This window comes from Antennarius striatus, chromosome 6, assembly GCF_040054535.1.
Source record: "Antennarius striatus isolate MH-2024 chromosome 6, ASM4005453v1, whole genome shotgun sequence".
NCBI lineage: Eukaryota > Metazoa > Chordata > Actinopteri > Lophiiformes > Antennariidae > Antennarius > Antennarius striatus.
Genome location: NC_090781.1, coordinates 7,613,445 through 7,735,340, shown reverse-complemented (window position 1 = coordinate 7,735,340; position 121,896 = coordinate 7,613,445). Strand labels below are relative to the sequence as shown.

At 43.1% G+C, this 121,896-nt stretch overlaps 4 protein-coding genes across 6 annotated transcripts in view; 3 read left to right on the top strand and 1 right to left on the bottom strand.

Annotated features, from left to right (window-relative positions):
* The first annotated feature begins 881 nt into the window (after positions 1-881).
* Positions 882-8,993, top strand: rab4b (RAB4B, member RAS oncogene family). 2 transcript variants are annotated; one of them, XM_068317848.1, is made up of 8 exons: positions 882-1,053; positions 3,525-3,605; positions 4,287-4,401; positions 4,596-4,658; positions 6,066-6,220; positions 6,318-6,413; positions 6,506-6,682; positions 6,790-8,993. In XM_068317848.1, exons 1-7 carry the CDS (start codon positions 1,038-1,040, stop codon positions 6,619-6,621), a joined length of 642 nt encoding a protein of 213 aa, XP_068173949.1. In that variant the 5' UTR covers positions 882-1,037; the 3' UTR covers positions 6,622-6,682; positions 6,790-8,993. The 2 variants fall into 2 exon arrangements, with proteins under 2 accessions (XP_068173949.1, XP_068173947.1); XM_068317846.1 differs by having other exon boundaries at positions 6,318-6,682.
* Positions 8,994-9,578: 585 nt separating this feature from the next.
* On the bottom strand, positions 9,579-14,462 carry ap2s1 (adaptor related protein complex 2 subunit sigma 1). Its single transcript, XM_068317239.1, has 5 exons — positions 14,312-14,462; positions 13,721-13,870; positions 13,381-13,494; positions 12,821-12,880; positions 9,579-11,066 (listed from the first exon to the last, which is right to left on the bottom strand). Exons 1-5 carry the CDS (start codon positions 14,312-14,314, stop codon positions 10,965-10,967), a joined length of 429 nt encoding a protein of 142 aa, XP_068173340.1. The 5' UTR covers positions 14,315-14,462; the 3' UTR covers positions 9,579-10,964.
* A 3,675-nt stretch (positions 14,463-18,137) lies between these two features.
* On the top strand, positions 18,138-79,219 carry arhgap35a (Rho GTPase activating protein 35a). 2 transcript variants are annotated; one of them, XM_068316941.1, is made up of 7 exons: positions 18,138-19,639; positions 55,234-59,066; positions 63,974-64,115; positions 71,328-71,405; positions 73,030-73,161; positions 74,390-74,495; positions 75,129-79,219. In XM_068316941.1, the coding sequence occupies exons 2-7, from the start codon at positions 55,347-55,349 to the stop codon at positions 75,637-75,639; spliced, it is 4,689 nt and encodes a 1,562-aa protein (XP_068173042.1). In that variant the 5' UTR covers positions 18,138-19,639; positions 55,234-55,346; the 3' UTR covers positions 75,640-79,219. The 2 variants fall into 2 exon arrangements, with proteins under 2 accessions (XP_068173042.1, XP_068173043.1); XM_068316942.1 differs by lacking the exon at positions 18,138-19,639 and adding an exon at positions 26,967-27,016.
* Positions 79,220-109,882: 30,663 nt separating this feature from the next.
* The window catches only part of npas1 (neuronal PAS domain protein 1), a 34,624-nt gene continuing 22,610 nt past the window's right edge, over positions 109,883-121,896 (top strand). Inside the window, exons 1-3 of the mRNA XM_068317606.1 lie at positions 109,883-109,977; positions 119,279-119,446; positions 120,790-121,028. Coding sequence (XP_068173707.1) covers positions 119,352-119,446; positions 120,790-121,028 — 334 coding nt within the window. The 5' untranslated portion in view covers positions 109,883-109,977; positions 119,279-119,351. The remainder of the gene's footprint in view (positions 109,978-119,278; positions 119,447-120,789; positions 121,029-121,896) is intronic.

Below are 121,896 nucleotides of genomic sequence, written 5' to 3'. Positions count from 1 at the left end.
GGAATCCATCCCAGCTGACAACGGGCGAGGGGCAGGTATACTCCGAATGACTCGCCAGATCATTGCAGGCCCAACACAATTTCCTTTTTATCATCATAAAAGCCTGTGTAGATTTCAGAAAATTAACGACAAATACAACAGAAACCGTTCGACAACAAGCTTTTCATCTCTGTTGCTTATTACATCCCGCTTGGAAGAGGTGATGTACAGTAATCGTCAGCGTTTGTGTGTTTGTCCATTCGTCCGCCCGTTCGTTTGTCCGTCAAATATCTTCGCAAAAGTTGCAGATAGAAAGATGAAACAAAAAGCACATCACTCGGGCGGCAAAGCGGATGAAAATGAGATGATGACCTTGACCTTGAGAAAACTAGGTCAAGGTCAAATTTTGGCTTTTGTACACTCAGGAACTGGTTAAGTTAGAAAGACGAGAGAGAAGGCCAATGCGAGTACAACCGTAGATGAAAGCTACTGATTTGATCTATGAAAGTAGATCAGAGCACTAGTTTTGATCTTTGATCTACGCAAGTAGGTCAGGGTAATTTTTTTTAATTCAAGTGTGTCGCGGGATGTTGCAGTCTATGACTGCATTGGTTCTTGTTGGGAATGAATGGGGACGTTTTTTTGGGGGGTTTTTTTGGCAAAAAAAAGAAATACAGTAGTAATCCATAAAACGAATTGCCTTGGTGTATATGTGTATTAAGAGAATAATAAACATACTGTTCTTATCATTTCTGTGATACCAAACAATTAAATTTATGTTCGTCCACTTCATCGGATTACGAATACAGTACTGAACAGTAGTTTTTCTTTTAAAATCCTACAGGCCCAGCGACACGTGAAGGCAACAGTACGTAACGGATGACGTCACTCGCAGCTGTCGCGTTTGGTTGTGGCTGAAGCGAAAACAAGCTAGCAGGGGAAGGAGCTCGATAGATCAACACCCGACAGAGGTGTGAAGTCAGCGGGCACACAGCTGTCTCAACACCACCAGAACAGTCAAAAGAGCCTCTTGAGTCCTGCTCACAGCGAGAGTGAACATGTCCGAGACATACGGTACGTTCGGGCGGAGCGGCACAACCATTTCCTGCTTGCTAGCTGCGCTCTTTGCTATGATGTGATGGACTGGGTTTTAGCAGCTCGTTAGCCAGCTACACGGTTAGCTTAGCTTAGCTGCCACCTCAGTGGCTTTAACTATTTCCAACTGTTGATATTCAAACTAATAATCTTTGGATTAAATGGTGCGTCTTTCCTGTGATGGCGGAGCGTATGGCTCCCTTTAAATGTCTACAAACAGGAGCAAACAGCTGATGGTTGTGTTAGCTCTCCGGGTAAAAGTTGTCCAAACTTGAACACTTGAGTTTTATCAGCAGGTCGATGCTCGACAGACAAATGATCCCAGCCCGAGGTGCGCAGTCTAGTCAATTACGTTCGCTGTCAAACAGGCTGCATTCATCCGTGTTGTTCAACTTAATGTCCTCCAGGCCTGTGATCAGGAAGCTTGATAGCGGTGGTGTATCATCAGGCTGTGTGGGTTACATGTTCCTGTCAGGTGTTTCACAACATGTGGACCCATTCTGGATTCTGGATCTAAGTCCACCTTCCACACCTCAGCAGCGCAGTGGGCCTGACACCAGACCCACACTTCTTCTGTAATGGCTCACCATCACTCTCTCCTGTTTCACTTTCTCTCCCACTCTCCCCATCTGTTTCTCCAGCTCGTCTTCATTCCTTTAATGAAACTTTATCCTAGTGGGTAGTATTTATGTAAAAGTGCCAGAGCTAATGGTGGCTATAATAGCGTTGTATTGATTTCTGTCTTGCTCTCCTGTGCTGTCTCCCATCCTGGAGGGCCAGCAATGGAATGGCAAAAACCAATATGACTACAATGACAACACAGATAGGTTAAAGTGCCTCAGATGGATGACATGAAAGTGTTTCAATAATGTTGGTCAATAATGTTCTTTAATTAGTTTGTCTCATCTGAAGAATGTGGTTAATTTAATAGGATTCAGTGGAAAACTGTATTGTCTAAATAGCAGTGTTGTTATTGGATATAATTTTCATTTACTGATTAATAAATGAAAAAAAAGGTACATTGAGTGGACATTTTCCATCAATAGTGGAAAATGTCCATTTGTATTTTAGAGAAAAGCCAGTTTTGCTTTAAACTAATTTAAACCGCAAATGTGTATGCTATGTTAATACTACTAGAAGTTGTTCACTCCAGTTTCTATGTTTTCTTTTTTTTCTTTGCTGAATTCTTGGATTGTACAGATTTTCGTCAAAAAACAACAAACCATTATGAAAACTTCCAGTACAAATGTCACATTCATTTTCTCAGTAGATCAAACTACATGTCAGACACAAAGCATCATAGATTTGAGCCTGGGAGGGTAATGAGGTATTATACTGTAAGTGAGTTTTCATTTGTTCTCTTGGCTTATTCAATATTGATGTGAAAAGAACCCAACTTGCTGAAAGGCTGCTGGTTGCATAGGCAGCATTCTTTCCTCTCTACACTTTGCCTTGACTTGTGAACAGCTTGATTGTTGTATGCAACTCTCACATGGGAATAAGTGATGTCTGAAATTTGAAAAGCTGTGGCAAGCTTTTTAAAAGAAAATTGTTAGCTTTTGGTTCTGTCAGTTCTGTCATGGCCGGTAACAACATGTGGTTGAGATGCTGACAGCTGTTGTGGAGGGAAACTGTAAGGCAGTGCTAGTCTCCTTCACTTTGTTCCAGCAGTTCACTTCCTTTATATTTGACCTCTTGCTGAAAACACACACTTGAACAAACAGGTACGCTGTAAGCCCAGCTGGTGGCCGAGTGTATTGGCTTCAAGAGCCCTGATAATAAGTTTAAATGTCAAACAGGAACCAGTGACTGGACTCAGTTGCTCTCAAAGGCGTCATAAAGCAGTGATCTCAGATTTCCTGTTTTTCTCACTATCTTTTGAGGCTCACTTATAATTCTGACACGTAAACATGCTCTCTATCTACTCAGTGATCAGATGGTTTTGTATCTAACGGATCCGCTCAGGTTTAGCATAGTTTCTGTGTTTAAATGACCTGTGAGTCATCTTTGGTGAAAGACGGAGGCTTTAGTTGTGGATGTCGATGCTTTTCCAGGGCCCAGAGTCATTTAGTGCTCCAGGAACAAAAACCAACTCGACGCAAAACACATGCGTAACCAGCTGGTTCTGGGTATTCAATCCCTGTGCAAGTCGCTTTACCTAAGTCGTCATGTGCAATAACGATAAACTCTGGCTTGCTCTAATGGCACATGTTACTAAGTGCTGATGTAATTTACCACCTCAAGCACACAAGCGTAATAAATGATAATTGTAAGCAACAAGTCTTGTTGATTAAAGGGGAAGCTTGTGATTAGAAGTCTAATTCGGGTTGTTAGATGCTATAAAAGTAGAACCTCAATAGGATTAAGAGGGAAATCAGAGGATTGTCTCCGGGGATACTTCCCTCACGTCGGCCTTGCGTTGAGTTCTACCTCGTCTCCTGTGCTTTCAGATTTCCTGTTTAAGTTTCTGGTGATTGGCAGTGCTGGGACCGGGAAATCCTGCCTCCTCCACCAGTTCATTGAAAACAAATGTAAGTTTTCCCCCAATCAAATTCCTTTTGTCACAGCAGGTGTGAAATAGAGTGAAAACGTAATTGTGTTATTGCACACAGAAACACAGAAATCAACATGATCTTAAAGTTAGTGGCGCAGATTTTTTTGAGTTGTTTCTTTAAACTCACACCGCCGGCAGGTTATCCATTAACGTCCATGTGAAATCAAACTGACTGATGAGGTGGAGTGTGTGTCGGTCTGGGCTCCCGACGTTCACAGGAGTTAATTATTGATTTATATTCTGCAATTTTTAATCACTTAACAGTTCGGTTAGAATTTTGCTTTCAGTGCAGTGTACTTTAATAAAGACCAAAACCATGAAGGTGTGTTAAAGTATCGTGTAACATCTGAGGACAACTCAGATGCTACAGACTGATTTTTACTTGCACTGGTTTACAAATACTCAGTTTTGCTCTTTTTCGTCATGTAAAACACGAGAAAAAATCAGCCACACACAAATTGATCAGGTTAAAGACGTGTTAAGTCCCAGTTAAGTTTTGTCTCTAATTTTTCTAATTTACATAATGTCATTTATCTTATATCTGCTCATTTATTTGCCGTTCATAATTCTAGTGGGAACTACTGGTGTGCTGACGTTCACTTTCTGCTGTGATATCAGCTCATGTTTTCACTCCCTTCTCTTTGCGTCCACGTTGCAGTCAAACAGGACTCCAATCACACCATTGGCGTGGAGTTCGGTTCCAGAGTGGTCAACGTTGGTGGGAAGACGGTCAAGCTGCAGATCTGGGACACTGCTGGACAAGAGCGATTCCGGTAACGTCTCACTACAGGCTAAAAACACGGTGTAGAAACACATGGTGGACTCAGTTCACTATCTGTTGGTCTCTGGGTCTGACTGATAGCAGCTGAAGCTCGGCACAGCTAGACAGGCGCCTTGTTCCTCCACATAAACCACCCGGTATTGATGTGAATGCGTTGTTTTAAACCAGAATCCATTGTCTTTGCAGTTCAGTCACACGCAGCTACTACAGAGGAGCAGCAGGAGCGCTCCTTGTCTACGATATTACCAGGTACCTCCATCACAGCACTCCATGTCTGCTCTATAAACTGTGTAACAGAATCAGAAGTGCAACAGAAATCAGCTCTGACATGTACAGTATTTTCCGCACTATAAGGCGCACCTGATTATAAGGCACGCATTCAATGAAAAGGCTATTTCAAAACGTTTTTCATATATAAGGCGCACTGGATTATAAGGCGCAATGTCGGTTTTTGAGAAAATTAAAGGCTTTTAGGTGCGCCTTGTAGACAGAAAATACTATAATGTCCTAATTTTTGGATAAACCCGGTATTATCTGTATGTTTTATATGCCATTCATTCACATTGTTGTACCAAAGACATTACAGTTAATCTGAACAACCACCTCTGCTGTTGCTCTCAGTCTGCGTTGTGTGTAAAAATAAATACTGTTAGTGTATGCACACTAGCTTGATAAATGTTAACCACTAGGTGCAGGGACCCATGTGGAGAGATATGAACGCTCACGCTGTGTTTGTCAAGGGCTGCACAGAGATGAAGGTTGCAGGATCAGGATGGGGTGAATACAGGTTGTGTTGGTGATTAGAGGCTTCTGTGGGAGGAAAGGTGGAGCCGCTGTGGCTGTGGAGTGACATCAGTGTGTGGCTGGTTGTGCTCGCTGCTGTTAAACATTATTCTGCTAAACTACACACTTGTTTTCACCGTAGTGTCATTGTGTCACCAGGGACAACGGGTCGGAGTGTGCGTGACTTTTACCCGAAGAAGAGTCTTGACTGCCTGACAGACGAGCCTGTGTAATATTTAATCTAATCCAGCGAGAGCCGACTGCTGCGCACAGACTAGAGTTTTCTCCAGCAGCAAACACTAGTTTCTCTGCGCACAGGAACAACTCCCAGCTAATAAGTTGTGGGTGTGTCACGGGGATTTCTGGTGTTTACACGACGGCCTCTGTTTGATCAAGGGATTTGAACGTCATGAATTAATATTTGAGAGTGAAATAGCTAAACAAATTAAAAAGAAGAAGAAGAACCATTTATTATCCCCTTGGGGAAATTATTTTTCCACTTCAGCTTATATTTTAAACACGCGCATACAGTAACAGGCCCTGAAACACATTAGGGGTTTGTAAGCATTCAAATGAGTAGTGAGAGGTAGAGTGGTGGGCAGCTCCCTCATGGTGCGCCCAGCTTGTAAGGGGACAGTGCCTTGCTCAATGGCACCTCGGCAGAAAGGCCACCCTCCGGTGCTCAGTCCAAGACCCAGTAGACTGAGCTACTGATGCAGGGACTGTATTTACACAGTGAATGGGAGAGTACTTCAAAACTAAGTTTACCTTTCAGAAACATGCAGCCAATGTGCTTCTGTTTATACAGCAACAGGTTTCTGTACAGGTTGACTGATTCTGCGCACCATCAAGCGTCCGTCTCTGTTTTTGCAGCCGGGAGACGTATAACGCCCTGACCAACTGGCTGACTGACGCACGGACTCTGGCGAGCCCCAACATCGTTATCATCCTGTGTGGCAACAAGAAGGACCTGGACGCCGACAGAGAGGTCACCTTCCTGGAGGCGTCACGTTTTGCTCAGGAGAACGGTAACCGACGTCCCATCATGCAGTTGAAGTCTCTGCGTCTTCACTTTTTTTCCTTTACACTTTTTCTCTCACTATGAACGTGTCCTCGCTCTCGCAGAGCTGATGTTCCTGGAGACCAGCGCTCTGACGGGGGAGAATGTGGAGGAGGGTTTCCTAAAGTGCGCTCGCACAATCCTCAGCAAGATAGATTCAGGTACGCCTTTCGTTCTCCGTCGGGGAGGCGGAACAGAGCTGAATCTTTCTGTTAGAGTACCCACACGTGTTCTTTGTCGTTTTGTGCGAAAGGTGAGTTGGACCCAGAGAGGATGGGTTCGGGTATCCAGTACGGAGACGCTTCGTTGAGGCAGCTGCGGCAGCCGAGAGGCACCACCACACAGAATAAGCAGCAGTGTAATTGCTAGACTTCCAGGGCCCTGCCCTCACCTATCCCACAGGCCCACACAGACAGGACACCCCCTACAGGTCAGTGACGTGTTCACGACCCTGGCTTTATTTTAAAAAAAACCCAAAAAAGCCTAGGACGTATCCCTAGTCATCCTCTTCATCTCCAATTTTCTCCCCCGTATTAGCTCCAGGTGTTTTTGGTGTGTGTGATCTTCAGTCTGCAGTCTCACACACTTTGCATCACCTGGATGAACGGTCATGGAAATTACTGCAACTCCTTTTGGCCCCTGCGCCTGGGCAGGGAAGCCCCTCAGTTTGAACACGCTAGGATCATGAAGAAGAGGAGTCCTTTTGTCGATCGGCCTCTCGGTTCCTTACCAGACGAGGATGAGTCAAGGGTTGTGTGTATGGGCTGTCCTCCTGTCTATATGTGCTTTTTATTCATTCTGGTTTTAGTAACACACCTTTGCTTTCTAAGTTTGCACATCATTGTTTATAAATTATTATTATTGGTGAGCAGTGTGGCGCATGTTTGTCATTCAGTCTGTCCTGATGTGATCGGTTTGGTAACGCTGTCACGGTTTAAAATTCATAGTTTCATTAACCGTTAGTGGAGTGTAAGTTCCATAGCTACAGCCTGTTTCTGGTAGCGATAAAGCATCTAAATGTGTCCTCCCTGATGTCACCGTTAAAACACACACAGATTGCAGGTCATTTAAATGTTTCTGCTGTCATCAGTCAGGATCCAAACGGAAGCAGCTAATTTATGAGTCACAGAACCCTGGCTTTAAAAGCTTTGACTCACTCTGATGTGTGAGTCCATTAAGAAGAACTTTTATAACATAGTGTTGCCTTAGTAATCTACAGAATATCGTCAATCTACACTGTATTATTCCCTGACACATAGCTTGGTAAGTCCAGTCTGTGTGTGTGTGTGTGTGTGTGTGTGTGTGTGTTTTTGTCATGTTGTCTATTAAACATTAACGTTACCATTTGATGCATCCTACCAGAATTAGTCTAAAGCCAGTCTTCATTATCAGTTCACATAGATGAGCCTGTGGGTCACGGTTAAAGCACAAAAAGAGAGTTTGTTCTTTGTTTTACTCCAAAGTTTGTCGATTTGCATCGGATGTAACCCGACTTTTTGTCCCATTAGTGTAAAGTTAAGAACGGGTCGTCAATCATCGCAAAACTAAGTCTTTAACCCCTGCTGTGGTTCTTTCTCCATTTTTTTTTTTTTTTTTTGCACAACTGGGATGTCACAGGAAACCACAATTGGTTTTGCCTCTGCCGTGTCAGAGTATCAGCACTGTGTACAGCATGCGGGTTTGATTTGAAGTCAAGATTCTGTTTTTCACAGAAGCATCTCTCCTCCGCTTCAAAATGTCATTAACTTGCAGAGCCAAAGCAGATGTTTTCTCCACGGAACGGATCCCGTGTTTCCCCCGGAGAGAGACTGAGAATCTGTGTGTGTAACGCTGGCGGCGTGGGTTGTGCTGCAGCGGGAGGAGAATCAAGTCGTGTTAATAACTTGAAAACATCCCGAAAACTCTTCCGCCCTACTGTCGAGTCAAAGGCACTGCTTCTGCCTGAAGCTGTGAGAGCAGGTCACGCTGACCCGCCGAGAGGAGATCAGAACACACTGCCTGCCCGACCCGTTTCTCATGTCCTCTCCTCGCGTCAGCGTCCCGTCTCCTCCCGTACGAAGCGTTTGAAGCGCGAGTCAGACGGCAGACTTCAGGGGAAAGTAGATGGAGTAAAAAAAAACCCCAACAGGATAGTGAAGGATATCAAGAGACAATTCATTAACATCCGTTTGTCTCCTCCTACAAGTGCACTTTTACTTTAGAATTTTCTTTTGATTTATATGCTGCAGCTGTAGAATTGTACATTTCATTTTACTTGAAAGAGTATTCTGTAATAAAGGTTTTAACTGTAGATGTTTTGATTTCTTACCGAACAACAACCGAGGTTCTTAATTCGATGTCGTTCCTGCTGTCACGAGGCTAATGTGTGCTAGCAGTGACAATCTGCTGTGACGATAGAAGGATTCCATCTGCAACAAGTCCAAACTCATTTATTCAGCCTTACCCTCAGATACTGCAGAAGAAGCAGCTTCTGTTCGCTGTAATTATCACTCATTAAAGGAGCCATATGACGAGAAGAGTCTTCTCACCTCTGCCCCCCCGGATTCAGTCACGTTAAGAACAAAATCACTTGGTTGTTGCTTGGTAACCAGTATGTGGTGATCCTAAATCCTACTGTACATCTCAAGTAAACCTATGCTGTAAATAAGATGTCTATCATCAGTTAAGGGTGAGTGTTGGTCATTGATTATAATGATTATGCAATTCCCAGTAAACTGCTTGTTTTTTCAGTGAAAACCTTCCACCTGTGTCACCGAGGTTCATTCCTACATCTTTGTGTTCATGCTCATTTTGAAGTACACCAGATCATAAATCTGATCTGAGTTTTCTTCTCTCCTGTGAGAGACAAACAACATCACCTTTATAGATGGGGCGACTCAATGGAGCCTGAAGTTGAACAATATAATCCATGTACCGTGATTCATCTGCCTCCGCGTCCATTCTTCAGGAAAATCATTTGAAGGCGGTGTCGGTGATGTTAGGATATCAGAAGACTCGTGTGATGAAGAGTGAAAGTCCCACCACAGCCAATCGTGTGGATTTATGTTCTCAGGTCGATGGCGCAACAGCTAGAGTGGTTTAATATGGCTGGGCTGAAGTGGATATATTGACTGATTTATCGATCAGGCGGGCTGTCGGATGACCTCATAATAAAGTAGAACCCGGGGTTGGCCACTAGGTGGCGGTAAAACACCGATCTGAAAAGTCCTGTTCAGTCACGTTTAACCAGTGAGAACGTATTAACTAAAAAGAGGATATGATAAATATTCCAGCCAGACAAGATTGGATTTGGATGTTTTTCATTGAAGAGCCAGAGACCGTCGACGTCCATGTATCATTTCATCTATTTATTTACACGTAATGATTGGGTTACAAGTCGGGAGACAATCACACACAGATTTCATCATCACACTCACAGGTGGACAATTAACGAAGCGGTACATATTTCACTATAACCTAATCATTTTTCATTTTCTTGTAAGGTTCAACAGTAACATCTGAAACCACTGGAGATTCTGACTGGACATGGTTAGTGTGTAAATCCAAAACATTTCATTCCTGCCAAGTGAAATGAAGGAAATTATTTTGAGAGCATTGAATGAGGATGTCAAAAAGTATTTTATATAATGCCAAAGTAATCAATGATTCCTTTACAAGTAAACACTGTTCGGATCAGACAGGAAGCAGGAACTACTGAGTGGAATGACTGCTCATCACAATATTCAGTTTACACAGGAAACACTGTATGTACACATCATAAAAAGCCAACTTCATTGTTCTGCTTTATGTAAAATTCACTTTCTATTTCAACATCTTCAGTTAGAGTACGTTTGTATGAGTGTTTAAAGACTGACTTACACACACAGCGTTTAGCGTAATGGTTGCATGTAATGATGGGAGACCATCTGAAATGCATTGAGGACATTTAAAACATCCAGAGAGCCGCCATTTGAGCTAAGCAGCCTGCACTCCTTATTATCAGCCACGAGGATGTCTGACAGCACAGGCTTCCATAGCACATTGTCAAAACGGCACTCATCTTAAGTACACTCCATTCAATTATGAACTTTCCATGGTGGGTCAATTGCCTTAAAGGGCTTTCTAGCTGCAGTTTGCTTGTACTGTGATCCAGATATGAAATGAGCAGCAGGCATCATGAGGCTGCTACCACATCATTGACAAGGTCTAACTTGCTCATGGATTTATAGAACTGGCTGTAAGGCTGCTGTAAGTGCTCAATTCACACGGCTCATTATGGGCGTTCTCTTTGTAAATGGTGCTTGTCAGCTGCAGCAGAGCCATTAAATGAACGCTGGGGTTAAAGGATGAGGAGAGAGATCCGCTTTTGTGCTTCTGCTGCACAGAGGGGAAAAAAAAATTTGCAAAAACTGACTGGTTACTAAGGAGAGACAACATTTGTGCAGCCTTCGGTTTTGGGAAACGTTAAACAGAACATAGTCGTTTGTAACCTGGGCTGTTACACGAGACGTTAGCATGTTGAAAAGTACAGCCTTCATTCTGGTTGACTTCATGAGAAGCGGAGCAGATAGATGACAACAGCAAATTATATCCACGTGTTGAACATTAATGTGTCTAATTCTAAAACAGCCCCCATTCGATACCACAGTCCTTTACAGAGTGAAGGGACCACGGGGTGGGTCGATTTAGGAGCCAAGGCAGCGGCTTAGTAGGAATGATGGTTTGGTTGTTCGCTACTCGAGCGACTGAAGCATGAGGAGCTGCTTGAGGACCTTGGTCTGACTGGTCTCCCTGATCTCACCTGCTAGGAACATCTCATCCACCACCGTGTACACCTGAAAACGTAGAAACGGGAGGAGTATTACAGGGCGGCGATGAGAAACCTCAAGGAAGGAAAGAAATACCACAGATCACATGTGACATTATTCTTCCCACACGTAAGAGGGTTGAGTTTCCTGGAAGATTGTTCCATACAGACATCAGCCTTCAGTCATCATTACCCAACCCCACCTTTGTGTTGCTGAAATATAAAAATAACCACTGCATGACTTAAGAAAGTGGCTAAAATTACCAGACAGGATTGGATGTGACACATACAAAGGGATGACTCAGCAGCGCATCAGCGGATGAACAGCAGAGGCTCAGATGGAATTTAAGGTTTAAAGTAGTGCTGTCAGGCAATTCAAAAAATTCATCTAATTAATTACAGGATTTGTAATTAATTAATCGCATTTTAATCTCATACCTGCTAAAGGCGCCCAAATAAAGAATGTGAATTCTAGGACATTACAATATTGTAGTGCATGACTAATCAATAGAATGCACCAAGAAGAGAAGATTTGAAATCCACATTTTTATTGGTTAAGTGTGCTTTATAAATGAAATTCAAAAGAAAAAAGGCCAAGCACACCAGCAAACCAAGTAGACCAGGTGCATTTCTCAAAAAGGCAATACGAATACGAACAGTTAAATAAAATAAATAAAATAAGTCTGAGTCTCAAATAGGTACATAAGCAGACTCTCAATCAAAATGAATACTAAAGCTGACTCAATACAGCAATTCAAAATGAATAGTATAACATGCCTCTAAATAAGACAACTTAATAGCAAGATGCCAACAGGCTTTTCCTTTAAAAGGGTAAGCTAACGTTCAACTCTGTGTCCTTGACATGATTTACATTTAAATGATACGTTAGGCTGGAGCTGCTTCGGTGATGTGGAAATTCACCTTTACAAAAGGTACAAATGACAGTAATAATAATAATAATAATAATAATGGATTAGATTTATATAGCACTTTTCTGGACACTCAGACGCTTTACATCGGATCCATTATTCATTCACTCCTCATTCATACTTGGTGATGGTAAGCTACGTGTGTAGCCACAGCTGCCCCGGGGCAGACTGACGGAGGCGTCTACAGCGCAGATTGGCAGCGCAGAATCTCTGCGTTTTTGTTGATAGTCTCGTCTTTGTTCTTTTTAGAAATAAACTTTCCGCCCAAAGGTCAGAGTGGGTTTGCCTCGCTCTCCTGTGTCGCGTCCATCTCTGTTGTCAGTCACCCTACTTTTGACTAGTGGCGCAGGTACAAAGTGACGTCACTGCAGCCTACGGGTCCCTCAATGGGCCAAATTTAAAATGCTTGCGCCTTGACTTCCCACTCGCGATTAATTGCGTTGATTTTTATAACATGTTAATTTGCAGCGTAATGAATTAATCTAATTAAAGTGACAGCCCTAGTTTAAATATATCACCTGTTGTTCGATTTCTGGTTGCAACATGCCAACAGCAACCAGTGCTTTGTTACAATTTATGTTGTTTTTTTAAAGCAGGGTTGCATGAAGTTTTTAATCCATAATCAGTGTACTTCTGATCACCACCCTCCTTTTTGGAGAAGCGGGAGGAGGCCAGCTCTAAGAGACTGAGCATTTAAGCGAGGTGTCCACCTGCTGTCGACAGAAGCTGTGGTAAAACATTTTAAACACTGAAAAATTATTACTTTAAACAGGAAAAGCAACAACCATTCAAATGATCATCTATGCTCTTACCAATCTACACCAGTCTCTAAATCATCCTGTAATGCTCTCACCTTGTAGAAGTTAAACACCAGGTCCAGTTCACACACGTTGTGGAAATATTCATTCAGCACCTTAAATGAAAGTGAAGAACAGTCAGAAGGAAATAATTTCATTCTCCTGTCACTGGAAGAACTCTTTCGTGCCAATGAGGATGTAACATGTTTACACACTCATTTAGATCATTCTTATGTGGAAAGTTTTAAAAATACGGCATCATTTTTCTTAGTGTTTATGGCTGTGTTTTCCCTGCTCCAGGCCTTCACATCTCCTGAATGTAGAGTCCTACAGAGGTTTTCAATGTCGATGTTGCTGGTGATTCACACTAAAAGCATTTAGCCTGGTGTGACTTTAGGAAAATGTCCTACATCAAAATATGTATGGATACTCCTTTCTTAATGTATCTGTGAAAATGTCAATGAGTAAAGTCCATAATTTCCACAAGAAAGCAGGTACGACATGAAATTTCAAAGGAAATCATTACCAAACATTCCTGAAACAACCACACGATGAGAAGTCAATCATTGCAGTTTGTTCGCCAAGTCTATAAATTATTTGTTCTTTGTGTCAGTACCTCTACAAAGTTGTGGATTCCTTCGAGGTATGCCAGATTGTTATCAGTCACGTCCACACAGATACAGAAGTACAACCCAGCATAACGACGGTAAATAATCTTGAAGTTCCTAAACTGTGAAAACCACAAAGACAAAGCATCTTTTACTCTCATATTATGACAAACACAGGAGCGTTACTTGAGCTCAGGCTGAGTTAAAGTAAAACACATCCAGTATAGTTTAGTATTAGCTTAGGGAACAAAATAATTAGTACAAAACTGAGCATTTTACAGAACCACACAGAAAAAGAAAAGCATCCAACCAATGCTTGCATACATATAATATTGGCAAATCCTGTACCTCCACAAAGTTGGTGTGTTTGGCGTCCCTGACAGTAACCACAGCGTGAACTTCCTCTATCAGCTTCTGCTTCTCATCATCATCAAACTGCATGTACCACTTGGCCAGTCGTGTCTTCCCCGCTCGGTTTTGGATTAGTATGAAGCGGATCTATGGAGGAAAAAAAAAACCCCTGACATGTTTAGTTCGGTATTTTTGAAAGTTACGAAACGTAGTTGTCACTCGTTCATAATTTCACGGAGGGTTTTTTTCCTGTATCGTAATAATAACACAGAGATCACTGGATAAATACTGATAGCGTTAGCTTTTGCTAATGCTCTCATTAGCATCCAATTTAGCCACACCCATTTACTTTGACATGAAACCATTTTCTTTTTCAAACATATTTTATTAGTTAGCAAGTATATGTGGGTTAAGACTAATTTAACACACGAAGCTTTAGCTTTACGTGGGGAAACAGCTAACTTGCTAGCTAACGTCTGCTGACTGAATGACGGAGTTACCGACAGTGGAAGTCTAAATGCTAGCAAGCGGTAACCCACATCTAATTTGAAAAGAAAATACTAACGTATTAAACTATGACATAATTACCATTATTGCCTTCTAGTATAGACCCGGAGATTCCACAAGACCAGGTTCCTGAAATATTACGCTATGATTTCGAACAGACAGATTTCATCAGAAATTTATACGACCGCTAGTACACTATCTTGCCAAAGCTAAACGGAAGCGTAAAGCTTTACCGGGTTGCGCTGCATTATGGGAAATGGAGTTTTTCCACACTATATTTAAAACGATATGAGAGTCATATGGGACTACATGAACCATGTTGTCGCTCGTTACGCCAAAAAGCAATCACATGACGTACAATCGACCGTTTCGGATACTTTAATGTGGTAGGAACACAATTTGATAGTGTCTACAGTTGACACATGCAAACCTTAGTACAGCTCATTTAACAATACTTAATAATAACTAACATTGAAAAGCAAAATGAAGAATAGAGCCGCTGTAATGTCAAATCACTTGTTCAGACACATCATCTTAGCTTGTCATAAATCTCAAGTTTTTGACTGCAGTTGCAGTGAAGAACTAATATATTGAGCAGCTTCTGTGTCAATATTTCTTTTAAAAAATTTTTTTACCGTAATTAAAATATATGTGCACGCGGTGTTTGTGAGTGTGTGTTTGCGCTTATACTACATCTGTACCACACTTCAGATTTATTTGCGTGCACTTTACAGAAAAAAAAAAAAGAGCAATTTATTTTTCCCGTCTGTCGAGGTGACGTCATTTGTGGTTGTTTTCTGCAGAGTCAGGGCTCAGAGTTTGTTTACTGGCCTGCTTGGGCAGCGAGTTCACCACAGAACATCGCCCAGAGAGCAGAGGCCTGCTTTCCTCTCAGTCTGGGCGTTTGGGGAGTCAGAGGGGGATGGGGGGACCGTGATTGTCAGGGATTGCGCAACTGTGGGTTAGGAATGTGCCTGCTTGTGAGACCCTGAAACATTCCATCTGCAAGTAGAGAGAGGGCTGAGATGGCATGGTCTTTAAAAAAAATCATTGAAAATATATACAATATATGCATGATAAGTAAGTAAGTAAGTAAATAAATAAATAGATATATTATACAACATAAATCCCACGTGTATTCATTGGTTAACTTTAATGTATATGTACACACACATGTGTGCGTGTTGGATATATATATATATATATGTTGGATATATACATATGTTGGATATATTGATTCCAGCTGTGTTTTGTTACTGCATGCAATAAAAGCACAACGTTTGTAATAATAAATGTCATAATACAACAGTAAAATAAACATAACTTTAGGGAACATAAAGATAGGGTCCTATGTTAAAAAAACAAAATAACAAAGGTCAGTGAGAGGGATGTAAAACATGTGCAAACATCCCAAAAGAAACTTTGACCCTTTGCTAATCTTGCTCTGTGTGTTTGAGGTCATGCAAATATTGCTGGAAACACAGTAAGTGATGTGATTGGACAGAAGCTTGTTTAAAGATAGGGCAGTGCACTTTGAACCCTGTCTCCTTGTGTGTTTAATACTAGGTCACATTTCAAACTATCAGTGCATACATACTTCACTATGTACATTTTAATTTTGTAAGGCGTATCAGCATGTGTAACAGTAGACTACTTAAACTCTCAAATGGATAGTTATGGTTAATATTGTGGTATCTTTTACCTTCAGTCTTGTTTGCATTATTTCCAGGGAGTAGAGTTCTGTTAAGGTGTTTTATCCGGATTCAGAATTGATTTATTGACTTATACAGCTGTCAGGTATTTGTTTTTATATTGCAAACTATTTAGCTTGCCAGATTGGAAGTGAATGTTTGAGGTGCACAAAGTGTACTTGCTAGCTAACGTCTGCTGACTGAATGACAGAGTACAGCACAAAGTACGAGACATAACACAAGGGATGGTAAACACCTCGATACACTCTTTAATCCCGTAGGGGAAGTGATGTGCGGCAGTGGCTCAGTGGTAGAGCGTGCGGTAGAGCGCGTCGTCCAGTGTTTCAAAGATCGGCGGTTCAATTCCCACTCCCGCCCAAAAAGAAAACCTGGAGGTGAGCTGACAGTGGGAGGTGTCAGCTCATCTCCGGAGCACTGCCGAGGCGCCCTTGAGCAAGGCGCCGTCACACTTACAAGTTGCTCATTTGGGGCGCACCAATAAAGGAGCTGCCCTCTACCTGCATGCGTACAGACCCCCTGTGTGTGTTTGTTGTTCAGGGCCTGTACACACATATATATGCAGGATTTGATTCGAACTAACTAGAGTGTGCTACTAATTTCCATGCGGGGATTGTAATCAGTATATTAAAAAAATAAAAAATAAAAATTTGTGCTGATGACTTTGCGGGTGAGGCGGGTGTTGTAAATGTCTATGAGGGAAGGGAGAGAGACACCAGTGACCTTTTCAGCTGCTCTCACGATGCGCTGCGGGGTCTTACGGCAGGAAACGGTACAGGCGCCGTACCACACAGTGATGCAGTTGGTCAAGATGCTCTCGATGGTACCTCTGTAGAAGGTGAGCATGATGGGGGGTGGGGTTGCTGCTCTCCTAAGTTTGCGGAGGAAGTAGAGGCGCTGTGGGGCTTTTTTGGCCAGTGATGCGGTTTTGCGGCCCCAGGACAGGTCCTCAGAGACGTGCACACCAAGAAACTTGGTGCTGCTGATCCTTTCCACTGCAGCACCATCGATGGTCAGTGGAGCATGCTGACTGCGTGTTCTCCTGAAGTCCACAACAATCTCCTTCGTCTTCTCCACATTCAGATGGAGATTGTTGTCCTTGCACCACATAGCCAGGAGGCTCACCTGATTTCTGTAGGCTGTGTCATCGTTGTTGTTGAGGAGACCCACCCATAAGTCTGCAAACTTATGAAGAGGCTGGAGCTGGAGGTTGTTGTACAGTCGTGGGTCAGCAGAGTGAAGAGGAGGGGGTTCGGTACACATGTACCTTTAACAAGATAAGATATACCTTCAAATTTCCATTACTGCGGAGATAAGTTACAGATGTAAATGAGGTAAGTTACGTAGAAGAATGAGTTCACAACAAATAAGATAAATAAGAAGGACAAAACACAAGAACACAGAATGTACAAAAAACATAGAAAAAGCTAAACTATAGCAGAACAAGCTCAGTGGTCAGTAAGTGGAGAGCTGCCGCCACTAGTGTAGCGCCATCTTCCTACACACAAGACATGGGCAAACAATGGTGAGAGGGCCACGTACGGCCCCTTGGGCTTTGTTTTCTGGCCTTCTAAATTTGTTGAAACTACATAATTAATTTTAAGAAAAAAATGCAGTTATAAATATGCATATCTATGTTTTGCTGCCTGTTAAAGGCCAAAACCTTTTATATAATGATTTTCACATGTAATTTGCATTAATACAATAAACACTCCATCCATCTGCTCCACCGCTGATCCGCTTGCCAATTTGGAAGTCTGTGTGGCCCACCAGTCAAAAAGTTTGCCCACCCCAGATATACACTGTTGGCTAAGACAGGAAAATGAAGTGTAACACATTGGATAATGTACAGTATATGTGTGGAAAAAATTAGCTGGCAGCCAGTTTGTCTCCTTCACATTCACCATGACCTCCTCCTCCAACATTCTTTAGTGTTACATAAAGATTATTTTTTAAGCGATTTTAATGTACTGGAGATGTGGCGCCTGGCAACAGAAAACTTTCTTATGTTTGTTTTGACATATAAAGATGTAAAAATAACAATAGTGTAAATGTGTGTTCCAAAAGACAATCTTGTTTTTTGAATGCCAATGTTGAACAAAGTAAATAATACCTGTGATTACCAAATGCACACTAAACACTAAACTTTACAGATAAATTGATATGAAATACTAGTTTTTTCTGTTGTTTCCATGGAAATGCTTTTTTTTTTTTTTTTTTTTAAAAAGGTGGTCATCTTGTTGGGAGCATATCCCTAAACATAAACTGTATACTATTGCCTTTCCATTTTCTTAATTGTATACAAATTTCAATATATTTTCCATGGAATTTTCTTTTAAATGACTGTGGAAGGTGGGCATCTTATCCATTATCTTGCAATCTGTTGATTTTGACTTAAATATCCTTTTGCACACAAATTAACCAGGATACACAGTTGTGCCTCGTAAGATTTTGAATTTCTACCAATTTCGGTTTGTATTTCATGGAAATTTGATTTTTATTTCTTAATGATGAGTCTTAGGATGATCAGATTGCTTGGAACATACATGACAAGCTTTACATTCTGAATAACAATAATTTCACATTTAAATCAACCAGAATTAGTAGTTATTTCTTATCTGTTGTCAGTTTCCGGTGTAAAGATGACTTCAGGTGACTGAAGGTTGGTCGTCTACTCCAGTGCACCGAAACAAAACAATAGTAACCGAATGACGTATAAATACGTCATATTTAATGTTGCGTTTGAGTACACGTCATCCAGGAAGTAGTAACATTTTCGACAACTCATAATTTGAACATGATAATTACCGGTCACACCAAATCAAATAAAGATGGAAAAAATGCTGCTTTTGGGGTCTATATTCTTTGATATTCCTTTTTAAATGTCAATAAGAGGTTGTTTAGAAATATATTTCCAAGTGATTTTGAATCTAATTGTCGGACTTGGTGTTGAGTAGTGATGAACGGCGGTCATAAGTAATGGGACTCCTCAACAGGGAGCGAGTTGTAATTGTGTCCATGAACCACTGGGCGCTCTCTCTCTCTCGGTCTCTCTCTCTCTCTGTCTCTCTCTCTCTCACTCTGCTGTGAATAGGAGGGGAGATGCTGGATTCGGGAGAAGGTCCGCCATTATTGGGAAGCAGAAAAAACGAGCCGTGAACGCATCGCCACACACTCCCGCTGGACCAGAGGGGAGGAAACTCGAGCCGCGGCCGAAGAGGCGTCGCTGGTTCCGGTCCGAGAAGACGCGGCTTGCGCCCTCGTTTCCTGCGGACTCTTTTTTTTTTTTAAATTTTTGACACAACAAAGGAAACAACTGGTCAAAACAACGTGGTGGTTGTGAACCAAGGAGGAAAAACACACCGAAACAGTGCTCTCCTACGCCTCCCCCTGCCCTCCTCGGCTCCAGCCGGGCTGAAAAGACCGGAGTTTGAACTGCATTTAAAAAAAAAAAGAAAAAGAGATTTTAGTTCAGGGAGGAAAGAACAAAATATGCACATCGTCTCTGCAAACTTCAAACTGATGAAACAGAGCATGTAACGTAGAGATAAAAATACTCCTGAAAGAATCGATGTGAGGGAGAGCTGTAGGAAGTGTTTTTGTCTTTTTTTTTTTTTTTTTTTTTTTAAGTCCTTCACCGGCTGGGAGTCGCAGAGGAGCGGAGAAAGAAAGGAGTGGACGAGAGCTGAGGAATGCTATGGTATGTAGACTAACCTAGATAATCTGCTTTTACACACCACAACATGCGAAAGGACGAGCGATCGTGGAAATTTAAAAAAAATAAAAAAAATAAAAAATAAAATAATTGATCGTGTAAATTGTGAAGCTCTGCGGATAAGAAGAAACTGGGAGTCCACCCCAGTTTATCCCCATGAGGGCTGGTGTGACTCCTGGAGGCTTCACAGGAACACACAGATCATTCTGATTGGGGATGGTGGTTGTTGGATTTCATGTGAAGTTTACAGAGGAGATCATAAAAAACGGATCTCATGTGCAAACGTTAAAATTGTTTGCACAACAACACCTGGAATGCAGCCCCCCCCCCCCACACACACACCCCCACACACCCACCACACCACCACTGGTATGTCCTCACAACTAAAGGCAGTCAGAAGGACTGATGGAAGGGAAATAGGATGTTTGGGTCAAATAACTGGAGTCCCTGTCAAACATCTACTTCATGGTGCGTCTGCATGTGCTGTTCCACCCCCTGGTTAGAACTGACACACTCATCTGAGGTCGTCTGAAGTTATTTGAGATCTGCTTCATGTTTTAAATAATCATTTTCCCAGTGAATGATTCTAACTTTTTCAAACACCAAAGCTGCATGTGAACGGCCTCCTGGTGATACATTTACCTGATGTGTGTGCTTCCCTGCTGGAGATGACTCCATGTGTTTCCTCCACTGGATATGTAATGAATGGCTTTTCTGAAAAGAAATATCTCAGGTGAGGCTATTCATGTAGCCTCTGTGTTGTAAGTTAAGGAGCAGATGTTCAGCTTAAGGTGATTTAAGGATATAATATCCATTTATCTATTATTGTGCCAGAACTAGTCTGCAGTGTGTCATGACTTCATCTCCCTGCTGCTGCAAAGTGGTCAGTATCCTGCCAGCCACTCCCTTTGTGTGTTCTCAGCCTTTTTTTTTATTTTTGACTGCACTTGTATTTTAAAAGTCGTCAGTCCACCTTTCTCTGGAATGCTGTTTGAAGACTGTCTGTGAATAAGTCCGTAAATGTCAGCAGCGGTTTGTGATTCCACGGCGACGCTGGCCTGTGTGTGTCGAGGGCTGTGGGTGTGTTGGACCTGTACTGCTGTGTCACCGCCGGATAGAGGGGACATTTTCAAGACAGGAACTGTGTCTTTTGATAATAAAAACGTGTTTGGTTGTTGATGCTACATCTTTTTCAAGTGAGTATATTCATAACCGATCCTTCCCTCACTCTTCTTTATCAGTTAATGTTATCGCGAAGATCAAACTATGGAGGAAGTAAAGACATTGTCACTCTTCCCTGGATAGGACGGTGTCGTTGCTCTCTGGTTGAATACATTAGCTTGTCAGCGCTTCTGTTCTCTGAGTGATCAGGCCCTTTGCAATGCAGTCACACCTCTCCAGGAATCCTCAGCTCCCCCGTCATCTTCATGCCATTTGCTCAGGCAGGAGGGTGTCCTACTAGCATACCTACTCAACCCGCCTGGTTGCCTCTGTGCTGTAGATCTCGTTGGGGGTCCCTGGGCTAGAACATGTTCCATGGGATTAGAGGAGTACAGGTTGTGTAAGCCAGGATGTAGGCCAGGGATGTGGATATGACGAGGTTGTTGGAAGAAAGATTGTCCCCAGTGTTGGTGGAGAGACAGACTCAGCATGTGGCACACTCTGTAACAGGAAGATCTATTCTTCATATCAAGACTACACCTAGCACCCCCCCCCCCCGCTTGACTTCTTAACACAAGATCAGTAATCAAATGAGGGCGGTAATTGGAAGGTACTTGAGCCTGAAGTGTGAAACATGTCCAAGATCAGTGAGCCCAGCTGTGGGCAGGTCATTTAAATGAGATGAGATGTGTTGTCGTGGCTTGTAATACTACTATTTGAAAATTTGTTCCATACCGTACTATTTACATGTCAACACAGGCGTTGACGTCCACAAACCACCAAACGTCGGGCTCTCACCTGCTCATTTGCACATTTTACGACTAGCATACCTGTCAAGGCGGTGAAACTCAAAATGCCAAGGATGGTAAATGTATCCGCTCATCTGAAAATGTGTCGTTTGCTAAATCGCTCCCTTTGTCGTGTTTTACAGGAGAGGTTTGCTTGTGAGTCAGTGTGAGCCCGTGTTTGATAGAGAAAGGAGGTAATTATAGCAGGCAGCTTTGGAGTTTGGTGAACCAGATTACAGTCACTCTACTCTCAATGGCTGCCTTGTTCTAGTGGCTGATTATTAGGCAGAGAGAAGTGCATTCTGGGATGATTGTATCCAAATTTCCATTAGAAAGTGTCCCTGCCTCAGTTGAACTGAGGGTCTCTTCTCTTCTGACTGTTGCAACTCTCTTGATCATTACAGATGGAGACGTCCTCATATAAAGTCTCAGTAGTTTGCCTCAACTCTATTTGAGAGCCAGTTTTACCACTTACCCTGAATTTATGAATTATGTATGAGGGAACTGACCCCAAATCAATTTTTGTGCTGTTTGCTAATTCTCATTTGAGCTAACAAAATTGAAATTTTGTACTTAAAGCAAATGGCTCACCCAACGAATTAATATGAACTTTTAAAAAAAAATATGGGATCAATCCAGATAAAGACTACATTTGCTCTACGTTTTCTCTGCTTCTCTGCATTACCTTGGAAGTGCTTTAATGAATGATATGCTGCTGAAAAGAAATAGGTTGTTACATTAATATTTTGAGTGTTTGGTTTTTAGAACTCTGTGGATTTGAACTTCTTTTTATATTTCTTGGCAAAAAATTAAACGCTGTTTGGAAGCAGAGTGACCAGGATGTAAGCCGTAGAGGAATGGTGACCTCTGGACGTGAGCTGTCCCACTTTGCTATTGCAGATATAATTGCACAACGGAGGGACGGGGGTAATGGGGCAACGGTATGCAATGAAAGCACTGTAGAGTGGGAACATGAGGGGAGAAGTGGGAGAAGCAGCGAGAGAGCGATACAACAAAAGTTGGAAGTCAGTTGGAGAAAAAAATTGAAAGCACAAGTAAACTGCTGCCAGTTTGTGCTTCGGGCTGTGTTCCTGGTATGTGACCTTTCAGCTTTTAGCTCACGGATCAACCAATCAATGACAGCCATAAGAAACCCTGCTGCTTGGCTATTGGCCACAGCTAAATTCCATGATTCAGCATGTCTGCAGATAAGATGTTATGACTGAGTCACTGCCAATGAAATGAGGCCACTGCCCAGAGTTCAATAGGTGGGACTTGTGCGGCTGTAGGTGCTCCACCTCCATGCAGGGCTTTTTAGTTTTGTGGGTTGCAAACAGACTGAAAATAGAGGTGGTCACACTATATCACATTAACATACTGTATAAGGGTAACGGAGCCTTTGATTGTTTTTATGCAAGTCACTGTTAGTACTTTGGATTGAGAGATGTTGCAGAAGCTGAAAGTCTGTCACCTTCTGAAACAGAATGGGACTGCCCTGAAACCCACCCACTCATCTAGTGAAGGATGGTGACACTCTAAAAAACACTCACAGTGGATCTCCTGAGTTACCTGAAGAAAGTCCACCCATAATTCCTAGTTATTGTGCTAATTAATTTTACTATCAATCAGAATAACAGTCAAATCATAAATGTTCCTTTGATAGAAGAAAAGTTTAACATTTCCTTAGAATGACATTATTAATAGATGGATAATGATGCATCATTCTCAAAAGGCAAGTGTCAGTGATGCTTCATCCTCTTGATGCACCGTCCCGTGTTTCATCAGGTGCTGGTTTGATGGAGCTGCTCTTGGATCTACTTTACTCATAATCACAATTTTAGTCAAATCAGAGTCATACCAGTACTTCCCACTTGGAATGGTTGTCGTTTGATGGGTGTCACACCTTCGGCCGTTAATAGCTGCAAGGGCAGTTCTGTATTTCAAAGCCACTTTTTGGTTCAATGGGAGGCTCAGCGTAGGTGTGTCCTTTCATATCCCTTTCAGAAGTAAATTAGAAAGGTGGGTCGCTGCCTTTTAAGACTGCACAATGTTTTGTTTCAGCAGCAGTCGTCACATTACTGGACATGCAGCGTCAAGTAAGGCAAATGAACTCAAACACGTCACGTTACAATAGTTTAAGGCTTTATGCAAAAGGAGAAACCACAAGCCTTATTTCTCCATGAATAATCTACTAGAGAAAACTGTCATCCACCACAGACAAAGCGCACGTTGTAAAGCCTATGGAAATGATTAACTACCTGTTTATAGAGTAAATGCAAAATTAATAAATGTGAGGTACGCAAAATGACTATTCTAAATAGTCATATGAATGAAATATTGCACATACAGTATTCAGTGGTATTTCTTGATTTTTTGTTGTTGTCATGTTATGTATTGCAGAAAAAAGGATATTGCAAGGTCAGTGTTTCCAACATAATGCATCACTGGTGTATCGCTTTTGATTGAGCGTTTAGTTTCTACTTCGTCACCTCTCCGTTGAACTCCTTATGCAGGCATTTTATTTCAACTACTTTGAGCGGTATCATTTGGATTGATTTCATTCTAAAAAAGGCAAAAATGGCTTCTGCACCTGCGAGCTGTGTGTGGTGTCATCTATTAAAGCTGTCTCCGGCAAACTGGAAATGTAAACTACCCCTTTTGAAACTGGCATCCTCACCTTAGGTTTTTCTTTTCTGCTCAGACTGTAATTATTACAGTTTTAATTCATAAGCTGTGTGACTAACTGCTGCCGTTTGCATTTCATTTCATTCTTACACTTAAGCCGTAATAAGATTAGGTGTCAAGTGAAGCACGATGGCTGCCGTCTGTTATCCGCTTCAGGTATGTGTTTGTGAGCGTTGGTCCTCATGCTTGATGCATTTTGTCACTGCTGGAACATGATGTTTAGTGTGTGTGCCGTCCTCAGTGTGTTGTCCATCTGTCATGGTTTCTGTTACACGCTGCTTCTACTCAGTGTTCTGACGACTTCATTAGAAGTTGTTCTTGCTACACCTGGTGCACCCAGACAGTTGAAGAGACATGAAGATTTACCAGGGAAGGAGGTTTACCACTTGTAACATATTCTAATTAATGTTGGCAGGTTTAATCACAGGTTGATAAGCATCATTGGAAAGAAGGGGGGAGAAAATGAAGACAAGAGAACCGCAGATCCAGACAGCCAGAGGCCTTTGAAAGCACCTCTCCAAACTTTAATTTTTCTCTTCCTAATCTCCATTCGCCTTCTTTTTTCCTCACCGCTTTGGTTTCCTCTTTCCTGTCTTTCTTTTTTCACATTGTCACAGATTTTTCTGTTGCTGCTAATTTCTGTTGGCTCCCACCATCCCTCGGTTTTACTGCCCTTGTCTAACAGACCAATGTGCTTGTCAGCTAAGGACAAAGGAAGGGTGCCACCTTGTCACTAGAAGTTTGTGTCAGGTGCTGCTTCAGGAGATTCAGTCAACGCTATTTGTGTGTGTGTGTGTGTGTGTGTGTGTGTGTGTGTGTGTGTGTGGAGGGGTGATATTGCTAACTTGAGGCTTGCTGCAAGCATTTTAATATTTGCAATAAGATTATTTGACTGTTGTAAGTATTCGTGATTGATGGAACTTAATTTCCAAAGTTTTGACTCGGTCATAAGGAGGTATTAATGTCAGACTGACCCTCTTCACCCACATTTCTGGCTGTCTGGCAGCTGGGTGACAATTCGCTTCATATCCTGTGGAAGGTGAGACGATAAGACCGACTTTATCACAGGTGACGAGCCTCTTGTACATCCCTTATCTGGTTGAGTCCCAGTTCCCCAACACTGAGTTTCGACCCATCCAAGGCCAGGGCTGATGACTACGCACCACTTCACCTGAGGATGGCTGGGTCTGTCGTTATTGATCACAGCGCCATCACTTGTCATGCAGCTAGCACTTAGCTAATGATGTCCTTCCTGTGATCTCACTAGCTGAGAAAGTGGTCAAAAACCAGAGAACAGCCACTAATGGTGGCATCATGGGGGTAGAGATGGATCCTACGGATCAAGAAAGCATAACTGGAGCAGTCTGAGTCAGCTGGTACTGACTTGTGCTGTCTCAGAATGACAGCACTGTTGTTTTTATTCGTATGCTCTCAAGTCCTCTGTCTCTCCCCCGTCCCTTTTCTTTCCACAGCAGACTGTCTTTACTGTGGGTCTGGTTGTTCAGTGTGTATGAAAGCAAGGCAGACCATGATTCCCAACATGATTGCCAGTGTCTGTTTTGGCCTGGCTCTGACCTTGTTCCTTAAATTGCCGCTGCAGCTCAAACATGACAAACATTATTTTGGGTTGAATAAATATGTTTAGTGATGAATCATCTGGAAATCTGCTGAATGAATTTTAGAAAGATATTTGTGCCGTTTTGGAAGACTGTAAATGGATTTAGGTCTTAGCTGGTTTTCGTGGGAGTGACATGGGTCATTTCTCTTCTCAGTGCAATAATTTCCCAGGATGCAGTAGGGGCCCCAAGGTCCAGAGCTCTTGTGTCAGAGTTCATTTCCTGTTGCAGTTCTCGGCTCCTGAAGATCCACCATTTTGTAACATTCCTGTTGAAGACTGGAGACATGTCTTAATTCACCAATGATGCGTGGCTGTCTTCTTCTTCTTCTTTTTTTTTTTTTTAAACCTCTGAAACTCTTTTTCATCTTGGCACATGCTCAGGATGAGTGGACTCAACTCGTGTTGCACAGAAATGAAGAATGTTTCTGAGAATCTAGGTTTAAAAAGTCATAAACAGTCAACTTCACAGTGAAACAACTGAAGTCAGACTATTGCTGATGTTTCTCTTTCTAATAATATCTAATGTGGATCGCCTCTCCAGAGTAAACCTGAGTCTTTCCCTCTTTGTTGCTATGCTGACTTTCATTAATGTCCCGAGTTGGGACGATAAAAGTCAAGGAAACATGACTGAAGAATGTAAACATTTCTAGTAGTTTCTTTGGTTGGAGGGTTGCTCAGCCTCAACTGACTACAGCTCCTATTAGTCACAGTCATCAGATAGTAGAGAATGCAGAGTTTTTTTGCCCAATGAGGGAAAAGGTCATTGGGAATGCGGTTTGCCAGGTCAGGACGAGCCGGGCTTGTTGTAGCTGAAATCTGAGAGATTGCCAGGAAGAAAATGAAGTGGAGAGGTGAAGCCCAACTGAACCTGCATGTAAATACATCTATAGGGAATTAATAAGGGCCCCTTTATGTGTTTACATATTGTCATCTTCCTAGATGACTATTTGGCTGTTTGTTTTTACGACAGCCGCGTTGTCAAAGCTGTTTTGTGTGTCCACACAGGAGTAATTTCCACTCTAGTGTGGTGAGCGTAGTGCAGAGCATTTCTGGATTCGAAACCAAAGTCAGTGGTTTAGGAACACGAGAGGAATTGTCTTCACTACTCAGGTTTTATTTTTATTCTGACTAATAATTTGGTTTCATGTGAAAATGTGCTCGATTGTCTCTTCTAGAAAATATTATTTGTAGTTACTTTTCATTTTTTTGCATGCTAAAATTTAAACTTAAAATCTGACATTAAAGACGTTTTCACTTTCTTGTTATTGAAAAGAGACATAAAAACACATTAAAAACACGTATGTTATTTTATTTATTTGATAGACATGTGTGATTGGGTCCAGAGGGTCATATTTGAGATATTTTGTGTGGAGAACCTTAATTAGATGATAATTTGTACCCTTCAGTAGTATATTACACCAGCTGCCTGTGTAGAATGTTAATTGTTTCTAATTATGTCACCAGAAACAACATTTAATGAAAATATTATTTATTTTCTGAGGCATTCAGGTGAGACCCACATCTTCTGTGATGTACGTGGTGACAGCGTTTGTTCCGAGTTGCCATCTGTTACTTTTCTTTTCATAAGACTTTCTGGTTCCACCTGAGATTGTCGAAGCCTTTCGTCGTAGATTCAGAGTGGATTTTTTTTTAAATCTGAGAAACTGACTTTGGCGCTGTCTGTACCACCAGCCACTCATATGATCGTCTGTTTTACTTGTCTGCAGTCTTACTATGCTAATGTAGAATAGTCATTGAGTGTGAAGATGTGATTTAAAATAGATCTAATCAAAGATCACAGGAAGTTTTTGTGCAGCTTTTAAATGCAGGACTTTTCACTTTTTTTTTTAACCTTGACAGATTGACTTTTTATCAACATTTCCCCTTAAACTATACCACAAATATCTAACTGATTACCAAGAAACCATGTTGAGAGATGGGTGTGTGTCAAGTAAGTCAAGTAAGTAGCCTTGATAGAGGGATGTGCTCTGCAGATTGTTGCTCTAGTCAGTCATGCGGTGAATCAGAGAGACTAATGAGGCATCTGAACAATCAACAAAGACGTTTCACAAACCCCGAGACAGCTCGTATATCACTAACTGTGTTTTAGTAACACCATCCTGAATTTGTTCTTTACCTATAGTATCGGCAGACTGAACAAAACAATTAATTCAAAAAGTGGCTTCACCCGTTATTTGTAACTTCTAGTCTACAGTTAAATCAACACACTTTCAGCCCATTAAAGTGACCTTAGTAGATTGATCTGAGTCATGCTGTACATCACCTGATGAGCATTGACTTCATATATTCTGACATTGTATTTCACATTCTTCGCCGTGCCATGCGGATATTGGATTTGTATTCATGAAGAATGATGAAGAATGTCACGGAGCAGTGTTTCCTTAAGTGTTATGGTTTCTTTGTCTTGGAGGTGACTCTTCACCCTTGGTGTGTTTGTTTTTCTGTCTGCAGTGCTACTCAAAATGATTTTACAGTATATTATCTGAAGAGGAAGGTTATGGACCAAGGATCAATCTATTTCATTTGGAATGAGATCTGAATTGTCACCTTGATCCACAGTTAGCATTCTTAAGCATTGCAGCATCACCACTATGAAAATATATCATAAGTAATAATGCAGATATTTTGATCCACAATGTTTAATTTATGAGGATCAAGGAAAAGGACACCAGACTTGCTGATTTTTTGGACACCAAGTTTGACTTGTCTTGATGCAGCTCTAGAAGAAAATCACCATCAATAAAGTATAGATTACTATATATCAAACGACTTTAAAGGAGTCATGTGATATGTTTATATTTGATACTTTTGCTTTTGGAAACAATGGGATGGAGAACCTGAGCTGCTTTGCTGGAGTTTTGCTCTGGGTTCTGTTTAGCATCAAGGTGGCTTTGGATTCTGTTGTCAGACTTCTAAGTTATTGTTATAAGGCTCATTCTTTACAGTTTTCAATCATACATTGGCTTGTTTGTGTGAGGAAAATGGTGAAAATGGGCGTCTTGTGGCAACAATGCAGCCATTAGTGGGGTTTGAAGTGGTGTATGTATATTGTACAAAGCTAAGCGTGATGCTGCTGTTATTTCACTGCATTTCTATCTTGGTTATCAACAACAAAATCAACCGTAATTGGTGAGATCTGTGCATTTCTGAGTGTCTGCCAAAAAAAGCACAAAATGATATTACCATCTGCTGTGTATATACTCATATACTCTGAAAATATGTGCATGTTTCAGAAAAATAAATGGTCAGAATATAGCGACGGATTGGTAAGACTACACCAAATAATAGGAAGAGAACAATTTGTAAGAGGCAAAGATCCAAAACTGTATCAGAGCCATCAGCTTGACTGTTTTCGTAAATATGTCGAATCATTTGAAACTTGCAGTTTTGTTTACAGGACACGTCTTCTTTGTGTACCACAGGGTAAAACAAACCAAACAGGTTCCTGGGACTGGTTTAGCCTGCCCTTGAACCACAGCTCAAGGTGTTACACGTTAGCATGCCTTGTTGTCACAGCTAATGCAGACTGCTTTAACATGGTACATTACAGATACTCCCTTCCACAGTCTCTCAGATGCTGCGTCACAGCTCTGTAAATATATTTCATCTCTACCCCTGGTCTCCCACTAGTTGGCCACAGTGGATCAGATTCTAGGAAATTGCACAACTCTGAGAATTTCCACGTGCAAGTTTTAGACCACAGAGCAGAGCTTACATGTAGGCCTTGCCGTTTCCCTTCTTCATTTCCATGCTCCATGCAGAGGTCAGGGTTGAGAGGAGACATGGGAGGGTGGTGTTAGTCCTCTCCTTAGGGGATCTATGGGTCTCCGGGATCCTTGTGAGATTGGGCAGCAGCTGCAAAGGGTATACAGGAAGTGGTGATGGCAATAAGAGGGAAGGAACTGTTGTTCTTTGTTTGAGTATGTCAGCGTCAAAGATAGAGATAGAAAACATGATGTTAAGAGTTCCGTCCTCAAGAAGCGGGTTGGCAGATTTTAAATTAATCTGTAGAAGTATGTTTTTTCTGTCGCCAAGTAATTATGTTCGCAACATAAAAAGTCACCAAAAAAGTCGTTTGAGGCCACTTTTTAAGTGAAACAGTTGTTTTAATTAAAGCTCTGTTAATAACTTCTTTAGTGTGTTTACTTTGTTCCACAGCTTGTATGAAGTACTTGTGCGTGGGTTGTAAGATCGTGCGAGCGTGTTGCGTGGTGTTCCTTACGTTCCCTGATGACGTACCGGGGTAAACGGCTAGCGCTACCTGCACAGCTGGGGCAATTCGATGCTCTTTTCCAGGACATTTAGAGAAAGAGATGGAATGGGAGGGGGGGAGAGAAGGGGAGAAACTGGACCGATACAACAAAGGAATGCTGTGAGGGCCTTCAGGGCGCGATAGAAACGACAAAAAAGAGCAAGTCACTGCAGAGGAAACAACAAGAGAAAAGTGATTATTAATGACAAATCCTGAGCTCTGGAGACCGAACAGCGTTCGCCGCGTCTCCCCAGGGCGGGAAAGTGCAACTGTAATAACGCCGACTCCAGCTCAATCTCCTGTAATCTCCACACACATGAGAGTGTATGTGTGTGTGTGTGTGTGTGTGTGTGACATTGTTTGTGTATGTGGCCTCCTCCAATTCAGCAGACAGAGACAGGAAATTTTGCCATTCCCCTCCTCCGTCATCCCTTCATCATCTGCCGTGTTCTCACTGCCTGGTGCTGATTGGCTGGGAGGAAAGCAAGGGATAAGGTTTTGTCTTCTAATCTGCCAGCAGATCGCCACTGATGGGCCTCTGTAGAATGGCTTTAGTAAATTACTGTTCCAGCGAAGGGCAAATCCCTTCTATCAGATAGCAGCTCTCTCTTCATCTCTCCCTCCATTCCAAGTCCTGCTCTTTTTCTCTCCACTCTATCAGTCAGGCTTTGACTTTATCTCTTTGTCGCTACCTGGCTCCCCCCTGCCCTTCTGTGTAGCGCCCGCTCTCTACTTTTTTTGTTTTCCTTTCCTTTCTCTACTTTCCCGTTCTTGTCATTCCGATAGCCCATGCTGTGCTCCTATTCCAGCGACTGCAGTCGACCCGACTCTCTCTGCTCGGGGCTCGTCCACCTGTAGTGAAGGAGATGAGTCAGTGTCAGAAGGAGACCTTCTGTGGATTTGCTCTGAGGCTACTCATCAACGTCAGGCCATCGCTGTCTGCATGCGATCTGTTACCTCAAACCCCTGGTGTGTGTTTGTGTATGTTAACAAGATGGACAGGTTGAGAGGACGGCCATCTTGCTTTGGTCTGTCTGAAACCACACTGAGAGAATAGAAGGCCTCCTGATGCAGTGCCTGTAAGACGGTGTTTCCTTTCCACCTTACTTATTGTTTTGCATTCCATGAAAAGATGAAGGAGTGTGATACTTTACTGAAGAAGGGTGTGTGTGTGTGTGTGTGTGTGTATGTGTGTGTGTGTGTGTTCGTGTGTGTGTGTGTCTGTGCTCTCGTCTGATTCAAACTGAGTGGAGTCAAACTTCTCCTGACCTCCTGTATTTATTTAGTTGCAGTCACCTCCAACTTCTCCACAGTTGCATAAAACCACATTCTTGACACACGCCACACACACAGGTGGTGTACGAGGAGAGAGGGAGAGGCCACACACACATGAACACACACACGGTTTTATTGCCGTGCTGCTGTGATGAGGCGTCTCAACAAACAAGCCTGACAGTAACCCAGCCCAGCAGACGGACCTGTTTGGTGGCGTTGGTCGTTTCTGTTCTAACCGTTTTATAACCGTGTGTTTGTCTCGTCCTTGTGATCACTCAGTGTTTCCGTTTCCTCTACAAGGTAGAGAAGAACTCAGGTTTATTGTTGACTGGATGAGGTTAGAGCTCTGCATTTACCTTTCTGTTGGAGTCAGGTAAAAGGTAGAAGAGATCACCAAAACTGTTCACTGATCAGGAATACAACTAGTCATCACACTTTTCATCATCTGATTGTTTTTGATCAATCATTAGCTTTAGTTAATGTACAAAAGGTCCAAGTAGTATATTCAGGTTTCTCAAATCCAGGTTTTAACACAAGCACCACAGTGATCTTTTACCAGGTTCATCTTTTTGTGATACAGCTGTTGACTTAACCACCTGCAAATTAAAAAATGAACCTTTAACACTCCGGTCTTGACCTGTTTTCTGTGCTGGTCAGTCATGTGTTGACTATATTGAACCCAAACCGCCCAATTCAGACTGATGAACCAAATCCGATGCGAATGATGGGAAGAGTTCCGTTTGCTGAGCTCCAACCTGTTTCATCAAGTCTCTCTTGCCTCCCCACCGCTCGCCACACATGCTCTCTCACTTTCTCCCTCCACAGCCCACACTTTTATCGCCACGGCTGCTAGCTATCCAGCTCACGCTGATGTCAGAGCCGCTAATCTCCCCCAGCATAAAGGCCATGCAAAGGGAATTTATGTTAGCCTGCCACAGGAAGAAAGGGAGAAGCGCAGAATCGTTTGAGCAGGTTGACAGATAAGACTCTTGTGCTTTCTGTGTGGTGCTTTTTAAGCCATGTTAAGCTGCTTAATTAGACATAATCTACAGACCCCAGACTGAGGCGGAACTAATGAAGTTAAAAGACTCAAATCCCATCCTACCATCACACTCTCCTCCACACCATAACTCGTGCCTCTCAGTTTCATCACTGTGCTCCTCTCTCTGCTGCCTAGCATCACGCTCTGTCTTCTGAACACCAGTAACATTTACCAGACGTCTGTCCTGCCTGCTTGAAATCTTTCATCGCAAACATACACAGATAACGGTCTTTGTGACATTTTTCCGGGAGCAGGGAAACATTAGCAAATCAAGATGAACCCTTTGAAAGGCAAAACATTGTATGCTGTTCCTCAGCAGTGGTTAAATATCTGCTTCTGATGGCAGAACACGAGGAGTCCAGCGTGCCTCGTCTCGCTTTGCGCTTGTTGTCCTGCACATCTAAGCCGACAGTTCCTCTGATAAACTTCCCCGAGAGCAAAAAACACATAACACAAAAACAAGCATAATGAGGGTTATCTGAGTCGAGGCACTAATGGTTGCTGCGTTCAAAATTTCAGAAGGTTGAAGCCAGACTGCGAACCTGGGGAGCGTTATAACGAGTTGGCGGTCTGCTGTGTTGCAGCACATTTCTATCTTCTTTATTCTTCAACCTTCCCTTCCCATCTTGCAGTGGGAAAGATTTACACGTCACACTGATGTTCCCTATTTCTTAAGTCCCATTTACACATTGAGCAAAGGTTTGAATCAAAACTGTGTGGCGATAAAAAGCTGAGAGGTCAGTTTATTAGAGGTCTATTAATTACAAGCATAGAGTCAGACTTCTTTCCCGTTCTTCATTCCCTGGAGGTCAGACGTAATGTCCTCGCTGTCACTCTGATTTAACACAACCGCGCCTCTTTTTTCAACCCATAACACCAATGATGACTTACAATATTCTCCATTCCCCCCCCCCCACCCAGTTACAGATCTTTTTTTTTTCTTCAGGTGGTCTGATTCCAGCTCACAATAAACCCGTAGCTCTGGTTTGTTTACATATTCCTCCTATCTCTTCATCTGGCAGGACCAGCTTCTTGAGTTTTGCCTGGAGCTGAGCAGCAGCCGTTCTTTTTGTTTCACGGAGGAGCGGCTGGCGTGCTGCGTTGTAAACGTTCATCCTCTCTGTCGTCGGGTTGCTGCTAAACATTGTTGGGTTTCATCATCAGCAGGAATGAGCAGCCACAATGTTGATGGCCTGTCGGAGGATTTCCTTCACCCCTCACACCTCCGCCTCTCCTTCATGCCTTGTTTAAGTCCTCCTTTCTGTCTCGTTGTTACCTGGAGGAGTTGTGCTCTTTCATGCTTTCAAATCCATTCTCATATTTTTGCACGGTTCTGTAGTTAAATTCATTTAGATGAGTAAAATCTAAACATAAGTACACCCTTCTCAATTCTAACCTTTAGCGATTTTCAGCTGTAAAAGATTACAGGTGATCTTATTCTCCACAGTTTTCTAAAATTCCAGGTTTTCCCAGCGCTCTCTGCCCCTCACTTCCAGTAACCTGCCCAGTATCCCAGTGCTGTTGAGTGGATCTGAAGTCTGCTAAATTCTGGTCTTGCATGATTAGTCAGTGTGTGATGCTGCAGGCAGCTTTGTTTTGTTGCTGAATGGACAGTTCCGCTGAGAGCACAGGAGACGAGGAGGAGCAGAGGAGGCGGGAGGGGACGGTGAGCAGAAGGGAGGAGTTGGGAAAAGAAAAAAAGCAGAAGGATGCCGTGAAAAAAAAAAACGAGATGAAAGCTCAGGGAGAAGTGTATAAAAGGAACGGTGGGGAAGAGATAAATGAGATGGGAGAAAAGGCTGGAGCTGAAGGGGGAAGCAGAAATGAGCAGAGGAGGGAGGACGGTGATGCAGAGGAGAGGAGAGAAAAAGGAATGACCTCTCCTCCTGTGGAGAAGGAAGATAACTGTTTGGAAATGCTGAGGTGGACAGAAGCCATATCGTCCACCGACACAGCACCTGCTCGTCTGCCTCCTCCCATTCATTGACCGACTTTGTACTGTGGGCATCTGTGAGCTTCACTGTGTTTGCCTTGCCTGTTGAGGTAATATGTGCATTTTTATGCACACAATACCATTTTTTCCCCAGCCCGTACGATAGCGGCCTGAAATTTTGCAATTGGAACATGGAAATACACAATAAACCCTTGAAGTCCTGCATATTGCACCACTTTAATACATGCATGAGTTGACAGCGTTCATCACGTTTTTCTGGAAGGATGCACGCAAAATTAGGGTCTTCAATGGCATCCAGGTCAGAATTCTGAAGTCTCAGAAGCTCAGATCACTGCGTCTTGCTGGATGGACACAATGACAAACAGCACCGACTGTCTGATCGGACGTTTACTGTATTTTCCGCATTATAAGGCACACTGGATTACAAGGCGCATTGACGGCTTTTGAGAAAGGCTTTTAGGTGCACCTTATAGTGAGGGAAATGCTGTATTGTGAGATATCTGAACAATATTTAAATTTTTAGAAATGTCTTTGTATCCTAACTTCAGGCACAGATTTACCGTCGACACTTTATTACCATAAACCAAATTCTAGTGGCAACAGCTTTTCACTTCAAAGATTGATCGAACAAATGGCTTCAATTCTACAAGGAACAATACTGAAAATGTAAGTTGAACAGAAATGATGCGACATGTTTCTGTGTTCTTTGCACCTCCCTGCGACAGACACCAGGCTCTGGCGTCATTCGTGTGAGTTGTGATGGTGTTTGCTACTCGTTTCGTTTATCCCCTTCTTTTTGAAGCATCAATTAAACATTTTCCCCAACAAAATTGACCTTTTGCTGAGCGTGAACATCACAGTATGTTCTGTTGTTTCACTAACATACGTTTAATGCTAAGTAGGCACAGCCGATAACATAGTGCTGACAGTTTCTCTTGGAGGTGTTAAATAACTGGATTCAAATCCCACTTTCTCCTGTTTAGACGAGGTCTATTGTGTACGTGTGTATCATTTAACCCAACATATTATCACTATAAGCCACGATGAAAGGTGTGACAGGCTTCAGGCCACCTCCTCAGACATTCCTCAGCACCTCCACAGCCCATCACATCCTGCGTCTGTCCGATGGCTGTAGACAAATGAGAACAACAAGAAAATGTGGAATTCATCTTATTTAGCATGGGAAAATATTTTTCTGCTCTCTTGTTGTTTTGTCCATATTGTGCTATTCTGTATGTTTGTAATAATGTTTTAGATGGAGTAAAGCCCACTGTCACTGTCGACAGCGTTGGCTTGTTAGCGCTGATGAGGCGGGTGAGCGCTGAGTGCTGTAGGGTTGATGGAAAGACGAATCTGCGGTATTTTTCTGTACCACATGTGTCTGAATTCAGCAAATCTCTTTTGATATATTCAAGGTTGTACACTAAAATGAAAATATGACAACGCTAAGCCCCCCAGAGCTCCCTCTTCACCGGCGCTAAGCCGCACTTCCTCTTTCATTGCCTTTCTCCTCACACTATCTCATTCCTTTGTCCAATAAGGAATTCTTCTTTTGTTTCTGTGCCTAATTTTTCCTCTTGCTTCCTTTATTTGTAACTCCACATGTTTCCAGTCTCTCCCCCCCCTATTTCACAAATGGCCTGTTTGATAGATGATTGGAAGAACACAAACACGCAAACACTGAATTAAAGAAGCACCTTATCTCTCCTACCAGAGACTCTTCGCTCATGCTGATGAATAATATATGGAGATCGAGGCGTGTACACAGACACACACACACACACACACACACACACACACACACACACACACTGGTGTTGCTGCTGACATGGGCTTTTGTGTGCTGTGTTTTTACTGTCTGTAATACAGCCTCTACGTGTGTCTGCGCCTGTGTGTGTGTGTGTTTGTGTGTGTGTTTGTGTGTGCACACGTGCGCTCTGCTGACTGCTGTCACTGTGGAGCGATGTGGAGTCTCCAGGGCCAGGCGATGAATGGGAGTGTTGTCATGAGTCGGGTCCAGCTGCCTTTTTGTTGACCTCGTGCTGCGTGTTCCGCTGTTCCACCAATGGCCGCTGCGTGTCGGCTCAGGCTAGCCAGCCCAGCTGGGTTCTTGCGGTTCTTGCAAACAGAACTCCTCAAATCTGAGATGGAGTTAAAACGTTAATGCCCGTGATCAGGGTGTCAACACATAGGAGAATACTGCTGATGGTCAGATGCAACGTAGACCCGTGTGGATGTTGTACACGACAACACACAGTGGACACATACAATAGCAGAATTCACTTCATTTACATGGATGAGCGTGTGTATGTGTGTGTGTCCGTGTGTGTCTTTGCGTCTTTGCCTTCGAGGCATGAAGAGAAGGTGTCTACTGTGCCAGCGTATCGCTATAACACGGTGTGAGAAGTGTGCTCGGAAAAATGCTGTCAGGGCAGGATAATTTTCCTCCAATTTCCTTCAGGATATGGTGTCGGCATGAATGTACCTCCCAGCTGTATGGCGCACACATAGTGTGTGCGTGTGTGTGTGTGCGTGTGAGAGAGGGAGAGATATATCTGAATAAACCCATTGTTGAGTGTGGAGATCTTTCTCCCCCAATTGTTTTATGCATGTATACTGGTCTCACTAGCATACACACACACACACACACACACACACACACACACACACACACACACACACACACACACACACACACACACACACACACACACACACACACACACACACACACACACACACACACACACACACACACACACACACACACACACACACAAAGTATATGTCTGCGTTAATGTTGGTTATGCTTAAGGCATAATGTCCAAGAATATTCCATAAATATTAAATGACATTTGAGACGCTGGTGATGTGTTACTGGTTTTTCTATATGGTCATGTCTGAGCTTGCGAGGCAAATGGTTTAGTCAAATGTTTTGTTTAAATTTTGGTTCTTAAAATAAAAAAAACCAAACATTAGTGTTATTCTTTGATTTCCTTCTTTATTTTTTCTGCCAGCCACATTTTTCTTGGGGTCCAGCTGTTAAAGGTCTGAAAGCCACATTAGCTAGCGTTTTGTATAGTGAGGTGTGTTGTTGTGAGGTTGTCCTGGTTTGCAGGAGAGCCAGTGGGCATGCCTGTGCATAAATGGTTGGGTTTATAGTCTGGGAGGCTTCATGCGTCTCCTGTTTGGTGTGACTCCTCTTCACGCCCCATGCAGGTTGGCTTACGGAGTCTGACAGCTGCCGTCTGTGAAACATCCACATCTTTTCTTTCTTTGATGGAGAAGTAAGTGAGCAGTGTGTAGACCTTCAAAGCGTGGCAGTGAAAGCCACCAATCAGAGCCGTTTTACTGGCACAAACTGGAAACAAGCATTTCTGCTATGATGGGAACTTTCTCGGCTCCTTGATCTTGATATGTATGATATTTATATCTCTATTCAGGCTTGTAAACAACTTGTAAAAAAAAATCTGATTGTCTCTTATGATTTTAATGAGAATCGTCACATGCAGATTTTAATTTAATTAGAACTAGCCACTAGCTGACACTACAGCTAGTGGCTGAATACCTGTAGTGTCAGCATCTTTTCTTCAGTGATATATCCCAGTCGATGTGTGTGACTTTATCCACAGCGCATGAGTCTTTATTTTCATCGCCTTGCTTTTATAATTATTACATTTATTTAGTTTTGTGTGATTATTTTATTTGGAACAGGTCAGTAACACTCAGTGGTAAGGCTTAGTGTCTAAGGCATTGCTGTTTCTCTCTCTACACTGATCTGTTATGAATGCATGTGTATTTTTCATACATTCTTAGTCTGAATTCTTCAAAATTCAGCAACGAGTTACATTCCTGCAGAGCTTAGACAACGTGTGGATGTATTTATGCAATACGGAGCATCACCAAAATTTGTTGGGTTCTTGCTTGTCCCTGCCCCATCCTTTCACAGTGTTTTGTGGAAATTATTTACATTTTTTCTAGACTATAGTAAAAACAAGTACATATCTCAAATCTTTGAATTTAAAATCGCTGTTGTCATAGTAGGAGAATAAATTGACACCGAGGGCATTCGCTTACAGTATTTTCATCAGTAGTTTAAATATATAGGAAAGCTTCCATTTTACTCCACACAACTTTCAAGAGTAAGAATGTCAGACTAAACTAACTCATTCCACCATTTATTTTGCAAAACTTTTTTTTTTTTCCCCCACAAGAGATAATAACAAAACCACAGCAAGGTTTTGTGTATTTTTGGATACACAGTCACACAGACATGCTCTCACCTCCCTGAGCTGCATCAGGCATCTAAATGGGAATCTGACTGGAGGTAAAAATGTCCTAATGTAAAGCAGCCCAGCAAACACACAGCCTGACAGGCCAGTTAATGGGGAGATGAAGGGATAGGACGTAATAGGCAGCAGAGAAAGAATAGTATATTTATTTAAGCAGGGCAATATTTACCAGCCTAGACAATATCAGATTGTGTTTAAATCGGCCTTGATGTTACTCACAGCATCAGTTGCCTTTTAGCGCTTATTTAATTCGACTCATTCATTATCCCCTGATTGTGCCAAGAGTTTGATTTAGCTGCTATCACAGGTTGTTTCTACAGCGGCAAGAGCCTCACTTGAAAAGCTAAACATAAGACTCGTTTGTGGGATTGGAGCCAAGAGGGGCCCTCCGTCGCTGCCACGCACCACGATCACCAAGGATTGTAAAGGAAGGCACCGTGTTTAAAATGAACGTTATTTGTGAGAAAGAGAAGTTGAGGGTTGCAAATGATTTTTTTCCCCTCTGTCATAAAGTTGAATAGCTCTGTGCTCCATGTGACTCAGCTCACCACTTTCCCTTTAGTTCTCGTCCAAGGACATTTAAAAGCTTTCTCTTCCTCTCTGCACTCTCTACCACCATGGCAGCAAGTCTCCAGAGTGCAATCGGAACAAAGCTTTATCTGTCTTAATTTGTTTATTCCGCCACCCCCCTTCCCAAGTAGATCTTATCGTGTTTTAGTGTTTGTCCCCACCTGCTATGTAGAGCGACTTATGAAATGACTTCCCTCTCGGTCGTTCCCGATCTGTGTGTGCAGAGGCTTTTACACACACAGATCACACACACTTCCTTTATCTCTTGTCATTAAAAAATTAAACTTGTTGACCAACTCAACCCCCCCCACCCCCCAGCTCAAATTCCCATGGAGACCAAAGAAAAACGGAAATGGAAAAAAGTGAGCTTGAGAGATTGTCAGAGAGAGAGAGAGACAGACATAAAGATGGAGAGTCTACTAAGTCCCCTGATGTGTGTTGAGTGGACACTGGCACATTAATCCTACTTCAGCTTCACACAGTAAAGTAAGGACCTTGGACTGCCCTCATCACTGGACAGACGTGTCCCCGGGGGGAGAGGTCAGGCCATCATGGATCAGAAAGGCTTAAAAATACTCGGCTGGGCTGTGTGTGTGTTTTTTTATTTGTCTGCTGTGAATGTTTGTCCTGGGTTTTGCTCCATTTTACCCTAAATGTTGCATTTATTAGAATTACACAAAATATAGGGATGTATATATACACCGTAGAAGTAACACGAAGCAGAAGCATTTGTGGCCTACACTGGAAATAAAAACATATTTTAAAATGTCAGACCAGCCTACGCACTTAAGAGAGGCCCAGGAGAGGTAAACTAAGGTATACTTCTACAGGGAGAAATATACTTCAGCTGAAATGCCTCAGTGAAAAAAAGAAGACAAGTGGCCTGTCAATGGGAGATAAACACAGCGATTCTAAACAATAGTTTGACATGATAAACCTACAATTTAAAAGAGATTGATAGGAGAAGGAATTCTTTTTTAAGGGCTTATGGCTACCGGTATTCAGGGAGTAACCTTTTGAAAACACCCCTTATTGCTCATTATTGCTGACCCAACATCTCCAACATGGCAGCCAGGGCAAAGTTTGTGGCATTCCTGGTGTCTTTGTTATAAAGACTGTGGGGAGCAACCCCCAAAGTGAGGTCCTGGACAACTAACGCTCCTGGATGTTTCAAGAGCAATAAAAAAGAGCAATGATTATGATTGTTGTGAACTGCATCACGTGACCAGAGTATTACATTTATGGTCACGAGTGTGTTGTACAATAACATGTGATTGCATTATTTTAGTGTTGTTTGTCCGGTAATTTTGACAATTACGATTAATCGCAAATATCATATTGTATCATTTTATATCATTTTCACTGAGGGCCACATCAGCATAATGGTTGTCCTTAAAGGGCCAGATGTAACGTATAAATGTAAATAAATGTAACTCAATGTAATGTAACTACTCAATAATGTTAAAAAAAAGGCTGAATTTATTCCTTATTCAAGTTACAAACATGACAGTTGCATAGATTTTTTCCCCTGCTTGTTTCTCTGTTATAACATAAATTCTCTTAATATTAAACCCACAGAACTCCATCACTCCAGGATCAAACTGTCCAAGAGAATAAAGAAAAATAACATCAAACACAAGCTAGGATGTTAACTTAATTACTTACTTAGCTTAATTACTGCATTGTGGGAAATGTAGTGCCTGGTCAAAAAGCAGGCACTTGACCTGTTTATTTTTAGACGTGCTGACCTTTTATGCTCTCGCGGGCCACATAAAATGATGTGGCGGGCCACTTTTGGCCCCAAGGCCTTGAGTTTGACACACGTGCCTTAAATGATTCCGTTGCAGTTTAAGGTATGCAATTAAAGTTTCATCAGCTTTACAACTTTACACAATTTCTTCTTTGTTCCATAAGCCAGTGATGTCAGAGAGAATACGGGGCGTATCAGCTGGTCTGATTGGCTCGTAAGCTCTGAGATGAGGCAGTGAGGAAGAGCGGTGCCAATCAGAGGAGAGAAAGCCGGGTGGTGAGAGGAAGGAAATAGTGGACGGAGTCTTGGCATCGATACTAAGTAGTGAAATTTAATTGTGTGTGTGTTTGTGTGTGTGTGTGTGTCTGTATGTATGTTCAAGGGGCAGGAGGTACGGGGTTGACTTGGATCAGAGCCTGCTTCTAGAGCCAACATGGTGCTTTTCCTGTTTCAGTGGAGAGAATAGTCCAATTCTCACCCCCAGCCTTTTCCTGAGATATTTTCTTCTTCCGGTCCTGGAGTGGGAACAGACCAGACATGGCATAGAAACCAGTTTGAAGCAGAACGGTTAATGTACCGGTATACAGTACATGAAACTTCTAGAAGTGAGGGGGAGGACAAGGTCCACGGAATTCATGTTTGATTTTTTTATTCTATGCAGGATCATCTATGTCTGCAGCCTGTCATTCCATTCTAGAGATTTAAACATTCGTATATACTGTACGTTTTCAGAGTGACTCAAAGACAAGTCTGTGGCATCTCAGGCTCTAATCTGCTCCCCGGTCTGTTTTAACAAATCCAGAGTTAAGTTGTAGACTATTGTTGCAGCTGCTAGTTTCCTCCAGCTGCCAGCACCCTTTCTACGGTCACTCAGTCCTGCCTTAAGCCAACAGTTGTGTCTTCCTGGTTTACAGTAGGCCTGTATGGCGTATCATTTCCTCATCTGAGTCGCCGTGTGCCTACGTGCTATTGTCATGTTGCTGGACAACCGATGCCAAGTAAAGCAAATCAACCCACGCCACAACTTCTGCTTCTTGTTCATGGTTCTCTTTTCCCATGACTGGTCTCTGAAAGAAGCCCATCTGATAGAATATGATATATTCATATCTTTATACAATTAGTTCATTATACAACTGAGTGATATGCAGGCTCTGCACAAACTTAACGTCTCAAAGCTTCCAGTGTGTAGACTGCTTTATAAACTCATCACTGTATGTGTTTTATTACAAAGAGAAATGTAAAACCAACTCCTCAGGCTTGTTGTGTCTCCCTTTTCCTGCCTTTATGCTCCGCTAATGCCCCTATGGCTCTGGTGTTATACTACACAAGGCTACACAATATGCAGGATGTGTACATTGTTAAGACGTTTCTGAACCACTTACGACTTAACAAGCTTCACACAGCTGTGAAAAAAGAAGGCTGTAGACGTTGGCATCGTGTTCTCTACGGTGAGAAAAGATGAGCACCGTTGTAGGATGTCTCGTTTCCTTCAATATTAAATCATCCACTCAGTGCTCTGATGCTCCCCTCATGGCCGTATCATGTGAATACGTTAAGGCCAATGGTGATAACATTAATCTGTTGGCCGTGTGATGATGGCTCTGTTTTTATGATTTCTCTTGCATTCTCAACTTCTGTGCCAAAAAGCAAGTCGATAAGAAATAAGACAAGTGTATTCACAGCTGCAAACTGAATTCCACAGAATTAGCATCTATTTAAAATCACATGTAATACGATTATGTATAAAGAAGCCAATTTTTGTCATAGATGCACAATAACATACTTTCTAAACGTGGTGAAAACTGACTTACAATGAAAGGCTGTTCTGACTGTGATATACTGTAGACACAACCAACTGGCCGGTGTCTCATTAAAGCCCAGCTCACACTACAGGGTTTCACCATCCTGACCGACTTTGAAACATAACACATCTCTCAAATCTCAGACATGCACACAGTATAAGATTAGAAATTAATGGAAGGGATAACACATTGCAGGATTTCATTCTCACGCCCGGGGGAGCCTCATATAATGAGCAGACCTCACTGATATTTAGAGTTACAAAGCGGATCATTACGTCAAACATGTTTAAAAAATCAAAAGTGACCATAGTGTACCCTAGAGCAGATTGGAAGGAAAATGCCTCACACTACCAGAGAATCTGGGCTCAAACAGCGACACTGACCAAAGTCCCCCGACTAGATATGCCCCCCTGATCGAGGGGTGGATCACGGTGAAATTGGACCATTCTCCTGAAGCGTGAGCCTGGATTAAGTGAGCCTCACTGGGCAGAGCTTGGCGGGATTCATCACTGCCGGAGCCAGGGACAGAACTGTGCAGAGCAGTAAAGTGTGGGACTGTTGTGGCAGTCCAGTGGATGTCTGGAGACTGATTTAATACCGATGACAAGGCACAACTCCTGTAACCTCTCTAAGAGCCTGTCGGCCCTTTCCATTCAGACTGCAGAGGGAACCCAGGGGTGAACTCCTCCAGTAGTGCTAAAAAGTGACATGTTAGCATATGCATACCGGGTTTGAGCGTGCATTCCGCATTGGAACATTGAAGAGACTATTTTACCGCTAGGAGCCATTATATCATGGAACGGTTAATTAGTTTGTCTTACTTTAGACACAAGTCAAGGTACTGCAGAAAAACAGAAAGAAGTTCTTGGAAAAATACACCAGTAGTGGAAGAAAGAGACAGAGGAAGGTTTGGGGGTGGGGGGAGACCTCATAGCCATCTGCCTTTGTGCCAGCGGTTACTGTGGCAACCAGTAAAGAGATATTAACTTTAATTTACACTCTGGCAGGTTCAGGTGTTTTCAATTGTCATTAGATGTTTTTCTCTCTGCAGTGACTCACCCATCGCTGGCAGCCGTCCTCCACTTTATTCCGGGCTGCGTTTTGTGTGCTGTGTACATTTCTTTTAGATGCCTCAGAGGGTGTTTGCGCAACTTAAGTAAGACCCATTGTGAGGTCGCTTCATACAGAGGAGACGCCGCGTGACACCGTTGTGCCTTTTAGACGTCGAGGAGGAGTGTTGTTGTCGGACGACCCACCGAAAGAGGAAAAATGTGATAAGAGAAGGATTTCAAGAGGAGACCGATGGAACAGAAAAGAATTGATTGAATGAACTGTAGAGAAGGTGGAGAGCAGAGAGGTGGAGAAAGTGGTTGTCATTCCCTCTTAACAAGAGCTTATATCTTTCATGTTGAAGCTTGTCAGGGCTCTAGCGGCAAGAAGTGCAGATGAGCGATTGTAAAGTAGCCCTGTCCGTGTACCATTAGCCAACCACAAGTGCTAAGCACTTACCAGAAGCTCCTTGTGTTAACCTCCCTCCCTCCTTCCTCACCCAGCACCGACTCCCTCTTCCTCCTCTTCTACCTCACTGAAAACTGTTCTTGTTGTAAAATAACATTTTTCATGGTCTCGTTTATGATTTCAGGCACTTCTTTTCTTTCCTGTACATCCACATTTAGCGAACATTTGCCCTCTGTGGCTCATTCAATTTCTGTCTCATTATGTAGACTTAGTATTGAAAGGTTTCATTTAATGATGGAAAATAATTTACTTTTCTTTCAGTCGTTTAATAAAGATACCCCACCATTGTGCTCTTTGGTCTGCAGACAATAGAAACCTTTCAAAAACCATTTGTTGTTTCAAAATCTGCAAGAATTTTCTAAAAGCTGGTCAATTTTTTTTCTCGGTTAGAAAAGCATTAAATTGAAGCAATTGCAAAAAGTCAGTATATTGATGTTCTGGCTGTTTCTACTATTTGAATGGTTTTGTTTGCCCTCAGCCTGTCAGAATCAGTTGGCGGTGCAGCATTGGTTTATTACTGATGGCTGCTTTATTAGCCTTTCGCTAAGCAGGGAAGGATTGAGGGGATTGACTGGAGATGTGAGTGGAAGTGGCACCTATTGACTAGTTTGTCTTGTGCCAACTGGTGGGGTGTGATGATGCTATAAGGATACCGCTGCTTACACCAGCCCATTAGCGCCTCGGCTTTGCACACGAGAGCATGAAAAGCACAGGCTGGCGTTCACTGTGTCGATGCACAAGTGTATACCACATTTTCACTGCCAAGACTCTTTCTTAGCTTCCCAAGCGTTCCGTTGGAACTGGCTTATGTTTTCTTCCACTTTCCTCTTGACCCCTCGATCCTCATTATTGCAGTTATTTTCATATTTAATTGGGATTCAGTTGTTCTTCAACACTTCTGATGGCAATGAAGAGAAAAAAAACCCTGCTTTGAAACACTTAATTAAAGCATCAGTAATTTAAGCAGCGAGCAGGTGTGTCAGAGGGCATTTGTATGTGTTAGAGGAGAATGCGCCGTATACATGTCGGAGCATATGGTGTAGGTGTTGGCTGCTGGTTTGTATGTGTGATGACCATCTGTCACCTAGTAACAGTTTGGGTGATCTCTAGATGATGTAAATCTCCCCGCAGAGATCATAAGACCTGATTATACGTGAGAGCCGCAGGTCGGAAGTCCAGATGGAAAGACGTGAGCCACGTTATCCAGATTATCAGATGGAGAGGGGAAAATATTGTTTTCTCGCAGTTAAAGAGAAATAAATGTACAGTATTTCAAACGCGGCTACATTTAGTCAAATTTATCTTGGCTGATAGCGGTAAAACACATTGTGCTTTATTTAAGGTTCTCACTCTTATTAATTCTCAATAAAGTAATATTTCTATATGAATGTGGGTTTCATTTAGTTTGGGAACAAAGACCAAGTAGAGCTGTTCATCCACTGGTGTGCCCCACACATAAATAAATACAAATGATGTATGACAGTCTGTATTTTGACAGTTTCTTTGAAGTCAAATTTCCCAGCATCAGCTATTTTGCGCCAGCCATTCTCCTCTTATCCTTCCACTGTCTACAACAGGAAGCAGGACACGCATTAGACACAGGTGAGCTCAGCCCACGAGTTGTCAGATGGAAACTTTCAGTCATAATGAGGCGAAACAATAGAAGCTTTGAGGCTGCCGTGAAGTAGTTGTGCCAAGCGATACTGGAGAGTTCAGTCCGACCGTCTCGGCCTTTGCAGCTGTATAAGTGACAGAAATGAAATGCTGGTGGCAGCAGCAGCATCACTTCAGGAGCGAGCACAGATCCCTCCTCAGTAACCGTCTGGAAAACACACCCAGCCCATCTATAAAGCGTCTATCCCCGCTGAGGGTGAGCTCTCCACTGTAAATGGGTAATAATGACTATTAGATGGAAGGTAATGTCACCAGTTGATCTCGCGCACTCATGTTGTATATTTATGCAGATGAATTTTCTCTCTCTGCCAGTGGGAAATGTAAAAAATTTTGAATTGTATAATATTTTATTAAGACATTCTCTCTCTACATGAGCCTCCTGTGGTTATTCAGGAAATGTTGAAATCCTTTTCTGGCCTTTCATCGAGGAAATCTATTATGCTTGATTTTTCTTTTCCTTTTCTTTCTTTTTTTTTTTTTTTTGTAAACACAGGATGTGTTGGAAACAATTTTAGTTCTGATAGTTTTCTTCAAATGAAGCTCAGGCCTCAGTATTTAAAGATGAGGGGAGCTAGTGGCTCTGAAGTCAAACACACACCTACACAACATCCCTGCCGACCTGATTACACAAGGAGTTAAACTTTGAGGCTCATTCAAATGACAGATTAGCAGCTGTGCTTGAAGACCCCCCCCTACACCCAATCCCTGTCCCACCATAAGAAGGGAGCAACAACATTCTGTCATCCGGAACCACAAAGCTGCTGCGTGTTTGTGTTAAAGAATGCAAGAACGCCGTGTCTCCTGTGGAGTGTGTTGGACATATTTGCGTACTGCATCTGCCCGCGCTGCAGCTGTTTATTTGTGTTGTTGCAGAAGAGCAGGACAGCTGTACTGGATGTCTGAATCTGTGTATACAGTTGTGCTGATGTTGACAAGCCTTCCAGCAGGAGAGCAAGGATCAGATGTATGCTAATATTACAAGCAGACTAGTCTGCTAGTTTGACAGGGGCTGGGTGGCGAGGTTAGGTATTACCGCAGGAGAAGATGGAGCTCGGCAGAGATATTCTAAGGCTGAGAAATATATGAACAGGAAATATAGGGAGAATTAGGTGAGGGCCAAGGGGCATTGAAAGAAATGAGAAGTGAGGCTGTTCATGCCTGGCAGAGGGAATTAAGTGGGAGGGAGAATCGAGGGCCACAGATGAGCTTTTGTGCCAAAAGAAAACATAGAGGCGTTTCTGTCTTTCCGACCGCGCAGGCAGACAGTTGTTGTGGACGTTGTTTATGTTGTGCAGCCCATCGAGCAGATTTTTCTACCTACCAAAGTGTGTAGAAAGGCGAAAAAGCTTCAGACAATTACCGTACATTTGGCAGCATCCAAAGGAGCATTGCAGTTTTTCCGCACATTAAGGCACACCTAAAAGCTTTTAATTTTCTCAAAAACCGACGGTGGGCCTTATAATCCAGTGCGCCTTATATATGAAAAGGGATTAAATAGGTCATTCTTTGGAGGTGCTTCTTATAGTCCAGTGCAGCTTATAGTGCGGAAAATACTGTATTGTTTTCATTCTGGAGTGTTTTATAATGTGTTTGAAGAAAAAGTAATAAAATGTAAAACTACTTTTAAAAAAATTAGCTGGATGAAGATGGCCAATGCAGGTTCTATGTAATCAGTATTAAAAATGGAGTTTTTAAAATTGACAATCATACATCTTATTAAAAAAAGAAAGAAAAGAAAACATGGGAAGATTTGAGAAGGAAAAAATATTTTGTCAGTTTTGTATTGATTAATCAAACAATCGATTGATCGATTCCTCTTCTTAGACCAATAAATGAGTGAAAATCATTGTAGAATCAAGGTTCGTGACTAAAATCAATCACTCAGTTGTGCATGTGCTGCGTGTCAGCATGTATTCATGTGCTGCTCCTTTCTAGCTATCGTTGTCTACGTTTCCAGCACATTATATTTAGCAGCGCTATCAGAGGCCTTCTTGTTCAGTTGAAGAGGTTAAACCACGGTGACACACTCCTCCCTCACCATTCTTGCTCTCTCCTTCCACCCCCAAACAGGCTGCTCAACCTTTTGAAGATCAGGTCTTTATCAGACTTGAACCTGACTCTTTCCTCTGTCGCTGCTCCCTGAACTCATCACTTATAGTCTAGAATTTCAGATAAATCTGCGAACACGGTCTCTCCATGTCCTCTCTTATTCCTGATATCCTGCATTCCCGATTGTTGACTAAATGTTTGTTTACTGTCTTTGTCCCTTCGTATCCATTATTTTCTGCTCTTATCCTACATCCTTCCTCCTTCTGTCTGTCTGTCCACCTCCCTCCTCAGGGGGTCTATCAGTGTCTCTGCAGTACCAGGACTGGAGAGGAAGGGGAAGTGAACTCATAGCTGAGAGCCCGTCTACATGGCACTTTGCCTTTAGGTTACTTTAAACTGTAGTTCACAGATAACCTGGGTCATAACCGGCATGTATGGAATGAATTATATATTGTATCATTGACTTGTTGCACATGTGTGGTTCTGTTGCTGCAGAGGATCACCATAGTGAGGGACCATTCTCTACTTTACCTCTGTATGTGAAGGTGCAACAGTCTTATTTTGGTACATCTCTGCATCTCTGATTGTTTTTCACCTGGTTATATCCTCATTCAATCAAATTGCGTTAATGGACAGTCAGCATATTCATAATCCAGCAAATGTAAAGATGGAAAAAGACGTAGCTAATCCATGTTGTTAATAATCCCAGCTGTCCTTGATCCCAGTCTGGGTGGTTGATGGGCTGTTCAACATTAGTACTTCTATGTGCAGATGACAGAATGATTAACTGCGTATTCTTGATCATCTGGATATCTCAGCTAAAAATATCGTGATGGAGAAGCGTTAGATCAGCGTTAATATTCATGAATGTTCTGAAGGTTGCTCAAAGCTGTTTCTAGTTTTTCTCTGATAGATGAATTATCATGTAAATAAATGAATATTTAAGTGAACAAGTCTGCATGGATTTTATCACATAACACCTGATTGCTGCAGGATTTTTATTCGATTTAGCCATGAGGTTATGATCAGGTTCATGTTTTAATGTCAATGGAGGCGGTACACACTCTAAGGTTTGCCTTGTCTCATATAGGAAAAGAAGGGCTGCTTTTGGATTTTCTAGTGTGTTTTGTGCACATTCCACGTGTGAAATGCATTACTAATGGGGCGAGTGTCGATGTTGTCTTTCGGTGAGTGCACGCATACAAATTTCCTCTGTCTTTCCATGCTGTATTTCCTGTTTGGTGAGTGATAATTAGATGTGTTGCATTTGTGGAAAGAGACGGTTTATTCTGTTTGCATCATTCTCAGATTATTTAGGTGTGTGAAGCGTCATCAGTTCAGACGTTATTAACTCTGATTATAAATAATGGTTTCACATGTATTCCTACATGGCCTCATGTTTTCGCCCTCGTCTTTATCAGCCTTATTTTAGTGCATTCATTTGCAAGTCTTTCTGCCCACATGTATTGCGTGAGCACAAACCTGAGCAGGAAGGAGAATCAGTGTAAGGACTGCCCCACCCAATGCTCAACCCAGTCCCCTGCCCACAACCCCTAGTTTCTCACTAATGGACCACAAGCCTCCAGAGAGTGGGATAACACAGGGGGAGGAAGATTATGGTAAAGAATGATGGAGACGGAAGGGTAAGACTGAAAAAAATGTTGACAGATGGAGATGAAAAATCTATATGATGAGGATAATGCTGTGGGCGAGAGCACAGGAGAAAATACAGGAGAGCCGAGCGGAAGCACGACTGGTTGCACATTTGAATCCTGCAGTTTTTGACTGAATGGGAGCTTTAGAGAATAAGAGAAAGAAGGAACGTTTCCCTGCTGCCTTTCTATCATCATTATCACTGTCACACTGCTTTATTACTATTTTATGGCCTTTATTTCTGTCAACTCTAGCCTTCCTATATGTCTAAAGCTGAACAACCAGAGGGCGTGCTGAGAAACCACATATGTGGGCCTCATTTGTCCTTGATTTGCAGTTTTCAAGATGAGCTTTATTGTGTTCAGTAAAATGTATCTGATGGTTAAACATTGTGTAAGTTATTAACTTGAAGACGATTACCTTGATAGGTCTAAGCATCCCTTCAAATGAGAATTCTGTCAGCATTTCATTTGAATTCGATTAGAAAAATCCATCCTCTCTTCAGCTTCCAGTAAAAACTGTTGTGCTCCATCTTTCACTCACCTGTTTAACTTCCCCCAACTGCTGTTCTGGATGTTTTCTCTTTCTGTCTGTTTCCATTTCCCTCTAAATGTACCTCAAGCTGCTGGCTTACTTTTGTCTTTGTCATGTAGTGAGTGTACGTCCGCCTGATGAAGACTACAGAATGTTTCCTCATTAGCTGCGTCTTTCTTGCTGACTTTTGCGGCACTTGTTAATGATGAACTTCACACCTGTCATCAACGTTGGTTTCAGGCCCCGTCCACACGATGCCGGAACTTTTTGAAAACAACAACTTTTTTGTTGCATTTACACCTTCCGTCCACACGACAACGCAGATATCCGGAACGAAAACGCAACTTTTTAAAAACACTGGCCTAGGTGGATCTTTTTAAAAACGCTGATGTCTTGCCTGCGACGAAAACCGCTGTGACGTCATATTTATGAGCCCGTGTGTGCAAACATGATGGATGTACGAACCTTGTTGATGGCAGCATTCTTCCAGGCTTTTTGTGACAACAAAACACGGAGGATTCCTATTGGATAAAATTTGACTCAATACTGCCACCACATGGTTTGGCATGCTTATAGCCGTCTTCGAAAACGCAGTGATGCGTTTACGTGTGGACGGAGATTTTTTTGAAAACGCAGTCGTGTGGACGCGAATTGTTTTCGATGCGTTTTCAAAAAATTGCGTTTTCAAAAAATTCCGTCATCGTGTGGACGGGGCCTCAGGCTACACTCCTATTACCTCACAAATGAATCTTTATCTTCTTCTCCCCCCCGTGTCCTTGAGACACTTAGTGACCTAGAACGGTGGGGGTTAAGTCATTGTGACATTGCTGTCATACGTGTGTTTAGACTGTTAGATTAGATAAACTTGTCATTGCTTGTAAGAGAAAAAGCAAGGAGACATGTTAGACCCTGAACCTCACCTCAGCCCAGCCCCTCTTCCCTGAGAGGATTCCAATGTGAGTCTCACATGACCCAGGCCACTGACCCTTCCTGTCTTTCCCCCTTCCCCCCAACTCATTCTGCCTCATACTCCCATTTTCTCCATATGCACAAATGCCTCACCGTCTTTCTCCTCCCCCCTCCTCTTTCCTGTATCTATTCCGCCTCCTCTTCTTCTCCCCCCTCTCCTTTTCTGCACCTCTTGTTTCAGGGTCAGAGGTAGATGCACCACATGTCCTAACCTATCTCTGCTTCAGCCCAGAGTAGCCCCCGGCTTAAGACAGCAGTATGCTGTTGGACATGCGTATCAGACACCAGACCCTGTGCCTATAGACAACAGACCTGGGAGACCGTATTCCTGAGCATTTAAGAACTGGACTGCTGCAAGCAGTCTTGTTGAGCTTAGGCAGAGACTTTATATATCTGCAGAAATAGGAACTGTTTTCCTTAAATGGCTGCATCTACTGTGTATTAAATGCTGCTCTTACAATCCTGCCAGTAGACAGGCCACTGAAACAAGCTGAAGTGTTCAGTTTTAGTGTCGTTTGCTAAATTTGTATTATAGGTCTGTCGGTTTGCCTTGGGCACAACAGTCAGTCCCATGATGCATTTTTGTTTTCCATTATAAGGTGCTACTCTGTTCTAAACATCACATCTTCAGACTGAATCCTAAATGGCCCCTTTGCTCCTTGAAATGACCGACCAGAAAAAAAATTGCATTGGGTCTCCTGTTTTCCATTCCTTTTGAGGATATTGCAAACAGGCCTCAGCGCTTTCTCTCATACACACAGCCAGCCTGCACTATGTTAGTGTACTTGTTGACTGTCACAAAATGTGTATGAACTTGCAGATTCACACACGGCATTCACACGTAGGAACATTGTAAGACAAAGATGGAGGTCAGTGAAGCAGATGTTGGCAAATGCATCAATGAGAAGGTTAAGCACGGCTAACCTCCAGGCCCATAGGGACTTAAATAGAGTTCGACTTTATTTAATCCAGACGCTCACATGTGGTCATAAATGTGATCCATTTCACACACGACGTGCTGACCACCAGAATGTTTCATAAGATAAAAATGATTTTTTTTTTCTGTGCGTATAGAGTTGTGCATTTTTATATGTAAGTATAGGGGTCGCTTGTGCTGATGTGGGTTTACACGCTTGCTTCCATGATTATTTGTGTGCAAGCTGAAGGCAGCCACTTCAGGTTTGTCATAAAGGTTCATTCTGTGTGACTCACAGCAGTACTAGAGCTTATTAGCTCCCCTGTATGTATTTATTGAATGGATTTCACATGCCACCTTTTATTTTTGTCTGTGTATATTTTCAGATGGTTACATGAATCAATTAGATGCATCTGGGTGAAGCTATCATTATAATGTAGGGGGCAGGGAATGTAATTCAACAGAAATTCAGCCGTGGACTCAGCATCCACTGGGATTCGGAATAGACTTTATGATCAGCATCATTGTATAGAAGCAATTAACAACAACCGCTATGTTTCCTTGCACGGTTTATGATACTGATTATTAGAGGGCTCTTTTTATATGATGTGTAATATTTAGAGTGTTCTTTGCTCCTGGCAGTGTTGTGAGAGGTCAGCCACTAAACAAACTCCATTCTAAAGTGGAAAAATGTATTATAGGCTCATATTTTTTTGCAGTAAAATCTTCTGCTACACCACCACTGACTGATTTGCCCCAAGCAACTGGCACACTTGTCATTCACTCAGACAACTAACCCTTGATGAAGTCATAGCGTAGATATCCATGCACAGAACTGGCCACATCCCTCAGTGCACATTCTTCATCTTCTGTTTGAATACTTGAATGCCAGAGATTTCTTACTATATTGTCCTTTGCTCTTTGGGGAGACAAGAAAATCATGAAATTTTTTTTCTTCTTCTTTTTTTGGTGTGCAAAATGTGATGCTGCAGCTTTTCTTTAGACATGCTGCTATTATTGTTTTCTGCCATGTTGATTCTGCCATGTCTACACCACATTCACATTTCTTTCCTGGGAAATTGTTGAAACAAATCATAGTACATACCTTTTGATATTGCTTCCTTTTTTTGCAGACAAGTAGAAAGTAAAAGCAGTGTAAATTGTTCTTTTAATAAATTCCATACTTTTAAAATTTTTGTCTTAACTCCGCATTTTGAGCTTTGATTAATGGAACTCAATTTATGAATTAAAACAAAAATCCAACAGGATATTTCACTGGAGTCAGTTTGCCACTCCTACCACCCTCTTTAATTGACTACCCCAGTACAGTACTGTACTTTCAGGTTCCTCTTTATGCATTCAGTGTTGTCCAAAAACCTCAGTTCAGTGCCAATGAAGGCTTCAACTGCTTTTTGTTCTCTCTGTCAAAGAGTTATTTGTGATTAATAGTGGTTTTAATGCCTTTTTTACAACATTAATGCCTCAGTAATGACATGTAAGCAGTGTTCTGAAATTGCTGGTTGTCTTTAAAGATTTTTATTCTTTACAAATTAGGCTGTCAAAGAGAACTATTCCATAAAGGGAGCATCCTGATCCCTCTTCTTCTCATCATTTTTATCCTCCACTATGAACGAAGTGAGGAAAGAAATATAGGAAATGGGTTCTATCTGTCACATTTTCCTTTCTGCTGTATAAACTGTTTCACATTTTTTAAATCAAACCTTCTACATTTAACAATAAAGTAAATAAGTGGTTTTGCTTTTTAGGGAGTTTCTTCCCCCCATGGTTGCAGTTGGACTAATGTGGTGTCATTTCCAGGGCATAAATCAAAAACTGTTCAGCATTTACTAGTAAAACTCACACTGTTGCTGTTTGCTGCTTAGCCGCAATATTGTTTCTTTGTTTTTCTGGTTTGTTTGTCGACTCATTGAACTTAGGCTCATTTTGTGAGTGGGATCTGTCACAAATGACTGATTCTGGGTTGTAACTCAAAAGCCATTGATTATTTTTTCACAAAGAATTCTGTGAGGTGCCCTTTGATATTTCATAGAATTTTAATATTTTATTCAACTCTTCATTTATTTCATTTTGAAAACCTTTTTATCAGATCCAAAATGAATTTAAAAAAGCAATTAATAGAGAAAACTCAAAGACCTTTTTTCGAACCATCTTTCAAATAAAGTCAGCCGTGGTGAGACCTCGAGAATTGCAGGCTTGTTTTAAGTCCTCCACTAAAGCAATAACTCATGCTGACAATTGCATTCAGCTGTACATTCCCTTGCTTATTTTATTCTCAGATAATATCACTGCATCTAGTCTAGATAATGTTTTTAGACATTACTGGTACTATTACCCAACTTAAATCTGTTGGCACACTGATGCTTTTTGAGAAACAGTCGAGTCCAGTCAGCACAGTCTTTTTGAATGCAGATGGCTTTCCCTAGTTGGCCAATTAGTTGCTTTGGATACAAGTAATACAAGTTTTCATCTTCTTGTGTGTATTTCGTTCGGGGTACAGTGTAAGGAGATTCGTGGGGTGTTTTCACAAATGTGTGGTAGTGCATGTGTTTGCATCTACATTCATCAATCTTCTGCAACAGTAACAAACCCCCACAACTTACTTCTGTCGCTACTGGCAGAAATTGAAAGAACCATACTATTGGATGTTACATGATATGCCAAAGCCCATATCTTGGCAAACATAGGGCTGAAGTGGTGATGGCACTATTGTTAGCAGTGCAGTTGGGCCGTGAAAATGAAATATGTTATATCATAAAAATGTATTTTTGCTGAGCCACATTTGGGTTAATTAATGTTCAGCATTTCAGTAGCTTTGCTGCTGACCTCAATCTTTTCAGGAAACATCCCGTGGAAAAAACAGGATCACAGATTAAACATTATTAACAGCGAGTAAGCTTAAAGCAGGATTTTAAATGAGAGCCACAATAGCTCTCTAATTTTAAAACCTGTCATTGGAATGTTTTTGTAAATCTCAAGATTAATTATGTTTTCTCTTTTTGTGCGTTTCTGTCTCTCCTCCTCTCTCTATCATGCAGGGGCAGACATCAGCCCAGTGAGCTACTCCTTGCATGGAAACCCTCCTTCGTTGGCAGCCCTTTCCTCTCCGTAGAGTTAGCAGCCAACATGGCAGGATGAGCCTCTGCCAGCGATGATGATGGCCAAAAAGCAAGATGTCCGGGCACCCATCTACAACCTTGTCGTGATTGGGCTGTCCGGCACGGAGAAGGAGAAAGGCCAGTGTGGTGTGGGCAAGTCCTGCCTGTGTAACCGCTTTGTCCGGCCAAGTGCGGATGACTTCTACCTAGACCATACCTCTGTTCTTAGTACAAGTGACTTTGGAGGCCGTGTCGTAAACAATGACCACTTCTTGTTCTGGGGAGAGGCAGGGCGGACAGTGGAGGAGGGGCCAGAATGCCGTATGAATGTGGTGGAACAGACAGAATTCATCGATGATCAGACATTCCAGCCTCACCGAAGCACAGCTCTCCAGCCTTACATCAAGAGGGCGGCTTCCACAAAGCTGGCTTCTGCAGAGAAGCTAATGTACTTTTGCACAGATCAGCTAGGGCTGGAGCAGGACTTTGAGCAAAAACAGATGCCTGAAGGCAAGCTAATGGTGGATGGTTTCTTGCTTTGCGTGGATGTCAGCCGGGGTATGAATCGTAGTTTTGAGGACCAGATGAAGTTTGTTAACAACCTGTACAACCAGCTAGCCAAAACGAAGAAACCTGTGGTGCTTGCTCTCACTAAATGTGATGAAGGAGTTGAGCGCTATATTAAAGACTCACACACCTTTGCTCTAGCCAAGAAGAACCTGCAGGTGGTAGAAACTTCTGCACGCTCTAATGTCAATGTTGACTTAGCCTTTCTTACACTGGTTCAGCTAATAGACAAGAGTCGGGGAAAGCCCAAAATTATCCCTTACTTTGAATCACTAAAACAGCAGAGTCAACAGATTGCCTCGGCTAAGGACCGCTATGAGTGGCTGGTAAACCGAATTGTGAAGAACCACAATGAAACATGGCCCTCTGTTAGTCGCCGCATGCATGCTGCCCCTGAATATAAGGACTATGTTTTTCTTGAAGGGACAGCTAAAGCCAAGAAGCTCTTCCAGCAGCATGTGCATAGACTTAAACAAGAGCATATAGAGAAACGAAGGAAGGCGTATCTAAGTATGCTACCACAGTCCTTGTCTGTACTGTTACCAGAGTTGGATGAAATTGACCACTTGAGTTGGTCTGGAGTTCAGAAAGTCCTTGAGACGAAGAGAGATTTCTCTCAATGGTTTGTAGTTCTAGATGACACGCCTTGGGAAACCACACCACACATTGATAACATGGAGGATGATCGAATCCCTCAGGACCTCTTGGAAACACCCGCAGCAGAAGCCATCTATGAGACTCACTTGGAGCAGTTAAGGAATGAGCGCAAACGTGCTGAGATGAGATGGGAGTTCAAGGAGAAGTTAAGTGTTTCTCCGTTCATCACACCAGGGAAACCTTGGGAGGAAGCCCGAAGCTTCATCATGAATGAAGATTTCTACCATTGGCTGGATGAGTCTGAATACCTGGATATCTACAACAAACATCAGAAGGAAATCATTGACCGAGCCAAAGAAGACTTTCAAGAACTGCTTCTTGAATACTCTGAGCTCTTCTATGAGCTTGAAGTAGATGCTAAGCCAAGTAAGGAGAAAATGGGAGCCATCCAGGAAGTGTTGGGTGAGGAGCAAAGATTTAAAGCCCTGCAGAAGTTGCAGGCTGAAAGGGATGCTCTGGTATTGAAACATATCCACTTTGTCTATCACCCCACAAAAGACACCTGCCCAAACAGCCCCCACTGTGTGGACAGTAAGATAGAACAAATACTGGCCTCCAGATTCCCTACTCGCTACCCATCAGAGAGTTCAAGACTTGATGGGGGCAGGGCTGAACGAATAAATCTTGTCATTCTAGGTAAAGATGGGTTAGCTAGAGAGATGGCAAATGAGGTAAGGGCCTTGTGCACTAGTGATGACAGGTACATGTTGGAAGGCAGAATGTATGAACTAGCCCTTCGTCCCATTGAGGGAAACGTACGTTTGCCTGTCAACTCATTCCACACACCAACCTTTACACCTCATGGCTGTCTTTGTTTGTACAACTCAAAGGAATCCCTTTCTTATGTTGTTGAGAGTATAGAAAAGCTTAGGGAATCAACCATAAGTAGAAGAGACAGGGAAAACAGCTTAGCCCATCTCCCACTGTCCTTACTTCTGGTCACCAAACGGGGCTTGGGGTCCATAGGGGACATCGGGGGTGAGACCGCTCAGACTCTTATTCATCAAGGGCAGCAGGTGGCTGGAAAGCTGCAGTGTTCTTACTTAGACCCTGCTTCTCCAGGCATGAGCTATGGGCGCAATGTCAATGAGAGACAGATCAACCAGATGCTTAAGGGTGTCTTAGAATTGAGGAGAAGCATAGGGAGTAGTTCCCCTCCCTTACCAACTCCATCCTCTGCCTTCAGAGACTCTCAGTCCCAGTCAATGCTAGAGGCAGACCTGAGGATAGTCATGTGCCTGATGTGTGGAGACACATATGACCTAGACCAACTACTTGCCCCTTTCCTGTTACCTCAGCATTGTCGTCCTGCATCCAGTCTTAGCAGTGGCACTTCTGTTTTGCTGGATTTCAGTATAGGAGGTCAGAGGCAGAACATTGAGCTGTCACTGCTTTCCTTCCATTCTTCATTTTCTCTCCGCAAGACCAAATTGGTCCATGGCTATATTGCAGTTTACTCTGCTAGGCGCAAGGCCTCTATGGAAACATTATGTGCTTTCTTGTGCGAGGTCCAAGACATTATCCCAGTCCAGTTGCTAGCAGTTGGAGAGAGTCAGATGGAACTCTCAGATTCTGAGTCGGCAAAGGAGCAGGTCAGTCAGGGAGACGAACTAGCCCATGAAATAGATGCCAGATTCAACACAGTAATATGTGGACATGGTGGGGTGGTGGGAGGGCTTCATAAGATTGACCTTTTTCAACCCTTTCTCAAAGAAGTGGTAGAGAAGCGCACGATTGTTGAGGCCACACACATGTATGATAATGTTGCTGAGGCATGTACCAATGAGAGCATCAGCCCTCGCTGTGGCTCTCCAAGTCCAGTTAACATTCTCATGGACTCAGAGGATGACATTGATCCATCACCACCTTACCCTACGCTAAGGGAGGAACTCACTTCGCATTTGAAGCTGTCAGACTTGGAATCAAGTGATACATTTTCTGTAATTTCTGAACTTAGCACCTTTGAGATCAAGCTAAACAACAAGGTTCCTCCACAAGTGAAGCCTAAGCCTGTCCTTAAGGTTAACCTCAGCCCTTATATGGACCAGCAGGGGGGCACCAACCGCCGCTCTTTGCCACAAGCGGTCACCTGGGCTCCAGGTAGTGATGGAGGCTATGACCCTTCAGATTATGCAGAACCCATGGATGCTGTGAGTAAACCACGACCAACAGAAGAGGAGAATATTTACTCTGTCCCTCATGACAGTACACAGGGTAAAATTATTACCATCCGTAATGCCAACAAAGGTCATGCAAACGGGAGTGCTGGGGGAAACGGATCAGACAGTGAGGCTGATAGCAGCTCACTGGAGCGCAGAAGGAAGTTGTCTGCTATTGGGGTAAAGCCTAAACTTTACAGAGACAGATCCAAACGGCTTGGCAAGTTCAGCAGTTTCAGGACGAGCTTCTCCTTGGGCAGTGACGATGAGATGGGGGGTCCACCTAAGGCCAGCCACGATGAGGGAGGAAGTCAAAAGGATAACTCCATTGAAGAAAGTGAGGACCCAAAAAGGAGAAACATTCTTAAGAGTCTGCGCAGAAATACAAAGGTAAGTGTTTGTGCGAACAGCTGTTCCTATGAAATAAAACTAACATTTATGGGTTTTATATGCAATATTCTTGTCTAGACAAATTATTTGAATTTAATTAGATAATTTGACTTTTTCCAAACACAACATTTAACAAAGACCATTACAAAATGTTTTATACTTATTTTGGAAACAGTCAATTGCTGAAGTGACTTACTAAAGGTTAAATATTGTGTGTTTATCACCTTTTAAGTATTCTGGTTAGAAAAGAAACACTGTCACTTAACCCATACCAGAAGGCAAAATGTCCTACTGGGATGGGCCATGCTGCACCTTGTGTTGTTTTATCTACTGTATTTTATTGTGCACATGTACATAGCTGCATGTTTGCATCCAGTTCACCTTGGAATTATAGCTATTCTAACACTTAAAGAGGAATTTAAAGAGGACATATCTTAGAAAATGTCATAAACATTCTTGATGTTCAGTAAACAAAACTACAAACAAGCAAAATAAAACAGTCATCTTTAATTGCGATTTACAAAGCTTATTACACAACTTGAATCCAGCCTCACATGTGATGTGGTTGCAAACTGTTAACAACCTTTTTGCCACTGCATTTTTCTGCATCCAGTTAAGGTAGTATTATTTATCGTTCACTGTTATAGTGCTGCAATGAAAGAAGTGCCAATGCTGGTCAAGAGTTCGATTCTTCCCCATCAGCTTAGCTATTCTGCTTCCTTCCTTTGGTTCTCTCTTGGCGTTATTTGTCTTGCTGATTCATACATTCTGCTGGCATTCCTCTGACATTCTTTCTCTCTCACTCTCCATTACACCTCCCTCCTTTTTCTCTTCTTATTTTTCTGCCTTCTGAATTTTTTCTCTCTGCACACGCTGGACTGTCTTCTTTCATTTGTGTCCTCTGCTGCTGTTCCCCTCGTCTCTTCATTTATGTGTTTGTCTCACATGTGATGTGATGCTAATTTTGACCTTGGACTTTTAAGCTTATCAGCCTGGCATACTATTCATTCACACATGGTGTGACACAGACATGCCAGTTAAATTTGTGTGACAGTTTCTTATATCATAGATACACAGTAAGTAGGGCTGATTGGGAGGGGGGTGACTCATGTTTTCACGCACTAACCCGTGATATCCAAGTATCTGTGTATTTGCCAACCTGTTGCATAGATCCTACCTGCCAAATCTATGTTCCCTTTTTTGTTGACTAATTCAGCTCACAGCATACCTATGAAATTTGTCCTTTTAGTTTGAGGATGGACATGCTGCTAATGAAGTGCGCTACCTAAAAATAAACCCATTTTGGCAAGGTTATAAATTTTATTGAAGGGGATAAGTGACATCATGTGACATACTTTAAAACAATTCCTCAAAAAGATAGAAGCCTACAGATTTTAGATCAGCAACACCATTGTTAGGTTTGGCAGGTTTGGATTAATGGGTAATGGCATTTCAGCCCATCTCTTAAGTGTGGTTCAAGTTTCCTCAAATTTCCCAAACAGGTGCCTCAATGGTAAAATCTTGTCTCCGATCTGCTGAAATTCCTCCTGACAGATGATGCTGAGTTAAGGAGTTTTTTGGTCATGTCAGGGAAATGTAGCGGGAACTCAGGGTTGACCGTAAACATACTGGTTTTGTTTGTTGCTTGTCGGGGTTAAGACATGTTTTCCCCTGTTTTCTGTTCAAATTTTGGGGATTACGCTGTCAAAAGCAGTAGTTTCAGTTATGATGGGTAGGAAAAAATAATTGGCTCTTGACCAAACTCCCGTTTTATTATTCCTTTCCCTCTGGCGGTCCATCCTGCCCCTTCCTCAGCGAGAGGCCGGAAACACGTCCCCTCTAACTCCTGAAGTTGTTTTTTTTTTTTTTTTAAACCTCCTCAGCTAGCAAAGAGAATGCTCCAAATTCCTCAGTCACCTATAGTTTCAATCTAGTGTCGTGACACGAAAACATACATGAGAGAAAGTCTGTCAAAGTACAGCAGAAAGCATGTTGTTGAAAGAAAATGAAACTTAGCAAGAAAGAGAGAGAGCACTGTAAAACTTATGATTGAACCTTTTCTTTTTTTGGATGGCGGTTTTGCTTTGTGGCATGCTGGGTGTATGAACATTCACCATGGGGTCTGTATGTTATTACTACGGATGTGTTCTGTTTTGTCTTCTCAGTGATGGTAACGTATCCTATCTCAGTCAACAGCTTACAGGAGTGGCCAGAAGTCAGAAATGGAGGGGGGAGAAGACAGTGAGGGAGAAAAGTGGGAGGGGGGGAGCATATGAGACATGCACACATCTACAACACAGGCAGTGCGACAGGAACCAAATTGTCAGTCAGTGAGTTATGATTCGATAGCTCTTTAATACCACAATCTATTGTATTTGCAGAGTCACACCTTGTGTGTATGTGAATCAATAAAATCAGAATTCATGCATATATACAACAGAGCCACATGTTTAAAGGTGCTCATGGATTTTAGAGTAGTGCTGGAGGTAGCTTGGAGGGAGAAGGCAAAGGAATTTCACTTACTACTGGCTTCTTATGCTGCTTTTATTAGAATGGTAATTGGGCAGCAGTTGACAGACTTGCTGTATTTCACAGAGCCTGCATCAGCATCTTGGAGGGGGTCTTGCTAAATGAGGCACAGACTGTTACAGCAAGGCTGCCAAATTATTCTGGACATTTATTTCCTGACTCTTGAGCACCCAGCTGATGGATGAAGTAGGGTCAGTGTCTTCTACGGTTCGTTTTACGCTCCAGACTGAAGACGGATCCGTCAAACACACACACTGATATTAATGCCTGAGAACAGTAGAACATTGTATTGAGACAAATTCATAATCAGTGAGTTTTAAGTTTAACTTTAAATTTCAAATTTGAAACACATGAAATTAAGCCATAATAAATCAGGCCTAGAAAAGTAAATTGACATAAATTGTAGCACTAAAGTTTAGTGTGTTGTCTTTATCCCTTATACTTACTCTTAATGATTCAACTGCCTTTGAGGCACTTGGTCCAAGCAGCTGTCATTCTTTGCTCACAAGAAAAAATATATTTTTGAAAAACAAAACAAAAAAACAACCTTTGTACGTACCGTTTTGTGTAAAGAATGTGTAATTTATTATGATTGACTTGTTCATAAATTCACAAAACACTGGAATCTATCAGATCCCTGCTGACAAAAAAACAAACACAACTTAGTACAACCAGGTCAGAGTGGTGTTTAACGACAGCTTACTAGCTGGCTCGGATAAATTCTTGTTTGCTTATGTGGATGTTCAAACAAACAGTACAGTCGCTGATTTTTACTCAGCGTTGGCAAAGGCACAGTTTATTCATGTTGTGCATCCTCCATTGCAAGACATATGCTTGACACAGGTGTTGTCCTATGCCCGTCCTGCATTTTTCAGTAGAAAATAAATTCACACAATTGACAGCTGCTAGCTGTGGTCCATGATGGAGCCTGGCAAGAAATACCCATCTAACCTGTGAGGCAGAAACTGCTGAGGCTGCTGCTGAAACCGAAACCCAAGTTGATGGGGAGTGACATCTATGTCGGATTCCAAGAAGGAATCTAACGATTCCTGAGGAATCAGGTTTGGAACCACATCCAATTTGGAACCGGTCCTTGATGCCCAACCACAATGTTAATCACATCCAGTCTTGCGGGTGTATTTGTCAGGCGTAAATCCAATCAAAGACTATAACTTGGGCATTATAGAGAAACAGATAAACAACAGAGTAACACATTAACAGCTGATTAAATGCACTCAGTGTTCAAACAAGCGTAGCAGAAACATCCAGGCAAGGCTTTTGTTTTTATTCCGCTGGTGAGTCGGTATATACATGGCATCGAAAATATTTGTTGGAGTGCATCGAGGCCAGTGTCTGGAGAGGAGGGCACTCCGAGCTCCCTCTCACCAATGAGCACTCTTCTGCTGATTTCCTGTATCTCTGTCAGGGCTGTGCCGCTCCCACATCCTGTGTGCGCCCAGCCAGCCAGGAGTCCCTGCCTCAGCACCCTGCCTGCCAGGACGGAGCCCCAGGGGCCTGACAGACTGAGGCCTCAGGGGCCTTCAAAATACTCTACTCTCTGAAGAGCACTGGAGTGCAGTAGATTTACTGCCAGTACCTCGGGAATAGAGGATGGCAGAGAGTGTTGCAGGAGTGTATTAGAAATCTCTTCACAGGAGAATAATAGATGCAAAGTAATTAAACAATGGATGAGAGCGTTTGATTATCTTTAAACTGCAGTGCAGTAGAAAAGGACAGAAACCTAGAAGGAGAGAAAAGATAATAAGACCAGGGAAACGGTCTGATCTGTATCTGACTTTGCACAGAACAGGGCTCAAGACTGCAACACGTGGTTGCTTATCAATTCAAGGTTTGGAGGACGTTGGGGGTGGGGAAGGAGGGGGTGGAATGTGACTTTGCTCAAGGAATTACTAGAAAGACTAATCAAAATAAGTTCATGGAGTTTTCCATCTGAGTCAAGGCCCTCCAAAGGCAAAGCTTTGTGCCCTGACCTCCACTGTGGAGGCCATGTTTTATCTAGCATCTGTCTGTGTGTATCAGACCTTTCCAGTGTGTCTTTTTTAAAAAACAACAACATTTTTTCAACTATGATGACCCCAAGACTCATCTTACTCTGGCTTGGCCTGACATTTTCTCACTTGGTCAGAGTTTTTTCATTTTGGGGCATCAAGAGGACTGTAATCATTATACCAAGTCAATCAGTGGTAGAGAAGGGCAGGTTGTGATGTCATCATAGAGGAATGATAAATTTGCTTGGCACATGTACAGACAGGTACTTCATTGGTTTAATTTTCCTACGTGGGTACTGTCAATCAAGCCTAAATGTTCGTGCCTTTGTTGTGCGTGTTCCAACCAATCGTCTCAATTGTGTCTTCCAGAAACCACGATCTAAACCTCGGCATTCCATCTCCAAACCCATCGAAAGCAACTACTTTGGAATGCCACTTGTCACTGTGGTCACTCTCGAGAAACCAATCCCAGTCTTCATAGAGAAATGCATCCATTTCATCGAAACAACAGGTAAGAACTTATTTTTAGAAGGTTCTGCATCCATGCGGCATCATTTTCTAAATGAGCTCCTCCCAAGCAGATCCACAAAAAAACACAAAAACAGTGTAGTTTGAGTGCGGACGTAGCTGTTGGTAGAACTTGTCGAAATGAACACCTCAGAGTGAGATCACAGCCTGTTGTTTTTACTGATGTAAGTATTTCCTGCTGTGTAATTATTTCACTTGAGCCATTTAATTTCTTTGCATGCTATGCGTGCTTCCTTTCATCTTTTCTTTATCCTCTTTCTCCCCCTTATCTTAATCCTTCTCTCTTCTGGATTTTTATGCAGTTTGGTCTGAGTGTGATTTTGTCATTGTTTTTAGTACAGACTGCCTTTGTGCCTTTGTACATTAAGTTGTGATTTCTTTTATGCCTTCTTTTGTTTGTTAAATATTAATATTCAGTTTAAATAAGTCTGAATAGACATGAGATGAGTTTGGGTTTTATTTTTTGATAACTTCTGGTTTGAAATAAAATGAAGTGTAGTAGGAGTCACGGGGAAATGGGTTCCCTGTCAAGACATGAATATTACATGAACGTCATTGTGCTGGTTTCAGTTTGCTGTATTAACAGTCATAACTTTAAACAAGACCACAAAAGGCTCATTCAGATCAATGTGACACTGAGGATGTATTTCAACTCTCTCACGTTATTAGATTAATATTCAACTTACAGCCCATTTACACCAATAATAGTGGCTTGCCTCACTTCTACTCTCCTCGCTTTTATACACATTTACTTTATTGCTTATTGATTGGTCAGAGAGAATCATCACTACCATGCATCACGGGACAAACAAAGACAAAATGGACCCACTATTTTTAAACAGTCTTACATCTGCGTGCACTGTAGGCAGTTCCTGTTTTTAAATATACACATGGTCGTTTGTCATGGCAGTGGAGACGACCACACCGTGGTCACTGGAGGAGGTGAGGACATGTCTTTGTTTGGTGGCACGTGTCTGTGTGGGTCGCACTGGAAATGACCTCAGGGTATGATTGTTTGGCGTCTCTATGGTGACCAGCCATACTGCTACAGCTGTAGTGTAAATGAAACTGCGCTAGCAAAAAAGTGGGATAAACTGAGGTGGAATGAAAGATTTATCAAAGGCTCCTGTCCCGTCCTCTCATCTCCTCTCCGATCTGATCAGGATTGAATATCCTCTTTTCACCTTTCCACTCTGTTGTTCAGATGCCAACCCCCTGCCAGGCTGCCCCCCCCCAACCCAGCCTTGGGACAGACAGCTTGTCTCTCAGTCTGCCACCAGCTGTTACGCTAATCCAGAGGCGATTTTCTTGCAGGGTCAATGCATGTGTATGGATTTTGGCAGACTTCTGTCTATTCTTGGCTGGCTAGCCCTAACCAGGATTTTAGACACCCCAGGCATGGTTTCTTTTTTGGGATTTTTCAATCTGACATCTGTCTGTAGCTGTTTAAAAGTACGGTTCGCACTGCAGATTTTAGTTGAATGGAGTATTTTCATGTGTCATTTTAGTGATATGAGCAGTTCTCTCACGGCGACTACCAAATCAAACTGCTGTTCTCGGTCCAGATCGAACACAACCATGTTCATTTACAGTGTAAAAGCACGTTATTTGAATGGTTTGAACATTCAGTCCAGTTTGAGGATGTGATGGTAGAGTACGTTCAACAAACAAGAGAAAAAAAGACAAGTGGAACCAGTTAAAGTTGAGTTTCACAAGGGGCAGAGGAAGAGATGAGAGTATATGAGAGAATACTGCTCGGCCCACGTAGATGATGACGAAAGGATGGAATCAGGATAAACTGAAGTTGTTTGGAAAATTACAGCCAAATTGTTTCAAAATTTCATGATCTTTCATTGTGTTTTTTCATGATTTGCATGAATTTCTTCAAAAGACTCATAAACAAGTTTAATTTAGAGATTAATGGACGTCCTTTTATGACTAAGACATCAGAAATAAAAGATGGATAGTAAAGAGGAAAAAAGATGTAAAATTAAATTTAAGATGAGCATAACTGAGAAGTATAAGAATGAATAAATTAAAATATATTACTGCTGCAAACTATATTGTTTTATGTCCAGCTGTATAATATTGTGACAACTGAATTTGAAAGCCATAACATTTTGAAACGTGACATAAATGTCAGAAGGAAGAGATCAACTTTTAGTTTGTGTTTTAAAGATATTTTCTATCTCATCTCAGTCCCTCTGGCGTCAGCAGTGAAATGTCTGAAAGCATCAGCATCAAAAGGTTTTCCTCTGGTTTGAGGAAAGTCCACACATACCAAATTTTCTCCAGATTTTAAAAAAAAGCAGATTTTGTGACACTTCAGTGACATCACCTTTGAAATTAATTTTATTTATTGACTTTCTTGCTGCCCAAGGTAAATAATCCGCTGAAATCTCTGTTCTAATCGGAGATCCCAGATTACTGCGGTCCACCTTGTTCCTCTGTGTAGAATAAAACCACAAAAATCTCGTCACTATTTCACAGTATTGATGTGAAATAGTGATTCCTAGTTATCTCAACTAGGAATCACTATTTCCCACCAATCTCTTCAAATGTTTAGTTGAATTAAAATCCTGGAGGCCTTACAAAAAAGTGGTGGAGTTAGTATTTTTAAGACTATGAACCACGACTCAGTGGTTATGAGTCATTTTATATTACAATACTGTAAGGTATTTAATTGTTTAACAGCCATCCTATTTAATGTTCCCACCAATGGGAAGCAGTAGCTGGTGATATGTAAACATAGTTAATCCACATCTCCATAACTGCTGCATTCAGAAATGGTTTTAGAATTAAGCAGCGTGTTAAGCTTTCTCTGTGAAGCTGCATTTATAGAGATGGTTTCTTCAGTTTTTCTTTTTAACATTTTTAATTTACTTTTGTGTGTTTTTTTCAACTAGGAGGGGTTGTTTTTGTCCACGGACAAAAACTTTCTTGTTTTGCTTCCCTTAGCGATGTGGAACTAAGTCTTCCTGTTTCAGTTGTTGTGAAATATGAATATAAACAGGCTGGCACATATTCCTAAAAAAAAATCATTACTGTATTTTTATAGGAGTGAATACAGAATCATAAAACATCATTTTGGTTGCTGAAGTGCATTAATATTTTATTTAGTTATATTTACTTTATATACTGTACTTACACACACACACACACACACACACACGAGGAGGAGCAGCTCCCTTAGAGGGGTTTTCTGTCTGTCAAGCTGGGGTCACTCAGGAGCTGTAAAATCCTAACTGATTGTTAGAATCTCTACAGATGAGCTTCTCAAACAATGACACTGAACAAGATTAAAAAATGACAAAAGAAACCATCCTGACCGGCAAAAAGAAAACAAAGACAAAGAAATGTGACGAGGAAAAGTGTGCAGCCTGTATCCTTTTGTCGTCATGAAAATGAAACGTGTTTGATCAGGGCGGCTCTGGTTCTCCACCGACAGATCCAGAATTGTGAGACTGGATCTGTGAGCGCCTCACTCCACCAGATAATCTGGTCTGAACATCTGTCTCATGGGGGTGAAGTCAGGCGATTGTCCTGCAACATGAGACCGGCGGTCTCCTCACTCTCTCCTGGAGCGTTTCTCCTTATATCCTCCTCTCCTCCTGTGCCCTTGCTTCTGTACGTCTTTCTCCTCATCCAATTCTCTTTCTCCCTCTGTACCTTCACTTGTCAGATTTGATTTTTCATCTTCATGCTAACCCATATTTGTATTTAGCCCCTGTCCTACCATCACCTCCCTCAATTCACTGCGCCATGGTTTTCTGTCTGATCAATATTACAAGGTAGGAAATTGAAAGAATGTATGGACTCGCTTCTTTTCTGTGTGTTCAGCTTGTTGTTTGTCTGAATGTGCAGCTCAAACACCGTCAAAACCAGTAGCATTATATAAAACACTTATTCAGAAAAATCACTGCAATTGAAAAGGGGAATGACTCACAATGTGTCATCGAGGCTTGATTGTCATTTCTGGAGGTCAGACTTAACTTGTCCAGTATCAGGAGCCACAATCTGTTGGTTTGATGGCATTCACAGGAAATGACAGCGCGGCGCTGACGTCATCTCTGTCACCATAGGATCAGCTGATGATGTGCAGCCGACCCTCCACCTGGAGCTTTGACCTTGATTTTATTCCTCTTTTCTGAAAAAAACAAAAAAAAAATCCAGCTGATTCAAACCAAAGTCCAACATGTCTGCTTTTGTTCTTATCTGTTTATGTTTCATCGATTATTATCTGTCAGCTTAAGCTTCCAGTAACTGGAAAATAATTAACCTAGGTCTGTGCTGTGAAAATTTTCCCCGAGGATCCGACAAAATCAAATTGTTTCACAACTAAGAAATTAGATTCATTTGAAGTCAGGTTTTTTTTTTGGCAAGACTCACAAAGCACAACCGCAAAGTTCCTTTTAATTTTCATATTCTCTACTCAATCGTCCTAATTTTTGGTTGCTTTTTTTAAATTATGCTTGAGTCCTCACTTTGTTATTTGTGTTATTGTTTTGTGTTATTTTCATGCGTGCATGTGGAAAAGCAGCTTTTGTAAAATCAATTTCTAATTGCTGCTTATCGCTCCTCTGCTCATCCTTTCCGTCGCGATGCAGCCACAGTGTGTTCTGCTCACGGTTGCCGTGAGCGATGAGTGTGTGTTAACCGTGCGGGCAGTAGGAGCTTCCATAGCGATGTAAAGGGCAGCACCCAGCAACAACTTCATGCTGAACTATGAAATCAGCCTCTGGGCTGCTGAACACAAAGAGCTGGTGTGGGATCAGCTGGACTGTTGTCAGACAGGAACATGCTGCAGGAACACAGTCCCACCCACTGCAGGGAGATTTTCTCCCAGAGTTGAAGTGAGTGGAGGTTTAAAGACGTATTTGTGGCCATTTGAGGGCTGAGAGATCTACAAAAAAAACATCACGATGGAAGGCTTTGCTTTTAACGCTTCTAGCTGTTTTTTAAACATCACACGAGGATGTTCAGTGTTATGGGATGCTGTTTTGCTCACATTTACATCGTCCCCTGGAAACATTAGTGCTGTTTCACCCCAAACAGGATGCTTTTTAGATGTTGTTCACCTTTCAAAGCCGTCATCATTGTAGAAACCTTTCATTCTTTATCCGATGACTTTTCCAACCCCTCTCATGCTTTGTTGCATGTCTTTTTTTCCCCATCCGCATGTAACCTCCATCCTTTATGGTGTTTTCTGCTTTCAAAATCATGTTTTTTTATCCCTTTATATATCCATCCTTATCTTAACCCCTTTATTTTTTCTCATCCTCTCTTTCATCAGTCTAACACTCACTCTTATGTGTCCCCATACTCCCCTGCTATCTTCTTCATACCCGGGTGCTTCTGCTATTTTGCCCCTATCTCTGTTTTTCGCTCTACTCCCCTCTCACTATCTCCACCCATCCCTGTTTTCCTAGTGTCTGGCTAGAAAAGCTTTTGTGGATAATTGATTGGTAGAAGGAGGAGATCGATGCTGTATGCCTCGACTGAGAGCTCTCTCATTTCCTCTGTGCCTCTATCTCGCCTTCTTTTTCTGCCACTCCCTATCTCCCTCACTCCCTCTGAATTGATCCTGGGCTCCTGTATTGCAACATAAGTGTGGACAGAGAGAGAATTTTCTGGGATGGGAGCTGGAACCTTATCTCGTACAAAGTGGAAATAGTAGTAATGAATGAAAATGAAGTGAGGTTTGACTCAACTCGGACATCGATGCACCTTTTCTTTCTGTTACTGCCCATGTGTCGACGGGATTCATTGTATTTTCAATATCTGAGTGAATAAATTTATTGCTAAAGTGTAGGACTGATGGTGATTTGAGGAAAGTGTCGATTGCCACCAGGAGTGTAGAAACTCGGCATCGACACAATTAATTCAGTCCAGCGGGTGTTTGGTGCTGCTTTAAGCTGAGAACCGATGCTGGGTTGGTTGTTGTTCTCTGCTGCTGAATTTCAAATCTTAAATTTGGTTACACAGCATGTGGAATATTTTCTTAGCTATGAGGCAGTAGTTAGATTGAAGAAAGAATAAACAGTAAACATTTATGTTATTTGGATAATGAATACAGAGGATGGATGGATGGATGGATGGATGGATTTTTCATTCTGGTTTCATTGTCTTGGTGTTTCTTTATGTTAATATACTGGTGGAAATTACAGCATTTCCTGGACTATAAGGCGCACTGGATTATAAGGCGCACCTCCAATGAATGGCCTATTTCTAAAAAGAAATGTCCTACATAAAACATACTGGATTATAGAGCCCACTGGATTATAAAACTCACTGGATTATAAAACACATCTGAGAACTCATCTACAATGAATAGTTTATTTTAAAACTTTTTTCATATGTAAGGCACATTGGATTATTAGAAATTGAGAAAATTTAAAGACTTTTAGGTGCGCCTTATTGTACGGAAAATACAGTAATAGTGTGTAAATTCTTTGTGTGTGTGTGTGTGTGTATAGTATACAGCAGTGTGCATTCAGGGCAAATGAAACACTAAGTTGCATGTATTACAACAAGAAGCCCTTTTGTGTGCCACCACTGTGTTCTCAGTGTTTTTTGTTCATGAGGCTGTGACTAATCACAGCAGACAGGGTGAAGGGTTCCTACAACTCTTGGTGCTCGTGGTCTGAGTGGAATGAGTGGAAGAGGAAGTTGGTTTTTGATCTGCATTGATGGAGCCGAAGATAAGAAAAGTTTTTTCTGCAGATTGCATGAGACGGTGGCGATCAGCGATTCCCTCGTGCGTCTTCTGCACACGGTCCACAAACCGATGCCATGTGATCAGCTGATCACGTTGCCCCCCCCCCCCCCCCCGCCGCCGCCGCAAGACCCGTGTAGGAAGAAAAGCAGAAGGCGCCTGCATTTCCTCAAGTCATTTTAAAGCGTTTGCCACCCTGGTAACCTCACCTTGTCATAGAGCACCGGTGGGCTCTCAGCAGGCCTGGGGGAGCAGTTTGTGGCTTGAATAAATAGTGTTAATAGTGTGTTCAACTGGAGAAGGCCATTACAGCAGCCTGCTTCACCTCTACTAGTTCCAGCCCTATAAGCGCGTCCGTACCCCACAGAATGGCGTTCTTGAAGGAGATTGACCCACCGCTGCTAACACTTGTTGCAACACGTGATGTCAACGCTGAGCTAATCACTCCTCCCCCCACCCCACCCCTCTTCTTCCCTTTAGGGTTGAGCACAGAGGGCATCTACAGGGTCAGCGGCAACAAGGCAGAGATGGAGAGCATGCAGCGGCAGTTTGACCAAGGTGATTTATCCACTTACACATTCATGAATATACACGCTTGTTCTGGTCCCACCTGCACATTTACACCTGTATATCTGTCTCTCCCTATAATAAGCCTGAACCCCTTTGATTAACCTGTGAGCATTAATTCTACTGAGGGAAATGGCTCCCGGCTTCCTTTTAGACTCTGGAGCTGCCTCCTTAATCTTCTACCTGCTCCTGGGTGTGTGTGTGTAGTGTGTGTGTGTAGTGTGTGTGTGTCTCCACGCTTGTGTCTATCTGGTGTGGAGAGTTAATTACCTTCAGATTGGTTTGGTTAATGAAGCATGTCACAGCCAAGATGGATAGCAGAGCGAGATGGCCTGTGAACTAGTGGGTATGAGGTTAAAATCCAACGCAGGAAATCGGAGTTGAAGCCTTGCATTGAATCGCTGAGAGCCTCAGACTGAGGACGAGACATTTATAGGTGGAACTACAGCGTAGGTGTCTCATAGCTACCCCGAAGATGGCATTTAATGAGCTCCCAGAAGATTTAGATAAGTCATTACAGGAGAAAAGTAGCATCACAGCCATTACATGATGGAAACTTTCAAAATGGGAGCCGTCCTCAAGAATTTTTCAGGAACTTGTTAATCTCGTCTGTGTTCCTTTTATTCTCGCCTCTCTTCCTTCTACGCATATTTGCTTCATAAAATAAAAAATAAAAAAAGCTATCAGAAAATAGCTTTTTTTAATTAAGTCTCTCGCTCACTCACACGTTCTCTCCGCAGAGCGCCAGTGATTTTTTTTGCTGTTTGTTTCTCTGAACTGTCTCTCTCTGCTCGAATCTACTTAATAATTGTCAACAGCAACATTTCCTAACCTCTAAAATCTGCAAATTCTCAAGTCACCAAAGTAAAATGTGTTTAAAAGCGTACAGTCTGCATCCATCTGATGGTCAATGCATGCACAGATAGTGGCGTTATGGAGTCATATGCTGACCACATGCCTGCTAACCACCGACTGCTGAGACACGTTTTTATTTGAATTAATCCTCTGATGTCAGGAACATTACAATACTTATTCACTGCACCCCCTTAAAGGCCAGAGAAACGCAGAATTTATCAAACAAAGCTTTGCCTCTCCAATGATGATGATGATGATCTTGACATTCATAAAGAGTAAATACTGCACTGAGATGTCAAAAACAAGGGCGAGATGGATGAATCCCTCTACTGATAATATTATTCTTTAATATACGTCTTTAAATGTATTCTCATCATGGCATTCAAAGGATAACACTCAAAAAAGTATGAAAGTAAAATAAAACCGAAAACATATTGTGAACCTTTATCAGGTTTACACCTTTAACAACTCAGGAAATAACCAAACCTCTTATGATTGTTGCGTGTATATTTTATTTTCCACGTACATATTACAATATTAAACTCTGTTTTCATCCATAATCAGTTTTATGCTGAACACAGACGTACGTACCTCTCCTCCCCCTGATATTAAATGTGATGAAGCTCAGCCACGAGGTGTCAGCCTTGACGTTTTAGACGGTCATTATTTCAGTGTGTCTCCTGTCCTGTATTCATGGAGATGTTTGCGATGTGTTTTATACTTAGAATGTCTTCATTCCTACTCAAACTTTTATTGGCAGACCACAACCTGGACCTGGTGGAGAAGGACTTCACCATCAACACGGTAGCTGGAGCCATGAAGGCCTTCTTCTCTGAGCTGCCTGAACCTCTGGTGCCCTACAGCATGCAGGGAGAGCTAGTGGACGCCTTCAGTAAGTTCTCCTGCCTTGGTGAATTGCATTTTGTCTTTATTTTGACTTTTCTTTAAGCTTACAAACAAAACTAAGATTTGGCTCCTTGGTGAAGAGCCAGGCGACGGAGGGGAAAAAGTATTTATGGCTTCAGGGAAGAAGCCGTGGGGACGATTGTAGGTGACAGAGGGATGTAGAAGCGTTATGGAGAGCAGGGTCTGGATGAAGTCATGAAAAAACAGTCACATGTTCGATAGATGAGAGTGCTCCTGCACACTTCACAGCCCGTCTTTTCCTCTTTTGTCTCCTGTAATCTGCTGGGATGGAGATTTAAGGCGTAGCTTAGTCTTGCATTGCACCAGAGAGATTTACTGCCGAGCTCCACGGCTGCTGTCAGTCAGCGGGCGCCGTGCGTGTGTGTGTGTGTGAGTGTGTGTTGTGTGTGAGTGTGTGTTTAGAGCAGCACCAGCGAGACCCCTCAGCCGTGACAGAGACCCGATAACGCTCCCACATTCTGCACCGCAATAAAGAGGAGAGAGGGTAAAGTAAAAAGCCAGTTGGAGTAAGAGGCGACAAAATCCTTCGTTCATTTGAAAACATCAAATTGTGCCTGGTGTTTTTTACCGAGGGGTGGGGGTAGAGAGATGGAGGCTGGCTGGGTGGATTCTCTTGTCATCGTCATGACTTGGCTTCACATAACTGGAGTTTTAAACGCTGCTGATGTACATTAGGAGGACTTGGGGCTGGACGGATCCACGCTGACCTCACCGAGGGGAATAAACTCTCTGATTGTGAGACGGAGAACGTGAGCCGGTCGGACCGACGCTCGCTTTCACACAGGATGGACTGTGTTAGTGGGTGACGTCAGCTTCACTGACTCACTCCTCACTGGCATCAGGCTCTACACACCCAGGGTGTGTGTGTGTGTGTGTGTGTGTGTGTGTGTGTGTGTGTGTGTGTGTGTGTGTGTGTGTGTGTGTGTGTGTGTGTGTGTGTGTGTGTGTGTGTGTGTGAGCTGCTGTAGTCTGTAGAACACTGTGTGACAGGTATGAGAGCAGTTTGTTTCTCCTGGACCTTATCTGGTGATTTGTCTGTTGGAATTCTTATCAACTGAATTTTGAATATTTCCACTCAGTGTACACACAGACACACAGACACACACACACACACAGCTTCTATCTTTTCTGCACTCTCACCCCCCCCCCACCTCTTTTCCTCACATTCCTTTCCTCTCTCTGCCAACATCTAGAGATCAACGATAGAGAGCAGCGCTTCCAGGCGATGAAGGACATTCTCCGCCGCTTCCCCAAGGAGAATTACGAGGTCTTCAAATATGTCATCCACCACTTGAACAAGTGAGTGAGCGACGGGGTCAAAGACGGCCTCTGTCGCCCCCGCCGACTACACCGCAGGTCAAGCGACCTCACAGTACAGAATATAGACTTTACTGAGGTCGAGTCTCAATGGGTGTTAATGCCGTTAAAGCTCCCATTTCATCTCTATTATCGTGTGAACGATAACGGATGTTCAAGTTTAATCGTTAGGTGACCAGTCCTGTCAGCTCAAAATGATGACTGCCCCCCGAATGGGACAAAACGGGTTTCAATTTGTAGTTCAGGAACCCAAGGGGTCCCGAGGTAAATTTGTCACAGAATATATGTTGATTAAAGCTGTATGATAGCTGTCACGCAAAATTTAATTCTCATTAAATATTTAAAAAAAAAAAAAAAAAGTTAGATCCTACTTAAAACGAGCCACCGACTTCTTACAAGCAGTCACAGTTAAATGTAGTCGTGTTAAATCTGGTGAGGTTTCATGTCAGGTAGTTCATTCTTTAACTGAGAAATAAAACAGAACCATGTCGTGTATTTTTGATGAGCATAAACCTTTAGCTAACAACAACATAGACGGGTCACGTATCCTTAGTAACAGTCTCTGTTCAGAGGTGACGTTTGTTTGTGTTCACTACCTTTCCCTTGGGGTTTCAGGGTGAGCCAGAACAACAAGCTGAACCTCATGACCAGTGAGAACTTGTCCATCTGCTTCTGGCCGACGCTGATGAGACCAGACTTCACCACCATGGACGCCCTGACGGCCACCCGCACCTACCAGACAATCATCGAAAGCTTCATCCACCAGTTTCTGTTCTTCTTCTACAACCAGCCGCTGGCCGACGGCCTCCCCGGCTCCCCCACCTCCACGCTGTCCTCCGGGGGAGGAACCTCAGCCTACTCCTGCATGGCTGGAGGCTACTCCTCCTCGCCGACGCCGTCCGTGACGCCCTACGTCCTCCCCGCTACACCCCCGGTTATCCCACACTACGGCCCTCCAATCCACCACCACCACCACCACCACCATCACCCCCACCACCACCATCACCACCACCAACATCAGTCCCCACCGCACTCCCCACCTCCCACTCCCCAATCGCCAATGCCAGCCCTGCTGCCACCATCCCTGCATCCCCATCACCCCCCCACGGAACAACACACGTTGTGAACCAGGGATGAAGGGAAAGAGGAGGAAAAAAACCCACAAAGACGACTGATAACAAATTCAGAGAGAATAAGAGATAAAAGTTTGGGGGGGGGGGTAGAGAGAAAAAAAGAGAACAGTAGGTAGGAAGAAGAGTTGGGGGATAATGAGATGCAGTATGTACAGGGAGAAACCTACATGTGTGAGAAGAAAGGGGACATTTTGACCCCCCCACCGCTTTTAAAACTGACGCGGACGAGGCAGAAGACGGGAACGCTGACGAGCCTCTGGACCGACGGTTTAGTTTATTCCCCCCTCCTGGACCCTTCGTCTCTCAGACTCACTTCATCTGGTTGTGTCCTCCTCGTCACACACACACACACACACGCACACACGCACACACACACACACACACACGCACGCTAATGAAGAGTGAGATGTTGCCAGTAACTGTTAAAAGGGACTCGGTGAGGGATTCAGAAGTAAAATGTAAAATGGGAATGTGATTTCTTCTATATTGGGACTGCTTTGACTTTGACTTTGACACACACACACACACACACACACACACACACACACACACACACACACACACACACACACCTACACACACACACACACACACACACACACAGTGGCCAGTGTGCCTCCAACCACCATCCTCCTCAAGTCTCTTAGCCTCTTGCTGGTAATTGTGGTGGTCAGCACACATTTTTGCAAACCGAGCCACCTACATCCCCCAAATGGAGGCTGTGGCTGGAACAGAGTGGAGCGAGTGGCGAACACACACTTGTTTATTCCACCAATGCGCAGCAGACCGGAGTCAGAAACACGTGTTAGACTCACCCGACAGGATGTTCTGTCCCTTCCGACTTACACATTCCTCTCTATCAATCCATCACACGACGTGAATGCTGACAAATTTGGTTTCAGTCAAGGCAGAACGCCAAGCACAGACAGAAAGAAAAACAAAAATCCCAACTGACCGGATCTGCAAGGCAGCAAATTGGAAGGACGTATTCTGGGGGGTTCTCACACCCACACGCTTCTGGGAAGACTCCTCTTCTGTTTGCCATCTCTCTCTCTGTCTCTCTCTCTTTCAATGTCAACATCAACATCATGCTCCAGCTTTGTAAACATAAAGAAAATTACATAATAAGTCCTAGAATTAATTCAAATCTTGATTCTAAATTCCCCACATCCAAATGTGTCTCTTATCTGTTCGCCATTTTCACAAAACCTGGGCCTATCATGTTAAATGGTTGGTTTGTGTGTGTCATTGTGACTGTCTATCTGCATGTGTGTGTGTGTGTGTGTATATACATGGATCTCCCTGTATTAGGTAGAAGGGAATAATTCCAGGGTTGGGTCTTCACCTGTCACGGAGCTCCTTTCACGCTGGTGCTGCCTGTTTCTCAGTAAGGACGTTGTTCAAAAAGCACTTTTCTGAGCACTTTGAAGGCACATTTTAAATTGCAGCTGCCATGAATGACGACCACTGCTCGCTTTATGGTAGTCCGCCCTTATCTCTGTTTCTGGGAGCACACCACTGACATCTAGAGGAAGAAATAGGTATTGCAATAGAACCTCACCTCCACTGTTGGATGGGTGTAGCACCATTTTACCCACTGTAGTCTTTTTAGTGTCAGATTATCTTCTAGGTGCCATTGTTGATTTGTTTTATTGTTGTGTTCCAGGGAGAAGTAACTGCAGATCTCAAGGAGAGTTAAGAGTGCCAATAGCAGAACAACAGCAGTAAAATCTGGTTCAAATCATCTGAGATCACGTAGTTTCTGTCTCTCTCCACGTGAATCATGTGGCAGCGTTGCAGTTGACGAGACGTGCAGTTGCCTCTCTGTTGTCTTGATGTTTGTTTCCACTTCAATAAAGCGCTCAAGCCCTCGCAAAAGAGTGCATCACGTTTCCCAGATGCGTATGTGAGTGTAAGGAAATGGAGATTTGGGGGATTGAGACACAAATTTAACATCACAAGTCAGAAAATAGATGGAAGCAAAGAGTTTCCACAGGTGGGAGGCGTTTTATCGTGGCCACTGCTCCCAGCCTCACCGTGTTGTCCTCAAAAGGATTCTGTTAGAACGCTGCTGCTGGGGGATTCTTTACTATGGTTTGCAATAGTGCAATAATTACTACAGGCTCCCCCTGCTGTCACTGTTAAGCCACCACACCACACCCCCAGTGGTTCCCTGTACAAGAGAGACGGCAAACAGAACAGACAGTCCATTCATCTGTCTGCGTGATGGGAGAGGAGCATCTCAGAATTCCTGGGCCCAGCCTGCTGTTACCATAGAACCCAGAGCTCCGGCCTGATCCAAGTGGCTTCATGGAGTGTGTGTGCTTGAGTCTGTGTTTGTGTAAGCTCATCAGTGACTGTGTGTGTGTGTGTGTGTGTTGGGAGATGCTCACCAAGGTCATGTATTTTGTTTAACACTGAATTGCTTTTCCGCATGCCTCCCCAGAATGTCCTCTGCCCAAAAAGCAAAAAACAAAACAAAAACCCTTTTAACCAATCACTGAACTCTTAAAGGAAAATTTCTTCACTGCACATTTACCTTTTGCGTGTGTGTGTGTGTGAGTGTGTGTGTGTGTGTTATTGCGCTTGGCAGACAGCCAGACAACAGCGTGATCTGAGCAGACGTGAAGGAGAGGAATGCAGTTCTCTTTGCGGTTTTGCCCTGCTGTGTAACCCTGTTAGCTCGTCCAGATTACACACACACACACACACACACACACACACACACACACACACCAATCGTCAGAAAGAGTGGGGGGGGACAGTGGGGAGAGGGAAGGGACCACAGACAGCACACGGGTGAATGGGATCATTATTGGGGCGCTGGAGGGAGGAAGTGAGGGGTGACCACTGGTGCTTGTGCGTGGACGTGGGCCAGTGGCGTTCCCCGTGTAAATCAATTTGTTAATACTGAACTGACTGTGAGGCTGCCAAAGACTGGGAATAAAGGGTTGAGGGAGCGATGGGAAGCAAAGCGACGGTTTAGGAGAACAGTATGAATTAAAAATGTGACTTTGGCTCAGCGATATGTGGCTGCATTGCTTTTCTTTTTCTTTTTCCATTTATTTCTACAATGGTGACAAATGTCTGTTAAGTTAAGATGAGAAACAAGCAAAACTATATTCAAATGGTTGTTTATTGGTATGTTAGGGGGTAAAACACTCTTTACCCTTTAGTCAGTGGTGGTAAAAAAAAAAAAAGTTTCTTTTAATGTTTATTTTAAAAATTTAAATGCAAGCTTTTTATTTTTATTTTATTTTGTTTTTTTGTTTTTTTTCTACACAGTTTGTGAACATTTAAGAGACCAGCCCAGTATAGTGCATGATTTCTTCCCGACCATGGAAGAGGGCTCCACCACTCTCACTATTTAAGAGATGATAAAAAAAAAAAATATGAAGAAATAACGGGGGGAAATAAAATTAAAAAAAAAAAAAGTGCTGTAAAGTGAAATAACATCAAATAAGAAAAACTGTCTTTATTTGCTGAGTATGGAAATTTGTCTCAATGCGAATGGTGTATACAGCAAGGCCTTATGTGATCTGTACCATAGTTAATAAATCAAATCTTGTAAAATGTTTGCTTCTTTGTTTCTTTCTTGCACGAGGAATCAGTGGGGAAACCGTGATGTGTGTCTGAATTTACTTCAATACACTAACATCAGTTGACATTTTACTCTAAAAATGTTTTTTTTACTCTATTTTTTTTTATGCAGTCATTTTGTGTTGACTCCTGTAAAGAAGTTCCAAGAGGTTAAATAAAATGCGAGTTTGGAAGACGATTGCCAGGTGAATTATTCCAGAGGATTCATCAAATCCAAATTCTGTCACTTCCTTCTCAAAGACATGTTTTGTCTCCTGAACGGTCCGAACCTGCGATTCCAAAACTTGCTTTAATCTGTGACACATAAAGAGATGCAGCTCATCGTTAGCAGACAATGTGTCGTTTATTTTTTTTCAAACTTTTAAAGGTGTAGATTAAATTGATCGACCATTTATCAGGTCCCAATCGATCTGGACAGTAGGATGAATGAAAAGTTCATCACTGGCAGATTTAATATCCAAGGTGGATCAGATGTAGACACAAAAGTATTTTCAGGGTAGATGTTTAAAATTTAAGATCCCTGTATTAGTCCCCCTTAGGGTAAATTATTTTTACACTGTTATTAGTTTCATTAGTTGGTGAGAAAGTGAAGTTTAATATAATATCAGCGTTTGTAATTGTAATTTGTTTTTTAAGAAAATCTCAACATAAAAACAACCTCAGGGGGACCAGCTGTCACCGGGGCCTTTGCGGCCCTCTTGGCTCCGGTGAGTGGATACCCCCCCTCCAGAATGGCCTGTGCCATTTGCAGGTGACGTAGGGACCGCGGCCCCTGAGAAGGCGATGTGAAGGCCTCGATGCCATTTCCATGGTGCCCTCATCTGACCTTTTCATTGAGTCAAACTAAAGGAAATCCATGTCGATGACCTTTGCGATGCATCTCTCCATTCTGGAGCCGGATTTTTAAAAAAAAAACAAGAACGGCTGATGGGGAATGAAAAGGGCAGACCCTCGTGCACACAGGACACACGACCCTTGAACTCCAACCTTTAAAAGGTGTCACGAGGGAGGAGATGGTGCGAGATTTGACTGGAAGTCAAACATGAGGATCATCAACGCGGCCTAACTGGTCGATTGTGGTCGTGAATAAGAAGAGACGTGATCATGTGGAAGTGGGAACAGGGAAACCACATAATAAAAAAACTAATACTCCAATAATCAGCTTATTTATTTGGAGGCCTTTTCACTGCTTTTCTATGCGAGTACTCGAACGCACCACTAGGAGGCCGACTTGCCCCACATTACCCGTCAGGCACCGCTCTGCAGTATCCAGGTGAGGGAGGCAGACGGAATGGATTGGGCCAAGGTGTGTGTACCAGCAGCGAGACGACGCGTTAATCCCCCGCATCCAGACAGGTGGAAGCTGCGCTCACAGCGGGGAGTCGGAGGAAATAGTTGTGACTAAACTCCTAAAGATCCTGTGAATAGGGAGGCTGATGATGAAGAGGAGGAGGAGGAGGAGGAGGTGCGCCCTGAACCGTATAAACCTCGGAATAAAGATAAAAAAGCTCTGATTTGATTCGCTCGGTATCAGAGGTGTGATGTCCTTCCTCAGTGCCAAAAAGTTGAGACAGAGGAGGAGGAGGAGGAGGAGGAGGAGGCGCATGTAGACGAAGGAGGGGAAATAGAGCGCTCTTATGATGAGTCGAGGCACGTAGCTCCGCTCGACCGTGTCTTTCTGGGCTGCGGGTTCGCAGCTGCGGCGGCGGGGATTGAATTTAGATGCGGCCCGTCGCTGCGCTCCGGCGGCCACAGGTGGAAACGCTCCTATCGATACGGACTGTCCGAGCCCGACTGTGGGCCGATCCGTCTCATTGATGATTTTTAGGTACCCCTGCCCTCCTTCCCCTCCCCGAGGAGCCCATTGATTAATGTCTGGGTCACAGTGGTATTTCCATATTGATACCTCGATTGATGATGGCTCTCCAGGAACAAGGCGTATTGACCAGCTGGAAAGTGATAGGCCCACTTTTCAAACTGTTTGGCAGATGTGTTTATGCATGATGAGTGTTCGACCGTCAGGGAGGGAGGGGGTGGAGGGAAAGTAGCTGTATTTACTATATTATTATTATTATTATTATTATTATTATTATGTCACATCTCAATAATTAAATAATTAGAAAAAATCTGCACAGATACTGACCTGGCTCCTCATGTTCTTGTGGACTTTTATTCATAATCATCTATCTGTCCGTTTGCTTGTAGACATAATCATCATAATCGTCTCGTCTACAGCTTTGTCTTTCCCTTCGCGGGTCACGGGGGTTGCCCGGGGGTACCCTCCGGACGCCTCGCGAGTGCATCGCAGAGCCACATGGAAGACAAACAACTACTCAAGCGAACACTCACACCTATGGGCAAATTGGAGTCATCCATTCACCTATATTGCATTGTTTTGGAGGGGAGGGGGGGGGAGCAGAGAACCTGGAAATAACCCACGCAGACATGAGGAGACCATACAAACCACGCAGAGAAGACTCAAACCCAGAACTGTCTTGCTGGGCCACCGAGCTGCCCACAGAAATGCTCAGGCACAAACAAGTTAAACATTACCACATCTGAACAGCTCTGTATGCTAAAGTCTCAATGTTCCAGCTGCTCGACAACAGGAACGTAGGTGGACTGCTAACAGCCGCTCACCGCCTTGTTTCCTCCAACCTGGACTAAAGTGAATAAATCCAGGGCGACATCATCAACACGGTGTTCGCTTGTTTTTAATAACTTTTCTCGAAATCTGTCGTTTCAAACTTTCCTTGTGTTCAAGAATGTCAATACAAAGGAGAGAGGGGAGCGTCAGACTTCACTCAAACTATTTAAATTGTGTGGACATCCTCCACATGTCACACAATAGGTTCGTATGGGAACTTGAGTTCATGGTTGCAAATATGACATTGACATTCTGAGCTTTTCATAAAGATTGACTGAAATTATTTCAATAAATTTGACCACATAGGCCACGTGAAATAATAAAATCACTTTTATTTCATGCATTCCTGTCATCTATAAAATAAGACTTCATGATATTGCTGACAGTCGTACCCCCAAAACCCAACAGAGCTTAGATTGACCAAAAGCATGTGTGTCCAAGTCTCATGTGTGTCTTCAGAGAAATATTTAGCGTGGATCATCCTCAGCAAAAAAAATTTAAAAAAGGGGAATTGCTGCCATAGGGTGTAATTTCTGCTGAATGGAATGCAACCCAAGGTGTATTTTTGTTTGTTTACTGTTGTTCTGTTGTTGTTATTTTGGTTATATTTTTGACATGGTCTCCTCAGCTCCTTATGTGATCACGTTGCTCTGATTTCTCTCTGCTATCTCTCTAAAAGTGGCCAGTTTTTCCTCATCACATCAAGTGCACACGCTGCATAATGCAGAACAACTCCTCAGAGAGCCCCGAGTTGTGAACCCAATTTTGTAGAGACCCTAATTTAAAGGACAAGGAGACAACAGCATGATTCTGTGGGACTTGTTCTGCTTGTTGTGTAGATTACTTCGGAGGCAGAGGGCATTGTGTGGAGATGATACTCAGTGAAAAAAAAATTAAGCGTTGAGCAGAACTGATCCCACTTCATGCTTTTGGGGTCAGTGGTCAAAATGGGCTCTCAGCCCCGTGGTCCCAGTAACACGGATCAGGGGCCCCGACGTATATCTGCTGATTACATCTCCTGAACTGGAAAACATGCAAATAATAAATGTATGAGCAACGTGCTTGTTTTTTTGCTTGATTAATTATGCCGTTTAATTCCAGATCCACCATGCCGCTCCACCGTATAATTTCCCAGTGGTCTTGGCTGTTTCTTCTCTCACATGCGCTCTGTCTCATTTTTTTTTTCCTCATTGCAGAATGAATCATGGATCCAACCAGCTTTACCCGGGGGACAGCGACAAGCTGGCGAATCGGCTGACCAATCAAAAGCGTCAGAGGTAGACACAGACAGAAAGAACTGCACATCGAGTTAGAAGACAACTCCTGGCTTGGTCTGAAAAAAAAGAAAGATAAAGTGACTGTTTTCTGTCTCACGTCACATTAAATCTGCTCTTTGCTCTGCGTCTTATCCAAACCGGCCACTGCGTGTTTATCTGAGTGGGTGGTAGAGGTACAGCGCCATTCATAATGTCAAGTGGGACCACGGCTGCTCGTCTATTCCCATCCTGGCCAACCTTCGCTCATCCTCCTGACAGTTCCAGGTTAGCCTTGTCTCCTCTCTCCCTTGGCCCTCCTCTGCTCTCCTCCAACTTTCCTCTCCAGCTCTCTCAGGGGCCCCACTGAGAATACTTCTTAGATCCAGGCCTCTGAGCCCCAAAGCCGGCCCTAATCCTCCACATCGATTGCCCTGAGAATTTCCTCCCCAGCACAGCAGGGCCTGCAGCGTGGCGCTCACACCCCTCGTATCCGAACAGGCAGCACTTCTGCTACAGAGACAGAGAAAATAGGGGAAGACACATTTCCTGTCTTCTCAATGATTAGTCTATTTGATGAGTTATTAGGAGGTTACAGCAGGCGGTTCAGAGCTGGTGAAATGTTGCCTCTCCAAAGCCCAGTTACACACGGGTTACTTATATAATGACCTTGACTAGTTGAAATCACTGAACAATAAGGGAACCTTACCCAGGAGTTCATTTTTTATTCCTCCTGGGTTTTTAAAAAAAAATTTTTTAAACATTGCTGGGTGACAATCAAAAGTGTATGAAAACTAGTTAGCAGGAAAGTAAACAGTTAAGTAGAAAACAGTTTAAGTAGAAATAGATGAAGCCACTGGACAAACAATTGATAGTTGGTTGATAATAGATAAATACAGAAGCAGAGGTGCTTTTCCTTGTTGGGTGACTCCTGTGATCACCAGAACTTGTCCACAGCCATGTCTTGACATTCATTTTTATTCATTTTTTGTGATTGTCCTCTGCTAGTTGCTCCCTACATTTGATCTTTGATGCACTCCAAGGGTCATAGACCCAAAAGACCTGATTAAAAATAGTAATTAAATTAAATCTCCTACCAGGAATTTTCAGAAGCTGAGAGCGAAGGTCAGAAAGTTTGCCAGACACATTTTGATGTTGTATAAGAGAGACAATGTAAGTTTTTTATTGGATCCATTGAAGTCAGTGATATTTTATTCTAAAGATGCTTGACAAAGGAAAAGTTAAACAATGATTTGCTTGAAGCCGTTCAGGGTTCCATGTAAACTCGACCTAAACCCTGGGAATAAAATTGCACATTGTTCTGTCCACAAATATCTCTTGAATGGGTAGAGAAATGGGTAGAGAAATACGTGTTATTGTAGTTTATTCTATTACTCAGGTGCGAGGGCAGGCCGGATTTCCATCTGCCGTGCTGATGAAGATGGAGTACAGGATGGTCCTATGTGCTGTGCAACTCTTCTGGAGGATGAGAAAGCATCATTACTGGGCTCCTCCTGGGGAAACCAACCATCAGTCTACCCTAAACGTAACATACGTGTTGATAATTTATTTATACTCAGGCTTCCACTGGACTGGTCTGCGTGGCTTTTGGGAAGTGTGAGGCTATGTGAGAGGAGGCTAAGTGTCCAACACGAGGGTAGATTACATCTCATACTTTATTAACACAATGGCTTTGTGGTTAGTATGCAAACTTCATCCCATCATGAGAGAGGAAGGGGGTGGGGGGGTCTAGAACATTTGCCCCTGTCAAAACGCTGTGCACCAGTTATAATCTCTCTGTCTAGACAGTACGGCTGTGTCTATACTCTGGTTTCAAGTTAGCCATTGTCTGTTTTGGATGAAGATTAGCTGAATCATGGTTGTGCGTTCTCACAATATACTACCACATTCAATATTTATGCACCTTTTACTCCTGGCGCCCATCTTCTTCGGCCTTTCCTCTCATTCATTAGCTTTTTCTTTACCTGATCTGACCACACACTCTTAGCCTTTACGCGCACAGACAAACTATTCTCTCCATCTCTTCTCTCTCCCTCCTCTCACATCTCTTTCGCCCTGCCCTTTCCTCGCGTCTACCCCCTTCCCTTCCCTCCCTCTCCTCCTCCTCCAATTTTACCCTTGCTCTGCCTGCCCTCCTCCTTGTCAGCTCCCTCTCTCCTCTCCTCTCTCCCTCTTTCTCTTTATTAATTTATTGGGTTGTTATTCTCCTTGCCTGGCTCCGCTAATGAAGGCAGGATGCAGATGAGGGCGAAGGTTGTCTCCGTAGCGATCGACCCCATCGCCCTGCAGCATGGCACTCTGACTGGCACAGGTCAGTGGCAGCTGTCAATCAACACACACAGACACACACACACACACACACACACACACACACGTGCACTCTCACACACGTACTCACATACATTACTCCAGACGTTGAATATATTCACACACAAAGACATGAGCTATATTATATTATAATTAACAATTTATAATTACCCACAGAACTTCAGCTACATTTGACTCCATGTATTTTGACAGTCTCATATAGCGCTGGTTCTCAACCTCCTCATATACTAATTTAACCTTATAATGAAGCAGGCAGCAATAACACGCGGTCCCCTTAATATAGTTTAACCAGAGTGACTATTTCTCTTAGTATTCTTGCATTCTAATTGTCAGTAAAAGCCTGGTGACGTAATGTTGGCCATATTTTCACAAGAAGCAAAAAATTATTGGAGTGTGGATGGTGAGACCTGTAACTGCAACACTAGCAATCATGAAATTATGCACAGACATTCATGCTGCCCAGAGGATGAATATTTCACTCCTGACTTGGAGTTAAATGGAGTGTCTGTACTTATAGGTAACAAGTGACCATTTTTTGTTTGCTCTCTGGTAGGGTGTTCTATACATTTCTCTCATCAGTACCAATTGCTTGGGGATCCCAAAGTGTCCCCATGCTGAATGAGACATGTAACCCCCCTAACAGGTTCAGGCTCTACCCCAGGTGATCCAACCGGTTGGACATGCCCATACTACCTTCAAAGCGAGGCGGTCTGCCCAGGTGGGATCCGAACCAGATGTCAGAACCACCTCAGTTGGTTCCTTTAGACCAGTGGTTCTTAACTTTGTTGGAGGTACCGAACCCTGCCGGCTTCATATGCTCACTCACCGAACCCTTCTTTGGTAAAACAAAAAAATCTTTATTTTTTCAAATTTAAGACAGAAGTATATGTTTTATTGGTGTATTTAATGAATTGTGCATTAATGTCACCTTTTTCAAAGAACAAAACCAAGACAGTGCATGAACTCACATGAAATGACCTACCTGCAAATCAGTGTGACTTTCTGCTGTTGTTATTGAGAGACCAGTTCAGATATGCGTGACTTCACCTTGGCAAGTGCTACTCTTATGTCATTTTCACAGCAAAGTCTGTTTCTTTTGTTTTCCACGCAGCTTAAGGAAGTGTTCCTTTATTTTTGCCAGTGCGAGACTAGAGTTGCTCAACTTGACATTGCAAATCATGCAGAACGCTGACTCCCATCACGTTCCGTTATACAGTACATTTAAATTCACATTGCACATATTCGTCCGGCCACCTTCTTTTTTTGCTCAACATAGTTACTATGAATTAAAATATTAAGAAAACAATCAGATGATGTACCATCATGACAGGCATAAATCGACTACTGAGTGTGCAAAATCCCATGTAGCACAGGTAGGCTAATCGATGTAGTGTGATCACCTGCAGCCAGTGATGGCTAAGGGGGGGGGGTGTCATCACGAATTTGTACACAGTGATTCGTGTATGTTCGGCAAAAACACCCATTTTTTGTCTGGACCTCCGTCTCCGGCTTCACTTGGACCTTCCACTGGATGTCTGAGCTCCTCAAGCTGCCTCTAAGGCTGAGCCCATTCTATAGAGGAAGTTTATTACACTAACCCGAGATACTGGAACTATTTCACTTGGGGGCAGCAATTCAAGCCCAGCCTTGTAGGAACCACCTACAGTTTTCTGGCCTCAGACCTGGAGGCTCAGACTCACCCTGTCAATTTATACTTGTGTACAAACTTCTCCAGAATGTTCTAAAGATCATGGACTGACAGCAGAAACATCCTAATAACACAGAGAACAGATTGTTCTCTCTTGACTTTTATTTGGCACCATCACTGTAATTTGATCACAATTTCAATGACACATTAAAATATTGTCCTAAGTACTAGAGACACACGGCAGTCTGTTAGCTATATTGTGCTTCATGCTAATCAGGTAGACAAAGAATATTTACACGACTAAATATTAAACCTGCTTAACTTCAGCTCACAAATTAAATAGTGATAATGACATCATTTGCCAAAGTGCAGCTTCGCTGAGCCTTTAGCGTAGCTTCTCTGTTCTTTCCTATCTTGTTAAATTATCTGACCCCTACAGATTCATATGTGCCAACCTAACGCGTACACACACAAACACATACACACAGATGGTCTTTCGTTGAACAAATTACCATTCTTATGTTTCTGTGTCCGCAGGTTCAAGTGTTCGAGTGAAGAGTCTCACCCCTGCCATGTCTCCCCCTCCGCCGCCGACACGGTGAGGACCCCTCCGCTGCTCCCAACCGCATCTCGTATCTCAGCGCTTGTAGCATTTACAACCTCTGCTCTTCATCACAGCATCTCAAGAGGTTGTGTGAGTGTGTGTGTGTGTGTGTGTGTGTGTGTGTAGTTGCATTCTGTGTTCAGACATTGTGTATACTTGTCTATTTTGTTCACAGTTATTGTTGTGGGTTTATTTGTGTGCTCAGCCATGTTCTTGAGTGTGTTCACCTGCATCTGGGCGCCTTTGAATCTGCACACGCACACACACACACACACACACACACACACACACACACACACACACACACACACACACACACACACACACACACACACACACACACACACACACACACACACACACACACACACACACACACACACACACACACACACACACACAAAACTCTATTAGCAGTATAGCAGTGTTAACGGTGTTATGCCATGCGTGAACCTCTGCACCTTTCCCTCATATCTATGCAAAGCTGGGGTCCTGTCAATCAGTCACCTTGGTGACATAAAGCCCCACCTCCCCAATTAGAGCTGACAGGGCAGGATTAGGAGGGGGGCGGGCCCCCGCCGACCTGCCTACGTGTCAATCACGCGCCGGGCATCCACACGCCTGTTTACTGTCAGATCCCATCTCCGTCTGTCAGACTGCACGGCAACCATCGCCAGGGGAGGAGAGGAGGAGGAGGGTGGGCGAGGCGGAGAGGGGGGAGGAGGAGATCTGATCGGAATTAACTATGCTTCTCCCCACAGACCGGTCGTGCTTTTAATTCATGAAAGGGATGAGAGGAAAGTGCGAAGAGAAAGGGAGTGATAAAGGGAGGGGAGCATTTAAAACCCAGAGCAGGGCCCTCTTCAGAAGTTTTCAGAGTGATGTTTCTTCTCTCCCTAACAATCACTTTTCTTCCCTCGCTGACTTTCCCTCCTGTCTCCCCTTTCACCAGGCTTCTTTCCAAAGGTGTGTGCTTCATGCCGCCTTAAAGCTGCTGTGATTTACGGCTAGCCTCGCTCTCTCTGAAGTTGTTATTTGACCCTGGCTTTTTAAAGTCACACAAATATGTATTCATGCTTTTTGACTTAGAGAGTTAAGGTCAATTTATTTAGTTCTGCACATGCTCATGCAAATTTGTGTCTCTGTTTCAGTGCATGTCTGGGGATGAGGGTCCTGCCCACACACCTACAGTATGTGAATACATAATGCTGTTATGCTCCCGACTGTGTGCGTACATTAAAACCGTGTCTTGTGGAGAGTTTGCTGGATGCTTATTTTTTTGGTCCCTGGTGTGTGTGTGCAATTCTTCTGTTTTAGGCTCTCTGGTGTCGGCCTCACTATGACCCCTGTGACCTCACTCTAATCCTTTAGCAAATTAGGTCTGTGTTGAGCTGAAGGGAGTGTTTGGGGGTCTGTGCAAAGCCACAATTTTAAGATTAGAGAAACAGAGTGAAGGTCTCTGGGTTATGAGGGATGAAGAGGAGAACAATAGATTGTACGTATTGTCAATACACAATAGATTGTGTATTGACGATATTTGCATTGGCCAGCAGTGGTCATAAGGGATCCCTCCTTATGTTCAGTTGTTTAGTTCGCTGGGTCAAATCTACTATTTTGTTTAGTTACCTCTGCCAAGTGGAGTTTGAATGTTTTGACACTTTGAACACGCGACCTTGACGTTGTTTGTATGAATACCTTGATTTGTTACTCAAAAAATAAAAGAATTTCACTTAAACTTTGTGGAAAGGTGGACCCTGAGGAGGAAGGGAGGTGATGTGATTTAAAGGCTTATCCTGATGATCCAAGATGGAGCCAAACCTTATATTCAGTCGCACAAATCCTAATATGGTGATGCCATGACCCGTTCCCCTCTGCTTCTGATTGACTTTATGTTTCTCATGCAGTTAATGTTCTTTCAGTGAGGAATCTTTTACCCAATCAAAGACAGAGCGAAGTGGGTCCTGAGATCATCACAGTAGGATGGGAAAATTTACTTGGTGGGGGAATACGCTCCCGGGGCTTTCTCTTGCTATTTCATAGCTAATCTCGTCACCCCATCATCAAATCTCAGACAACTATAAGCCCTAAGAGATCCAAGAGCTCTAAATCCTGAAACTCTAACCTTCAATAATAATAGATACTGTAGTAACTTGAGATACGAGGTTTATTCATTCCGTGACCCAGCTCATAAGTCAAACAACTCGCAACTCAAACAAAATTTCTCCCTTTTAAAGTAACTAAACTCATTTTACATTTTTTATCAATCAATAGACATGCATACTTTACCTCTGTATAAATAATTATATACAAATTATGGAAACATTGAAAGTAAGAAATAAAACGCAAAAGTCATGAAACTCACGAGCTACGTCTTTACTCCACCAACGAGAACGAGGTCCAGTCTCAGCTGATGTTCTATCCATCAGCCAACTAGCAATGGCGTCCTGAAGTGCAGCTCGTATCCCTTATTTTTGTGTGCATGTCAAGCAAAAAAATGGAGAAAGCAATGGCTCTTATCTCAAAAAGCTTGTATGTCGAGTAGCTTGTATCTCAAGGTACTACTGTAGTATAAAAAATTGTAAAACCCCACAAATTCATCCAGAGTTTCTGCACGAAGGACAAAACCGTTATACCAAACCTCTTGACACCATTCAGACCTTGTACAGAGCCTGTGCCTGGAAAAGTGTGCCATGACAACAGGTAATAATAACCACTAGGACCTGATGGGCTGTTGAAGATGATGGTGCCACTCAGGACTTAATGATGTTGTTGGATTGTGACTTTTACTTCATCATAACTTGCATTTACAGTTCAAGAATGTTTCCTGACAACAGCGTTCCTCTGTTATCTGAAACTTTAACTGATGGACTGTAGACGGTGAGATCCTTAAACTCCTCACAACAGAGCAGAGATCCTCAGTTTTCAACACCTGAGCCTTCAAGAATGTCTCTTTCAAAAATACAGTGATCATAATTCCATCTCCGGTTACTATTACACATATATGTTTTGTGAATCATTCCACACCAAAGACTTTTTTGTGGCTGTCCTGACATGTTTGGAGTCAGCCATCAAATTCATAATAGCTTATTAAAAATGAGTTGATGAGGAGAATCATTAAACGTACAGTAATCTGTTTTTTTTTAATTGAATTTGTCATAAAACTGAGCAAGTTGCATTCTGTTTATTTTACTTTTACACAGAATCACAACTCTTTTGGAATCTGGATGGAAATAAAAAACTGCCCCTCATGCCTGGCCTTGGCAGCAGCTAGTTTCTCAACAAACTGCTCGACCTCATTCGACCCCGACTTCTCACCCTTTTCCAAGATTCTCCTTTGGAAGAATACCACAACAGTTTCTCTGCTCACGTTTTAGATGTGTGTCAAATAAGCATTGGTTAGAAAACACGTCTGCATTACTGTATCAGAAAATCTACCAAGAACATTTTGTTTCGTTCTGGTTTTCAATCGCTTATCCAGATCTGGGTTGTGGGGTGGCAGCGGTTTGAGCAGGGACACCCAGACACTCCTCTCCCCAGCCACTTACAACAACTCCTCTGGGGGGAGCCAAGGTGCTCCCGCGCCAAAAGAGATATAATCTCTTCAGAGAGTCTTGGGTTCGTCTCTGGGTCTCCTCCCTGCGAAGGCGTCCAGGGGGCATCCTGACCAGATGCCACCTCGGCTGGCTCGGCTGTGGAGGAGCAGCAGCTCTACGTTGAGCGTCTCCTGGATGTCCGAACTCGTCATTCTATCTCGAAGGCTTTCCCCTTTGATTTGCCAGAATCTCTTCTAGGCCATCTGAGACTTTTCTTTTATAGTCTCACCAAACCTCTCCCACGACCAGACCTGTACTTCCGTGACGGCTGAAGTTATGTATTACTTTGTCTTCCGGTAGACTCCTCTAGACTCCCTCAGGTCTGCCATAGCCTGAAGACTTCCTGACAACATCCCTCACCTCTGGCTTTCACCAGGTTCAGGGATTTCTGCCACGACCAGCTCCGGTAGTCATGTGACCGCAGGTCCACTCAGCCACCTCAGCAATGGCAACAAGAAAGTAGAGATTGTAAATCCTTTAGTACGTCAGTAATAATCCATGAGCAGTGTTCCCTCTAAGCTGTGTGTGTGCAGAGTTGCGTACTGCTCCCATATTCTCAGTGCACAAGAAATTTATGCAACGCACAACATAAAATTCGATACAAAAATATTAAGTACGTAATATCTAATACTAGATCTAATCTAATTAATTAGACCAATAATATTTTTTTCTGTAATGTTTTTCATTGTAACTCAGTAAGTGACAGGTTTCCAGCCAATGATACAATAAGGTTCACTTGCGCTACGCAGCCAATCAGAGCATTGATGGTGCTTGCACGTGCGTCCTGCTTTACGCACTGTGCAGGTTAGTTAGTTAACAACTGGAAACGAACGGGCAGGGACACATCCACTCACCAAGCCAAAGTAAAAAAGAAATGCGGTTCTTTTAAGATGGATTGACTGTCGGAGTATGTGCAAATAGAAGAACAAGCGGGTGAGATTTTTTTCCTTTTTGAGAAAGTTAAAAGCAAGAATCAGACAAAGCTATTAACCTGGACAAAATGTACAACCACGTGAAAAATAAGGTAAACTTTAAGTCAGATTTGTGCATATTCTAATGACATTTATTAAGGTATTTTTTACTTATGGATATTAATCATTAAATGCTGTTACTACTAGATAATTTATGGGTAGTAGAAATGCTAATAAAAAAGGAGTAATTAGACAGAGTTACATGCATTTACACTGTATCACAAACAACAGCACACGTTATTGTGCAAAATGTGAAATTTTTTAATGTGAACAAAATGTCATGTGTGAAAGATTTATACAGTATGTATCATTTCTTCCAGATCAGGACCCTAAGCCAGGCCACAACTGGACCTCACCTATAGGCCAAAGCAGGACCCTCACATATAACATACTACACATCTCATGGAGAACAAGATTTTTCTTTTCAAGGGGGCCAAATCACTTATATTAAAAGTAAACTAATGAAAAAATGCTGCTGCAATTTGATTCTTTTAATAAGCCATGTAACTTGCTGTAATCCAAGGTTTTGAACAAGTGTGATAGTGGTCTGTGGCCACAGCGTTCACATCTGATGTTGCTCACAGTGGTCCTCAGTGCGCTCAGGAAGCTTGTGTGTTTACCCAGATACAGTGGTACCTCTACTTACGAAAATAATTGGCTCTGGAAGAAATTTCGTAAGTAGAAAATTTCGTAAGTAAAATGCGTTTTCCATGCAAATGCCCTAATCCGTTCCAAGCCCCCCAAAATTCAAACATAAATGTTTTATGAAGCAAAAAAATGCATCAAAACATGTAACAAATACATGTTACAATTAGATTATTACACACTAAATGAGAGTTGTGCATAACGTAAAACACAAAGAATAAAGAATAAAAATGACGGTCACTTACTTTTTTTACTGCTGTCCTTATTGTTTTTTGCCCTCTTTGCTTCATGCGCTCTTGCCTCACCATGCTGAACAACAGAGTGACTTGCAGTCCTCCTTTTGAACTTCTCCAACCACTCACTCAATGCCTTAAACTCCTTAAACTTCCTTTTGCTTTAATAACGTGGCGATTGTAGATGCATTACGGCCATATTCTTTGGCGAGATCAACCAAACGCATCCCTTTTTCATACTTTTCTATTATCTCCTCCTTTGTTTGTACGGTCTTTTCTTTTCCTCTTTTCTCCGTCACTTTCTTGGGGTCCATAGCGAATACTCTAAAAGGTAATATATTTACGTAAAACTATCAGAACACCTCATGGCTCGAGAGCCGAATGAGGAGGATGCTGCTAGATAGACGGCTATCTAGCTACACAGAGAAGTCCCTCTGAGCCAATGGGATGCCAGGAAGCTTGGTAATAGCCAATGACAGAGCAGCTATTTGAATGTTGCGTTCAGGAACCTGTGGGAACTGCGAGTAGCAGCCCATACTGTATTTTTACCTTTCGTAACTCGAAATTGCTTTCGTACATAGAGGCAATATTTTCCTTTTGAGGCGTTTCGTAAGTAGAAAAATTTCGTATGTAGAGACATTCGTAAGTAGAGGTACCACTGTACATGAAAAATTAGAGGTAACATTGTCCATGAGTGTATGTTAATAGTTAAGAGATTGTTAATATTTAAAAGGTGTTACTAATACATTCAGTCTAAGTCTAATCAATTGATTTCAGTCAATGATTTGACGATTAAATTACTAAACTTCATGCTAGCTTGTTCGGCTGAAGTAATCAGTATGGGACCAACGCCTGTGTCACTATGAAAATATTATAATGTTCCCCCCAGAGGATACCAGGCTGTTAGCTGCATCGCTATTCCAAGTCAAAAACGAAGAACTTGTGTTAACTGAGTACCTTAGAGCAGAAGTATTTTTACGATATTAGAATATGCTGACTGTGTACCTGAGCAGACATGAGGACATAAATCGGCGGACCCACCTTATACTCGGAGACATTTTTGAACAGTAAGTGTGCAGATAATGAATTAAATCTGCAAGCAGCCTTGAACGGACCGTCACACCCGGTGCCACTTGGGGCTTAAAAGCTTCATGGCTCATGCCTGCATCGACGTCATTCGGCTACACGATTGGCTGTTTCTTTTACGTCACACACACAACTTCCTGTTGCCAGCAGGTGCTCGCACTGTAATTGCGGTAGCCATGTGAATATCCTCCGATTGGGAGTCTTATTCAACATTTGAAGTTTACTCCACTTTGTTCCATTGATAGTGGAATTATTTCAACTCCCTCCTTCTTTGTAAATGTGGAAATGCTGCGTTGCCATGACAGTGTTCATTTCCAAACAATTATAAGGAAATTGTGAAGCTAAATCCCAAGCAATACTGCAAGATGTGGTGCTGCACAAAATAATATATTATTTTTAACTTATTGGTTATGGCCAAATTCATCTCCCAATGTTTACGTGATTAAATCTGCACAGACTGATTTCCTTGTTGCAGGTGAGACAAACTGAGCATTAACGTGTCACTGTTCAGGTCGACAGTGCCATTGTGTTGACACCGTTGTTTATTGTTTGTCTATGTAGCTGTTGTGGGCTGGACAGCTAAACCAGAATCATAAAAAAAAGCCCAATGAAGTCAAGGAAATTTGCAGAATCGGGATAATTTTTCATTGCATTTCAAGAAAATTTTCAAAATTGATTCAGATTATATGCACTTGACGTTTTATTCCATTCCATAATTACAAATAGAAAATATTTTGTGCGGCCATGCAAAAAGCATGAGCTCCCAGATTTTCCAGTTGCACGTTGACTCTTAAATAAACATTTTCCTTGTGTCTGCATGATTGTCGTGATGATTTCATGAATGAGCTTATTTTGAATATGTTGTTTATCCACCACTGTGCTACACGCTGCTGACAGACAGCTCTACATGCACCATGTCGTTTGTGCTGATAACAGTGCTCCCAATATTTGCAGGTGCCGGGCATATGTGCTATAAACATGTGTGTGTGTGTGTGTGTGTGTGTGTGTGTGTGTTTGCATTAGAGATGCATTCCAGGGTTGTGTCTGAGATGCAGCTCAGGTGTCTGCTGGTGTCTGTTGAACGACCTCGCTGCAGGGAATAGGCTATCAGGCTGAGAGGGAGGCTATCATGTTAATTACTTTACACACACCCTGCCAGCGAAGCGTGCAACACAACTGCTGAGCTTACACACACACACACACACACACACACACACACACACACAGGCACCTGGGTACATGTACGATGAAGCACACGCACGCACGAAATCCAACGTCTTTCATTTTTGTCGTTTTCTGTCTTCCCATTCCAGTGGTTTGAAGGCCTTGGACATCAATTCCCTTTTGCTTTCAAGAGAAGATTGTTTTATATTCTAATCAATTCAACGCCATACTGTGAAATTAATTGACATTCACTCAATGATTTTGGATTCCTCTGAGGCCGTTCTTTTGTTTCAGCCTGTCAGTGAGCTGCGAGTGAGATGGGCCTAAATGTTTTGTCATCTCACACTCCGGAGTGAGCCGGCTCCGGAGCGTGAGACTGAGGTCAGCTTAACCTCCTCAGAATCTCGTCTCTCATCATCTATACGGCTCATGGAGGGGTTTGGCAGGAGCGGGGGGTGGGGGGGGGGTCCTTCTTTCTGTGGCAGCCTTCGTACGTCTCCTACGGAGGAACTCCCTTCGCAATCCAGCCGGAGGGTTTAAACGACAGGTCCAGCTCACCCAGATTTGTGGGGCAGGTGGGGGGGGGGGTGGGCAGAGGAGTGGTATTGGATGGGGCAGGTTGATGTCTTTAGTTAAATGATGCTGGCGTGCAAAGGGATTGCTTTAGGAAGTTGTCATCCATCATGATTTTAGAATGACTCAAAAGCTTTGCTCTGCTTTTGAGGTTGTGGTCTGAGATCCGTGATGGATTTAAGGGGTGAGTCGGTGTGGGGGGGGAGACGGTGTGCCAAAATAAACAGGGAATATATGGTAGTGTGTTTTCTTCTCCCGCTGCTATTTTGTCCTGATTTATTTAGGATGTCATTATTGTATTTCTTTAAGCTGAAGCCTTTTGTTTTTCTACTTGTCACTCTGTCCTTTTTTCCGGGTTCAAGCCTCACCCAAGTTAAGTCTTCAATTAGCGTGAATGTGATATTCTGGAGAGATCAGGGGGGGGAAGGATCCTGCCGATCGATGTCCAATTAGCAGGGCTCCCTCGGCCAGAAAGTGTGTGTGTGTGTGTGTGGTGGGGGGGGGCGATCGCCGTGGTCATTTTTTTTAGGAAACGGGAGTTCAGGGTGGAGTCTGGAGTGAAAGGTGGAGGTTTAGACGGGATGAGATGGAGCATGAGGGAGGAGATCCTGCACCAAAGGGAGATGAAAAGCAGATGAGAAGAAAGCGTTGGAGGCCCATAAATGGGTGGAGGTGAAGAGGGGGGGTGGGGGTGTGGATGTTAGATGCTCAATCAAGCTGTATGAGGACAGTGTAATTAATCCATTGAAGATGTCTGATTGCAGATGACTTTGGGAATACCAGAGCGGTGGCCGGGCCTCGGGGAAAGGGGAGGGCGCCAACAAGATGGATGCAGGGATGCGGGGTGCGGGTGGGGGTGGGGGGCGGAAGGGCAAACAGAATGAGAGAGCGAGATTAATTGAGACAAGGCAGATACAGTAGCCTTTAAATGAGAAGGATGAGTTTCAGTGACAATGTGGAAAAAAGGAAAGAAAAGGAGGGAGAAGAGGAAGAATTGATCGCGTCGGGGTTAGGTCGAAGCATCACTCACATCACCGGCGGGATAAAGACCCCCACCAGATGTCTCATATGTAAACGGAAGCATCACAAGGCGAGCAAACTCATCCCTGACTTCCTCTCTCCGAGCAGACAAACGAGGCTCTCTCGGTCTAACGCTAACATGCTTTTAAGGCGCTATTAGCCGATAGAGTTTCACTTTTATTTAATGGACTATTAATTTGTTCAAATGCATTTCGCCTCTCCGGCTACAGTATGAATTTGGCTGGGATTTAGCTGGAGCTACTCACCCGCAAGCTATTCGGAGCCTTCATAATCTACTTAACTTTGACAAAGCGGGGTAATCATCAAGAGCATTATGCGAGCGATCACTACAAGGATATGATCATTATGTTCTGTCACGATTTCATGAAAAGTTTTCCTTACGTTGTCTGAAGATGCGGCGGGCTCGACAGCAAGGCTGACATTTGTTGTTTGAGAGACAGGAAGGGGGGGGTGGGTGGTGGTGGTGGTGGTGGGGGGGGGGGCGCGTCGCCTTCCACACATGCAGGTGGAAACTGCTGACAGCGGTGAAATTCTCTAAATCTTTGATTGTATCTTGACAAGTTGAAAAGCACTTTTACTTGCTTGACATTGGGGTCAAATGGGTGCACAGACATGTACAAAGGGTAGCGAGTACAAGGAGAGTGTACTTTAAAAAAGTATTTTTTAAAGTTTTTTAAAAAATACTTTAATTGCATCCTTATATTCTTTTTGGGAGCCATGTTTCTCCCTTGCATCTACGTTTGTAAGACATCTATTCATACTGGTTTCAACTTGGACTTAAACACTCTTGGAAGCTAAAAGCTGAAGGTCACCGACGAAACCACATCTTTAATCCTTTTTTTCTTGTGAATAGAAACAAAAATAGAAATAAAGCAGTGAAGGATATTTTTTTTAAAGAGGAGAAGATGAAATTTCATGTTTGGGTTTCAGCTGCTCTCTTCTGTTTCCCCTTCTCGTATCCATGTTCAGAGGGAATTACATTTAATAATTAATGCAAAAAATGCAACCTTTAATACATTCAATGAATAATTGAAAATGAACATGATATTATTTAATGGGGTTGCCTTCTATGGATATGCATTACACGGAGTGGTCAAGGCTTGTGTTTATTAAAATCACCATGGCAACAAAACAAAAGAAAAAGGGAGTTCACCTTTGTGGTGGCAATGCCACGCATGAATGAGGAGTGGACTGATTGTAATAAAGTGAGATCATAAATCCAGAATATCCTTCACAATGTTTTTATGTTTCAGATTATTATTAATGAATGAATTACTACAGAAATATGCAGTCGGTGTTTGTGCGTAAGTGTTGTGTGTGTGTGTATTTATTTCCTCTGTGTGTGCCAGCATTGATAAGTCATTAGCACACACACGCTTGCAGACATCATGTTCCTTGGTGCCGCTGGACTGACTCACCTCTGGACGCTGACGGTTCCCTTTTTCTACACAGCAAAGTGTCATTTTTAAGGGGGGTGGGAGTGGGTGGGTGGGTGGGGGGGCACACAATGTCTGAAAAGGAAATAAGTGGAAGAAGAAGAAAAAAAAAAGTCAGCAAAATAGAAATTAGTGGAGGAAAAGATAACCAGAGAGATGGCAGTGTGAGATGGAGTGATAGGTAGATCCAAGAAAGCTGCTGAGAATATTGTGCACAGAGGAGGAAAAGAGTGACAGCCGGTGGCGGAGCGGGGGGAGAATCGTATCAGACATAGTCGGAGGAGAGAGAGAGAGAGAGACACGGAGAGACAGACAGAGCGAGAGATAGACGGTGACAGAGGGAGAGATAGACGAGCTGTGTGAGGATGCAGAGAGTGTCCCCCTCTCTCGGCTGCTGCCAGAGGCAAACAGACAGCCTCTCTGCTGGTGGAATGCTAATGCAACAAGCTGCTCCTCTCTTGTCTTTCCTCCCGTCTTTACCTTTCTTCTTCTTTTACTCTCCTCGGTGCAGAAAGTTTAGAGACTGTAGACACAAGCATAGACTTTGATAATGGAGACCCCGACGTTTTTCACATCATTTACACTTTACAGACCTGTCTGTGAATGTTGGTGCTGCTAAAAAACAAAAAACAAACTTGCATGGCGTCCCCGTGGGATAATAACGGTCCTTAATAGGAGCTTTGCTGTGTGTGTGTTTATTGTCAAGGGGAATTTTAGATGACTTCTAATTTGACCTCTCCCCTCCCACTCAACCACCCCCCCACACACACATCAAGTCGTACACGAGCATCTTGTTTGTCTGTGGCTCAGTAGTCATGGATACGGTGGTGACAGTCGCTGGGGTCGGCGTGTCAGTGGGGGAGGTGGGGGGGGGGCAAGCGCAGGTCAGTCAGTCGACCTTTTTCTGTCTGTGTCGCATTCAGCTGACCTCTGACCTCCCCCCAGCTCAAAAGAGAGACAGATAGCAGTTGTTCCAGGGGCGATATACGTCTCCTGACTTTATACAACCAGGCAGGTTGTTAACTTCCATCATTTAAGACCTTCACATCACAGAAATGGCAGCGAGTAAAGACCATAGTTATTTTTCCTCCTGGACATTTTTTTTCCTGCCGTGGCAACAGTCATCGTTCCTCAACTTCAGGCGGGACGTAACCTTGAGTGCGGCTAACCGACTGATCCCACCACCCAGTCTGTCTGCCTGACTGTTTGTGTGTGTGTGTGTGTGTGTGTGTGTGTGTGTGTGTGTGTGTGTGTGTGTGTGTGTGTGTGTGTGTGTGTATGTCTGTCTGCACAGAGATGGCAGCTTCTGAGAAATGGCAGCACACTCTGAAGTGTGATCCATTTAGATAGCGGCAAGGTTCTCTCCCCACACGCGTGCGCACATACACACACACACACACACACACACACACAAACACACACACACACACACACACATGCACATGTGTGTACATGCTTAACACCAAACACACACTGCCTGGCAAACATACGCTGACGTCGCCATGTGCGCGCGCGCTTGCAAACATGCAAACTTTAGCGTGTGTGTGTCTGTGTGTGCGGGTGCCAAGAAACAGAAACAGATAGCTCTTCCCTTCACACGCACACACACACACACACACACACACACACACACACACACACACACACACACACACACACGTACTCGGCAGTCTCTTGACATGCACTTGCTTGGTTGACAAGTCATCTCAGATAAGCTTGAATGACAGTTAGGGAGTGTTGACTTCTAGTGTGTGTAGAACAGGATGCCAGCTTATAATTATTCTCTAGTATTTGCCATTATTTACCTGTAACATGAAAACAATCCGTCTCTAATAGATATGATTTCCGTGAATCGAACCTGGCTGTGTGTTGTTGTTGTTTTTTTAAAAGCGCTGTCTCTCTCTGTTTCATTCTGCTTGTTAATTTCCCTGCCACCTCCTCTATCTCTGTTCGAACATATTGCACCGCTTCTGTCATCAAGAGAGAACCTTGTCAGGGTTTTTTTTTGCAGAAGATGTATGTTCAAGCTGTAATTTAAGGATTGGGGCCTAGCATACCCTTCGCCTACACTCCCCACGTTCCCCTCTATCCACAGGCCTCCCCGAGCTCCGTTCCTCTATTTTCTTATCTACTTTCTTCCCATACTTGTGCCGCTGTGTCATTGCCAGATCTCTCCTACCTGCTCTTTTCTGTCTTCTCCTCTCCCTTCCTCTCTCTGATTCTTTTACCTCCTCTCTCTCTATCAGTCTCTTTATTCTGTGACTACTCTGGCTGGTCCCCCTGTGGCACACCGTGTCGTGTACCTAATTTATTTATAATTAGTGCTCTTTGTCGGGATGCGCAGAGAATGTTAAAGTACACGCCACCTTGTTCTGGGTACAAATGGGCTGGTGTTCCTCCACCGCCACCACCACCAACCCCCACCCTCCCTCCGCCCGCCCCCGACTGGACCAACATGACCACTGGGATGGACAGACATTACATTCCAAACCGACAAGCAGAATCTTAAAATTATCACAACTCCACTGAGAAGAAAAGTGTACTCTACCAGAAAACCAAAACCTTATTTATTTATTTTTTTTACATAAAACCATGTCTGTGTGGATGTGAATTCTAAAAATCCTTACTTTGTTAGCAAATATATGCAAATACTTTGTTATAAAATATAGAATAATTTTCGATTGGGTGTTTCATGAAGCGAGAAAAGAAAAGGTGATTTTTCTGCGCTAGAATTAAGACAAACACAGCTAAATGTTGACGGAAATGCGTGTCCACTGGCAATTTCTTTCACTCATTTTGCGAGAAAATAACGATTTAATAAAGAAAAGACGTCACCATAGGATGAGTTTACATCTTGAGTGACACCTGCTGAGATGCAGACACACATTGTCAGTGTGTTCACCTTTTGCAACGCCTGAATGGGAGACAGAATAACGAGATGGGACAACATGCAATCTAAAAGTGTAATTTATTAAACATCCTGTTGAATTTTAATGGCTGTCACTTGTAAAGTTGAGCTGTTTTGGATGTTTTGAAAGCGGAGTGAAAAATTATATTTTTGTATCACGCCACATTAATGTCAACGGCTTCGGCGCGCTTGATGGACGCGGCCGTGACGTGACGGTGCTGACGGGGCTCGCCGTGTGTTTATGTGTGTGTGTGTGTGTGTGTGATCAGGCTTTTGTCCTTGGGCTGAGAGGGCACCTGGCTCCTCTTCCCATCCTTGTGATCTCTCCGTCCCCCCCCCCCACCCTCTCGTGTTGCTCTATCCCTTCCCTATCTGTCTCTTCCTCTCTTCTCTCAAGCTCCGATCCCTTCATCCCCCCATCTCGCGCTCTCCCTCTCCTCTGCCCAAGGCGATGCCGTCCTGCAGGCTTTGATCAGGGGGGCCGGGGAGGAGAGAGGAAGTGGGTCAGAAAGTTGTGTTGGAGACTGCAGGAGAACAAGGCTGGAATATCGAGTAGGTGAGGCTGGGAGAGGGAGAGACGGGGTAATCTAGTGAGAAAGTGATAGAGTGAGAGCGGGTGAGATAGTGGGGAGAAAGAGCAGGGAGGGAGTAGGTAAAGAGGAAGAGAGGGAGGGGGGGGTGAAATGGGGCAACTGTGAGAGGGAGGGGGGGGCTGTCTGAACTAAAAGAGTAGAAGGAGATAAAAAGAAAATGAAGAGAGCAACAGGAGGAGATAGAGGAGAAGGACGTGGGAAAGGAGAGGTGTCTTCATTTACGGAGGGAGGAAAAAAAGACAACACATTTGTCTTGAACGTGACGCTCAGCATTTAAACAGCAGGTTGGAGGATAAGGCCCTGTTTTAACTAATCTACACAGGACAGGACAGCTCAGTGTGTGTGTGTGCGTGTGTGTGTGTGTGTGTGTGTGTGTGTGTAAAGGCCCCTCTGTGTGTATCCTGGCACCGCGGCGCTCTTTGTTTTTTAAAGATCATCAAGATGCGTGCTTTATTAATATTCAGATCAAACCATTAATATTCGGTGTGTGTTGCTGCTCTCCTTGTGTCGTCAGCTCACCTGGGACTGGGGAGGGCAGAGGGGGGAAGAATGGAAAAGTGAGGTGGGGGTTGTCGGTGGAAGGGGTGGGGGGGGGGAGCAGAATTAAGGCTGATTTAGAGGGACTTCTGGGGCCGAGGGGGAACAGGGGGTACAGTGGAGGTGGTGGAGGTCCTATGAGAGGTCGGGGGTATTGTGATGGACAATCTGGCCATGCATGGTGGAGGGCGGGGTGTGGGTGTGTGTGTGTGTGTGTGTGTGTGTGTGTGTGTGTGTGTGTGTGTGTGTGTGTGTGTGTGTGTGTGTGTGTGTGTGTGTGTGGAGGGAGTTGAGGTTCCTTCCACCGCTGGGACTGTGGGGTGAGAGGGGTGAGGGATTCGAGAGGGATGCTAAGGGGGTTTGGTTATGGAGTAATTGGACCAATGGGAGGAGAAGCATAAACACACATATATTAAAAATATGAAAACCCGCAAAGTTAAACACACACGTATAAATTTATACACACACAAATATGCATACAAAAACATCCAACTGTCATGTTATAATTAATTCCTATTATAACGTGTGTTTTTGTCTGTATTTTCTGAATACAAATAGTAATGCACACAAACGTCCTTCAGGAACTCTTATTTATTTTCAAATCAGGTTAATTTGCTAATTAATATTCAGATTACCAAATAAAATGAAGCGATTGGTCTGGAAAAATATCATAGAAAAATTCCAGTCATATATTCTAAGACTGAAGGTGTCTTAAACTTTGTCTGAGCAGATGTCCAGAACCCAAAGATCCCTTATAATAATAATGATAACAATAGTTTATTACTATATACGTGATAATAAAACCTCTGCCTTGCTTTAATCTAAAAGATTGTTGTTGTAAATTATCAGCGTATATAATAAATTATAAATTCATTGTTTCATACACCCCCACCACCACCACAGCAGCCCCCGCCACACACGGAGAAAGCACTTCATTCCGCTGCAGATACACTCAGGCATGCACAAAAGCGGACAGCAAATTAAAGTGGTAATTACTTTTAAGCCAAGAAAGGTGAAGGATTGTATGGCAGGGAGCAGCGGGTCACCGTTGAGTAGAGAACAGCGGAGCAGGCAGACAGTGTGAAAGACAGATATGCATCTCAATGAAATATGGAAGAGCAAACTCAACAAAAGGTGAAATGGGTCTTTAATGGCCACACGGCCTCAAAGAATTACTGTCTGATAGATTTGGAATATTATCTACTCTATAACAGTTCTTTAGACATCCGTTTTATATTTATCGTCCGTGCGAGCTGTTGAGGGGTTTGGTGAATAAAGTGCGACATTTCTTCTCTTTTGAAATTTTTTTTTTTTTTTTTGGATCAAGCGTGACTGTTTGTGTGAAAGCAGTTACTCAGCAGAAGGTGGAGATTTAATGGATTTAAAGAGCTTTTTTTTTTTTTTTTTTAAACTTTTTTTTTTTAACTCTTCCTAACATCACAAATTCTGTTCACCCATTGTCCAACATATTCATGACGAATGAAGATCGTGCAATCGTGACCTAAAAACAGCATAAGTTTATCGATAGACACATCATCACCCACTGCTGTGAGGTGTGTTGGTGTCTGCTCACCTCTCCCTTCATTTTCAGTTGTATTTAATATTTTTCAGGGCCTAAACCCTCAGCTGAATCTTAGAGATCTTTAACATCTACTCCTTTTAACAAGTCATTTGCATCCAAGAGTCAAGTTAAATTTTCTTAATTTCAGTTTAGGGTCACAAATCAATGTTATTTCACCCCGGGATTTGGGGTGAAACTTTTGGGAACCCCTTCTCCATTCCAGGGTGTTTAAAGGGAACTATAAGATTTACATTTTCATTTATTTGTGCACAATCAGATCGATAAAAACAAAGGTAATCTCTTTCATATATGCAGCCTTAAATCAAACCACTGATCAGCACATTCACTAATTACAATTCATTTCCCTTCATAAAGAAGTCCATTAATAATGATACCACAGCGCTGCTGTTCAGAATGAGTGATTTACTATTAAGTACATTTTGCTCGGATGAATTTCCATAAATAATATCTTGAATGAAGGATTTTCCACGAGGCGATGCGGTAATCTTAGTGAAGTACCGGCGTGAATCTTCTATCACCGACCTGTTTCTGAACCATCTGTCTTCTGTCACTGCACTGAACTACCCAGAGCCTGTGGAAACAAGGCCAGACATGGGTGTGACTGCAACAGTCATCATACACTGCATGCATGTGTAGAAACACAGAGAAACACACACACACACACACACACACTGAGGGTTTTTCCTCTTCTTTATGTTCTCATTTTACTTATTCAATTATTTTTCTTTTTCGCTCCAGCCTCAGGTTGCGGTACCAACGGTCGTGAAGTGTAATGCTGCTCCGTGAGGCAAGCCTCTGGTGCTAAACTAAGCCTGTGAGGGCTCAAACACACACACACACACAGACACACACACACACACACACACACACACACACACACACACACACACACACACACACACGCATTCAGAGTCAGATATTCCCTGCCAGTCTCCTTCAAGGACGCCTCAGGAAGACTTGGAGGACAAAATCACACACTCCTCTCCCAGTGTCTCAGACGTGCTGCACTTCTAATGCAAGAAAGAAAGTCTCCTCCAAAGAGACTAGGAACAGGCAAACTCTCTCTCTCACACACACACACACACACACACACACACACACACACACACACACACACACACACACACACACACACACACACACACACACACACACACACACACACACACACACACACTTACACTTAAACACACTTAAACACACAAACACCCTGAAAGGCCCTTCCACCTTCCCATACATGTGAAAAAAAAAAACACCCCAGCGTTGTTTCTCTTATTGCAGCTCTCTCTTGCTCTCAGCTGTTTCAAGCCTAGTATGTGTGTGTGTGTGTGTGTGTGTGTGTGTGTGTGTGTGTGTGTGTGTGTGTGTGTGTGTGTGTGTGTGTGTGTGTGTGTGTGTGTGTGTGTGAAGTGGAAGGGCCTCACTGGGACTCTTTGACAACCTCATTCACTCCCCCCCCCCCTTCTCGGCCGCGCCATAGCCGACATGCCCCACAATGAGGCAGGAGGGTGGGAGTGGGACAAAAACACTGAATGCATCTTCATTTGCCTGAACTTTTCACACGTCTTTTTCCTTTTGTTGCCGGCCACCCGTTTACTACGCTGCTTCGGGGCCGCTCGGCCAGTTTCCGCTGGCAAGACACCCAGCCTCCCTCCCTCCCTACCCCCCCTACCCTCCTTTCCTCTGTCAACCCTCTCCCCTCCTTTTCCTCAATGTTAAGCCCATTTTTAGCTTGACATAATCTGAAATGGTACTTAAGTGAATTTATGTCTAGCTCATTGCATTAACTTCTGCTATTTCCTCCTTTATGTTGCTGCTTTTTCTTCACGGTGTGTTCATCGACGAAGGGAGCGAGAGAGGGGAGGCGGGGAGGGGGGAGATTTGAAACTCAGACCACGGAGTAGACAGCCTATCAGTATTCAGTAGAGAAAGTGAGTGATGGAGGGAGAAAGAGAGAGAGAGAAAGAGAGAGAGAGAGAAGGAGGGAGGGGGGGGTGATGTATCAATATTCTGAGTAGTGTTTGAGGGCAAGGGGAACGAACAGAGGAGAGGGGGAAGGGGGGAGAGAGAGTACTTGAGTGAGTCTCTGAGTGATTATTTGTTCACGTATATGGTGTGTGTGTGTGTGTGTGTGTGTGTGCGCGTCAGTAATAGTATGTGCTATTTGCTTTGTGTGTATGCTAGTGGGCACATGTTGACTATAGGTTGTTCATACAGTCGATGGACGAACGTTTTCAGGTACCTGCGAGTGTTTTTATTAATTGAACCCCGATGAGCTCATTGTTTCACACTGGCCAAAAGTCCCCAGCTCGCCTCGTTGAAATCAGAATCATTAAACGCTTCAGACACGTGTACAACAGGCAGATGTGAGGAAAGCGTTGGGGCTTGTCAAATATCTGGAGCCGCTCCTGAACGAAGATCGTAGCCCGTAGACAGAATTAGCAGACAAACCGAGAAAAAAAACCCCTCCACCACCACCAACACCACCACCACCACCACCACACCGCAATGTTCTACACAGGAGAGACGGCAACAGCAACCGATGAGAAGAGGAAATTGGGCTGCAGAGAAAAATAGTGGTTATAGCAAGTGTGATTTAGGAAAAAGGTTGGGATGGAGTTGGTTTATTTATTTTGCCTTTTAGCTACAGGCTCAAATCAAATGGATGAAATTACGGAGGAACACGCTTTGATAAGCTCTGGCTGCACGGACGGAAGTGGGACGGTAATGCGAGGTGTTGTGGGGCTGGAGGGGAGGCCGGGCCGACTGCTAACGGTGGGCTTTGGCTTTAATGGCCTTCAATGACAGATGCAGGGGGCGGAACACAACTGGCCATTGCACCATTCATTCAGCGCCACAAAGTGGACGACAGCCAACGCCGGATCTGGGACACCTCACTGACGAGTGTTCTCATTTATTTATTTTTTTCCTCCCCAAAACAAATTGCATGATGTGTTTGAGGCATCGACCAATAGGAGCACAGCGTGACGGTCCACGGGTCCAGGTTCCAGGGGCAAGCTGTCTTTTCTAATCTTACATAGAACATTAGGATCACTTACTATAATCATCATGAAATAATGAAGTACATCCCTTTATCATTTTTAGAACTTCACAATGGTTCATTGTCTCCAGATTTATTGCCACCTGTCTGTCAGTGGAAAAGTGTGAAAGCACCTGTGGACGTGCTTGCGTGAACCAGGCAACAAAACAAGGAATCATTCATGAAAAAAAGAAGAAAAAAAAAAAAAGAACTGTCTCCAAAGCGCTGTTAGAGGTCAAAGACATCACGACAAGCCTTTAAGACGCCTGTGGGAGAGGTAGCCTTGTGCTGGCCTTTGAACAGCATGGTCTAAGCTGTAAATCTAAGATTTAACAAAGGATGTGGGCTCTGAGTTCATCCAGTGACGGTGGCGGTCATAGGCAGCGGTGGCCGGGCGTCCGGAGGCTCTGAGGTTGTGAACGGATGAGATCGGCTGGAGCGGCGATCAAACACTGAGCTGGGCTAATCCGGCGGGATACAACTTAATGCTGCCACTCCTTTACTTCCCAGAGGAAAAAAAAAAGAAAAAGAAGCAGGACACTTTGGTCACTTCCATTCCTTTCATGGCTGTAGTTAAATTGAAGAATTTACATACAAAACTTACCTGCAGGTAAAACACATGAGGAACTGTTACAAGCTGTTGTGTGAACTGTTTACACATCTTCTACTGGCCCTAACATTACATAATCACGAATGATGATGCAATATTACCATCTATAGTAATCTAGAGTCCTGCTCATAGTGGACCGTAACATGCAGAGGGAGTTCTTAGTGTCTTTACGTGTTTTCACTTCTGTGACTTTTATTAAGCTGCTCCTATAAATCTGGTTTTGCTCAGATTGTGGAGACAAACGTCTGTTCTCACAGGGACTCGTCGTTCATTTTTTACAGCGGACTGACCCTTCAACGACGGGACAGAGACCTCTTGTTTCCCCTTCTAAGGCAAAAGTATTAGATTTTGTCAGCTTACAGACAGATTGTCCAACAGACTATGTAGTTGATCACCGTCTTTATTTTCTACCTTCGCTTCTTTAACATTCTTAACTAAGTGGCTGCGGTGTTTCAACTTAAGCAAACTTATAACAACAGTGGTGATTTGATCACATGGATTACTTTGATAACATACAGACTTTTGACACGGAGGCCTCAAGAAGTCCCATGTTTTTCACCACCTTTGTGCGTCTGTGCTGGTTAAAACATCAGCATCCGAACGCCACTCCAGTTGGCTTTTATATCGTATAACGGCGATTTTACCGTCAATAGAAACTTGATGATATATGAGGATCAGTGCTTACAGTGTAACAGCAACATTAATTTACCTTCGCCGTTACATGGCGGCGGCTCCCGTCCTCTGCTCGGTGACCTCCCGGACCTCAGGCGAACTCCCCGATTCGATGCTTTTTCAGTCAATTCTCTTCTTCTCTGACTTTGCTGCTGTGGGTTGTGAAAACATCACACCCTCATCACGTGCAGCCTCCTCTTTGCCTCGTCCATTTATCCCAATAAGACTCTGAGCTTTTCTTTCGTCTGCATTCGCCTCCGAGCTGGAACAACTACGCCATTGTTTGGCTCATCCAAACCGGTGAGGCAGAATAGAGGTGTGACGCCGCCTTGAACAGCTGGTGTAAAAGAGCCCCGGATACATAATCTGAAACCCTTGATACCTGTGTCATTCTGGAAGACAGGGTCAAATTTTGGGATTATTTCATTTTTACCGACAGATACAACGTAAAACATCGTGTTTTTTAGGGTTTCAAGTTTTTACGTTTAAGTTTAGTTTGGGATGAATCTCCAGAAGTCAATGCCACGTCCCCCTCACCCGAAGTGACAAAAACAAGTTTGTGTGTGTATGTGTGTGTGTGTGTGTGTGATTGTGTTTGCATGGGACGGGAGTCACGATTTACAATACATGTGGATGTGACGGAATCTCCCACTTGTTTCAGGCATCCCTTCCCTCTCCGTCTCTCTTTTACTCCGGCTGCTAATCAGCATTTGAAAGGCAGCTTTGACACTGAGAAAGAAAGTGATGGAGGGGTGGGGTGGGGGGGTGGATGGGTGGGGAGGGGAGGGGGGGACACAGGGAGGTGGGGGTAAACGAAAGCATGAGACACAGTGAGAGAGTGAGAGAGAGAGAGAGAGAGAGGCTGAGCCGAGGGGTTGTACAAGCATGCCTTTTATATTTACTACTGGCTGAGAGAGAGAGGGGAAGAGAGGGAGCAGCTGAAGGCAGAGACAACTGGTGCGCACGGCTTTCCCAAGAGGAAATGAAAAGAAAGAAGCTCAGCACGGAGAGTGAATGAGTGAGAGGGGGGAAAGGAAGGGTTGGAGGGAGCATGCCGGCTGGAGGGAGAGAGAGAGAAAGAGAGAAAGCGAGGAAGAGATTCTCACACTGGCTGCGTCCTAATCCGAGTCCATCTCCAAGAAGAAGCAGCGGAGCAGAGTGTTGGTGAAGTGAGACCGAGGAGAGCTACATCAGCCAGAGCTTCACTCACACGCACACACACACACACACACACTCACACACACACACACACACACACACACATACACACACACACACACACACACACACACACACACACACACACACACACACACACACACACACACACACACACACACACACACACTCCCAGTGTTTGTTTGCCGGTTTTGAGCTCAAGGTGCAGCTGGAGGAGGTGGTGGTGCTGAGGGTGGGGGTGGGGGTGGGGGTGGGTGGGGGGGGCACGGTCAGAGCAGAGCAAGGGACTTTGGAGAGGAGAGGAAGAAGAGGAGACAAAGTGGATCAGATCAGCAGCAGCAGACTGGATGTTGGAAATGTCCATCAGGTGAGTAGATCATGATCAAACAACTTTATGATCAACACACACACACACACACACGCACACACACACACACGCACACACACACACACGCACACACGCACACACGCACACACGCACACACACATTACAAAGTTGTGACTTTTTTAAATCAGATTTTTTTCTGTTTCAAATTTTGATGTTTCTCTAATTAAGATTCACTTTTGTTGAAGTTCTGTTCAAACTTTTTTGTTTTAAACCTGGAACGCTTTTTTTTTTTTTTTTTTTTTAATTTTTAAAAAAAATTTATTTCTTGCTCTGAGAGAAAATATCAGCAAGCAGTGGATAACTTTTAGCTGAGTATAATTAAGAGCTAAAATATTCACAATCGTTGCGTCTGATTAAATTTGTTGATCCACATTTAATAGAGAGACAATATCCTTCAAGTAATACATTTTTAAAATGAGGATAAAAGTTTCTTTTTAATATGACCTTTCCTGGACTTACTAAGGTCTCTTCATGCTGTACAACAAGAGATTTAAATGTACATTTTATTTTTTAAGTTTAAATGCATAGATAACCATACATATTAAAGGACTGCTCTATAATTCTAGTAAATTAATATCAATGGCTCTTTTGATTGGGTAATTACACAAAATCCTTCTCTTTATGGTATCACAGTTTATAGAAAATCCAGAAAGTGTCATTGTTTCATAAAAATTTTTTTCAGTACAAATATTTCAAACGCTGCTTCTCAGATAAGCCAAATAATTGTGACAGTTTGTCTTCTGTGCCGAACGACCACAGTTATAGATGACGGATGTTTGTGCTGGAGTTTCAGATGTGGCATCAGAGCGGAGAGTGTCTCTGGGTGTCCGTCTCCACCTGCAAAGGCAGAATCAGTCACAGCTTCCTGGCTTAGTAACGTGCGCTGCCTTCAGGGTTTTTGCAAGTGATCCAAGTCCCAAAAAATAGTAATAATTACACACCCTGACAAACACACTTTGTTTCCTGCTGCTGTAAAGTATATAACATCAGAGTGGTGATTTTTTTCTTCTTCTTTATTTGTCATTATTTGCAAGTGTTGGGTTAGAGTCTTGTCAGGAATAATCAGATCCTGAGTGGTTGAAACAATCATTTCACAAAGGTCAAAACGAGTGTGCAGACATGAGCGTGTGGGAATCTGTTGAGCTGCATTTCTACCAAAAAAGCATCATGTTCAAACTCACCTGCTGAGACATGAAGCACTAAACTGCCTCCAGAGCAGAGCCGCCCTTCCAGGGCGTCGTGATGGCATCAAGTGTTGCCACTAGTCCTCACTCACACGTGATCCTTGGCTTTTATTGTGAAGGGAGCGATGTTTGTTTTTTTGTCATCTTTGATACGCTGAATCTTCTCGTCTCACCGCCTGCGTTTCTTTAATAAAGACGGGATGAAGCAGAAACAGCAGCATTGACACAAAGCAGGGTCAGACCTTGTCATCGCATGTCGTGATGCAGTTTATACCCTGACCCACGGAGTCACTAAGCCTCTCCATCTGTTTCACTTCGAGCATGTGGTCATGACCCACCATTAGGCCTTTTTTTTTTTTTATTGCATCCAGATGCAGGTTTCTTCCTCTGGTTTTTGGACCGAAAGAGGTGTGTTGCATGCCAACAGGCAACTGTAAGACAGCCTGTCTGGGATTACTATATGAAAGTAAAAATGTCAGCGTGAAGGAGTCCTGCTTGAAGACAGCAGAAAAAAGTTGAAAAGGATTTAATGAAATGTATTTTCTGAGAGCCGGCAGATGAGCGCTGGTTTTACTCCTTCTTCCAAAGTATTTGTGTTTTTGTGGTGATGCTGCGAGGCTAAAATATGTATTTTTTCAGTTTCTGTATTAATTTTACACAAACAATGACAAGACAAAGTTGAAATCAATCATTTTGAAGTGTGTGTCACCTGGCAGACAGACGCATACTCACTTTTCATGACTCATGAACAAGTTCTGAGGTAAACACCTCGAACCTCATTTCCTCTCTCTGTTCCTCTTGATATTTTTATCAGTCTGATGCTGTCTTACACACACACCCCCCCCCCCCACACACACACACACATACACACACGCATGCACACATACACACACACCCACATGCACAGAGGTGGTCAATATCTGGTGTGTTGACAGAAAGCCGCTCACACACTCCTTGCTCACATGTGCGTGTGTCTGTGCGTGTGTGTGTGTGTGTGTGTGTGTGTGTGTGTGTGCGTGAAGAGCATTGACAGACAGTGTGTTGGTCTGTGACAGAGGGTGTCAGCGTGGTGTCAGGGAGATGTGTTTAGTGTCACACTCTGCTGACCTGATCTCCGGTCAGACTGTCCACTCCGGCCCCTCTGTGGCTCCTTACATAACCCCCGCTGTCATTCACACGTCGACCTGAAGGGATCAACACACACACACACACACACACACGCACACACACACACACACACGCAGCTACTTCCTCTTATGTGTGTGTTGTATAGGTATTTGCCCTTCCGGTCCTGTTTCTAAAAATCCGTACGTCAGACTCCGCCTCCACATCTCCATCACAATCACTCTGTCATGTCTTCATTTCCTTCTGTCTGTTCTCTAACTTATGCCAACATAAATTAGCAGCAAATCCTAAAGTATTAAAACAAAGCTGCGTGCTCCAAGCGATGTGTGGGAATATGGTGCGAGGCCAGCGGGGTTTGCCTGGTTTCCCCCAGCGTTCTGCACGACACCTACACAACTTTCACAACTCCTATCAAGAGTTTGACACCGCTCTGCACTCTGACATTTGCACCATGCTAATTGACGTGTCTGTATTAGCATGTGGACGTCTCTGCTGGCTTGCAAAGCGAGCATGTGCTTTCAAGCTGATGCACACATGTCTCTGTGAGTGTGTGTGTGTGTGTGTGTGTGTGTGTGTGTGTGTGTGTGTGCTGGAGAGAGCGAGTGACCCTGTGCACTGTGCTTTGGCCTGTGGTTATTTGGAGGTCAGTGCTGATGTGGTCTCTGCCTGCGGGAGTGGATTTACCATCTTCTGCCTTATAGAGACCTGCATCCACTTAGCTGACTCTTCCACACTCAGAAAAAGACAACTTTCTGCTTTTTTCTCTTTTTTTTTTTTGCCTTTTTTGTTTGTTCACAAGAAACTGTTTCTTAGCTGCGGAGATTATTTGAACTCCAGAACCAATGTGGAGCTATATGAAAACATATATCTCTTTTACATGTGACCACGTTCAAAATAAGCAGCCTTTCTGTAACCTTTGGTCGTGCCTTATATCAGGGTCGGCTCACTTTTAAAGCCAGAACGGATCGCTGCTGTAATTCTGACTTGGGCTGAAGAATTTTCTCTTTCATGCAAGAGGTCATGGATGGTTAAAATCACAATGGACTGAAATCTTTTTGTCTGTTTTTGCTTCTCCAAATGAAATATTTTGAGGTGTTTTGAACTTTATTTTTTATTTCTACTTTTAAATTGCTCGGGGCAACCATTTTTATTTTTGCCTCCTGTGTTTCCCTTTTATCAGAGGAGCCTTTTTTTTTTTTTTACTCCCCTTAAATCATATAATTTGCATTTTATTTTAAAAATACTTTTCCAGAAGTAACACTTCAGTTGAATTTCCACTGAAAACACTGAATTGTAAAGATGAAGTTTCCACCCTTGTCCAGGTTATTTTGCTTAAAATTGTTGATTGCATGCATTTCATCACTTTTAGTGTTGAGCAGGGAATCACATCCAATTTATCTGAGGGAATCACAGGAGAGCAGCAGATTTGATTTGGTCTAAACTGTAAACATAGATGATTTCATTCAGTAATGACTTCATATTTAATACAGTGCAGGTGAAGTGCAGCCTCTCTGAGCTGGATGTTAATTATGACAGACATAGATTGGATTCTGCGTTAGCTCCACGCCCGTAAGGAGTGGACATGAAAGCCGACTCACCAAAGCCTCTAATAAAAGAGGAGGAGGAGAGCGATATTGATTACCAAGGGTGAACATTAGCAAATCTGTTTCTCCTTTTTTCATGCATGTGTTCATCTGTCCATCATTTCTCTCTCTGATTTGCCTTCTTCTGCTTCAACTTCTGCTGCCTCCACCCCCCCCCATCCCGTCTTCATCCACCCCTCTAATCATTTATTTATTGCAGATCTCTTTATTATGTATTCTTCCAGTTTAGGGACGTCCACGCCGTGACTGTCGGGTGCTGGTTCGCCCACTCAGGCTTTTATCATCATTCCTTTACACCCTTCATACCCCTCCTCTTCCTCCTCATCACTGCATAGATACCTGGGGGCGGGCGGGGTCACTTTGGACCAATCTAACGCCATATTGATTCCATTAGATAATTAATGACCCAGGCAGGGGCCAGGGAGGAGCAAATGCGAGGGTTAGGAGACATGTGGGGGTTGAGTATGACGGGAAAGCCGAGGGAGGGGGGCGGCCTAAGGCCCTTGAGAGTTGGCGAGAACCTTGGCTTGGGAATGACTCGTCAAGGTCAACCACAATTGGGGCTTCGTTATGGAAGCAGAATGCCGAGTGAGATAGAATATGGAATACTGATAGCGAGATGTGGTTGGGGGGGGGGGGTTGGGGGGGGGGTTATGACCAGCAGCTGTCGATTGATCAGCGGCTGAAAAATTGTACTTTAAAAAGTCTTTTGACTTCCAAATCCTGAGGTCCAACCAGGGCCGTAATGCATGATAAGTAGTTTTGAGCCGTCCAACCAGAATACCAAACTTCATCTCCTTGGATGCTCCAGACACTCATTTACAACAACATGAAAGGCAAGATAGAAAAGTAGCTACATCAAATATTCTGCTCATGTTATATCCCACCATGTTTTCTACATCTTTGGTGATATGGAGCGTGCTCTATTTAATAAAAAATATTTACAGAAACATCATGCATCACTGTTGTATGTGGACTCCACTTCTACCTTGGGTTGGAGATAATTAAAGACTGGTTGGGGTTGGAAAAATGATGAGGGCTGTCTAAAAACCTTGAAAATTTTATTTGAGTAATCATTAAAAAATTACTAGTGAGCAAAGTTTTAATATTGGGTAAAAACTAATGCCAGCTTCTCCTTACTTGGGTTTTTGCTTTTATTGGATAGTTGTCAATTTAGAAGTGTCTGGAAATGCGAGATGATGGTGATGCTCATGGCTCTTGCGAGTTGCAGATAAACAAGTATATGAGGCTCTTTTCTGCTCATGTGTTAGCTGCTTTGGTTCGTAAAAAAAGTTAGAGGGCATCTCTCTTTACAGGAAGTGAACTTTACACTTTAAACTTGATGAAAATACTTGAGGAACATCGGGATCATCTCCCCATTTCCTGTATCGTCCACTGCTCTGTAAGAACAATCATCCTGATATTTGACATTTTACTAAGTGAAACTGAAATGTTTTTTTTTCTCAAATCAAGTATATTTTTCATAATTTGCCAAAAACCATAAAAAGCCTCTGAAGTGTAAAATCCTCCTATACACACTACTTCCTATATAAAGCTCACCTTTGCATGATCACAGCTTGCATTTAGTCTCCAGTGGGCAATGAGAGCGACTCTGCCTCCACATTCACAGTCTTGGCCAACCTCTGCATTGGACCCCAGGGGTTGGAGAGATGAGGCATAAAACAACCGTGTCTCTACCTAGGGGAGCTGGTGGCATGGCTGTGCAGCTATTGTCTGTCTGCGTGCTGTTTGACTTAAATGTGTTCATTTGCCTGATGCCCCCGACTCCCTTCGGGGGGAGGAGGGGCGTGCTAACGAACCTCTGACAGCTGGAGGCCCTAATTAAACGTCTCTGCTGAAAATAAACAGCGCTAAAGCCAAAGCGAGCAGCCAGGGAGGAGCAGCGGCTGCATTTGCTTGCCATGGCGCCTGCCTCTTGGATGCCGTTGAACCTGTGCCAAGAGAGTATGGCTCTATAGTGTAGAGGTCTCAAGCACTCAGGTATACACTCGCACATACACTGCACTTAATGAATATGTAGCACTGCAGCAACACATAGCGAACACCTGCGGTCACACTCGATACAGGTTGATCTCTTCAGCAGTGGGCGCAGAGTATTTTTACTCTCAGTACTCCCAGATGTCACAATTTCCTTTTTCCATCTATTTCCCACTGTTCCATTACAGAACACTGTTGAGCAGATTGTTACACACTCTCGGTCTAGATGACACCTCTGACATTCAGCCTGTGCTACTGCTGCTGCTGCTTGCTAGCCGGAGCATTAGCAGTCAAAGTAGCGGGGTCCATTTGGATGAGTGCATTAATGGGCTGCCCAACCTGTGACAAGGTTATGAGACTGATTGAATAATTACTGTGGAGGCCCCTGTCCATTACGCCCGTGTCGGCCCAGACAGAGCGAGATGCAGAAAGATGGAGAGATAGTTGGGGACAGAAAGATGGAGGTATGGATTAGATAAGCGTAGATAGGGTCAATTAAGAGATAAAGATACAGGTAGGGGATGGGAAAGGGGTTGTGTGTGTGTTTGTTAGGGAGCGTAAATGTGGCGAGTAAATTGCTTCCTGTCTCCTTTTTGATCCCTCCGTTCTACTGTATGCAGCCTAATATAACGTGTTGGGTATTTATTCAGCTGTGATAGTGAAGGTGACAAAGGTGAAGTTGTTGAACAGAGGTGAGGCGTCCTCTGTCTGCTCTGCTCTAGACTCGCTATAAAGAGCGCTGGCAGTGTGTGCCAAAGACGCAGCATAAGGTTCACATAGATGTACTAAATCTTAATTCTCTCAATACAAATGTCTGCGGAACAAGATAAATCTAGGATTATGAAATCAACAAGTTTTATCAAATTATCTATTTCATTTTGAAAAACTCTTGGAGTTCCATAGAACTATAAATAGTTGACTTCCACGTACAGACATTGAAGCATGATTAGCCAAAAATTCAGTACAGAAGTTCAGACTCTTCATTGGGATGCACTATAATTAATTACACTCTGATGTATTAATATAATGACAAACTCTTGTGACACCTACAGTATAAAGGTTGTCCAGCCCTGTTTGTCTCCTAGAGGAGTGCTGGGTCTATACAGACCCTTGTAGAGCAGCTACTTTATTAACTTTCTAGTGCAGTGCAAGAACAAGTGCAAATTGTAGTAGCTGAGATGTGCTGAAGAGTCTGTCAGAAAATCTTGGTGGTTAAGGGGCCATTTACCCAGCACCTGTTTCTATTAAGTATAAATTTTGTTGTATTTTGGCTGTTCGTTTGCATGAGAACAACATTTAAAAACTCAAACTTGTGAAACGTGCACTAGAGTGTAATGTTCTGCAATCGTTGTTCAAGCGGAAGTGTTTTCCTTGAAATGATGACGTCACAGAGACACTGCGGTTTCAGTCACGTAGGGTTGCTGAACAAAAGCAAACAAGCAATCTGGGAGTTTCTGGTTTTGTTTGAGCCAATTCTGATTTGCTGAACTCCAGCGTCGCTACCATGTTCTCATTCTGTGCTGTTGCCTTTGGAAAAGGTGCCCCACCAACTCCTGCTCTGATATGCACATTACAACATCTTGAGACTTTTTCGTGGGTCTTTGTGAACTGGGGTAATTTCGCAAATGTGCCTCCTTGAACTTAAAACTTTTTCAACATAGCAAAGAAAAACATCTCTTCTCAGCCAGTATGTTGTGGAGTAAACACAACCCTAGAGTCTTTTTGATGGTTGTGACTGAACGGAATCTGCCTTGAGAAGCAACAAGATAAATCAGCTCTTGTCGTCTAGACAGTCATGGTGCTGGTGGCTGATGACTCTGCTGAGACTGATAAAGCTGAACAGTCTGATGAAATAAAGAAACTGGTGAAACTGCAATGGCTGGGCAAATATGAAAGGTGTGAATAACAGGATGAGAAACTACAGTCTAAATGTGCAAAGAACATTCTTCCTGACTGAAGTTTCCCAGGGGTGTAATTCCTCTATGGATGGCAGCGTAGGTCATTCCAATACTTACACATACGAAGTTATCTATTCTCTTTCCATTAAATGTGATAAGACATCAATGAAACCTAGTTACTTTTGTTGCATCCTGACTTTTACACTTATGCTAAAATCTTCCTTTTTATCCCATACATAATTTGTCAGGTGGCGTGTATTTATGACCAGATATGAGTGTGGTAAGGATCCCATCAGCTTCAGCTACCCCAGACTAAATTATAGTGGGCTGTCATGCTAAAATAAGGTGGTGAACATAAATTTGTCTGAACATGAGTACATTAGCATTGTCGCTGTGAGCAGGTAAAACGTAGCGTGACAGAACTGCTTGCGTGACTCTAGACCTGCAGAGCAGTAAGTCCACTTTCGAAGCGACATCAATGTATGATCAAGCATTAGATGCTTGTAGGAGATATATGGGGGTAAATATTCATATACCCACTTCTTCAGTTTCCATTGGAGCCAATCTTTTTATCACTGACCTGAGACCATGTTAGTGGTAGAAATCATAAATCTTTGCCTAAAACTACTTAAGGTAAGTGGATGACCTGACCTCCCCTTTCAACAGCGATTCGTTCTTTGGGTTAAATCCCTCAACGACTCTGTTCCCTCTGAAATCGCTCCAAGAACTTTTCATGCATATATTTAATATTGGCTGTTTCAGCCTAGATTTGTGAAATGATTTCTGCCAAACCTGCCCAGCTTCTGCTGACCTCTCTTAGTTAAGGTCAGCCTAGCCATGCTTAAACTGAAGACATAATCTATTTTCGACTGGCCTGGCAAAGCTCTACCGAGTTGAATGTGCTGACCCGGCCAGGCCAAAGGGAAAAAAGTGTTACAGAGTGAGAGAAAGTAAAAGAGACGCAGGGCATCTCAGGCCCAAGGGCATGACACCATCATGCTCGGGGCCACGCCAGCCCTTTAAATGTCAACGCGGTACAAAGGTTGGGAGGGGAGGGGCGTAGGGGAGGACCGGGCCACTCTTTGAGGACGAGAAGAATATTGGCAACTATCACTACAGGAGGGAAGCGTTGGAGTCCGACAGGAGGCAGGAGTGGATGTGGAGATGACAGCATGTGCTCCATATTTGAGGCGTTTGCTCCAGTAGCAGACACGTTTGAATAACCTGAGGGTGGAACGTGTTATTGTCTTTCTTTCCTGAATGGAGACTTCAAATGGAGACAGACTCCCAAGATTTTCCTTTCCCTTCAATCATAAAATAGTTAGCTAAAAAACAAACTGAGCTGACGATTTTATTTAATTTTAATACCCCAACGAAACAAGTGCTGTCTCAATTTGACTATTTGATATCTGTTATTGGTTTGATTCACTTACTCCCCCCCCCTCTTCTGTTGTCTTTCATGGGTCTCCAGATCTGAGTCTGTCATATTCTCAGCCAATCAGAGCCTTCGTTAACAGCAGCGTCGGCACAGGATTGGGAGAAGGATGACAACCATGCCGTTTGTCAGCGAGGGGAAGTGCGTGAGTGTGGAGTGGGATTTCCTACAAGGACTACTAGCCAAGCCTCCCACCCTACCTTGGTGAGAAACCCCCCAACAACACACACACACATACACACACACACACTCACAAACAGATAGATACTGTATAAGCCTTTGTGCATGTCCATGAATTAATCTCTGCAAGGTGATATCCATGCATTAACCGCTTTGCACACACTGTCAGCCTGAAGAATTTCCCATCAATGCAACACAATCCAGACGACACAAGTCTGATCTCCTAATGCTGCACATCACCTGCATTGTTGCTCCGCCGCCCATTCTGGAGCTGTGAATCCCCTCCCTTAGTGGGAGATTAAGTAAATTTAGCCAGAATTATTAATGGGCAGTCATTTACAGGCGGATATAAAAACTAAGCAGAATCAATGTGCATGTATTGATTGTTCCCGGTGGCTGGGGTCGAGTCAGTATAATAATGAGATGTTACAGAGGCAGTTCACAACGGGCACACACACACACATACACACAGAGAGAGAGAAAATCACAGGGTTTATTCCACTTATTGTGGAATAGCAAGGAGAACTACAACAGCTGTGTCAGCTGATTAAGACATAAGCACATGTACACACACTATGTACAGGTTTTTTTTCTTTGTTCTTTTCTTTCTTTCAATCACACATGCATCCAAACGAGATGTTATAGAGACAGCCCACAACACACACACACACAGGCACACACACACACACACACACCCTCGTACACACACACACACACACATTGTTCCAGCCCACCACCAACACAAATTGTGAAGTGGCTGTGACAACATAATTCCACCACTCAGGCCCCATTGAGGAGAGTCAATACCCAATCAGAGAGACAGGCTACCTGAGCCCTGGCCCCCCTCTGTCACTCTGCCCCTCCCTCCACTATTGATCCTTCAATCACGGCTCCAGCTCACTAGCCCGGGACCAGATGAGGGAGAGAGGCGGAGAGGGTGGAAGTGAGGGGCTTGAGGGAGGGGAAAGCAGGAGATAGGCGATGAGAGATTGTGTATGTGTGTTCACTTATGGATTTTGCGGCAAATGGCATTATTAGGACTGTGCTGCTGCAGATAGAAGGAGGGAGTTTGTCTGTAATTACCTGGCCAATCTGCAATGGAGCGGAGTGGAGATTGTTTCACTTGAATTGCAAGAGCCATTCCCAGAATATGTGTTTATGAAATGAGTTTTTTTGATTGATGCTCTGGTCATCAGAGCAAGAATCAATCAACAGGTGGCCAGTAAATGGTGATTATGTGATACCCGTTGGCGGTTTCTCCCGTCATGCTCAATGCTGATCAACACTGGCCATCTTTCCTATCTTTCTTTTCTTTTCCTCACCCCCCCTCCCCAGTGTCTAATACGCTCTGCTCACTCACCCCTCAGTCTGCAGAACCTGCGTAAAGAGAAGTCTCGCAATGCAGCTCGCTCACGACGGGGGAAGGAGAATTTCGAGTTCTTTGAGCTGGCCAAGATGCTGCCGCTACCCGGCGCCATCACCAGCCAGCTGGACAAGGCTTCAGTCATCCGGCTGACCATCAGCTACCTGCACATGCGCACCTTTGCCAGCCAGGGAGATCCACCCTGGAGCCCTCTGATGGAGGGAGACAGCAACTGCAGTAAAGGTGAGCACAAAGGGCCGGAAAGGTTACCACAGCTAAGAAACCTGCATTGATTCACTACAGTTTAGTTCATTTATAAAGTCCAGCAGAGTGTGATCCTGATCCGAAAGTCATTCTAAAGTTTTTTTCTAAAGGGTGGCTCTTTAGTACCTTTATCTGTCCTTTTTCGTCTTATTTCTGCACATTTATGAAGCAATTACACAAGTATAAGGGATCCTTTTCAGAACTGATGGTTAATTTTGGTCTTAAGACCTATTACAGGGCTGTATATACTTTTTAGGATGCGGGGATCATGACCATATTTTAGATTTTATTATAAAAGGATTGAAGCTGTAATTTTCCAACCAAATCTATGAATGAAAATGAAGAAAGAAAACCAATGACCTTGTATTGTATTGTCTGCTCAAAATGTTTTGGCGTTACGATGGAGTTTTGACTCATGACTGAGATGAATTATCATTAGTCTATAAGATAAATCAATATCATAAAAATAAATACATTAATGTGTGTGTTACCAAAGTGCACAAACCTCTGAAGTCAAGGTGTGAACAAATCAAGATCTTCAACAGTGAGATCTGCCCACTCACTCCCACCTACAAAAATAAAATCCCATAAAGTCCAACTCAGTCCTATAGTGACCACCATTAGCTGGGCCATCTGTGTCAGACGACAACAAGCCAGCAAAACACACACACACACACACACACACACACACACACACACGCACGCACGCAAGCACACACACATGCTTAAAGAGCAATCACACAAAAACTGTGCATAAGCTCTTTTAAGTAGGATTTATGTGTTTATGAGTGTGCCTTTGTGTGTGTGCGAGAGAGAGAGTTGATACACAAAGAGGGAGGGAACTATT

What these genes read in the sequence shown, in the direction of transcription:
- arhgap35a (XM_068316941.1), top strand. Translation starts at nt 55,347, where the DNA reads ATGATGATGGCCAAAAAGCAAGATGTCCGGGCACCCATCTACAACCTT. An exon ending in GCAGCGGCAGTTTGACCAAG is followed by an intron (nt 71,406 to 73,029) that starts GTGATTTATCCA and finishes TTTTATTGGCAG; the next exon opens with ACCACAACCTGGACCTGGTG. An exon ending in GTCATCCACCACTTGAACAA is followed by an intron (nt 74,496 to 75,128) that starts GTGAGTGAGCGA and finishes TTGGGGTTTCAG; the next exon opens with GGTGAGCCAGAACAACAAGC.
- ap2s1 (XM_068317239.1), bottom strand. An exon ending in GAATCCACAACTTTGTAGAG is followed by an intron (nt 12,881 to 13,380) that starts GTACTGACACAA and finishes CTTTCATTTAAG; the next exon opens with GTGCTGAATGAATATTTCCA. An exon ending in TGGTGTTTAACTTCTACAAG is followed by an intron (nt 11,067 to 12,820) that starts GTGAGAGCATTA and finishes CTACGTTTTCAG; the next exon opens with GTGTACACGGTGGTGGATGA.
- rab4b (XM_068317846.1), top strand. An exon ending in CCAGTTCATTGAAAACAAAT is followed by an intron (nt 3,606 to 4,286) that starts GTAAGTTTTCCC and finishes TCCACGTTGCAG; the next exon opens with TCAAACAGGACTCCAATCAC. An exon ending in CTTGTCTACGATATTACCAG is followed by an intron (nt 4,659 to 6,065) that starts GTACCTCCATCA and finishes CTGTTTTTGCAG; the next exon opens with CCGGGAGACGTATAACGCCC.